General features: G+C 33.2%; 10 protein-coding genes, 4 non-coding genes and 1 pseudogene across 21 annotated transcripts; 8 read left to right on the top strand and 7 right to left on the bottom strand.

Moving 5' to 3' along the window:
• The first annotated feature begins 3,494 nt into the window (after nucleotides 1-3,494).
• LOC123899959 (putative axial regulator YABBY 2) lies at nucleotides 3,495-11,081 on the top strand. Of its 2 annotated transcripts, none has more exons than XM_045951233.1 (6): nucleotides 3,495-3,858; nucleotides 5,672-5,806; nucleotides 5,877-6,015; nucleotides 8,525-8,573; nucleotides 8,685-8,760; nucleotides 10,647-11,081. In XM_045951233.1, the coding sequence occupies exons 1-6, from the start codon at nucleotides 3,781-3,783 to the stop codon at nucleotides 10,755-10,757; spliced, it is 588 nt and encodes a 195-aa protein (XP_045807189.1). In that variant the 5' UTR covers nucleotides 3,495-3,780; the 3' UTR covers nucleotides 10,758-11,081. The 2 variants fall into 2 exon arrangements, with proteins under 2 accessions (XP_045807189.1, XP_045807190.1); XM_045951234.1 differs by having other exon boundaries at nucleotides 3,526-3,858; nucleotides 5,883-6,015.
• A 5,581-nt stretch (nucleotides 11,082-16,662) lies between these two features.
• Nucleotides 16,663-34,472, bottom strand: LOC123897281 (ubiquitin carboxyl-terminal hydrolase 8-like). The gene is made up of 13 exons (XM_045947860.1): nucleotides 34,183-34,472; nucleotides 33,580-33,828; nucleotides 32,663-32,804; nucleotides 32,120-32,179; nucleotides 31,916-32,011; nucleotides 27,594-27,878; nucleotides 27,342-27,482; nucleotides 27,058-27,228; nucleotides 25,517-25,780; nucleotides 25,220-25,362; nucleotides 23,124-23,660; nucleotides 22,318-22,588; nucleotides 16,663-17,351 (listed from the first exon to the last, which is right to left on the bottom strand). The coding sequence occupies exons 1-13, from the start codon at nucleotides 34,272-34,274 to the stop codon at nucleotides 17,235-17,237; spliced, it is 2,568 nt and encodes an 855-aa protein (XP_045803816.1). The 5' UTR covers nucleotides 34,275-34,472; the 3' UTR covers nucleotides 16,663-17,234.
• A 618-nt stretch (nucleotides 34,473-35,090) lies between these two features.
• Nucleotides 35,091-37,871, bottom strand: LOC123896576 (annotated as a pseudogene).
• A 3,948-nt stretch (nucleotides 37,872-41,819) lies between these two features.
• On the top strand, nucleotides 41,820-45,561 carry LOC123897815 (probable receptor-like protein kinase At1g49730). The gene is made up of 8 exons (XM_045948601.1): nucleotides 41,820-42,225; nucleotides 42,476-42,746; nucleotides 43,441-43,493; nucleotides 43,586-43,653; nucleotides 44,056-44,145; nucleotides 44,270-44,330; nucleotides 44,411-44,715; nucleotides 45,387-45,561. Exons 1-7 carry the CDS (start codon nucleotides 42,162-42,164, stop codon nucleotides 44,713-44,715), a joined length of 912 nt encoding a protein of 303 aa, XP_045804557.1. The 5' UTR covers nucleotides 41,820-42,161; the 3' UTR covers nucleotides 45,387-45,561.
• A 9,384-nt stretch (nucleotides 45,562-54,945) lies between these two features.
• TRNAS-GCU lies at nucleotides 54,946-55,027 on the top strand. Its single transcript has one exon. It is a non-coding gene; the product is annotated as a tRNA-Ser (tRNA).
• Nucleotides 55,028-64,101: 9,074 nt separating this feature from the next.
• Nucleotides 64,102-66,446, bottom strand: LOC123897279 (dnaJ protein homolog 2). The gene is made up of 6 exons (XM_045947858.1): nucleotides 66,105-66,446; nucleotides 65,738-65,903; nucleotides 65,382-65,520; nucleotides 65,015-65,291; nucleotides 64,730-64,928; nucleotides 64,102-64,637 (listed from the first exon to the last, which is right to left on the bottom strand). Exons 1-6 carry the CDS (start codon nucleotides 66,252-66,254, stop codon nucleotides 64,318-64,320), a joined length of 1,251 nt encoding a protein of 416 aa, XP_045803814.1. The 5' UTR covers nucleotides 66,255-66,446; the 3' UTR covers nucleotides 64,102-64,317.
• Nucleotides 66,447-77,895: 11,449 nt separating this feature from the next.
• LOC123898717 (glycosyltransferase BC10-like) lies at nucleotides 77,896-80,869 on the top strand. Its single transcript, XM_045949732.1, has 2 exons — nucleotides 77,896-79,254; nucleotides 80,348-80,869. The coding sequence occupies exon 1, from the start codon at nucleotides 78,140-78,142 to the stop codon at nucleotides 79,220-79,222; it is 1,083 nt and encodes a 360-aa protein (XP_045805688.1). The 5' UTR covers nucleotides 77,896-78,139; the 3' UTR covers nucleotides 79,223-79,254; nucleotides 80,348-80,869.
• Nucleotides 80,870-82,877: 2,008 nt separating this feature from the next.
• Nucleotides 82,878-87,963, bottom strand: LOC123898853 (outer envelope protein 39, chloroplastic-like). 2 transcript variants are annotated; one of them, XM_045949878.1, is made up of 12 exons: nucleotides 87,721-87,957; nucleotides 87,551-87,617; nucleotides 87,400-87,435; nucleotides 86,338-86,482; nucleotides 85,953-86,111; nucleotides 85,778-85,848; nucleotides 85,617-85,695; nucleotides 85,348-85,463; nucleotides 84,913-85,060; nucleotides 84,453-84,522; nucleotides 83,645-83,697; nucleotides 83,244-83,385 (listed from the first exon to the last, which is right to left on the bottom strand). In XM_045949878.1, the coding sequence occupies exons 1-11, from the start codon at nucleotides 87,752-87,754 to the stop codon at nucleotides 83,660-83,662; spliced, it is 963 nt and encodes a 320-aa protein (XP_045805834.1). In that variant the 5' UTR covers nucleotides 87,755-87,957; the 3' UTR covers nucleotides 83,244-83,385; nucleotides 83,645-83,659. The 2 variants fall into 2 exon arrangements, with proteins under 2 accessions (XP_045805833.1, XP_045805834.1); XM_045949877.1 differs by lacking the exon at nucleotides 83,645-83,697 and having other exon boundaries at nucleotides 82,878-83,385; nucleotides 87,721-87,963.
• A 720-nt stretch (nucleotides 87,964-88,683) lies between these two features.
• On the top strand, nucleotides 88,684-93,377 carry LOC123899947 (putative pentatricopeptide repeat-containing protein At1g13800). Of its 5 annotated transcripts, none has more exons than XM_045951220.1 (6): nucleotides 88,696-88,785; nucleotides 89,303-90,681; nucleotides 90,868-90,972; nucleotides 91,792-91,908; nucleotides 92,718-93,039; nucleotides 93,137-93,377. In XM_045951220.1, exon 2 carries the CDS (start codon nucleotides 89,508-89,510, stop codon nucleotides 90,624-90,626), a length of 1,119 nt encoding a protein of 372 aa, XP_045807176.1. In that variant the 5' UTR covers nucleotides 88,696-88,785; nucleotides 89,303-89,507; the 3' UTR covers nucleotides 90,627-90,681; nucleotides 90,868-90,972; nucleotides 91,792-91,908; nucleotides 92,718-93,039; nucleotides 93,137-93,377. The 5 variants fall into 5 exon arrangements, with proteins under 5 accessions (XP_045807175.1, XP_045807176.1, XP_045807172.1 ...); XM_045951216.1 differs by having other exon boundaries at nucleotides 88,696-90,681; nucleotides 92,718-92,825; nucleotides 92,909-93,039; XM_045951219.1 differs by having other exon boundaries at nucleotides 88,684-90,681; nucleotides 92,909-93,039.
• Nucleotides 93,378-95,757: 2,380 nt separating this feature from the next.
• Nucleotides 95,758-107,889, top strand: LOC123893578 (serine/threonine-protein phosphatase BSL3-like). 2 transcript variants are annotated; one of them, XM_045943326.1, is made up of 21 exons: nucleotides 95,758-96,602; nucleotides 98,119-98,179; nucleotides 98,297-98,375; nucleotides 98,482-98,561; nucleotides 98,653-98,747; nucleotides 98,849-98,948; nucleotides 99,490-99,559; nucleotides 100,662-100,763; nucleotides 100,843-100,924; nucleotides 101,192-101,371; nucleotides 102,177-102,447; nucleotides 102,532-102,769; nucleotides 102,869-103,039; nucleotides 103,336-103,574; nucleotides 105,556-105,640; nucleotides 105,723-105,821; nucleotides 105,900-106,099; nucleotides 106,182-106,257; nucleotides 106,753-106,888; nucleotides 106,976-107,115; nucleotides 107,231-107,889. In XM_045943326.1, exons 1-21 carry the CDS (start codon nucleotides 96,176-96,178, stop codon nucleotides 107,312-107,314), a joined length of 3,015 nt encoding a protein of 1,004 aa, XP_045799282.1. In that variant the 5' UTR covers nucleotides 95,758-96,175; the 3' UTR covers nucleotides 107,315-107,889. The 2 variants fall into 2 exon arrangements, with proteins under 2 accessions (XP_045799282.1, XP_045799283.1); XM_045943327.1 differs by having other exon boundaries at nucleotides 95,766-96,602; nucleotides 102,535-102,769.
• Nucleotides 107,890-108,193: 304 nt separating this feature from the next.
• LOC123893579 (J domain-containing protein spf31-like) lies at nucleotides 108,194-113,747 on the bottom strand. Its single transcript, XM_045943328.1, has 9 exons — nucleotides 113,486-113,747; nucleotides 113,176-113,266; nucleotides 112,736-112,796; nucleotides 111,728-111,805; nucleotides 111,146-111,219; nucleotides 110,780-110,893; nucleotides 110,251-110,358; nucleotides 108,719-108,757; nucleotides 108,194-108,602 (listed from the first exon to the last, which is right to left on the bottom strand). Exons 1-9 carry the CDS (start codon nucleotides 113,584-113,586, stop codon nucleotides 108,516-108,518), a joined length of 753 nt encoding a protein of 250 aa, XP_045799284.1. The 5' UTR covers nucleotides 113,587-113,747; the 3' UTR covers nucleotides 108,194-108,515.
• A 6,477-nt stretch (nucleotides 113,748-120,224) lies between these two features.
• On the top strand, nucleotides 120,225-120,297 carry TRNAA-AGC. The gene has a single exon. It is a non-coding gene; the product is annotated as a tRNA-Ala (tRNA).
• A 3,895-nt stretch (nucleotides 120,298-124,192) lies between these two features.
• LOC123898563 (protein FAF-like, chloroplastic) lies at nucleotides 124,193-125,778 on the bottom strand. The gene is made up of 2 exons (XM_045949549.1): nucleotides 125,690-125,778; nucleotides 124,193-125,375 (listed from the first exon to the last, which is right to left on the bottom strand). Exon 2 carries the CDS (start codon nucleotides 125,344-125,346, stop codon nucleotides 124,318-124,320), a length of 1,029 nt encoding a protein of 342 aa, XP_045805505.1. The 5' UTR covers nucleotides 125,347-125,375; nucleotides 125,690-125,778; the 3' UTR covers nucleotides 124,193-124,317.
• Nucleotides 125,779-126,859: 1,081 nt separating this feature from the next.
• TRNAA-AGC lies at nucleotides 126,860-126,932 on the top strand. Its single transcript has one exon. It is a non-coding gene; the product is annotated as a tRNA-Ala (tRNA).
• A 9,918-nt stretch (nucleotides 126,933-136,850) lies between these two features.
• TRNAF-GAA lies at nucleotides 136,851-136,923 on the bottom strand. Its single transcript has one exon. It is a non-coding gene; the product is annotated as a tRNA-Phe (tRNA).
• Between the last annotated feature and the right edge of the window lie 7,256 nt (nucleotides 136,924-144,179).

Below are 144,179 nucleotides of genomic sequence, written 5' to 3'. Positions count from 1 at the left end.
GAACTTTTTCTTTTTTATAATAATGAAATTGTTCTTCCAAAATAATATTTCTCTTTGTGATACTCTTAGAGAAGGGAGCCCGTGTGCATATTCCTTTGCAAAATTTGGAGCTTTCTTCGACGCCAACTTCTCTATTCACGTTACTGCTCTATTCGTGATCTCCTCAGAAGTGGCTCCATAGAAATAATTTTTTTTGAGAGAATTCATTCTTGACATTACCTAATTAATAAAATGTTATTAATTACGGTATCAACAAAAAAAATGTGAACTAACCTTTGTAGTCGTATAGATGGTAGGATGATTTTTTACTTCTTCCTCTCTCTTGATGGGTGTTCTTCTTCTGCTGGTGCATTCGAGGAGTTCTAGTTTGTTGGTGGTATGTCTCTTTATTTCTTAGTACTTTTATTTTATTTTCTTGTCATAGAGTAGAGATTGTTTTATTCTGGTGGAGTGTACTTCTTTTACCTCCTTGATTTAGTGTACTTTTTGTTGTATTTTTTCTTCTTCGTTTTTTATATTTATATATAATATATTTGTCATTTAAAAAAAAAAATATAGTATCAAGATAGAATTATTGATTTGATGCCATTACACCTAAAGGGGTGTGTATCAAAATTACATTTTTTTTAATGGCAAACGGATATTTATATATATGTATATATGAAAAAAATTGGGAGTCTGAGTACAAATCAAGAGTATCAGAAGTACTCAACAAAAATTACAATTCGATTTGCAATGTGCCATCTTTATAAATTGTACATAGTAAATAGTACAAAAATCATCAAAATTTCTAATAAATAGTACAAAAATCATTAAAATTTCTAATGATAATTGATGATACTATTGAGAACTTAGAAGTAAAAAATCATCCTACCATCTATACGTCTACAAAGGTTAGTTCACCCTTTTTTTTGTTGATGAGTCTTGCATTTTTTATTTTTTTTTTGAAATGGCAACATTAATTAGAATAGTTTCCTCCCAGTACTACAAGTCGTACTAGAGGGGTTCACAAAGAAACCTTACACAACTGCACTAGTAGCTACTGCAAAAAACAAACAACCAACATGTAAAAATAATAATAACTATTTTATTTTGACAACTTTCGATTACTAACTTCTACATCTTCTGATAAGTAAAAAAATAATAACTCTTTAGGTTCATGAAAATATTCCTGTCTAATCATAATATAAATTAAATACATTAATTATTTAATAAATCTAAAGTAAATCTGGCTTCTTTTTTTTTTTTTTTTTTTTTATAACTATGTGGCCTTAGAAAATACTTCCCCTAACTACTATTAATAAAGATATTTAAGTAAATGAAACTTATTTTATCATTAAAATTAACACAATTAGAAGTATGCAAAAGTAGGGTTGGCGATTGCTCGAGTCAACTCGTGAATAGTTCGAACGTCGATTTGATAATTGACCCGTGAACTTGATTCATAAACCAATGAACTGAACTTGAGTTAAAATTTAAGTTCGTTAAATAAAAAAGTTGAACATAAATTATATATAATTAAACTTGTTTGACTCATGAACTAGTTCGATTATATATAACTTTTCAAAAAAACTTAACTATACACGTTAATGAACTTTTCAGTTCCTATACGGCTATTACTCACTCTCTTTTTATAAAAAAAAAAAAAAAAGATTTTACTTCTTTAAACTCTCTTTCTCAAAAGACCTTTTGTTAGGACAATATATGTGAAGCTTGATGCTTTCAAAATATGAGCAAAGATTAATCCGTGGGTTGTGACAAATTGGATCTATTGGAGTTCGGAATTGGAAGAATATTTTGAGAATAATTGTGGAATTTTGTTGGTTTTTACTTTGTAAATTTGTTACTTGTATCGCTTTATGTCAGTTTCAATTTTGTATATGTTTATCGATTATACACTTAGGATGACTTTTATTTTACTAATTAACGAGCCGAACTTGAACCTTTTATTTTGTATAGGTTTATCCATGATTTGACTTAACGAGTTGAACCTTAAAAAACCGTACCGAACAGTTCGTGAACTTTAAATGAGCCGAACATGAGCTAAAAAAAGAATTCATGTCAAACTTAAGCTGAATTTTGAGTTGAACCAAATCCTATCGAGTTAAGTCGAACTTATTTAAGTTAGGCTCATTTCCAACCCTATGCAAAACTCAAAGTAGATATCTAATATGAGAAGGAGGAAAGTATCAGTTCACGGATGAATATGGCGTAATTCAGTTTAGAGTTTGGCTCCAAAAACAATAATTAGTCTCTTAAGGTCACTGATCCCTAAACATTCTAAGGTAGCTAGCATTAATATCTCGCCCCCCTCGTCCGCTACATAAAGCAAGTAAGGGTTAGTGAGAAGAAGAGATGGGTCACTCCCACCCACTCATTTTCTCAATCATAGCAACAACACATCCACTCTTCTTCTACACGCCAACATAATCAATCTTTTCTACATAATTCAATACCCACTTTTCTAATAATTTCACAAGTTTAATAGACATGTACATGTACCGACCATATCAAAAAAAAATTATCCAAAGTAATTTAGTAATTAAAATTTCACTTCTTAACTTGTCATAATTTTTTTTTTCACTTCTTAAAATAAATAAATGAAAAATAGTGTGAATATGATTGTCAATTGGTTTTGGACTTTATTAAGGATGGAGTTCCTACAATACAACTCAACTTTACCACATGTTATTGATTTCATCAAGAGGTTCATTGATTATCTTTGGCTCTTGCCTTTCATCGTTCCTCGAGGGAAGACAATAGTTGTACTCCCTCCGTCCCAAAAAGAATGACTCAGTTGACCGAAACACGCATGCCAATGCATAATTTTGGCGACTAATATCTTTAATTGTATAATAGTAAAAATTATAAAAAATTGATATTTTGAAAATACTCATCGAGACGAATCTAACAACATCTTATATGTTAATATTTATTTTTATTTATTAGTAGAAAAATATGGTCAAAACAATATATATGAATAGTGCATATATTCAAAATGGGTCATTCTTTTTGGGACGGAGGGAGTACATACTGGTTAGCTAAATATGGAACAGAATTGGAGGAGGACATGATCTCTAGGAGACCGTGCCCAACTTTTCTTTAAATTTCTATCTATTTTCTTGCTGACTCAAGGGATTTCCTTCTCCCGAAATTAATTTAGTTGTTTCGTTGTTGTTTCTTTCTATTGCATAAAAAAAATGAAATGTTAATTATTTTTTTAGAGTCTTCGGCTCAAACTCTACATATTATAATGTTTCTATCAACTGAGTTTTGTTCACGAGACACCGTGTAAAATTGTTTTAATTGTCATATAATAAAAAATCAACAATCTAACGTAACATGCAACTATTTTCAAAATATTTTTATAATTTAACAAAATACAAAATATTTACTATTAAATATCAATATAAAACTATTTTTCGATGTCAATTTATCTTTTGTATTTTCTTTTTCACTCTACTTATTAATAACTTGTTTTTCCCGACCAGACTAGTCCCATCTTAACCATTCACATTTTTGTACACATCCTTTCACTTTCTCTCTCTCTAATATCTTCTCATTAAAAAAAACATATTAAAACTTTTTTTATTTTTAATTTAACATTTATGATTCTTTGTCTTAATATATATTCCCCTTGTTTTCTATATAAATCCTTGATCTAAGCTTGTTCAATTTATTTCAGTGAAGAAATGAAATTCTCTACTCTCTGATCTGCTTATAAATCTACTCTACTAAGCACAACACAAACAAAAGGAAAGTTACAAATTTATAAAAAAAATGTCAATGGATATGAATATGATGGGTAATGAACGTGTTTGTTATGTTCACTGCAACTTCTGCAACACTACTCTAGCGGTACAGTTCTGAATTCTCTTGTTTTTTCTATCCTTTGTTCTGTCTTTCAATTCTGATTCTAATTTATTTGTTATTTAACTGAATTTATATGTTATATTTTATGAGAAATTAAAGTGCAACTGAGTTTTGTTTCATAATATGCTGAGAATTTCAGCTATATATATGGTGGTTTAATTTGAGGGGTAATAAAGAAATTTCTTATTATTAATATGAAGTTGAATGAAGCAATTCCAAGATATTTATGTTTAGAAATTAAGAAATGTATAATTTGAGATATATAGCTATGAATATAGGTAGGGCTATACTAACAGCACAACAGATATTATTAGGGTTCATTCTAATATATATGAATCCCTTTCCCTTTTTATATTTATGAATTTAATTATTCAGAATAATAAATAATATCATGTGATCTCATATGCCAAAATTATCTTCTTTTTTTTTTATTAAATCTAAAAAAGAAATTCCTTTCTCTGATGAGTCTGTCAAAGTTGGGTGGTATTCTGTTCATCATGATTTGGCAGTGAATGGTCATTTTTTTTTTAATGATCAATTTTTTTTCTTTCATAATTTCAGAAATGTTGTAGAGATCTATTAATCAAGTCAAGACAAATCAATTCCAAAAATCAGAAAGAAAAAAATAAATTTTAAATTTTTTTCTCTTTTATCATGAATTGAAATTACTTCTTTTAAGAAAGTAGTATCTTTATTTGTGTGTTGAAATTGAGATTAATTTTGTTGTTGAGTATGATAAATCAATCAAAATCTGAAACTTTTCTTTATTGATAATATTCATAGAGCCCTATTTTGATCTGTCTATGAATTTTCTTGTGTTGAAGTCATGTCATTTTCACACTCTCTCTCTAAATAAGAGCTCTTCTTCAGAATTTCTATCTTTTATCATATATGGCTTGCAGTGTCAGTAATATCAAAAGTGAATGCGCACCATTGTGAGAGTGCTAACTTTTTAATTTAACAAAATTTTCAATTTGTCAGTTCCTATCCCTATACATGTACAGTATACACACATCTCTCTCTCTCTCTCTCTCTCTTTCTCTTTCTCTTTCAACCTTATTTGTCCTCTTCTAAGAACCAACCTACCAACTGTTTGTTTTATTGCTTCTTTCTATATTTTCATAGAATTCATCAACTCTTCAATTACTATTTAGCTTCTTTCAATGGTGGTGTTTGGAAATTGGAAGTGTATATTCAATGTGATTAATTATTTCTTTTGATAACTTGTGGTTCTCAGAGAAAGGATTGATAATCCGGAGTCTGATTGTCAGATAAGTAAAGTCTGACCTAATATTTCGGAGTCTGGTATTCCTGATAATCTGGAATTTGGTTGTTAGATAAGTAAAGTCTGACCTAATATTTCGGAGTCTGGTATTCCTGATAATCCGGAGTCTGGTTGGGAGATAAGTAAAGTCTAACCTGATAATTCAGAGTATGGTATTCCTGATAATCTGGAGTTTGGTTGTCAGATAAGTAAAGTATGACTAATAATTGTGTCTCGGCTAAATATATTGAAATAGTACAAGATGTGATAGGTTTTAAAGTTGTTAAAGATTGAGACTGGGAAGAAATTGATGGTCCAAAGTATAATTAAGCTATGAATTGAAAGCATTGAGAATCCCAATTAAGAGGAGAGAGAGATATGAGACTATATAGGCTTGTAGTTGTAGCTTTCTTACTGTTATTTGCATTAAATATGAGAGATTCTATCTATGAGGTTTTTATGTGAGTGTGAGATCTATAAAGAGAGATTATTGAAGTGATTTTAATTTAGATTTGCATTGTTATATGGTTGCAGGTTAGTGTTCCATGCAGCAGCTTGTTGACTATAGTGACAGTTAGATGTGGGCATTGTGCTAATTTGCTTTCAGTTAACATGGGAGCAGCATCATCACTTCAATCTTTTCCTCCTCAACAAGATCATCATCCTCAGGTATAATTTCATTTTCATATATTAGGTATAATTGCATAATAAACATTCTTTGAATTTGTTTGTAATCAAGTTTCAGAAACAGCAGCTTGTAAACTGTCATCAAGAAGCAAGTAGGAAGGAAGTTGTAGGATCATCATCTTCTTCATCTTCAAAATCCAAAGCTTTTCAGCATTTAATCCATGAGCAACCTAGGACTCCTCCGATTCGTCGTGAGTAAAACTCTATTTTTCTTCTAATTTGTTTACACATTTTGTCTTCAAAATTACTCCGATTCTAAACATAAGAGATGGTTTGATCCAAGTTTCACTTATGTTTAGGACATAAGAGGGTATTATTTAAAATTTTATTCATTTTTTTGGTCTCAAATATAAAGGAAATTTTTTTTTATCAATTTTGCTTATATTTTAGACAAGATGCACAAACTTTGGGACCAATTTCAATTTTTCTGTCTCCAAATTTTAGAGATGAAAAATTATAAAATAGAAATTTGTCTTTAATTTTGTTGATAAATACCATCAATAATTGAAGAATAGAAGATCAGTTTCATTTTTTATGTTGGTACAAAGAATTCAATTTTTTTTTTTTAAGTATTCCACTTTAGGAAATTATTTGTTTAAAAATTTCAATTTTCAATTCATTAACTTCATACATTTTTATAAAAACTTAATACTTAAAATGTACCATAAAACATTCATTAGTATTTCTCTATTTTAAATAGTAATATATTTGAATTTAAATTTAAATTTGAACATGGATAAACCCTAAATTTACTCATTGGAATAGTATCATCCACTCATTCATTAATCTAATCCTAAATTATATAAAAAATAATAAATCATACTTTGTTTAGCAGTTTTGACATCTACTCAATAGGTAAAAATATGAAATGTCTTTAGACACACACCAATAATATGAAATGTCTTTTTAGTCACCAAAAAAAAAAATGAAATGCCTTTGTTGCTAATTGCTAATTGTTAGAAATGTTAAAATTGAAAATTAAATTTATTTTATGTTTTTAATTGCTATTTTTATGTCTTCATTATTGTAGCATATATTTTGAGTTTGAATTTGAATAACTCTCACTTGACTCTCTTAAATATCACTCTCTCCAACATAATAATAATCCCTATATATGTAATATTTAAATATATAAAACTCATCACTTTAAACCTTTTTTTAAGCCACTTTAAAATTGGTCACTTTTAATTTTTGTTGAGCAAAAAGAAAGATTAAAATGACAAAATTTTATATACTTTCAAAATTACTTACCATTTATTATATATATTTTGAGAAGTACATTAGAGAAAGAGTGATATTTTGAGGAAGTAAATTGAGAATTTGTTGTACAAAAAATAAAAAGTTGAAGATTTATTTAGTCTTTGAAATTTGAATAAAAATAACAAGATAATAATAGTACTAAAATTCAAAATTTTGACATCTTTATGAAATTTCTTGTACCTTAAGTACAAATTGATCTTATAACCCCTCTGGGTAATAGCATGTTATAATACTATATAGACACTGAACAATTTTCGTTATTAGGCCAGCCTTAGAGTTAGAGGGTTGAAGGACAAAAGAAACCAGACTAGTTACTCCACAACTGGCAGAAATTAATGAATGTATGTAAAGCCAACAGATCATGATTGAGGCCACTTGTCCTAAATACTCAGTTTTTTCATAAGAGTGGCCGTTCATCTCTCTGAGTATACACTTTCTTTTTGTACAAAAACTACCCAAAATTGGACTATTATCTTTACATCATCATTTAAGTGTCCCCAACTAGATTGTGACATTACACAAATTAAATTAACCCCATCCTTAATTTATTGCAATCATGTTGTGCCCTAGAAGTAGAACAATATATTATACATGTGCAAATTTGTTTTAGAGAAAATTAATGTTCATTATAGCCACTCAAATGATAATTAATGGCATGTGTGTGTGGAGGAACTTTGAAAAATATATACTATACTCCTATAGTACTATATAGTATTATTTACATTTACTATTTGAAGCAAGAATTTTTATCTCACTCTCATCATAACAGCTCATGATGATTCATATTGGTAGTGGTACTTCAATCCGTACAACTATAGTGGGTTGAGTGAGTTTGCCCTATGTCCAACTAATGGATGGGCCTATTGTTAAATATTCCAACCCCACCTAATTTTGGTCCTCAATTTTTTTTTTATTAATTAACCCCCATTTGTAAAATAAAATTCTTCATAATAATACATAATCATAGTCCCGTGAGTTTAACTCAATTGGTAGGAACATTGCATTATATATGCACATGGTTGTGGTTCGAACTTCGGCTTTCCCACTTATCCACCTTAAGAGTGAAATTTTTAGCCACCGAACTACTTGACTAAAAAATATATATATAATCCATAGTTTAATCGGAGGTTAAATATAGTTTGGTGAATGATTATTTCAATTAATATTTAAATTCCGATTTTTTAAAATGATTTGCTTTTAATTTAAGTTCATTAACCACTTGACTCCAACTATTTGATAATTTAGTGTGATGCTGCCCGTTGTAGAAAATCATAATTATTTCAACCAAAAATATTAATATTTATAGTTAATATGAGTAAATTTATATTGTTGATTTATTATATTTATATTTACATTCCATTCATAATGGTGAATATATTATATACAATTTGCTCAACAGTTCAAACTAATAATTTATATATAATCTTATGATTAACACAGCTCCTGAGAAAAGACAACGTGTTCCTTCTGCTTACAATCGGTTCATTAAGTAAGTAACATTTCTAAGATCAATAACTACATTAATATAGAGTTTTATCTTAATTAATGCTCTAAAAACTACATTATGTAAGAGACTTCTATATATATGTTTTGGTTGCAGGGAGGAAATACAAAGAATTAAGGCTGGTAATCCAGATATAAGTCACAGAGAAGCATTTAGCACAGCAGCTAAAAACGTGAGTGTTCAAACTTACTTCATTTATAACTATATATTTCCTTTTTCAGCATATATATGCATTCTGGCATGCACATGATTGCATGAAAGTTCTATATCTGTTTTTTTCCCATCACATGAGTGCATTACTTTTTTTTTTATGGTTTACTTTTTTTTTTGGAATGGCAAAGATATAAGTATATAATAATATGGAAATTTTATGGTTTACTACACAATACATTTCTAAAATTATTCCATTCAAAAATTTGAGGTTTATATCTATCAAAAAAATAAAAATAAAATCACGGTGGTAAATGATAATAAAAAATGTTCAGTTGCAAGGTAAGTAAAATCTACTTAAAAATTGTTTCTACTATAATTTGAATTCATATTCCCCCGTATAATAAGTCCAAGGAAAAGTTCATTGCAAAAGCGCATGTAAGTTAGCAATTGTTTCTTGACAAAAGCTGAATAAATTATAAAGCCATGACATTAACAAAGAAAGATTAGTATACTATACAAGCATCGGAGTTACTCGATTAATTTTTTTTTTCGTCTATCAAAAAAAGGAAGGCCAATGAGAAAATGCCACTCAATTTTATGATGAAAGTGGCATGTGAGGGTATATTTGTAAAAAAAAAAATTATTATTATGAATAAAATGTATGTGTATTATAGGCAAAATTTAATGATAAATGTATTAAAGATTGATTTTATCATATTTATTCGCTAACTTTAAACACCAACGTTAAATTTTTGAAGCTCTGAGCGAATTGTGTTTTGGAGTAATACCGCTACTTACATCATAAGAATATCATTTTTTTTAAAAGCAAAATTAGAGTGCAAGACATACTATATTGTATTCAAGACGTTTTAATTATGTTGATACCTTTTAAGTATCGCGTACCATCAGTACTCTAATAATTTTATTTAAGAAAAATAAGAGGGGAAAACAACGAGAAACTTGGGAAGATTAGGTCAATAGCAAAAGGGAACAAAATAAAGAGTAGGTCAATAGGAAAACTATTGTTAAAAATATTATCTGAAAAGCTCAAATAGAATAAAACTAGGTGAATGGGAAGAAAAAAAGAGTGTGGTGAAACAAAACAAAGGAAAACAGTCCATAAAAAGGACTAGAAAATCAATCCAAGAGAAAATCAAATCAACACCTATCTCAATGAAAACGAAAGATAAGAAGATCATCCATATGTTTCTAGTAAAACCATCACCAATACAAATTAGGCATAAAATTCCACCGCAAGTAATATTGATGTTGAAGTCATGACTAGTTATTTTATTGCACAATCATTGTCATCTCTAAAAATAAGAGGAATTCTAAAATAGAAACCTTTGAAAAAACTCAAACAATTATACCATCTCTATATTTTTTAGATATATTTGGCTAAGTCACATTCTACCTCTATTATATATTATATATTAAATTAAAAGTCATTATACTTATAGTGATGGATTTAGAGGTGGATTTCACTCTTTTTTTCTTTCAATTTTTTTTATTTCAATTCATTTATTTAAAATTTTAAATAGTGGTCATATTAACATGCTTAATTTGAATGATATTATGGAGTTATAAGATATTGACTTTGTGGCTAAGGTGAAGAATTCAAGTAGCTAAATGATAAATTAAGAATGAGAAAGTTCATTCTCACCTTCAATAACACTTATCTTTTTCAGAAAAATAAATATATTAATTTGCTATCCATATAAAAGAAATATGCTTTAAATTTTTTTTGATCAATTATCACTATAATAAAAAGTTGAAATTATCACAACTTTTTGCCACCCAATTTGCTCCCTTCAATCTATATATAGTTGGAATTGCAAGTGCTAGATTGTAGTACAATCACTTTGGTACCACTAATTTATTAATAAAGTAAAAATTTATATGCAGTGGGCACATTTTCCTCACATTCACTTTGGATTAAAGTTGGATGCTAGCAAGCAAGCAAAATTGGACCATGGGGTTGGGGAGGCTACTCAAAAGTCTAATGGATTTTATTGATTCATATAAAATGGAAATAAGTAATATATGATTACAATCACTTGGTTCATCCATTTTGTTCTTCACATGGAAAAAAATGAGGTTGATCAAATTTCCTATTCATATAACTGCATGGGGGACTCTTCTCAAAATTGACCTCTATACCTCACCTTGTTTAAGTAATAGTATATGTATTTCCCTTTCCTATAATAATGGTTTCAATTTCTTTTATTGTGATTGCATTAGTTATTATTATGTTGAACTTAGGTACTTGTTGAGTAAACATTATAAATTAAGCTTTGTTAAATAATGTTTTTTTTATAATGATGAGGGCTTAAGCCCAAATAATGTGTTTTTTTAATTAGTACTATATTATCCCTCTATTTATATAAATCTCATTTAATTCCCAAAATTACGAAGTTAATTAATGTCATTATTTAAGTAAATATAATGAATTATTATACAACTGTGATCGGGTGGAGACTGAATCGAGTTTGAATAAAACCGAGACCCAACCCAACAGTATATACTCGTGTGAAATACTCTTATGTTGTGTACGTGTTTAATTATTTTCACGTTATATATATTTCATTGGTTGAAATTTTAAAGTACTCAAGATTTTTAAGGCATTGAGATAGATTGGTCGCTTGAGTTTTATCGATGAGACATCGGGAGTAAATGCTTGCGGTTTAAAATAATACTACCTCTCAATCGATTTCATCAACTTGTTTATCATCCATCACCATTTTTAAATGAAATTTTAAGATCGCATTTTAGATGTGATCATGTGAAGGTGTTAAATCCATTTCATTGCATGTCATAAACCAAATATCTTCGGTTTTCACATCCTTTTGAGTTAACCCCCCGCAAAAGAAAGACTTAGCTCTTCTTTACTTGCAGTAGTTTGGAAAATTTGGAAGAATCGGTGATTTTTTTTTAATGATAAATATTATATTATATATATACGAAAAGGACAACAAAATGTCCAAAAGGGTACTACAAGTATACGCAATCAGAAACCCCACAACCAATCAAGACAAAACACAAACAGTCAGACAAAACAAACACAACAAAAAAAACACCAAGAAAAGAAAATAAAATAGGCACACCGACTCTGATAAACCAAAAACATCAACATCTCACCACGAGAAGACTTGTCTCCTCTCAAAGAGAAGAAAATGATCTACCCCTGAGGCAATGCAAACTCCAATGAGTCCTCAACCAACCAAGACTACCAAGAATCAAGTCCGCATCCAAACAAACCCTAACGATTCCAACATAAAATATGGTGCATCCCACCACACATAGAAGGAATAGAGTGTGTGCCCTATCTAACAGATACTTGACAAAAAAAGTACCCTCCGAAAAGATTACATCATTTCGAGAGTTCCATATATAGTCCACACAATAACAAGCTAAGTCATATTAACAACCACCTCAATCTTCCTTTCTTGCCCACACCCATACCCAAAAAGCTCTCCAAAAGCTCAAGAATACCACGATGAGGCACCAACTCAAAACTCAACCACCTGAAAATATCATACTAAACTGCTGAAGTTTGATTATAAGAAAGGACCAAATATTCAGTCGATTCAGACCCAAACGCTCACATAACAAACACAAAGAATCACCATCATTTCTAATTATGCCTCGATTATAGAGATTTTGGCGAGTGGACAACTGATAAGTAATTGTCAAGAGAAGATTACCACTTTTAAATGAGCCCAAATTTTTTGCACAAATAACCACAATAGTGATTTACCTAATCATCTCCATTCTTTCTCACTCACTTTTTTTACATTTTAAATCTCTAACTCTTAACCAATATTTTCCCCTTATTCTATACTACTATATTCCACATAATTAGTACAGTATTATTTTTCATTATGAGAGGATATATTAATCCATATACGAGTATCTCAAATCATTAATAATACGAAGCTTCTTCCCATGAAATTACTAAATTAAGCCTAAAGCAACTTTGTTTGAGTAATAATAATGTTGACAAGACATATGTTTAACACAGTGTTATATGTTATGAGTGGGCTCAATATGCGCATGCCATATGAAAACTGCAACTATTTAGCGATGCCCTAAATCTAATGATGGGGTCATGGCTGTCCCAAAATCATATTGGATCCTTATTCAAGGCACGCAAATCACCACATTAATACATAGGCCTAGGACTACTACTGTACCAACAACTACAAATCCTTATCTCTCATTACTCCCTCCGTTCCAATTTGATTGACACAGTTGACTGTTGTGCACTATTCACACATATTGTTTTGACCTTATTTTTTTACTAATAAACAAAAATAAATATTAGCATATAAGATGTTATTTGATTCGTCTCGATGAGTATCGTCAAAATATCAAATTTTTATAATTTTTACTATTATACAATTAAAAATATTAATCGTCAAAGTTATGTATCGACATGCGTGAAACAGTCAATCATGTCAATCAAATTGGGACGGAGGGAATATGTTCACTCTTCTCTGCCATTATTATCGAATTAATGTTTCTCTACCATTTTATTTATTATTTTGAAAAAGAATGTTTCTCTGCCTAATACTTGTACATAATTATTGCATTGTTTCTTTGTCAAGAAAAATATAAAAAATTATTGCATTGTTTCTTATATAAATTTTCTAAAAACACAAAAAAATGACAATAATACATGTATTTTGTGATGGATAAATTATTTCATGTTAACTAGTGTTCCAGGGCACTAGTTAAAAAAGACAAAAAAAAAATCTTTACATTAAAATAAGTACTATTTATACTTTTTTAAAAATTATATATACAATTAGTCAAAAAAAAATACAATTTTCATGATTTTTTTTACCATATTTAGTTCTTTAATTAGTGTCCAAAAGATACTAGCTAGTTAGCATTTTCTATAAAAAAAAAAAAAAAAAAAAAAAAAAAAAAAAAAAAACTCATTTGCTTCCTGGATTTTCTTCACATTGGGGGGACAAATATTTTGAGGTATGCTCCACGAGTCTTTTCTTATTTTTGCCTCATTATTTTCTTTCTCGATGAAATGAGAGTCCAATAAATTGTCATCTCCTTTTTTTTTTTTCAAGTAGTTTACTGGCTAGAAAATCCACCTTAAAGGTGAATAAGTGGAATGTTCCGGATTTGAACCCGGACTCCTGCACATATAATGTGATGTCTCTACCAACTAACCTTAGCTTAGTGAGACATCTCCTTTTCCTTTCTTTTTCTACTAAATTAAGTTAATTGAATAAAAAATATCAATAATATGCGCGCGCACAAACATATACTGAGTACATTACAAAATGAGATATAAGTAGAAGAGGTGTGAACCTACAAGTAAAGAAAGACTGAAGCTAAGTACAACAAATGATTAAGAAAAACAGCTCAAATCCTTGGAATGACAAAAACGATCTAATATAGAAGTCGGCAAATCACAATGAGACTTTGAAAGGTTAAGTAGTTCAATTGATTTGAGTTAAAAAAAAAAAATAGATTTAGATTTTTATGAAGGAGAAATTATATTAACTAACTATTTTAAAAAGTAAATAAAAAATAAAAACTCAACTGGACCAACTAAGAAAGTCACATCTAAAAAGAACAAGGTCACTACTATATGCTTTTAAGATGAAACTAAACTTTAAGATTCCAATGTTCTTAAAATAGAAAACTATTATGTTTTAAAATTAGTACATATTCTCTTAAAATAAATGACAAAAACTATCATTCAAGAATGTTTAAATGAGTTGACACGGGTCTCTTCTAACTTAACCAAGATCATGGATTGAATCTCTGACTCGGATATACAGCAGCGTTAAAACTCTCAAGAAAAAATTTATCGTCAATTTGAGTCTTACAAAATTCGAGTAATCTTTATAACTACACACAAAAGATATTCAATTTGCAAAAAAAAAAAAAAAAAAGACAAAAATTATCAAAATTTACGCACACAAGTGACAACTATGAAGTTATTAGGCTAAGTATACTACTATAAGAAGGATATGACAGCGGGGGAAGAAATTGTATGATGCGATAAGGTTAAAAGTACAAAATCTGAAACGTCAAATCGGTTGAGTTGGTAGGGTGCAATGCAAAGTGTGGCTTGGATCTTTGTTCGAAAGAAAGCAAGATAGCTAGATAGATGGGTGACTTGACTTTATATATTTTTGGTTGCAGAACAGAAAACAATAAATATTGAATGTCTAATTTTTCAGTAGGACCATCGACCCAAACAACGAGAGATTCCTTCGTCAACCAACCAAGCTAAACAATCTTTAACTTTTTGTTTCATTCCATTGCATATTTGCATTGCATTCCCACCTCTCACAGTATTTTGGTGTAGATGGTATACTACCTTTTATGTGTGTAGAAATTAATATTTCGAATTTTATGAAATTTTGTATACTCAAATGATCAATAAATTTTTCATAAGCATTTTAACGTTGATAGCATATTCATTATTCGTCAAAAAAAAAAAAAAAAACATATTCATTATTCAAGTTATAGTATTCTCTCATATAAATGTTTTGTAGTATTCTCTCATCTAAATGTTTTGTACTCTTATTCATTTTTAACATTTTTGTTTTATATTAGTCTTTTCATTTCGATTTATTTGTCATTTAAAGACAAATACTATTTACCCAGACTTAAGAAAAGCGGTGCTATAAATGTAGCTTAAGTGATGATAGCTACCGGGACATTATTGAAATTGCCGGGAATCGAATCCTGGATTTCACATTTCTTCACAATTAAATGTTACTTACTCCTCCCTATAATAAAAATCATTTTATACATCTTAATTACAAGATAAATGAAGTTTTTCTTTTTCTATACTATTATTGCTCTCTTTTTTGTTTATTCTTATAATATCTTTTTTTTTCTTTCTCATATATACTATTTGTAAATTAAGTTAAGAAAGAAAAAATCTCTTTAATTCTTGTGTCATTTTCTCAACCAGGGTTTCCTTCCCCATACTTGTTGGTCTTGTTTTTTGTTTTGTCTTTGGACTGTTAAACCCTCTTTTGTACCAAAACAAATTAAACTAATTTGTTAGTTAAATAATGACATAAAAATGTAGTAATTTTTTAAGTAAAAAAATGTAGTAAATTAAATCGTGGTAGTTTGTATAAAGAATGATAAAATCTACGTATTGATTGACTTCTCTGTGGATGTGAAGAATACTATTTAGTAAAATGTTTCAGTTGTGTTACTGTGTATGCAACAATAAATCTCCGATGCTTTTTTCATCAAAAAAAACTCCAAAGTTATCCTTTGGCTGCCTATGCAGTTGTTAATTGAATGGTATACACCATATGGGTGTTAACTGAATGACTCCATTACATTCACAAAAATACTCTCTCTAATTTTAAATATAAATGAGAAACATGGTTTGTCGATCTCCTGCATAGAATTAACAAGTGCCGGACATAACCATGTTACTCAAATCCGGTGTTGCAGTGAGAACAGCAAAACGGTCTACATTTCATTCTTCAATTGCTTTATATTCTCAACTTAACTATCCAACTGAAAAGCATCAAATTCACACACTTGGTTTCGAAAAATTGCTTGAATACTTGCTTTATCCATTTTTTTCACCTGCAATGATAGATTTTTTTATTGATCTAAGATAGAAGAATGGTTATGTTGGGAGCACTAATATCAGGTTACTCAAATTTGAATGAGGTACAACTTCGATTCTGTATGAGTTTCCGAATCCCAGACAAAAAAACACACAGAAGAGATATCATACTTGTAGTATACAATTATAAGATGGATCACGAAATTCCACCTCTTCGAAGAAAATACCAAAGCCCATTTAAACAAATCTCCATTTCCAAAAAATATATGAATTTCAGTCATACCACATTCTGATTACTATAAAGAAAATCAAAATGTAAACAACATCCTGAAATAACCACAGAAGTTTTAACCAACTATCAATGAATTCAAAATTGTTTAACAGAAGCTAAAGAACATAATGGGAAAAAGAATATAACTGAAGAAATATAAATGGACAGGATCTGGTCCAACTCTTCAAAACAGAAATTCTCTTTACATGGTGAAACATTTGTAAACAATATGCTTCAACCCAACAGGTATGTCCCTCACCTCAGTTTTTACTATGTTAGTATACTGTCCTAAGATTTAAAACTACCATTTCCCTGGTGAAACTCCAACTAGTCTAAACTTTAAATGACAAAAGAATGCTAACTTGTCAAGTATACTTGTAAGGAGACTCAAAAATGGGGGCAATCCAGTGCGCTGTGCACTCACCATTGTAGGTTTGAAGACGGATGCATGTACATGATCTTAACTGCATGAGCAAAAACTATTTCTGTAACTAGATCCTCTGATGACCAGGTCACAGGGAAGGAATCTTATCTTCGCACCAGGGTTTGCCCTCTGTACACTTGTAAACCTATGATGGGAACAATGTCAATAAATGGTATCTAGCTTCAATTGGCTGTTTGAACTATATGCTACTCCCTCGTTAAGTTAATCTTCAAAAACTCTTCTGTAGAAAAGAACATAGGCAGCTGAAGACTTTATCTTCTCCTTGCTGATGGGATAAACACGGCTATCATCAAAGTCATACCATTGATCACCGCCATGCTACATTAAATACAAGAGCAAAAGACAATGAGGAAAAATATTAACAATTTCGTATATAATAAAGAACTATTTTTAATAATTTATGTATATAATAAAATCCACCAACAATTTCGTAAAGAACATAATTATGTCAAATCATATATGATTATGATAAAGGCTAACATGCACTTTTGGCCCCCTAACTTTCACAAACTTGCAATTTTGACCACTTAACTTTAAAAATAGCAGTTTTAGCCCCTAAATTTAACCCCGCGAAACAGTTATGATTCAAAATAGCACATGTGGCAATATACTTAGCATAACATAATTGGTTGAGGTAAATGCACACATGGCTAGGGTTGTGCATAAATAGTGAAATGAGGATCAATAGTTGCTATGAAGAAAATTGATGAAGTCTCTCCTCTCTCCCTTTGGTACTCTGTTCTAGAGTAATGGTTAAGTCTTAGACTTAATCTTCTTCTATCTTTGCCTTAATGTTTCTTTTGTACTAAGAACACCAATTTTAATTGGGTTCTCATCTATCAATTTTACCTAATTAATTTGCAATTATCAATATTTCATACTCTCAATTTTGGAACCCTTACATTGGTGCTTTCATTGACACCATTGCATGGGCGACAACAGTAGGAGCTCACTGGGAAAAAATAGAAGCTGAGTATAACGCTGAATGGTTGAAATTGGCGTATTTAGACGGACCTGGTTACACCGCTTGGGATCGAATTGAAGCTAAATCAGAATTGCACAGAAAACCCTTCTCACGGAGCTCGTCCCATGGTGCTGTGAACTCACCCAGAGAAACCTTAACACAACCAGTTGAATCGCACTTCACATCTCCCATGGTGGAATTGAATCGACAACACAATTTGCGCACGACTGAATATGCACAAGAAATCCGAGAGTCCTGTGCAAGAATTCTCAAGTTGCTGCGAGAGATTGATACTACTGAGTCCGAATGGAAGAATGATGCGCTTCCAATTTCCGACGAAACTGTCAATGGAACCAATTGATGCTTCAGATTCGTTGACAGTTGCACTTCAGGTGTCGAAGGATTTCGTTCCCTCCACGGAACCGATTGAAGAACAATCCATCGCTGATGATTCTGCTGATGTGAGAAAATTCATGGTGGAAGTCGTGACACCGATGTGTGAAATTACCAGCAATCCCCTTGTTCGTACACCTCATCTCAACCACGACGTGAGCTATTCTTTCTCAAGTCCGTTCTGTAAGCGTATCACCCGTTTTGTCGAAATGCAGAATTTAGCACTTCCGGTCGATTTAAGGAGTTTCACTGTTATGATTCAGCTTCCCAATCAATTAATTGTGAAATCGTCTTCAGTGATTATTCCACCACTACCTAAACCACCAGATTTGAATCACAATGCCTCAGCAAATCCCCCACCGCCACCGGATAATGTTTCACTTCCGACATTGATTGTGCTTGAGGTATATCCTTCCTTTTCCACTACTCTTGATGCACAGAAGCTGTTTGAGTATTTGCCTCATAGAAACAAGATTACTTGGTCTCACACTGGTTCTATGTATGCTCAACATAGTTTCAACATATTAGGCTTGGTGTTGTTTTTTCATTTTCTGAGAAGTTACAGTACGAATCCAACTGAATTCATTCTTAACCATGACATTAAAGTTAGTATACAATGGGATGGTATCAACCATGTTCTCCATGTATATGATTTGGTTGTAAAGATTGTCTTGGTTACCAACACACTGTCCTCATATGACGCCTACTGTTTGTTTGTTGAAATGTCCGTCACAACCAATTTCTCTCGTGACACTCTCCAAAGTTTGCTAATTGGGTTGTTAATTCATACATCTTTGGTACAAGTTGATATTAACATCTTTGTTAAAGTGGGACATGTTCTTTTTCTCTTGTATGCAAAATCGGGTGCCCTTCCCTTTGATTGTCAGTTTGTGGAATTGAGAATTATGCAGCTTCCAATAATGAATGTTGGCTTAATTTTGAGTGACCTAGACATCTTGTTGGTTTGTGTGCTTGTTGGTTGCGAAGTAGATACATGCAGTATGTGTGTATACATTTTGCTACGGTTGAAAGGTTTGTGCAGAATTTTCTCGGCCATTTCATTGTTTCGGGATTCGATCAAACTCATGGTTATGGCTTCTGTACCCCAATTATTTTGGCTACTACATTAATTTCATGTCACACTCAGCTAGTCAGCCGCCAATTGTTTCATCGAGAGCCGAAAACTTATCCATAGCAGTAGCGGTACGTTAGTTTTTTTTCTTTTGGCAGAGAGATCTCTTGTGGCTGCTCAAAAGTTAAATTGTGTGAATGAGAAAGATATATTGAAAACCATTTCTCAAACTAAGGTCTTACTTACTAGTGTCCATTATAGGGTGACATGCCTTATTTGCTACTATTTTGACTATGGCTGCATTGCTATAGTGCTCTTTCAGTATCATGCAAACAGTACCTTGGATATGCATTCACCTCGATGCATCAGGAAATATCTAGATTTGGATTGGAATAACAAACTGATTTTTGCTACCAAAACTACTAAGGCTTGCATGAGGAGAACTTAAAGAGCATATTCATCATTATGAGGGTGCAGATGATTTTCTACATACCTTCTGTGTTCAACTTGCAGATTGTGTTATATATTATCTTTTTGTGACTGAATCACTGGCTCATCACTACACTCCAGTTTTTAGTGCTTGTGTCCATTGCAAAAATAGAGCTACAAATCCACTACCTATGCACTTGGAGAGCCTTGTCTTTAGTAACAGGTTTTCTCATTTTGGAATTCAATATAGGGCATTCAATAAGTATCACATGCACAACTCCATATATTTTTTATGGTAATAACACTATATTCATTTCTACCATGGCCTATGCTGGTGATATCTACTGTGAATTAAGAAAGCATGTTGCAGTAGTTCCTTGCTATGATTTTTCCAATATGTTTGTCATGTGTGAAATTAGACCATGGGAATTAATTGATCCAACAATTAATTTGTGCAAGATTCTTGTTTTTTATGACAAGCCTCACACTAATAGCTTGTATGAAGATGTGATTCTTGACATATCCTGTTATGATCCTAGCCAACTAAATCCACCAAACTAGGAACTTACGGAATATGGGGTTTGTGGCACTTGGGTGACTTATTCCTGCTATAATGACTATCATGTCTTTGATTGGCATATCGCTTGGGTTTGCCAAATTGTTATGAAGATATCCTTTGCACAGATGCAAGACTCCCCACTTGTCAAGCACTTTCATTTTAAACAGTGGGATCCAGGAATTTTTATGATTCCTTGGCATGGTAAACTTGATTTTAGATATCACTTTGGAAGATGCATCTGACTCTATGAAGGCTTGTCTAATTGAGGACAAGGTCGATTTTAATGGGAGGAGTAATGTTATGATTCAAAATAGCACATGTGGCAATGGCATAACATAATTGGTTGAGGTAAATGGACACATGGCTAGGGTTGTGCATAAACAGTGAAATGAGGATCAATAGTTGCTATGAAGAAAATTGATGAAGTCTCTCCTCTCTCCCTTTGGTACTCTCTTCTAGAGTAATGGTTAAGTCTTAGACTTAATCTTCTTCTATCTTTGCCTTAATGTTTCTTTTATACTAAGAACACCAATTTTAATTGGGTTCTCATCTATCAATTTTACCTAATTAATTTGCAATTACAATATTTCATACTCTCAATTTTGGAACCCTTACAAAAACCTCGATTTTGACTTAGTCAACGCGTAGGTGGAAACTCACTTAACTTTGTAAGATGTCATATGTAATTTTTTAATTTTAAAATAAAAAAGCCACATAATTAAAAATAAAAGACAAAAAGCTTCAGATTTTTTGGGAGTTATTCATTCATCACCGTATTCCCTAACCCGTCATCTCTGCCGCCACAACACTTCCATCATCCCCAAATCCAATGGCTTCTGAGAAGAAACTGGCAAACCCAATGATTTTTTTAGATCAATTTGTTGAAGGCTCATGCTGAAATATAGTAGTAATTAAAAAGCTGGTAATTTTTTGGAAAATGGTGGATCAAGAGGAATGGAAAGAAATTGAGGAGACAACGATGGAAGAGTTGAAGGAAGAACTGATGAATTTTCACTTATAATGTTCTTCAAAGGGTTATCATTAATAATTTGAATTGAAAATTCAACTTCAGGGTTCCAGGTGTTGGAATTCAACACTGTATATGAAGTGGTTTCATGTGAAATATGAAGGCGTGATACTTAACAAATCCCAGGCAATTGTTTAGTTAAACTGAGTTCTCTCCCTAAAATTCCCATTACACATAAACATTAAAAATCATTCCTTTCAAACCAATTTTTAATAAATTGAAAGAAAAAGATGGGGTTACTGAAAAAGAAGGAAATTATGAAATTTTATCTCGTTTTAATTTGTGATAATAGAGATAAGAAAGTAGAGTAGATGAGTGACAACTGTGTATTGTGGGTTTTGGGCGAGTTTGAGAAGAAAATGGTAGCTTTTGGAAGCTTATCCAATTATTTTATTTCATCTTTTTTTTTATAATTATTTCATCTTTAATTATGTGGCTTTTTTTATTTTAAAATTAAAAAGTTACACACATGGCATCTTACTCAGCTAAGTCAGGTGCCAACTATGCATTGACCAAGTCAAAATTGAGGTTCTGCAAAAGGGGCTAAAGTTAGGGGGCCAAAACTGCTATTTTTAAAATTAGGGGGCTAAAATCGCAAGTTTATGAAAGATTGGGGACCAAAAGTGCATTTTAGCCTATGATCATCATCATATTTAGTGAATAAGCCAACAAATAGAGGCATAAAAGTCAATCCACAGAAAAGGCAAAAATAATGAGGATGTCAAGTTCTCAAACCATTATTAATGCTTCTAGGAATTCAGTATGTTCTATTGATTTCTCACAGTCATAACCCAAATTGCATACTTAAAAATGAAGAGGAAAAAAATAAACAGCACTTACATGTACAAATGCAGTATAATGACCACCCCCCATGCTTCCAAAATGGTTACTGATAGCATAAAGTGTGTAATGATAAGACTTCTGATTCCCATGGGTAATATAAGCTGACAGATCAAGATTATCCACAGGGAAGTCAACATATGTCTCCAGCTTGTTTTTCATGAATCGACTATATTGAAACCTCTTGAGATGAATAACCAAAATTTCAGGAAGTCTCCAAAGATCTAACTTCTTACTAGCTTGACGATGATCTTTACAGCCAGGACAATACCTAACATTACAGAAAACTGCACCTTAGATACTAGTAAGGTTGAAGATAAATAATTTCTGGAGAAGAATGGGCATGTTCCAAGTGAAGTATTGACCAAGCAACATTTTAGGTAAATTTTAGCAAGAACGGTTTCCTAGCAGGGTTTATAGTGATTAACATTAATAAAAGAGAAGTCCAGTCTAAACATATAGATAGTAAGATAAAATTATAAATAGAAATCTAGATAATTACAAAATAAGCAGCTGCCCTTGATCAGTTTTTTATTGACATCACTAAAGGTTTGAAGCCACTAAGCATCCAAAAGATACCAGATAAAAACAAAATTATAGCACTGACGATGGTAATAGTGGACATCATAGCAGTTATGAGTTTAATACATAGATGCTGTGCTCATATGCATCTGAAACTAAAATTATTTGCTAAAGCTGGAATGTATAGTAATTCAATCCAGTTTAAAATATTTCCCAGATAGAAGAGTAAAAGGCATGCCAATCAAAGTACTTTTCTTTATATCATAATAAACACGGTAACTAACCACATGTCTTCTGGTCCAAGAGGTTCTTCTTGCAAGAATGCTTCAAGGCACTTATACAGAGAAACTGATTCTTGGGGTCTCTTTGCTGAAAAACTAAACTTGCAAACCTCAGGCAACGGACTACAAAGCTGTGTGTCATATTTGTTAATCTCTTTTTCTGACCAACATACAAGCACATGCAGTCGGTTTAACTCTCCATTTATTGCAAGTGGGTCATTCATTAATATTTTGGAATTCTTGACAGTCCCCTTATCATCTGTTATGTAAAACTCCATTTCTCCATCTGAAGGCGTATCTAACCCGTTCACATTGGGATCTGACCCAGCAACTGTAACCCCTTCAATTTCGGTAACTTCTTCCGTTCTCTCAGACACAACACAATTTTCTAAGGCCTCTTCAACCGAATCTTGTAATGGATGAAACCACTTTAGATACAAATTGCGGAGATCAGATCCATTTACAATATTGCGAAGACTAGCTACAATAGGAATTCCAAATGCCTTCCACTTTGGATCCAATTTCCCATAGATGTATTGCCTAGAAAAATTATATCAAATACAATCTTTATAAGGAAAGAAAAATAATAAGTGACCATAAAGAATTCCATATAAAGCGTTTATGTGAATGTAAGTTTTGAAAGTTAACCATTTTGCTTTTAAACAGAGGTTGTGAAGATGATTGTTGAATTAACTTTAGAGATACACATGTTCATTGCAGCAGGCTATAGTGATTATAAGTCATAAAAGTTTCATGAAACAACTCAACTTAAAAATGACTCCATATCCTTTTATTATTCTAAAAGACATCAAGCTTGACATTGCATTTTCTACCAACATGTTTTAGAACCTATTTACACAAGAATAGGAGAGAGGACAGAACCTCCCAAGGCCTTGTAAATAAAACTTAAAAAACTATTGGATTACAATGAACTGACAATGCAATATGAAATTTTGGACAAATAGAAGAGGTAAATGAAGTGGTAAAGAGAGGACGGTTGAAAAGAGTGTTTTTTATATTTTTTAAAAGTAGACTACACATATTTAGTTCCTTGACTAGTGCCCCAAGGGCACTAGTTAGCATTTGCCATAAATAAATCAGGATAGAAACTATTAAAATTATACTAAAACGTACTACTAACTTAGACTAACATCATAAGTAAAGTCTTACCAATACTACAGGCTTTTTAATATAATAATTAATAATTAATTTATTTACATTTCAGCATCATTGTGGAATTAAATATCTGGATCAGAATATCTAATAAACCCATTGAAAGCTATCCTTTTCAATGTGTAAATGCTAACCGATTTGGGAAATAAATAATGTAAGTCCTGGATTGCTCGAGAATTATCAAACAAGATTGATGAAATTAGGACTAACTCGCATATAAACATTCTTCTATGGAAATTTTAAGTCAGATTTATTGGGTGCAACTGTTTGGCTTCTGCATGCAACTAAATTTGCATTGAAAGCAAGATATTTCAATAGGTAAGAATTAGATGAATCCAGTTTGCCTGAATTTAATCATAACGAAAAGCTACAACACTAACAATTCAGCCATCAAACTGCTTCTAGATAAAATAAATACATAAATAAAGGGTCGTGCTAACGACTGCCCCCGGGGCACTTGTTAAGCATACCAAAAAGGAAATCAAAGACAAAATTAATGTTGGAAGATAAATTTTTACATTTTTAAGGTATTGAATGCACAAGTTCCAAGGTGAAATTTAATTTCTTTTTTTTTCTGAAAGAGGTGAAATTTCCTTGTTAATATACTTAACAAGTGCCCTGGGGGCACTCCTTAGCATTTCCCATAAATAAAATTGGTTAAGGTCAGATAAATTTATATTTTCTCCAAAGTTTTGTGGACATTGGTCAAAGTCAGTTGATAACCAGTGTTTGAGGCAAAAATAGTTGTACATTGTTCCCAGCTTTTCCGGTTAAAAGGTTCGGCTGGCAGGACTACTTTTTAGAAAAGTTGCTTTTGCTTGTAATGCTTATTCAATTATTGTAGTCTAAGACTGATTTTGGAACAGATTGACTTACTCCTCCATTGATCAGAGGAGTATATATATAAAAGGAACAGATTGACTTACTCCTCCATCCGCTGATTTATAAGGACGACCAGAGGGGCATTATCTTTGGGAAATCGATAAGCAACTAGTTTGTCAGCCTCTCTGATCAATGATAATGAATCAGCTGGATCTTCAAGGAAACGTATGATGCGGTTGTTGTATACCTGTATCAGAGCCTAGCTTCAGACATCATAGCTTTTTACAAGATTGAAATGTATCAATAAAGAACTCAAAGTAGAGGATAACTGAGTTCAAAAAAAAAGTAGAGGATAACTGAGTTCAAATTTTAATTTAAACAAAAAGTTAGAAAATATATACCTCAGCTACTGATAAGGTCTCATCAGGCCCCAAAGAGCATGCAATGCTAAGAGCACGTGTAAGATCTTCAAATTTTCCATGTTTTGGAACAGTAATTGTATGTGGCGATAATTGAGACATTCCATCACTATTGTTACTAACAACGGTTAAAGTCATTGTCCGCATTGTTGTTGAAGGTAGAGGTAATGATAAGTACATGAATGGATCAAATGTCACAGAGACCTTCCTACAAACAGGACAAACTAATGTGGATTTATATTGGCCCTGCATAAAATGATGAATGTGATCCACACGGTAAAGAGAGTTACCATTAGGAAGAATAACCAAAATTTTCACATGAACATAATAAACACAGAAGAGTTCATCTCAAATGAATTTTTGCAAAAAAGAAAAAAAGTCTTCTAGTGACAGGAAAGGAGCACAGAGCAGTCCGTCATGAATTAAAAAATCTAGCACATTTTCTTGTTATTCTAGCTCCTAAGACAATTAACAGCTATCATAAATTCCTACCCATTTTAGATTCCATAAATTCTCAAGATTAAAAGACCACTTAAGTAACAGTAATCAGCAACAAATGCATATTATTTAAAAGTAATATGACTTGATATCGTAACACCCTTTATCATTTATGGAAGACTCAAATGATCATTCTTCAATCTGGGCACCTCTCAATAAACCTGTTAATCTTGCTAGATATGTCATATGTCCCGACACACACACACACACACAAAGTTAAATGATTTTCGGAAGCAATTTAACTGTGTCATATGATATCTAAAACACATTTCGGGTGAAACTTTAAATGAAGTATTCAGAAATTAGCTCACTAAATAGTCTTGTGAATGTCCAAGTAAATCATGAATGTGCTGTATAAAGTGTTAAAATTAGTAACTAGTTAATATTCCTAGACTGTACAGATTCCCAGATTAGTGCTGATCAGTTAGGCATTAATATATTGATATGTGACGCCATTATAAATGCAAGGTTGTGTAATCTGAGTTAGACACACAAAATTACAAATTCTATATGGTATCAGTAGTCATATTATCCTAGGGTTACTATGCATTCTTTTTTCATTGTGCTCTTCTAGCCAGCTTCCTTTTTAGCACCATTCTCCATCAGTACCAGCTGTGTTCAATCAGCTGCACATGTTCCTGACCCAACATCGGACACCATCACAGACCAACTTGGAAACCTCTGGCAAGCACAACAGTGCTTTTCCCGCTGCCGGCACGCACTGTCACTGTCCAGGCGCATTTTACACAGCTTTTGGGGGAGCATTAGAATTAGTGACCTGGTAATATTTCTAGACTGAACAGATTCCCAAATTAGTACTAATCAATTAGGAACTCAATTTATTTATTTGTAATAGCATTATAAATACAAGGTTGTGTGATCTGAACTAGACACGCAATTACAAATTCTATAATAAGTTTCTATAACAAGCTGCATATCAACAACGATAAAACTATGAAGTTCTTCACATCATGTATGTGTCAATAACCTAGTAAAAATTGCATACAATGAGGATGAGGACATACTTGACACACATCAACAATGACTGAATCATTGCGAGCCAGATGATAATGCCAATATTCATCAGCAACTTCTTCATCTGGCCGACCGTCTCCGTCCTTGGCTTCTACATAAGGCTTACATTTAACACGATTCAAATCTTCATGAAGTCCATCCAATAAAAAAGCAAGAAGCTCCTGTTGAGAAAGATGCAAACACATATGTTGTAGAAAATGTAAGGGTACATAGAACATGAGCCTTGTAAATCCAAAAACTTAAGACCTACAAAGAAAGGGCTGGATGCACTAACTTGTGAATCATGCTGATTAAACCCACTAAACTGAGGAGCAAATCTAGCAAGCTTTGATTTGAACACCCTTGGTGCCACGGGACTTGCACCAGGAGCCCATAACTTCCTAAGTAAATCTCCAAATGCGGACGCTATCTCACCCTGGCAAAGAAGCATATGTCGAGAAAGGAATATTTAGTGAAAGACATCATAAATATAGAAATACCCCCCAGACATAAAATTCTTGAGACATCAAACTAATTGATCACATACATTCATGCCCAATGGGTTATCAGGATTGATTTCTCTGCCATAATCTTCCAGAAAATAGTCGACAAGCTTTGGCGTATGTGTTAAGCACTGAAGGGCACTGTTCATGAAGCATGTATTTCCTAGGTTTTGTAATCCAGTTAATCCCAAGGAACCAGCTTCACCAGGGCCTAAAGAGAAGCTCAAAGAATTCGCACCGTTCATCTTCATTGAAGCACTGCCAGAAAAATTCCCTTCCCTACCTTTCATTGAGTCTGACAACCCGTAAACTTGCAACTCCAGAAGAGTCTGTATATGTCATTCATAGTTGAAATTTAGTATGGCATGTAAGACAATCCAATCATAGCCAATGATTCTCAGAAGGTAATGTCATTAATATTGTAAATTTTAATAAAAGCCATGAAGAGACACACAAGACATCAGAATAAAAAACAATAACAAATAAAGACTCTCACAGAAATTTGAGTTACCCTCATTTTATGCACACATGAAATACAATAAATAAGGTAGATTCGAATATAACACTATTACATCTACAAGCCTAATGTAAGAGGTTAATTCTCACTACTGGTTGACACTTAAAATAAAATAGAGCAGGAATACAAAATGCCAAAACATAACATTGAGAGTTACTAACAAACAACTTAAAAGGAAAAAGCACAAAAAGAAAATATGACTTTGTATAAGGAAAGTTGAAGGACATAAGTAGCTTTTTAAAAAAGCTAAAGTAAATAGTTGTCCTAAACCCAAACTAATATTTGATCACATGTAAATAAACTCAACTGTAATTAGACCTTAAATATTTTATATTTGACATTAACTAAATAGCATCTTCAATATAGCAATAAAATATCAATATTGACATACCCAATCAACACAAATCATATGATCATAATAAAGTTTCTACAAAAATAGCTATAAAAGTCCTATGTAATAATTAAAAATAAAGGACCCCAAGCAAGAATTATAGGGAGGAAAAAACATATTGCTTGTCATGTACAACAGGACCTGCATTCTAAACCTGATGCAGTTCTTTTTCTATAAATTTAAAATATATTCGACCAACTGACCAAGTACCCAGAAAGTGTGACAGGAATTAAATATAGTTTAATAGTTTATTTTAAATAAATAGTTTTATTTATGTCAATTTACCTTTGTAGCCTTTGTGGTTGTATTTAAAGGCCTTGTGCCTCATTTAAAACACAATCGATGAATCAATATTCAACAAATTATCTTCTTATCCAAACTCTCATTCAATATTATGCTTGCATAATCTTTCTCATTTGTACCGAATTCTATTCAAACCATTGGAATTCCTACTTTGAGATTTGATTCTACCGGTTCGTCCCTAGAATCTATTTACCCGTTACAATTGGTATCTAGAGCCTTCGATTTGGCGCGCTAATGGCTGCGAAATACAAATTGGTGAAAATTTTAAATGTAATTGATGTGGAAGACAAAATGGAAATGGGTTTATGTTTCATATGTGATAAACCTTTTAGTTTTGAACATCAATTGTGGCATCATAAAAATATTCAAATAGTAATGAAGGATGAAGAAGAAGAATTTGAATCGGAACATGAAGCTCTCCGGAATCAGATGGGTGGCCTTGTAGCAAACAACATCGAAGAACCACACAAAGAACAACGTGAGGAAGTGAAAACAGAAAGTGAAGGTCTCCCTCACTATGAAGCTTCCTCAAATGAAAATATGCAATATTTTGCTGATAATCTTAAAATTGATTTCCATGAAGAAAGTGTTGTGCATAGTGACGTGTCTAAAGCAGTTGTGAAGGTAACAGATGACAACTTCCCCAACATCCATCAATTTATTGATATTATTTCTGTAGACCTAGTCCCAAAATTTGGTGATGAAAATAGGGAAAGGGTTCCGTCGATCACTCCCGTACCAGCTAGGTCCACAAATTCACATAATCAACCCTTATATGAGCCTTTTCAATTCATGTTACTCAACCAACCCTTGTCAAGCTCTGTTCTCCCTACAGACAGTGAAGGGTCTTCAAGACAACAATTGTACCAACCTCTGAGCCACATTTGTGAGCTCCCACCGCCACCGAAACCACCCGACAGGGTTTTCACTCCGATGTCTTCCGTCAATTTGTCTTTGTTGGTTACCACCACAAAGCATTTTCATTTTTCAATCTTGCAAACTTCCCTCCAACTGTTTGATGAAATGCCAGAGTGCCACATAATTGTTGGGAGTGCCATAATTAATAGGTGCATGGATAATGAGCAGGTTCTTGCTTATGGTTTGTTCAAAGACATGCATAAGATGCATAATACCCCTGGTGACTTTGAAGAGCATCAAGAGAAGCATATGCATTGCACCACTCGGTTAGTGGAGATGCTTCATCTTTGTGCAAGTAATTTTGGAAATTGTGTTGAAGGTGATCCTAAAATGAATTTTCTAATCGAAGAAATTAAGGTTTTGGAAGAGGCCAAGTGGATTGGTCTTCCAAATTTAATGCCGCGAGCTGCATTTCTCTCTTTACTGCAGAGAAAGCTTGGAGTGTCCACTCGAAGAGCAGGTGAGGAACTGATTGCCAAGAAGAAGAATTTAATTCAACATGTGATGGAGATTGATGAGTGTGGAAAAGCAAAGGTACACAAAGATGGTTTAGTAAGTATGAGTGGTAGACATATTAAAAAATTTAAATGGTCATTGGAGACCTTGATTAGAGTCCCGAATTATCAAATCATGAAGGTAATTGAACCATTACTAGATGGAGTATGCATTGAAGTTCCAAAAGTGCTGGCACCTGGACCTCAACTTGTTCATACTTGGGGCTATTCGCGTGATCTTTTTCATGATGATTGTAGTTCTGTTTTAGCCAATATTTACTGCTATTTTGATGGCAGTGCAAGGATTAGAAGATTTGATTTTGTTTCTAAAGCTAGTGGAAGTAAACATACCATTGGAGAGTTATTCTATGATCACTTGATTTTTCAAAGGTCTAAAGCAAAAGGAATCAGGTTTTATGCTCTAGAATTTTTAGTATTCCTTATTGCTATCTTTGGCTCTAAAATTTGGATCATGAGTTTTGTTAATGAGGAATCTCAATCTCTCTATATAATGGCCCTTGGTTCAAGTGTTGGGACACATGAGCTAGTGAAGATCAATGATGACAAGAATATGGAAGTACCAAATATTTATAGACAAATCGATGGTTGGAAGAGCAAGTCTTTTAACATTTCAACAAATGATTGGGAGCATAATATTCAATTGCATGATAAAACATATTGCTCCATTTCTTTAGTTCAAGGTGTTCACTTAGTTATAGCACATGATGCTCTAAATATTGTTGAAATTACTTCTAAGTTTGGTTCTCATCAGTACTTTTCAAATGCCAAGCTTGTGCAGCAGTTCAATGATTTCCACACACCATTTAAAGGTTTATATGTGGTTTCAAGGCATGGTAGAAGACTTTTGAATATTGAAATAATAGTGGTCAGTGCTATAGATTGGTTGAAGCTTATTAGTCTTGCCCATTTCTATCAGCAGATGCTATCAGAGTTCCTAAAGAGTGAAAAAGAGAAGAGTTTTTATGAGAATGTAGTTGCTGCCTGGGTGCCAACAAGGAATGTGTTGTTAAGCAATTACTCTTTGAGCTTACCTATGTTTGTTGCTTCACACTTTTCATCAAGGCAATATGGACAGGTTCTGAACTGGTTTGCTTTTATAGTTATTTTTCACAGGAAGATGATCGATAGGGGAAATGTTCGAGATGCTAAAGTTTTAATCAAATGGAAAACCTTGCCTCTTAAACATGGCAATTGTGATTGTTCATCCTTGAGGACAAGGATGTTTGAAGGGGAGGGTATTGTGACAGGAATTAAATATAGTTTAATAGTTTATTTTAAATAAATAGTTTTATTTATGTCAATTTACCTTTGTAGCCTTTGTGGTTGTATTTAAAGGCCTTTTGTGCCTCATTTAAAACACAATCAATGAATCAATATTCAACAAATTATCTTCTTATCCAAACTCTCTCATTCAATATTATGCTTGCATAATCTTTCTCATTTGTACTGAATTCTATTCAAACCATTGGAATTCCTACCTTGAGACTTGATTCAACCGGTTTGTCCCTAGAATCTATTTACCCGTTACAGAAAGTCTCAATCTTCAAAAACTGTAATCTTAGACAGAATGCTTAATCATCAAAGGGTTGTGGAACATAATAGATGCTCGTCATTGACATCGAAAAAAAGGAAAGGTTTGTAATCAAATTTTGACCTACAAAGTTAAATTACAATGACAAGGATTGAGGAAAAATATATTAATCAAAACCTAATACCACATACCTCCTGATCAGATTGCCTTTGACCGTCTTTGGGCACATGATTTTCGTCATCATTAAAAAGCAAGGTTATATGACCTGAAAAGTCCCAAATGCGTAACTGAAAAAATAGGTTAAAAAATTGTCAATTCATTGGTGTAACAGTTGAATTGTCCACACACACACACAAACACGCATAAGTAGAATTGTAAATATAATATTGCATTACCATCTCTGAATCCACGCTGAACATTTTGCAGGCTCTTTTATAAAGCTCAATTGTATTGTCCTAAAAAGAATGGAATAAGTGTGAGGAGCTCATTAGAAGTTGAAAAATAAGATAATATCGAACAAATAAAATCCATGATTTCTTCGTGATGCGTGAATTATAAGCACTTATTTTTAATCAAACTATGGAATAGTGAATATACACTTCTATTGTGTTTAACACTGTCTTCAAAAACTCTAGGTCTTAGCCCCATTCAAACATAATGTTGCACCCAACCCAGGTATGAACAATACGAACGTATGTTAAATATGTTCCATCTCAAATTGCTCCTCTAATGAGTATAAAACAGCAATGATTGAGGACATGTAACTTCTGTCTTATGTATCTAACATCTCAGTTCTCAGCATTCCATGAAAAAATATAACTACAAACTTTTACCTAAATAAATGCCAAACCACTAGTTACATCATGGACAGGAATCATGCCAAAAAAATTGAAAGGGAGAGGGAACCATAGCAGAGAGAGAGAGAGAAACACATGTACCTTTTTGCTTATTCTCACTTCAAAGGACTTTGTTTCCCTCTGAACAGAAAGCCTGAGCTGTAATGGGTATACATCTCCAATATCACTGTCGGTTGTTGAAAAGCCTTTGTCATCTTTCATTGCATTTTTTGAATCACTATGCCTAAATGAAATATCAAAGCGTGTGATAATGAAGATATGAAAGATATAAGTATAAAACAAAGTAAATATTGTGCATTTCAGAAACCTTTCATCAGTTGCATCAAGAAGCATGAACTTCAAATTATTTCTTATAGTGAATAGTGAATTAACATTAAACACTAATACTTGCTAAAAAACAGCAATATATTAAGGAACATACAATTTGCTACTGGAAATTCTAAACAGGAAGTATAAACAAAGACAAATATGATAATTTAAATATTCACAAATACCAACCAAAATACATAGTAATATGTCCTGAAATCATGAATTGATTTCATCAAATTTATATATAACTAGCATGCTAATTGTTTTAAATTTCAAGTTATATACGGCATGTTGTACAATCAGGTGGTACTCATTTAACTAGCATGCTAATTGTTTTGAATTGTTTTAAATATGTACTCTTGATTAATTAATTTATCTGTCCCTAAATTATAATTCTTTTGCAACAGTCAGAGATAAATTAATTATGTCAAAAGGATGGACCATAAATACCAAAGGAGCGGAGAATTTCACACTGCACAAAGTACCATTCCAGTTAGCTAAATCATTATCACGCAATGTTATGAGATCCTAAGTCTAAACCACATATTGAAATCAAAATGTTGCATCAGTGAACATTCTAACTTGAACCTAATGCAGTTCAACTTTATATTTCCATCTTTGCTCACACAAGAATCAGATATAAAACAACAGAACAGGATAGAGGGTAAAATTTTCTCTATACCACTCACCACTTGAGTGCCTGCAACCACATATCCCCGGATACCAAAGCAAAATCCCGTCCAGATACACCCACTTCACCATTCTCCAGAACATGCCGTGATTCTTCCTCCCTCTGAAGATTAAACACAAGATCTGAATTGAATATATTATTAATGATCTTCATCGGACCATACGATGAACCCGGCGAAGATGCATACACAATTCCCTTCTTCTTATCCAAATCAACAGGCATTGCATCTTGAGCATCCTTCCACCACCTGAAACACACAAACACACACACAATCATCCATCAAAACACTTTCCACATTCAATCAATTTCGCATAAACAATCCACACAAGCTCAGATCACAATATCACATCAAAATCAAAGTAAAATCGTTCAATCAAAAACATCCAAAAAAAAATACACAAAAACATGAAAAGCTTAGAAATAACGAAATTGAATCGAGTCTATTTCAATCAATTGAACCCTAACGAACATTATGAGTGTCATTGTATTCAATTATTATTACACACAGATGCAATCAAACAAACACAAAAAAAAAAACGAAATTGAGTTATAGATTTGAAAATTGAAGTGTTCATGAGTGGAAAATTGAAAGGGAAAAGACCTTTTAGGAACGAAATAGACTCGTTGGTCCTTGTTATTTGAGTCTGGTCCTTGAGTGTTATTATCTGAAGAATCTTCGGAAGAACACTCCATTGAAGAGAGATTTTGAATTCGGTTGGAAAAAAATGCAGATTATGAATTCAACATTTAAGAGAGAGAGAAAATGGGAATGAAGGATTTGAAGAGAGAAAGAAAGAAGCAACAGATTTTTTTTTCTGTGAAATGAAATGTAATGCAGAGAGAGGAGAATATGCTGCTATACTCATACAATACTATCGTGCGTTTTCGGGAATTTTATTACACCTCATTTCTTCGCCTTAAAAATCAAGAATAATGTTTTTTTTTTTTTGTAAGAAATAAACAATAATTAATTAATGGCTTAATTAATAAAATTGTCCCTTAAAGATATTTTTTGTTTCATATTGATCCCTTAAAGAAAAAAAGGTCTAAATAGGTCCCTTAGACTACATACAATGGTTTCAACACCAAAAAATATTCAACACCCACTTTTTCACTCCACATCATTTTCTCTTTCTTCCACCTAATTATTCAACACACATTCAACTTTTACCCTCTCCAATGGTTTTTATATTCAACACCATACCCCACCACTTTCTCTACCCCACCACTTTCTATTTCATATTCTTATTTAAATTTTAATTTTTGTTTTTATGATTAAATAACATTATAATTATCGATTAAAATTAAATTAAAATAATACACTTAACAAAATTTATTTAAATATTTTTTTTTATTTTCTTAATTTAAAATGCAATACATCACACAAATAGCGTAATTAGTACGATACAAATTAACTTAAAATGCAATACAACACACAAGTTACGTAATTAATACGATGCAAACTAACTTAAAATACGAAACAACACACAAATACGAAACAAATCATCTTTAATCCTGAAACATTCCAAATTTTGTCCATATATGTTTCACTAGATCTGCTTGCAATTCGTGATGAGCTTTTTGATCACGGAACTCAGATCTAGCACGCACATGATTTGCAAACGCGGGTAATACCTCGGTTGAATATAGTCGCGGTGCACTAGATCCACTTTCCTCAGACTGCTCAAAATCGGTCCAACGTTGAGCATATGAATCTCGCTCATCCTCAACAATCATATTATGTAATATGATGCAAGACCTCATGATGATACTCAGATCGGCTATGTCCCACAAGCGAGCTGGTTCACGGATGATTTTAAATCGAGCTTGAAGCACTCCAAATGCACGTTCGATGTCCTTTCGACATCCCTCCTGATATTTTGCAAATAACTTATCGGGTTCACTTTGAGGAAGTCTAATAGATTTGACGAAAGTTGGATAAGAAGGGTAGATACCATCGGCTAGATAGTATGTCATATCATAGGGACGTTGATTCACATAGAAATTCACACTTGGAGTCTTTCCCTGTTCCACGTCATCAAAAACAGGTGAACGGTCTAGAACGTTTATGTCGTTCAACGTTCCCGGACATCCAAAAAAGGCATGCCAGATCCATAGATCATGAGATGCAACTGCTTCAAGAATAACTGTGGTGGTTCCCTTATCCCCCCTAGTAAATTGACCTTCCCATGCTTTAGGACAATTTTTCCACTCCCAGTGCATGCAGTCAATACTCCCAATCATCCCTGGGAACCCCCGTAGTTCACTTACATGTAGTATTTTTTGCAGGTCATCTTGGGTTGGTGCTCTGAGATACTCTTGCTCATACAATCGTATGATTCCTTTACAAAATCTACGTAAGCACTCTAATGCAGTAGTACCTCCTATTTTGATGTACTCATCGACCGCATCTGCTGCCATACCGTATGCTAACATTCGCATTGCTGTGGTACATTTTGCTAAAGGTGATATACCTTCTTTCTTGGCAGCATCAGCTCGCTGAGTGAAGTAGTTATCACTACTTGAAAGGTCCCCAACGATTCGAAGGAAAAGATGTTTTTGCATGCGGTACCGACGACGAAACATTGCATCGTCATATGTAGGCTCATTGGCAAAGTAGTCGTCAATTAGTCTTTGGTTTGCAGCTGGATGATCTCTATTGACATATTTTCTACTACGAGGTGCACCATCTTCCAATATTTTTTTCTGACGCTCTCTAAATCGGTTGAGTACATAAGTTTCTTCAACTTCACGATTTTGCAAGTAGGCTGCGACATCAAAATCATCGCTTGATGGATCCATTGTTTGTGATATTGGAAGTAGATTGGGTGAGATTTAGGATATTGATACATAAATGGATGAGTCCCTATATATAGATTCAATTTGGTCCACTGACGGATTTCAAATAATTATTGTATAGAGTTAATTATCAGATAAGAATTGAGTGGTGGACACAATAATTAAAGCAAGTTGGGTAGTGGACACAATAATTAAAGCAAGTTGGGTGGTGGATACAATAATTAAAGCAAATACGTAGTACAAATACTTAAAACAAACCTTACACTGACATATCACAATAATTAAAGCAAAGACTACACTGACTTATTCAATCACAATAATTGAAGCAAACACTACAGACAAATATTTAAAGCAAACACTACATTGATTGAAATTAATTATGGAAACAGTTCTTGGGCCAATGTGTCCAACATGGCTTTCTTCCGGTCATCGAGATTCTCATCAGAACTTAACTTCAGATACATTTTCATTTTCTTAAGTCTGTTTTTCTCTTGTTGATTGGAAACTACCATTGCCAAATGTTCCACCTCTTTCTCCCTCATTTTCATGTAAGTATCCCATTCTTTGTCCACCACCTCTGTGGGTGTGGAAGCTTTCTTTTTTCCCTTCTTTTTGGCTGCATCCCTACCTATAGGACGAGCACTAGATCCTACAGAGTTTGAGCCACATGCATCACTCTCGTGAGATCTCTTAGATCCACTACTTCCAGATCCTACTTGACTACTATAATGTGGTTGATCACGGAGAGCATTCCATTCTTCCATTAAAGTGAACCGAACATTCTTCCCACATGCATATATTTCCTGCGCTTTTGCCAAAACATCATTCTCGGACCAACCACTTCCTTGGAGACGCTTAGCGCCATCATAAGCGCCAATCCATTTACCTAGTATTTTGTTCATATAATTAAAACGGTTTCGGCATGCAACTCCATCACGCGGAGGATCGAATGAGCAATGCTCATTACAATAGTCAGCAATTTGACCCCAATATGTTTCACCTTTCTGGTTTTTCCCGACAACACTGCTTGTTCCAAATTTGATTCACCCACTAATTAGCACCAAATTTTGTTCAGTGTTCCATGATGGTTGATGGTTTTTCTTGCTCACAAGAGTTGAATCTTCATTAACAATAGTTAATTGTGTTGAAAATTCGGGAAAGTTAGTTGTACCACCACTCGAAAAAATTTCATTAACCATCGGCATGTAACAATTAAACGGGGGGTGTTTGAGATGGATTTCTCAGCATAGTTCCATAATATGGATGAAAGTTTGGAACAAAGGATGATTGGTTGAAATTTGGTGTTAAACCAAAATTAGGTGTGTTTTGAGGATGTTGATTGAAAAATTGATTTGAATTTTGATAATTGTTGGGATTTTGATAATTGTTGGGGTTTTGATAATTGTTGGAGTTTTGATAATTGTTGGGATTTTGAGAATTGTTGGGATTTTGAGAATTGTTGAGATAATTAGAAGAATTGTTGGGATCCATTTCACTAAAAAAAGATTAAAACTTCAAAATAAAGACTAATTAGAAAGATAATAATAGATTAAGATAGTGAAAAATTTGGTTTTTTTTTCTGTGTCCAAATGAAATGAACCAAGTCTCTATTTGTAGAGAAAAAAAAATCACGAATTTTGGTAAAAAAATAAAAAAATTAAAAATTAATTTGCAATGAGATAATTGAGTTTAAAGGCTAAAAATCATAAAAATCCACTGGACCAATCAGCAGCTGCCACATCGCTGCCTTTTATCCAAAGCAGTTTCTCTCTCCGCGTAACCACTCCACACGCGTGCTGTCGGCACGTGTGCCACACGCGCCTGTCTGGATCAATAAAAACGCGCCAGCTGTCCCGATTTGCAGAGTTCAACACAGTTTAAACTCTTCATCACCTCTTTCTTCCACATCAGATTCAACAGGCCAAATGCAATGGTTTCAACTGTTGAAAGAGAGATTCAACACTCCATTGTAACTAGTCTTAAAGAAAAAAAGGTCCGAATAGGTCCCTTAAAGACATATCCGTTAATCAGTTTGGTCCTATTTAGACCTCTTTTTAGGGACCAAACTGATTAACGGAGATGTCTTTAAGGGACCTATTCGGACTTTTTTTTCTTTAAGGGACCTATTTGAACCTTTTTTTTTTTGGAGAATGTTAACTTGTGCCCTTAAGGGCACATGTTAAGAAGATAAATGTGGAAAAAATTTATTGAATTTGTGGAATATTCAATTATCTAAACATTAAATTCTTTGTACCATTAAATGCTATATTTCTATTTTTAGGTAGCTTAACATGTGTCCTTAGGGCACAAGTTAACATGACCCTTTTTTTTTAAGGGACCAATCTGAAACCAAAAATGTCTTTAAGGGATCATTTTATTAATTAAGCCTTAATTAATTTTTTTTCTATTTTTCCTGGTATGAAGTATTAAAGAGAGAGAATTTTATTTATGAAGTTTTTTTTAAGAGAGAGAATTTTATCACATTTATGTGGTGAAAAGCCTCCTTAATAAAGAGTATATATCATTTCTAAATTACAAAATTACCCTCGTAAAATAATTATATTTTAAAAAAAATTGTAATATTTTATAAATTAAATAAGCAATTAGGATATGTTTGATTGTTAGAATAGAAGAGACAGATTATGATAATTGTATCATATTTTGTCTCAATCTACTCTTTAATAAGACAATATAGTATGATGGGTTGTCCCATAAACTTAACTCGGTAGATAGGGATATTGCATTATATATCGAGAGGGATATTGAGAGGGTCAGGTTAGAATTTTAAATATTAAAATTAATAATATATTTATATAAAAATGAAATTAAATAATAATAACATTATTAGTTTATGTACCAAAAAAATATTATTAATTTATTGATATTAGAAATAAAATTATTATTAAAAATTGTACTAAAATGAACATTAATTTTAAATTTTTTAATATATGAAATATGATATTGTAAAGAAAAATAAATATAATTTTTTTTGGTGGATCAAATCAAAGAAATGAAAAATTTTGTGGTGACACAATATGTACAAACGGTTGGATCTATGTTGATGTTAGAGTTTGCAGAGTCGTTGAACAATGGCAAACTCATGTTTGAGACAAAGACTTAGATGTTGGGGAATTCTACTAAAACATAAGTGATAAACATTGTAGAATTTTGATATTAGTTTTGTTAAAATAATAGAAAACCTAATTTTAATATTAGTTTTGTTAAAAGAATAGATTTTTTTTGTACACGGTTAGGATCTCAACCCACGTATATCCCCATCACAAAGACTAGCACCGGTAGCTCTAAATGTATGCTGATTTTTCTTACAAACTTTCTCGTACACATATCTGGTATGCCCAACCAAGACACCATGATACAAGGAAATCTCTCCTCAAACTTGGCAGCATGAAGATCTCCGAGGATGGAGATGCTCTATGCCACTAATATAAACAATGTAGCAGTATAATCGAAGTTTGTAACATTGTTCACATTCAGCGGAATTTGATGCCCAAGATAATCAGATTCTTTACAATTTATTTTGTTACCATCGCTATTAAACGTCAAGTCGCCGACAACTACACCACGATATTTCGCGTGTATTGGCAGCATGTCGCGAGTACAATTTAGGGCTCTCGCAACATAGTTCAATGCAATATCAGAATATTTCTGTTTGTGATTAAATAATACTTTGTTGTTGTAGAACAACTCTCTCTTTGTCTTCAATGATTCTTTGTTCAATAAATCTACAACGATTTTAAGAGTATACAAAATACACTTGTATAAAAAAAATTCCCCTTTTTTCCCACTCCTCTCTTCTAACTTGACTGTTCATAAAACATTGATACTCAGGCACATAGACTATTAATGACTTGACGCTCTTTTGTATCAAAAAATGTTTTATCTTCTCTGCATAACGTAATATTTTCTCCGCCCATTCTTTCAATTGTTGTCGATCAATCTTTGTATCTACTCGTATAATATGACGTTATGAGGAATCAGTTGTCGAGTTCGGAATGAGAGATTTTTATTCAATTTGTTTATGATTTCATTTGTTCGCTGATCCGTCATAGTTTTGAATTGTGGTAACCCTAATTTTGATTTATACTTGAGATAATAAAGTGTAATCTAACACCATCTAAATTCATTTTCTCTAAATTTTTATATGTTTCTCTCTCTTGATTAATGGTAACAAACCACACTTTATTCTCTCAAGTGTAAATTACACTTGAGAGAATTCATTCCCTCGATTTAGACCTCAATAAGTGTTGGGCGGGCCCTAGCAAATGATGGAGAGAGACACAATTTTTTTTTGTTACCATGATAATGATACGAAGTTTCCACCGCCGTTACCATGACATTGTGTATAAAATATTAAATTTTATAAGGTCTACATTTTAAAATGTGAACTGAAATCGCATTCTAAAATACGAACTATTTTTTCTCCAATTTTTACTATTTACACACTCGCTTCTACGTTGAAGTTTATCAGCTTAATTTATTCACAATGAAGTTCCGTAGTTTTGAGTATGCTAACAAGTATATAGGATATAAACCATTTGAGTATGCCAATTTCCAAGTCCTATTCGTTTATCTCTATAATGTGATGGACCACTTTCTTGGAGTATATAGGAGTACTAGTGGAAGCAATGTGGTTTGAACATATGTAGGACCTATCTCAACTCATCACCCTTTGACCATTTTTAGTTACTTGTATGATGACAACTACCGATTATTGTTTCTTTTTATGTTATTAATTAGTAGAAAAATTTTCATCGTTGTTTAGCAAGGATCAATTTCAATCGGAAAATTATAAGATACAAACCAAATTTTTTCATCACATCAACGGCTAATTATTTACTACTACTATAGTGTTTTTCACAAGTTGGGTCATGAGTGGTTTGAAGATTATCATATTAGGTCTTAAACAGCTACACAAGTGAGTTGGATATCACACATTAACCTAAAATCTTAAAATATTCTATCTTATAAATCATTCAACATCCACTTGTCTATTCAATATGAAACTCAACTCACATTTGAAATACGACCGATTATTTTCCTTGTTGTTAAAGTACATTGGTTTAACTATGAAGATTGAAGACCTAGGTCGAACTAAATCCTTTAGTAATTTACTCCCTCCATCACATTTGAAATACGACCGATTATTTTCCTTGATGTATTTATTTAAAGATTTGAACTAAATACATCCACGTTTGTTGATCACCTTTTGCTTATATTTTAAAACGAAAGGAGTGCGTGCTAAGAACTTTTTTTGACAAATACTTCATTCGGTCACATTTATAAGCAAATTTAACTTTTTTGATACATTGAAAAATGAATGTATATGATCTATAATATAGATCACATACATTTATTATCCGATGTACCAAAAAAATTAAATTTACTTATGACCGGAAGCATTACGTGCTAAGAACTTAATATTAGGATAAGCAAACTTTTTAGTAACGATAAAAGAATCTAAAACAGAAAACAGTTTTCAGTTACGCATTCCGTTTTCTAAAAAAACATTTTTCTTTCTTTTTCCAATATTTTTAAACCATTCCCGTGAGAATCATGTCGACGCACGTTAAACCTGACCCCCCATTCCGTTGCGTGTCTCACTCACTCTGAATCCAAGTTAAACACAAACAATAGATTCTTTTTTCTTTTTTTTTTCTTTCTTTTATTTTACAAAAACGAAGTAACTGATAATGGAATTTGACGGTGTTATCTTTCCAACAAACTCCGTTATCTGTAACCGACACTTTCATCATCTCCATAATGGATCCCTTGATCCGCAAGCTCCGCCGCTACCTTCTCCAATGGCTTCACCGATCTCGTTCCGGTAACTCAAATTCAATCCTTCTCATTGCTTTTTCTCAACTACTTCACTAATTCACTGTTAATTCTAATTAACTTGTTAATCAGTTTTAATTTCATGTTATTTTGATTATTTGATCAAATTCAATGAATGTAGTTTGTTCAATTGTTCAGGATCGGTGTTTTTTGTTAATTATCTTGTTAATCTGTTTTAATTTCATGTTATTTTGAATAATTGATCAAATTAGATGAATGTAATTTGTTGAATTGTTCAGGATCGGTGTTTTTTGTGAGGAGAATTTCGTATAAGGAAGTTAGAAAAGCAACAGATTGTTTTCAAAGAATTGTTTATAGCAATTCTGAAGTTTCAGCATATGCTGCGAATTTTGGTGATGGTGGTGTTTGTTTAGTGAAAGAAGTTAAAGAATTTGATAGAGGAAATGATGAGAATTTTCATAGACAAGTGCAGTTGTTAGGACGTTTGCATCATCGACACCTTCTTTCTCTCAAAGGCTTTTCTTTAGGACACAATCGCAAGAGCAAAAGGTTTCACATTTTTCATTTTAATTTTTAATTTTTATTGGTCTTTCTTTCTGGTTGAGTAGGAAAATTTGTATCATTAACATTTATAGATGGTAATGTGAAATATGAGTTTTGATATCACTTAATTGGTTAGTAAGAATGTTATATATAGGCATTTCTATTTCAAGCAGGATTAGAAACTGATTTAGTTTAAGTTTGGATTTTAGCTCTTAGAATTTGGGTCGTGTCTAACTCAACCCTAATAAAACCGACTTGTATCCAATACTATGTTGGTGGGTTGTGTCTGATGGATAAACTTTGATACCATCTTAGAATTTGACTTATAAGGTGAGGGGTGGCAATATAAATTCATTTTAGACTTTATCTTTATTCAATGTGGAACTTGAGTTTTTCGCAAACTCTTACTCATGAGAATTTCTCAATTACAATAAGTTTGCAAGAGTATACGGTTCTTTAATTATAAAAAAGTCTTCATAATTTGTAGATATGTAAGAAGTTAAATTTCAAAATAATTGAGATGTAAAAGCAAAAGATTCTTTTGATAATTAATTTTCTGTACATGTTAAAAAAGTTTATCCAAACTGCCTCTTATTTCTTTTGGACAATGACAGTTATTATTGATTGTTAGAGTTTCTTTGGTATGGGGGTAGATAGATATAGCAATTTTGTAACTTTTTGTATTGGGTTATTTCTGCAGACTACTCATATTTGACAACATAGAAAATGGAAGCTTAAAGGAACATCTCAATGGTAAACTTTGAAAGGAAAAACAAAAGTTTAGATTAGCATCTTAATGTGTTTTGCAATATTTTTATTTTGTTTTGATGATTGGATGCTGACAGACCCCTTGAAGACTCCCTTAAATTGGAGGACGAGGTTGCAGATTGCTAATGGTGTTGTGGCTGCACTGGTAAGCTCCGTAAATTAAAGCAGGCGCAAAGTCCAAACAAAAGATACCTGATATTTTCAACTTTATGCTGCATTCTTATTTTATTTTTACTATTGAAATTAATTTGAATTTGAAAACCCTGAAATTTCAAGTCTCCAAAATTGATTATGGATGTGGAAAAATCCCTGCTAACTTGACACATGCTCATGTTAGGCCCTTGTTTGAAAGAAAAATTGCTCGGCAAATTTGGCAAAACGAATGAGGGAAATTAGTTCATTGTCATAGATGAATTTAAAAGTTAGCTTGTGTCAAAACACAATTTGTATTTGCTGTCATTTTGAAGTTGATCTGTACCTTCCAAAACTTGCCAATCATGTTTAATTGATTTTGGCCTTTTCTGACATATTTGGATTCTAAATGCAGGAGTACTTGTTTCTTTTCAGTGAACCACCGATAAGTCATGTCTCTATCAGCTCTAGCAATATTATGTTAGATGAGAACTTCACCCCAAAAGTAAGGACATAGTTCCCTTTCTCACTGTAATTTAATGTATCATATCTGATTGATATTGCCAAAGGCAAATAAAGCAATATTATTTAGAAATAGAATCAAATGAGATTTCCTTATGTTGTTACAGCTATCTGATTTTGGCCTTCTTACTGGTGGAAGTTCTGTATTGATACCACCATACTCCCAAGGTAACTTCTCTTAGTAAACTACTTGTGAAGCAAAATACAAAATTGAAGCACCTTGTGCTGACTGGCCTCATCCATTTCAGATAGCACAGGACAGGAAAGTTCCAAGATTATATTCCAACTTGGAGTTCTCATACTGGAACTAGTCACCGGTCAGTCTTCAGAGATGGAAGGTTCTGATTTAATTGAATGGATTCAAGAATCCCGATTTTTCAGTTCAATAGATAAGATGTTAGACCCTGATCTTGGAAACAATTATGACTGTACGGAGCTTAAAAGTCTTCTAGCTGTGGCAAAATTATGTATCAAATCGTGGGACAAACCTTCATATACAATTCCTCAGTTATTTCGGTATCTCCAAAAGGAGACTGATATTCCCCAAGACTAGGTCTGTTTGTTACTTGTATTGTTTGAAAACCTTGTGTTGCTTGGGAGAATATATACGAGAATATTAGTTATATATGTGAGTGTGAATTCCGCGATTCTTGCATCTTCGCTAACCTCATTTTGAAACTGAATGTTAGTTGTGTTAGGAATATGCCTGTTTTTGTACCTTTGATCGGGTATTTTTACAATAATTGCTGATGACGAGCATCTCGGCATTTGTGTTCTTTCAGATCATTTTACAGAAAAGCTTTCTGAAAAGAAATAATCTCATTTTTGGGTTCTTTATTCATTTATATCAGCTTTAAGAAATAATCAAAATACAAACAATGGTGAAAACTATATAGGAGCTTTTGAAAAATAATTTATAATTTTCCATCATATATAAGAGAGAAAAGTAAAAACGACCTATTATTACTGTATTTTTCATTAGGTAAAATAATTATCTGATTGTGATATTTATAAAATTAGGACCACATATTTCTGCCTCAGTGCCTTTCATATACTTTAAAGACTAAACAAGAGAAAATTGTACTTGAAATTCTTAATTGAAGATTTACTCTAATTTTATTGGACTGGTTTAATGTTAGATGTATTTATTTCATAGTTTTTCTATATCTAGCGATATTTTTGAAAAATGCCATCTAACCATTATCATTTATCAATATTCTCTAGGATTATGAAGTCCACAAATTGATCAGTATAAGCTAAATGACATCTTAGATGCTGCAATTAGTTTGCTTTTCATCTCAACTTGGTACCCATGGGCGATTGCAAAGTGAATTGAAACTTCTGGATGGAAAAATGACTAAACTGTGAAGATCATATACGAGCTGGGATCCTCTCTATTCGGAGATGGAGAGGATCTTGATCCACATTATGCCAAAGATTTTCTGCATAACTATTTGTAGAATGTAGAGCATTGTAGCAATAGCAGCATATGAGTTCTCCCAAGGATTCAGCCATGTTAATGCAAGGATGAATACCCATTCTCTATATGAATGTGCTTCCTTCACCTCTGACATGAAGCCCTCCTGAGTCCTAATGCAGGTTGTTTTAAGGAAGGATATAGTGTTTGGGATCTGGTGCCAAGAAATAACTTTAAGGAAACCCAATTTGAAGCTTGCAAATGGGAGATGATGAGGCTAGATGACTAGATCCAACAATGGCAAAAACAATGAGTCAGAAGTGGTTTGCATTGCAAAATGCATTAATCTAGGATTGCTAAGACATTGGTAACACACAAAGACGAAATGCCGGCTAATTCTACCGTTAAAAAATACATCTTCTAATTCTTAAAGATTGATCTATCTACTAGTCTATATAATAGATCAAATACATCGATGTTTCAATAAATCTAAAAGATCAACCTTTTCTTGTATTAAGGAATAGAGGGAGTAGAAGAAAAAAAAAAGGCTTAATGCAGTTTTGTCCATTAGTTTCACAATTGTTTGATTTTGACTCTTAAATTTTAATTGCTCGATTTTGACCCCTAAATTTACCCCATTTTACACCTGTCAGTCTCCCGTTGACTTTTTTTACTATAATTTTTATGTGGTAAGTATTTTAAAGTTTTAAAAATATTTTTTAAAACTTTTGATTTTTTTTTCTTTTTTAACTTTAAAATGTTACATAAACAATTTTTAGTCAAAAAATCAACGGAGGACTAACAAATGTAAAAGAGAGTAAATTTGTGGTCCAAAATTGAACAATTGTAAAATTTAAAGGTTAAAATCGAACTACTAAAATTTAAGAAACTAAAATCAAACAATTATAAAACTAGGCCAAAATTGTATTTAACCAAAGAAAAAAAATGAAAAAACTAAAAATAAGCGGAGAGAAGAAACTAAAATCAAACAATTATAAAACTAGGCCACTACACACATGTGCTTGTGGACATGGATCTTTCCCGTCGGATATTTGATGCAATCACTCCAGTCATGAGTTTAGCAGATACAGAGAATGCAGACATGCAGCAAGTTGATGACAGTGCAGTAGACAAAGAAAACGTTGGTATGGTGCCAGAAACCCAACCTACCATTGAGGTGGTAAGTGATACTGAATTTGATGAGGCGGTTCAAAGGGACCTGCAGTTCATTAAAAATCATAGGGTGGACACCGCTGAAGGCGAAGAACCATTCACCCTATATGTCTCTAAGCATAAAAAGAAGGCGAACAAACGACTAGCTAGTAGTACCGGAAATCTAACATGTCTTTATGAAGCTCCTATTTTGGAATGTTAGAGGGTTTGGCAACCAAGAAACCCGAACTGCTCTAAACTCTAAAGTATTATTATCAAGTTCATAAACCTGACATCATATTCTTGGCTGAATTGGTATTGGCACAGTTTGCATGTAGATAAGTTTTGTGTTAACTCTCGGCCGAATAAAGATCCCAATCTTTGGGGTTTATGAAATGGCTCTAGCTCATTCACACCTATCTTTTCATCTGATCAATGCATTGTTTTTGAAGCTTTGTCCCAAACTGTCAAGGTCTATATCGCGGTTGTTTATGCTAACGCGTCATATCTAATTCGTCGACTGTTGTGGGATACTTTAACTCAGTTACAAGCACAATATGGAGGACCATGGATTTTTCTCGGAGACTTTAATGCGGTGTTTGGAGCTCATGAGAAACGAGGGAAGCGGTTACCTCCTAAGACTTCATGCTAGGATTTTTTGCTTTGGTCCAACGCTAATCATTTGTCTCATCTCAATACTCTTGGAGTGAATCACACTTGGGCGAACGGCAAAGCTGGTACTGAATTTGTGGCGTTAAGGTTGGATCGTTCCATATGCAGCCACGCTTGGCTCTCCCATTGGCAGTCCGTGCATTGTTGTGCTCTACTTAAGCATTGTTCGTACCACCATCCCCTTTTGGTTAGCCAAAACGTATCTACTGTGAAACACGTTGTACCGTTCCGATTTTTCAAAGCTTGGATGCACACGAAGACTGTGAGAGAATTGTTCGGGACATATGGTCCAAGCCCGTTTATGGGGCTCCTATGTATTGTCTACAGCAGAAATTTAAAAGGTTAAAGCTTGCTTTGCGACAAACAAGTGTTTTGGAATGTTGATACAAACGTGCAGCTTGCTATTGATGAGATTATCCGGCTGCAGGAGGCAATTGACAGTAATGGTATAACAGATGAGTTGCGGCGTCTGGACTACAACGCGCAGTTAGTTCTGACTAAGGCACTTTGGGGGCAAGATCAGTTCTGGAAAGAAAAGGCCAGAGTCCATCATTTCATACATGGTGATCGAAATACATCATACTTCCATCGTTTGGCAAAGATTAAAGCTGCCACCAAGTCTATCCGTTTGATAAACAATGACAATGGAGCGTTGATGAATGACGCTGATCTTGAGCAACATATCTTGCATTATTTCCAGAATATATTTTGCTAGAATAACAGCTGCACACAGAATAATTTAGTCCAAAATTGCATACCAAATATGGTCTCAATAGCAGATAATGCTATAGACTAACCGAGGTGCCAACCGGTGTCAAAATTAAAGATGCTGTTTTTAACATGAATGGTGACGGAGCCCCTGGTCCGGACGGTTTTGGCTGTCATTTTTATCAACACTTTTGGAATATAATTGCCTGCTGATGTTGTCTTATCGGTACAATCTTTCTTTTTGGCGGGTAAGCTGCCTACGAATCTCAATTCCAATCTTCTGATTCTAATCCCTAAGACACCAGGGGCTGTATCTATTGAGAATTTTCGACCTATCCTATTGGCTAATTTCCAATTTAAAATTATCGCTTCGAAAATTATCTCTCCACAACAGCGTGGCTTTATCCCAGATAGGCATATCTCTGATTGTGTGATATTTGCCTCAGAAGCTATTAACGTATTACAAAAGAAGAGGTATGGTGGGAACTTGGCCTTGAAGATCGACATTAAAAAAGCTTTTGATTCGATGAATTGGAATTTTTTGTTGTTTGTCCTGCATCAATTTGGTTAAATCCATAATTCATGGCATGCTAGTATATTCTTTTCATGTCTATCTCTGGCCACGTAGCTTATTGAAGACTTTGGAAAAATGTATACACAATTTTGTACGGTTTCATGGAGTAAGGTTTGTACGAGTTATGAAGCTGGGGATTTGGATTTAAGACCATTGGCCAACATTAACTCCTCTCTTCTGTTACAACTTAGTTGGAAATTTCTTTCTAGCGATGAACAATGGGCTACGTTATGTCGTGCTAAATACTTGAAACATGGCAATCCTGCTCAAACATATATGAAGTCCTCTATTTGGCATGGTATAAAGGATCATGTGCCTACTGTCAAAGCAAATACGATATGGCTCATTGGTTCAGGCCATTCGGTTTCGTTTTGGATGGATAATTGGTTAGGCTCCCCGCTTGTGGACACGTTGAGTCTCATCTTTTATAACGAATGGCAGATGGAAAATCCCAAGAAGAATTTTGGCGCTTGATCACACATTAGGTTCCCGAATTAATCAAGTTATTCTGCCCAAAGAACCATTGGCCGATAGACCTGGTCTGGTCTGCATCACAGGACGGTGTTCTTAGCGCAAAGTCAGCGTATTCTCACTTATTTCCTCAGTTTAGTACGGTGGCGTGGGCAGCTTGGATATGGCAGCAGTTTATCCCTCCTTCTGCATTTGTGGTCTGGAGATCGATACATGATAAGCTTCCGACGGATGATAATCTTATGCGGCAAGGTTGAAAGGTGGTGTCGGCTTGTGTGCTTTGTTTAGCGAGCTTTGAGACCACAGCTCATTTATTTCTTACATGCTCTTTTGCAGCACTATTATGGAATTGGTTTATTTGAACATCATTTTGAATGCACCACTATATTAACAGTGTTCCAAAGTTGTAAAAATTCTTGGAGTGTGCATATCCATAACCTTGCCTTGGCCACCATCACTCAGTTTTCCATTGTATTTGGATGGCAAGGAATGGTATTAGATTTAATAACGCCAGAATTTCTCTGCATGCTGGGAAGATGAAAGTGTTTACCGCTATTGCTTAGAGTGCACCCTTGGTGGATGGTTTCACTACTATCACAGAACATTCGATTTTAGAGCGTCTTCGACTCAAACCAAGGTTCTGTAATGCTCCAGCCATATCATTTGTAATCTGGAAAACCCCTTCACTTCCATGGATAAAAGTTAACACGGATGGGTCAGTCATGAATCTTCCTCCTTCTGCTGCATAGTTGGGATGTCTTATAAAGGAATGAATAAAGTTGTATATTGCATTACTTTTGAGAGTTTACAAGAGGTGTATATATACACAAGTATAGTAACCTAATTGGAGTAAATTAAGGAACAAATATCTCCAACAATTAAGGTGATTGACTCTATAGACTTTATACAAATCCTAAAATAATAATGATAATAATTAAATACTAATTATGCTTGATATCCCCCCGCAAGTTGGGCGACCTGGAAGAAAGATGCAACTTGGATAGTAGAAACTCGAACCGGGGGCGAAGCAGAGGCTTGGTGAGAATGTCAGCAAGCTGGTCGTTGGTAGAGACGAAGGAAACACGAAAACGGCCACGTTGAACGTTTTCACGGACAAAGTGATAAGCTAAGGCTATGTGCTTCATTCTGGAGTGGAAGACAGGATTAGCACTCAGATGTGTAGCACCAAGATTGTCGCAGTAGATGACAGGACCAGCTGTAGGAGTGTGACCAAGTTCAGTGAACAAAGAGAGTACCCAAAGGAGTTCACTGGCCGTGTCGGCCAAGGCTTTATATTCAGCTTCAGTGGATGATCGAGCAACCGAGCGTTGCTTGCGGGAACTCCAAGAGATGGGGGTGTCGCCAAGATAGAGCAGGTAACCAGTGGTAGAGATGTAATCATCTTTGTCACCCGCCCAGTCCGCATCTGAGTACGCATGAAAGTTCAGGGGAGCAGTCGCGGAGATGAAAATGCCTTTGTCGCAAGAGCCGGCCAGATAGCGAAGTAGGCGCTTGAGAGCCAACCAGTGCATGGTGCTCGGGTTCTGCATGAACTGAGCAAGTTTGTTGGTCGCGAAGGCAATGTCTGGTCGAGTAAGACTCAAGTATTGGAGACTTCCAACTAGTGCTCGGTATTCAGTCGGGGAGGGCAAGGGATCACCAGAGTTTTTGAGCAGCGGAGGAGTAGCAGTTATTGGAGTGGACGCTGGTTTAGCTTCTGTCATGCCCGACTTTTGAAGGAGATCAGTGATGTATTTCCGTTGTGAAAGAAACATGCCCGCAGCGGAAGGAATGACTTCAACACCCAGGAAATAATTGAGATAGCCAAGATCTTTCAATGAGAAACGGGCAGCAAGTGTAGCAATGAGACGAGACAATTCTGTCGAGGAGCTCCCCGTAACAATGATGTCGTCGACATAGACGAGCAAGTATAGTGTCGCGCGTGGTGTCCGCTGAATGAACAAAGAAGCATCGGCGGTTGAATTGACGAAGCCAATGGAGAGCAGGAATACACGAAGTTCCATATACCAAGCGCGAGGAGCTTGCTTTAACCCGTAGAGCGCCTTCTTTAGGCGACAGACATGATCAGGGAAGCTTTTGTTAACAAAGCCAGGTGGTTGAGCCATGTAGACCTCCTCGTTGAGCGTCCCTTGAAGAAAGGCATTGTTAACATCAAGCTGGCGGACGGACCATCCTTGTCGAACTGCCAGGGCGAGGATGATCCGAATTGTCACTGGTTTGACGACGGGGCTAAATGTTTCTGTGTAGTCACAACCAGGGCGTTGATGGAAACCCTTAGCGACCAATCGAGCCTTGTACCTATCAATGGACCCATCTGGATTTCTCTTGATGCGAAAGACCCACTTACAACCAACCAAATTTTGAGCAGAGGAACGACCAACGAGTTCCCAGGTGTTGTTGCGATGTAGGGCATCAAATTCAGCCAATATGGCGGAACGCCAGTCCGGATCACGAAGGGCTTGGGTAATAGTACTAGGTTCCATCGGGGATGAGGGACGGACATGGAGGTTGAGTTTGTGGATGGGTTTGACGATGTTGTTTTTGGACCGGGTGATGATCCCACCGCCATGGGGTTCAGTGGTCGTTGTGGGGGGAGAGGTCGTTTGTGGTTGTGGGGGCAATGTTGGCTGTAAGGAGGAAGGGGGGTCATTACTGGTCGTTTCATTGCTCGTTGTATTTGAGGACGAGGATTGGGATGTGGTCGGGGAGGAAATGCCAGACGGGGAGGGAGGCTCAACAAGTGAGGTATCCGGGGATGTGGGATTGGTGCTCGCAGTAGGTGGAGCGATGGTCGGCAAGACGGGCAGTTGGAGTGGACCAGTCTGTGAGGTCGTGGACGTGATCGGTTGGGCCACCAGGGAACGGAAGGGGAATTCAGTTTCGACGAACTTGACATGGCGAGAGGTGTAAATCCGTCCAGTTGAAGGATCGAGGCATAGATATGCATGTTGATCAGCTGAGTAACCTACAAAAACACACATAGTAGACTTTGGAGCAAGTTTATGGTTAGCATAAGGTTTAATCCAGGGAAAACACAAACATCCAAAACATTTTAATTTATGATAATCCGGACTAATGCGGATGAGTTTAGAGTAAGGTGATTGGTGCCCGAGGATTGGGGTAGGGAGACGGTTAATGAGGTAGGCTGCAGTGGTCATGGCGTGAGGCCAGTAGGTGAGGGGAAGGCCAGCGTGGTGAAGGAGGGAGAGACCGGTTTCGGCAATGTGCCGATTCCGCCGTTCAGAGATGCCATTGTGTTCGGGTGTATGAGGGGGAGTGGTGTGGTGACTTATGCCATGAGTACTTAGAAAGGAACGAAGACCAATGTATTCGCCACCATTGTCAGTGTATAGGACTTTTATTTTGTGTTGGTAGAAGTTTTCAACTAGTGTTTTAAATTTGGGAAAAATAGATTGCACATCAGATTTTAGTTTCATGGGATATAGCCATATATAGCGAGTATAATGATCAACAAACAAACAATAGTAACGAAGACCATCAATAGATAAAACAGGGGAAGTCCATACATCAGAAAAAATTATTTCTAATGGATAAGTAGATGTAAGAGTAGATTCATGAAAAGGAAGTTTATGACTTTTATTAATTTGGCATGAATTACAATCTGATTGCGGAAATTTATTTGAACCTAAAGAAAAATGATGTTGAATAAATTTAAAGATGGAAGTTGAAGGGTGTCCAAGCTTGTGATGCCAGGAAGCAGAGGATTCCACTTGGACGGTGTGGGCGGAAGGTGAGGTCGTGGGCAACAGATAAAGTCCATTCACACATGAGCCTTTATGGGTTGTTTGGCGTGTCTGCAAGTCCATGACATAAAAAGAGTTTGGTAAGAAAACAACGGCAGAGTTAGTTTGTTTGGTGAGTTGAGAAACAGAAATGATTTGTTGTTTCATGGAGGGAACATAAAGAGCATTAGACAAGGATAAATCATTAATTAAAAGTGTTCCAGAGTGAGAGATGTTTAAACCTGAACCATTCCCCATGAAGAGGGAGTCGGGGCCAGTGTATGGATGGTGAAGTGCCAGATTTGTAAGGTCGTTGGTCACATGATGTGTTGCTCCACTGTCGAGCAGAAAACCAGGCGAGGATGTGCCAGCAGTAGCGGTGTGGGCCTGGGCCTGGCCAGTGGTGCTCGGAGAAGAACGAGGAGGTGCGGGGACGCTGGGGTGTTGGGTCCGAAAGAGTTGGCAGTCAGCGAGGACGTGTCCCTTGGTGTTGCACCATTGACATCGACCAAGGAATGGTTTGCGATCACCTGGGCGTTGGTTGGTCGGTGCAGGTGCCTGACTTGGTCGAGGCTTGTTGTTGGTCGACCTTGCCTGAGCGTGCAGCGCAGTAACAGGAGCAGGTGATTGGCGTTGAGCAGCAGCAAGAGAGAGTTCCTGGATGAGGAGCTTTTCGAGGAGATCATCAAAGGTGATTGGAGTGTCCCTTGCGTTGACCCCATCAATGACTGCTCGATAACCGTCATCAAGGCCGCGCAAGACATGGTCGGTCATGTCCTCGACGGAGACAGCAGATCCGAGAGAGGCGAGGAGATCAGCAGTTTGCTTCAGAGAGTGCATGTAGGTCGTGATGGATTGAGTACCTTTCGAGGCCATCCGAAGACGTTCCTTGAGTTGTTTAAGGTGACTGCGGGAGGCTTTGGCATAGGTGTTCTTGAGAAGCTCCCAGAGGTCGTGCGAGGTCTTCGTCTGGGACACCAAGGAGGCCACCTCGTCGGAAAGAGTGGTGAGGATGGCACCATAGATGAGGCGATCCTGGCGACGCCATGTTTGAAAAGCAGGGTTTGGTGATGTTACCGGAGGCGTTGCGGTGGTGGTGATCGTTGCTGTCGGCGCAGGGAACGATCCATCAGTGTATTTGAGTAGATCAAAACCATCAAGGAAGGCTTCTACCTGGAGTTTTCAATTGAGGTAATTGGTAGGGAGAAGCTTGGTGACACCGCTGAGGGTGATACACGCAAAGGGTTTGGAGGGTTCATAGGGGTTAGCTATGGAGCGAGAGCCATCGGAAGCCATGGGAGGCAAAGTGTTACGGCAAACGGAGAAAAAACAGCGTTTTCTGGTTTAACAGGGTAGGGCTGGAACGTTACCAACTGATACCATATAAAGGAATGAATAAAGTTGTATATTGCATTACTTTTGAGAGTTTACAAGAGGTGTATATATACACAAGTATAGTAACCTAATTGGAGTAAATTAAGGAACAAATATCTCCAACAATTAAGGTGATTGACTCTATAGACTTTATACAAATCCTAAAATAATAATGATAATAATTAAATACTAATTATGCTTGATATGTCTAACCATTTCTTGAGGCCTAAATGCTCTTAACTAGGCCTAAATGCATAGTTGGGATGTCTAACCATTTCATAGGAAGGGTAAAATTGGAAATTAAATACTTTTTTTCAATCATTAAATACCCTTTACCTACTTTCTTAAAGGGAGTGCTTTTTTGAAATTTTGCTTACATACAAGACTAGAGGGAGTATGCAAAGATGTAAACACACTCTCTTTTCAATCAAGTTTTACAAAGCCAAACAAATAGTCAATCACACAAGCCTTTTACAAAGGTTTCCCATTCTTTAACTAATTACCAAATTATTGATTATTTACCCCCATCAATTCCCACATTTATTTTCAATGTATCTATGCATCAATATCATTTTGCTTTGTAAAACAAAATCTAAAACTACTAGATACTAAATTAGTATAATCTAATAATAGAATACCAGAAACATGATCGTCGCTTTGGCCGAGTGGTTAAGGCGTGTGCCTGCTAAGTACATGGGGTTTCCCCGCGAGAGTTCGAATCTCTCAGGCGACGAATATGCCATTTTTTTCAGTTTTATTTGTTTTCACAACATTGTAACACTTGTTTTTTGTTGTTCAGTTCTAAAAAAACCAGTTAGGTCTAACAAACTAATAAGTTTTTTTTTTAAACTATATGTAATGGATATCTTGTTTGTTAGTTTATAGAATCTTGCATTGGTTAAGGATTTTGCTGCTATTGATGTTGTTGTCAATGATTGATAAAAAAAATGTTGTTGTCAATGTGTGTTGAACAATGTTCCAACATTGTCCATGAATTCCACACTTCTTTAATACTAATGGTGCTCCTAGTAGAAATTTTACTTCTAAGTATTGGAACCAAGTTATCTTTAGTTAGAAAAAATCAGTTTTAGACAGAAAAGGCGGTTTTCGAACCGGTTTAAGTAAATAGTTGATTTGTATTATAAATCGGTTTTGAAACAGATTGAACTGGTTTTGCAAAAAAAAAAGAAAAAACAGTTTTTGAAAAAAATTGTTTTAATAATTTAACCAAATCATAAATTTGATTTAGTTTGGCATGCACATTCTTACTACATTTTTGCCTAAGTTATTGTTTGAACAGTTTAGGAGAGTTGTTAATTCATATTTTCTGGTAACTTTACTTTTGCCTTCACAAAGCTTAATCCTTCCTTTGTTTGAGTTTGGTGGTTTCTGCAGTTACACAGTTATAGCTACTCAACTAATCTACTCTACTCTACTGATAATAACCTTAAACTCATTTCTAACACACGTAATTATCAGACCCTACATTCAAAGCATGAAACACACACAGGAACCAACCAAATAATTTGAAATCGTAAACCAAAACCTTCTTCATTTTTCTATTTAGGAGTATTTCATAAATAAGGAAAACAGGAGAGTTCCAGAGGCTGTTCGAGAAGAGCGACCGCACAGAACATCAAAATTTTAGGGGCACCTTTTTTTTATATTTAGTGTGTGTATATGCATGCACGCGTGCATGCATGTGTTTCGGAAGCTCCAGCTAAGAAAGGACTTAAGGAAAAGGTACTTCACTAGCGTCCTACAAGTTTGTAATTGAGCAGTACCTCGTCCTTGCCATTGCCATAAACAACATAATGCTTCAAGTTTTTTTATTCTTATCCCTTCAAGTATATATATGAAATGAGATATGAATTTTTGCTAAAGTATTACTTTGTCACTAATTTTGCACACTTTTTTTTTTTTAATAAATTAACAGCATCTAAATATCAAGAAAGTGGACATAACAGACTCGCATTTCCCGGTCGAAAAGATGGGTTTCTTTTTCGTCTTGTAGTTCTCTTCGCGGAAAAAGAATAATATTGAAAATGTTCCCAACCCACTAACCCTTTCCTTCGTAGAGCCGTGTATTGTAATCCGAACCTGCCCGAAGCGAGTCTCCCATAGAGGCAAGTGAAGTTGGTGAGCCGTATGATAGGCAACTATATATCTCCTGTGGTTCAGAGAGTACTCAAGTCTGTATAGCATCACCATTTCTAAAATTAATTTTCACTTGGGTTGAATAAATTTTTTCTTCAATTTATTAACATGTGCTGAGTCCGACAGAAGAGATTAGAGTCTTATAATGTGACCAATCAATATTTGTTTTAGACCTTGATTTTTTTATCATTGCATATAGAAAATATTTATCGGAAGAAGTAAATTTCTTAAATGAATTTCAGTTATTTTAAAAAATTAATCTCTGTAATTATTCGAAATTAGTCTCTGTAATTATTCGGAATACTTTGGTTAAAAAAAAACTAAAGTTTGTAAGTTTTTTTGGTTTACTAAAATTTGTAATTCAGAATACAAAAAAAAAAGTTTGTAATTCAATAAGTAATAAAAATATGGAGTACTTAATCAGTTCACTATTGTCATTGAAGACCCATGACAATGACATACATCAATCAAGAGTACTATTTAATACTCCATGCATGTGCCTAGGAATGAGCCCTGAAAAGATGATATGGTAGGCCACTCATGAATCAAATTTGAAAAATGAGATATGCATATATCTAAGGGTGGACAAGGACCCGAAAACCGGTTCAATCCGCATAAACCGAAGTAAAAACCCCGAAATGGGTCGGGTTCAATATGTCAAACGGGTCTGTCGGACTAAAAAAACAGGTTCAAGTGGACACTAGCGGTCGGGTTCGGGTGGCTTTTTCTAAACCACGGGTACCTGATCCACCCGCGTCTAACTATATAGAAGAAATAGAAACTACTTATGACTAGAAACTGGAGTAATCAAGCCACTTTATTAGTATTATTTATTGGAAAATGCTAAACAGTGTCCCCGGGACATTGTTTAAGGAACCAAATATAGTAATATCATATTGAAGTTTGTGCAGTCAACGCCTCGAAAGTCTAAAAAGTGTTATTTTCAATTTTAAAATTTCCTTTTTTGGTTTCCTTAACCAGTGTCCCGGGGGCACCGGTTAGCATGACCCTTATTTATTTATATGCATTGAAAACATAATATGCTTTCGAAACCAAATCCTTGAAAAGTGATAGTGTGATCATAAGTAGGTGAGATGTAGTGTAGGTTACAAATACTCTCTCCGTTACAATAAATTTCCTCCATGTACTCCCTCCGGTTCTTTTTATAAGGAACACTTTGAAAAAATCACACAGACCAATGAAGCACATTTAACATAGTTATTTTCATTTAATACTCTTATAAATTTAAATTTATTCCATGTATACCCTTATTTAATTACTCTTTATTCAACTAACTTACTTATTTTTAAATTCTCTCTCATACTAAATAAGGGCACAAGTGAAATTGGACATTTAAAACATTTGAAAATTGGTCAAAGTTTCTTATAAAAATGACCAATTTTTTTGCCCTAAGTGTTTCTTATAAAAAGGACTGGAGGGAGTATTATGGTTGGTTGTTGTTTTTTATATGTCTTCTAGTACTCTTGTAAAATACTCCCTCCGGTCCTTTTTATAAGGAACAATTTGGAGAAAAAAATTTGGTCCTTTTTATAAGAAACAATCATTAAATTTATTCTTACAATTCCATTTTTACCCTTATTAAATTGTATCCATTCCAAAGTTATGCATTAATTAGACTGATATATTCCCTAAGGATAAATTAATACACCAAGGTTAGTTTTGTAATAGATTGTAAAATTTTAGAATTTTTATTAAGAAAGATAAGGTTTCTTGGTATGTGTGTTTTTTCCAAACTGTTCCTTATAATAAGGACCGGAGGGAGTACTACTATGTGTTCCACTTCTAGTCTTTTCCAGATTCTCTTCTCTCACACATCAAAGTCTCAAACTACCATATATACTTGCTTATATTGTTTTTGTTATCTACGATCTGCTGCCACTTCACACCCGTAGATCTGTCTCTTTTGCACTAGATATGTTTTATTTCTTCATCTTCAGCAAATTTTATTAAAGGGTTTTCTGGTTTTTTTCTTCTTTCATATTTCTATAATTTGTGGCTTCATTTGATGATTTTCTCGATTTTGTTATTTTTTCTTTACGAGATCTAATTTTTTTATTTTGTCTGAAATGAAACTGATGAACCCAGTCATCTAACCCGTGACCCGTGTGATCCGAAACCGCTTTACCCAAAACCCAAAAATGGTTTGATATGGGTTGCTTTTCTCCACCCGTGAATTGGGCCGGTTGGCTATTTTAGGCCCAATCCGACCCATTATCCACCCCTACCTTTGTCTGTGTCCTCCGGTGTCACTTGATTGAAAGGGATCAAGTGTAGTTAATTATGAAGTTCTTTATTCTTTAATTCTAGAGTTTGTTGCCTTTATATAAGGGTGTTGACCTTTATGTATACAAAAGTAAACACTTCATTTGTGATCCTAAACACTTTATCTCTTATATATCAATTTGGTATTATTATTGGTGTCTTAAAATACAAGAATATCTACTATGATTTTTATCTTTTTATTCTGCTCCAGACACAAAGTGAAGAATTGGGGTTTGAATTTCAATAATCATCGTCCAATTTAATAATTTAATATTTCTTTTTATTATTTTGACGAAACAATTTAATATTTCTATTGGTTGAGTTAAAATTTGTAGAAATTTTTCTATACATTTAGTTATGACAATTATTTTTGCTGTATAATTATATATCTATTTGAAATGAAAATAATTAATAGAGGGCAAATTAACATTTGTTTGGCTAAATTGAACTTGACTCTTAACTAGCAGGACACCCGTGCGTCCGCACGGGAGTCGCGGCGTTGCCGCTCCTCACTTGGTAAGATGAAAGGATATAATATTTGGTAAAAAAAAATAGAAAAAGAACAATGGTAAAACCATCACAAAAAAACTTTAGGTCTCCGTATTAATTTAGGAATATAAATATAGATAATGTAGAAATTATGAAGAAAAAAAATAGGCTACCTTATTAATATATTAGTAAAAACATAGGTGTTGAAAAATCACAAAAAAAACTTATGTCCATGTATTAATATATGAGTATAAATATAGTCCCTAAAAATTATTAAAAAATAGGCAATCATATTAAAATGTTAGTGAAAATATAGGATAGGTCTCGCCACAGTCATCAAAATAATTAGGTCATCGTATTAAATATGAGTATAACCAGAAAAATTGTAAAAAAAATAGACAACTTAATTTTTATTTTATTTTTGTTTCAAACAACTTAATTAATATATAATTAAAAGTATAAGTCCCGTAGAAACCACACAAACAAAAAAGTTTCCATATTAATATATGAGTTTAAATATAGGTCCCGCAGATATTATAAAAGAATGGGCAAACTTATTAATATGAGTAAAACACATAGGTCCCCATGTACCAAAAAAAAAACACATAGGTCCCCAGAAATCACACAAAAGATTAGGATCTCGTATTAATATATAATTATAAATATAGGTCTAAAAAAAACAGTAAAAAATTGAAAACTTCACTTGATAACATAAAATAGTAATTTATTGGGAAGTAAATTAAAAGATTAAAAAAATAGAAAGATATAATATTTGGTAAAAAAATAGAAAAAGAACAATGGTAAAACTATCACAAAAAAACCTTATGTCTCCGTATTAATATTTGAATATAAATGATAATGTAGAAATTATGGAAAAATAGGTTACCTTATTAATATATTAGTAAAAACACAGGCCTTGTAAAAACCACCAAAAAATTAGGTCTCTGTATTAAATATATGAGTATAAATATATCCTTTTAAAATTATTAAAAATAGGTAACCTTGTTAATATGTTAGTGAAATTATAGGTCTCACAAAAATCATCAAAATAATTAGGTCACCGTATTAAATATGAGTATAACCCGTAAAATTGTAAAACAAAATAGGCAACTTAATTCATATATAAATAAAAGTATAATCCCCGTATAAATCACAAAAAAAAAGTTTCCATATTAATATATGAGTATTTTATAGGTTTCGTATATGTTATAAAAGAACAGACAAACGTATTAATCGTATTAATATGAGTAAAAAACATAGGTCCCGCATAAACCACATAGAAGATCAGGTTATCGTATATTAATATATGAGTATAAATTTAAGTTCACAAAAAATAGTTAAAAACTGTAAATTTTATTAATAAGAGTAAAAACATGGGCCCTGCGTACGTGTATGATATAAACTGTTGTTTTTTGTTTGGCACACCTTGTGTCAATCAGGACTCATTATTAATAATAAAATTCATTTTAGTTTGTTCAAAAAAAAAAACACAGGCACCGCAGAAATCACACAAAAGATTATATCCTTCTGTTAATGCATGAGTATAAATATATGTCAAGAATGAGCAACCTTATTAATATATTAATAAAAAAAAATATGGCTCGTAAAAATGAACAAAATAATTAGGTCCTTGTATTAATATTTGATCTAGTATAACCCGTAAAATTATAAAAAAAATAAACAACTTTATTAATATATGATTAAAATTATAAGTCTCGTACAAATTAAAAAAAAAGGTTATCTTATTAATTGATGAGTATAAATATATATAGTCCTACATAAATTATTAAAGAACATGAAATCTTATTAATAAGAGGAAAAACATATGCCACTTTTTTTTTTCATAGCCGCCCCACAACAACAACATAGTAAACCCTACTTTTTGCTTTTTATTCTTGTTCATCTTTCAATGAGGGGTGATTTTGGATCAATTTTGATCTAAAATCACCCCTTTTTGATTGTTTTATATTTTTTTTATTTAAATAAGTGATTTTTCACACATTCTTATGTTTCATTTGAGTTTTCTTTTGTTGTTCTTGTCTGATGTTGTTTTAATCCCGTCTTAGTGCAGAGTTTTTTAGTCTTGAGTTCGCGTCTTGGTACGGTGTCCGGTTTAATTCCGTTGTAGTACAATGTTTGTTTTGTTCAGATTGCAAATTTGCTCCGATTCAGATTCAGTGCAGATTCACACGTACTCTACTTACTTGAATAAATGAATATTGTTTGTTGTTAGTCTAAAAAAAAAGAAAAACATAGGTCCCGTAGAATTCATACGAAAGATTATGTCCCCATATTAATATATGACTATAACTTGTAAAATTATAAAAAAAATAAACAACTTTACTAATATATGAGTAAAAATATAAGACCCGTAGATATATCCAAAAAAATTAGGTTCCCGTATTAATTTGAATATAACCCGTAAAATTATTTAAAAAAAATAGGCAACATAATATTTTAGTCCTTTTTTTTCTCCAATAATTTTCTTCCGCATAGAAAAATCTCATAAGAATGAAAGTCATATCTTTCTTGTGTGATTTGTTTATGGTTTTGTTTCTCTGACTCTTTGTAAACTTTTGTAGTCTACCTCGGTACGTCTTGTGTTGGGGAGGTTTTCTATGTTAATATATCTCATTTTGGTTTGTTAAAAAAAATATTAGTCCTTATATCAAAAACAAAAAATCTTTAAAAAAAAAAACTTCTAAAAAATGTCATTTATTTTTCAACTATTTTCAACTTTGTATTTAATTTTTACTGTTTTTTTTTAAACTAAATGTATCATTCACGCGCAACTGTAGAGAATAATCCTCTTGAGGTAACTGGCAATTTTTATTAAACACTTCCCCTTTCTTCTTTTAACTTAACTCATGTTGATTATATGTTGGTTCCAAAAATATAACAAATTAATTCATATGGCTTAGTGGTAAATCTAATAAGAATTGTAAGTAAAAGGTTAAGGGTTCGATTCCTACTAAGAAATTTTTTAGCATTTTTCTACTAACGTTTTTTAATAAAGACACAAAATAACCCTGAATTGATTATGTGTCAAAAAATGAAAAAGGGGTAAATTAGGAATTTCATAGGTACTTTCTTTTCTTATATAGTCCGCATAGAAAAATCTCATAAGAATGAAAGTCATATCTTTCTTGTGTGATTTGTTTATGGTTTTGTTTCTCTGACTCTTTGTAAACTTTTGTAGTCTACCTCGGTACGTCTTGTGTTGGGGAGGTTTTCTATGTTAATATATCTCATTTTGGTTTGTTAAAAAAAATATTAGTCCTTATATCAAAAACAAAAAATCTTTAAAAAAAAAAACTTCTAAAAAATGTCATTTATTTTTCAACTATTTTCAACTTTGTATTTAATTTTTACTGTTTTTTTTTAAACTAAATGTATCATTCACGCGCAACTGTAGAGAATAATCCTCTTGAGGTAACTGGCAATTTTTATTAAACACTTCCCCTTTCTTCTTTTAACTTAACTCATGTTGATTATATGTTGGTTCCAAAAATATAACAAATTAATTCATATGGCTTAGTGGTAAATCTAATAAGAATTGTAAGTAAAAGGTTAAGGGTTCGATTCCTACTAAGAAAATTTTTAGCATTTTTCTACTAACGTTTTTTAATAAAGACACAAAATAACCCTGAATTGATTATGTGTCAAAAAATGAAAAAAGGGGTAAATTAGGAATTTCATAGGTACTTTCTTTTCTTATATAGTAGATTCCACTAACTTGTTTTTTTGACATCTAATAACACTTTTGATTTTGACTCCCTAACTTTTGTCCATTTTGTCAAAGGATGACTCTCATTGATTTTAACTTAATATACACGTGACAAGTGACTCACATGACACGTCAACATGTCTTGTCATGTTGATAATGACTCGCATGACACGAGTGTATTGACTTGGTTAAAATCAATGAGGATCATTATTTTATAAAAGAGACTAAAAATAGAGGGTCAAAAATATTATTATAAAAATTATAGTGTCAAAATCATAAGTTTGTAGAAGTTAAGAAGCTAAAATTGAAGTTAACCTATAATAGAAAATTATGAAATTTGGTTTAATAGTTTGCCGGATGTCGAATTTAAATCTCAACAATTTAATCTTAATTTAATTACTTTCGAATGTGTGAATAGGGGAACCCAATCCCAGTATTTGAGATTAAGGTATATTATGAAGTTTTGTGAAAAATTGTACTAAAAAAATTAAAATTGGTTGATGAGCTGTTTTGCATTTTTTAAATAATTATGAATTTAATTAATATACACTATTATAAAATTATTTTATACATCATCATCAAATAATATGCCAACATATTATTGAACGCATGTGTAACATAATTTTACGCACAACAATTAAACTCTTTTTAGATTATATAAATTACTCTGGTGAGAAAATCGCTTATATATTTAAAAATTATTATTTTTATTTAATATTTTTTTAGAGAATATTAAATTATTTTATTATTTATATTTTATTAATTTTCATTTTTCTTTTAAAATATAGAATAAACCAATAAAATATTTTTTTATCCTGCTTATAAATCAGTAAAATATTTTCTTATCCTCCTGATAATTTAAGTCAAATTCAGAATAAAATTATCTTATGATATCATCTACAGCAAACGACCCTAAATAAGATTAAAATTTTAATAAAAAAAGAATTAAATTACTCGCCAAATTTTTTATTTTTTTTAAGATGTTTTCCAAAACCTTTTGTTACTCTCAAGTCCCATAAAGGAAACCTTTTGTAAAACATCTAAAACGTGATTACTGATTTGAATGATAGAATAATCAGTGTAAAGAACTACTACCAATTTTCTAACTGCGTAATATAAACTTGGAAAAGCTAACTATATACTGTAAATCGGAACACACAAAAGGAAAAAATTGGTTGATAAGTTAAAGACAGAGTAGCTGCATACACAAGGAAACAAATGATAAAAATGAAGCATGTAGAATTTCTTTATACGCAAATAAACACTACACTGTTTTTTCAAAAATCATTCATCAGACACAACTATGTTTAGCTCCAGAAACATCCAAGAAGAACATCACCATTGATTCTACCAATTCTCCAAACTCATTACTGCTGAGCACACTGTACTCTCTGAGCACCACCAGGCATATCATCATCCTCATCATATGCTTCCTGCTGAGCTTGTTGCCTCCTCCTTTGCTCTTCTTCAATGTTAACATCATGAAGTGTTGTCTCCTCACATTCATCAAGCTCCATGTCTGTCAACTGTGATGCAGGCCTTGCTGGAAGAATAGTTTCCAAAGCCTTAACCTGTTCAAGAGTCAAAGACTCAGGGAACTCTACAGTGAAGTGAATGTAAAGCTTGCCCTTCATGAATGGCCTTTGGTACATTGGCATTCCTTCATCATTGATTGCCTTGTATGAATCTACATAACAAATAAAATGTTAAGTTTCAATACCACAGGGAAACAAAATTTTGGTTACAATGCAGTAATCCAGATGTGAATAATTTACATACCAGGCTTGACAACTTCTCCAGGGTTTGATTTAATCAATAGTTGCCGGCTATCCAAATGAGTGAGGGCGAACTGGAAACCGCATAAAGCTTCTGTGAGCGACAATGTGTGCTCTACAAAAAGATCTTCGCCCTTTCGCTTGAACTTAGGATGTTCCTTCTGTTGAAGTACAAAGACAATATCTCCAGTGATTGTATCCGGCTGCAAAAAGACATGAAAACCTAAAATCAGTATCTAGATTAAGTAATCCAACTTAAAATCAAAACATATGATGATCCCCCACGTACAGCTTCATCAGCTTCACCAGGGAATGTAATCTTCTGACTATTCTGCATTCCCTTCTCCACATGAACTTCAAGGACTTTCTTCTGTTGAACAACCTTGTCTCCCTTGCACTGTGGGCATCGATCTTTGTCATTGATTGTCTCTCCAGTACCCTTACATTCATTGCAAGGATGTTGCATTTGCTGAATCATATTAGCACCCAAATGCCTCATAGAAACCTTCATACCAGAACCTTGACAACCAGCACAAGTCATCGAAGCCCCAGATTTCGACCCTTTCCTATAATCAAACCAAACAACAATAATAAGTAATCAAAATCATTAAAAATAGGAATCACAAACATCCAAATAGACCTTCAATAATACACACCCATTGCACTTTGAGCACAAGACATTCCGTGAAAGAGAAAGCTTCTTAGATGTCCCAAGGTAAAGATCCTCCAAAGAAACCTTCAAAGGGTGAACAACATCTTCACCACGTCTCTGCCTCCTTCCTCTGCTACCACCACCTGTTCACAAATACAATAATTTATTTTAACCCAAAAACTAAAAAATTAAAATTTACGTACAATTATTTCTTCAGAATAAAGTCATAAACCATTAACCCTAATCACTAAACTAATAGTATTAGCCTCTATCCAATTTAGTCTTAAAGTATGTAAAATTCATCAACTTAATCTCTAAAGTATATGAAATTCACCTAATTAATTTAACAAAAAACAATACCTGGAAATCCACCACCACCAAAGAAGGATGAAAAGATATCAAACGGGTCATGGCCACCGCCGCCACCACCCATTCCTTCCTTAAGAGCATCTTCACCATACTGATCATATATCTCACGCTTCTCAGGATCACTCAAAACCTCATAAGCTTGAGCAAGCTCTTTGAACTACAACAAAATCAAACACACCATCAACCCCTAGTTCAATTAACTAACTAATCAAAACAAAAATCAAATTTTTTTAAACAAATTAACACAACCCTAAATCAATCACACTAACCTAAAATTAACCAATCCCAATTCAAACCACAACAATTATTAAATTCAATCATCAATTAATCAAATCCAATAATCGAAATCAAATTATACCTTTTCAGGATCTCCACCCTTATCAGGATGATTCTTGATAGCAGCTTTTTTGTAAGCTTTCTTCAAATCATCAGGAGAAGCGCTTTTGGAAACGCCAAGAATTTCATAGTACTTAGTGTTATCACTTTTCTTAGGTGCTCTTCCAAACATCTTTAAAATTCAACAAATTCACAATCGAATCGATTTGAAATCGTTGAAACCTAACCCTAATTATGAAGATTGGGAATTTCTTGTGTTGGTAGATCTCAACAACAGAATGTGAAGTTGAATGAAGTACGCTATGCCAGAAGAAGTACTATATATTGTGTTTATATAGAGATGGTGGATTTGACGTACGGTTAGGATTTAAGATTTGGTTTTTTTTTTAGGTTATTGGAAAGATCTAGAATATTTTTGAAGCCAAGTACTTGTGAGAATATGTGAACCGTTCGATTCGATCTGCACTTCAAGTGGATCGAGAATTTCTTCTGGATCCTTCTTTGATGAAAATCTTTTTATTGATGAAAATCTTTTTATTGTTTTATTTTATAATCTTTTTAGGATGATTATCTAATCTTTTTTATTGTTTTATTTTATAATCTTTTTAGGATGATTCTCTAATTTTTATTTTGTAACCAAAATTTTTTATGATCTTTTTAGGATGATTCTCTAATCTTTTTTATTTATTTGAAAATATTTCAAATAAATAAATTCGTTCCCACCTTTTGGGTCTATCATTGACTTCTTTAGTTTTCTTATGTTCATATTCCATTCTGGTTGCTACCAACCGTGTGCGATAAATCTTTAGTAAATAAATCCTATTTTTTTTTAATTTTTTTTTTACAAGAAATCCTAAATTTATTTTATCAATTGAATCTCTTAACTATTATTTTATGCTGCATAAAATATTATGAATTGTCTGTGAGCATAACTCCGGGTTCGAACCCGGGTTCAACACCACCGTCTGGTTTTACGGATCTTGTTAGATCTAGCAAAGGCTTCAAGTTCAAACAACCAACAGTCCTGTATAATGCATCACGACACCGTTGGTGGACTAATTTTGTCGGACTCTCCCAAGCCTGTCACTCCTAATATGTTGGACGATTCACCACCACCTTCTGGTGTTACCAATATAAGAAGATCCTCAAGGTTGATGCAATCTGCCAACCCTGTCACTAAGAAGATGGCAGAGGCGGCTTCAAACAACCAACGACCCAGTAAACGGGCTAAAAAGAGTGAGAAGAAATATGAGGATAGAAAGAGTGAGAAGAAATCTGAGGAGAAAAGACATTTTTCTTGTAGGAATCCGAAAAACATTGGTCGATTGAGTGTCTATATCAAATTTGACTGTGACAAATTAACTCTAGAGGATGCTCATGTTATTAACGGTTGTGCTACCTTGGCCATTCAGGATTATGCTATACAAAATTCAGAAAACTGGCGCATCTGGCACCTACTCAAAATTGTTGAGGTGGCTAGGGTTAGAGTTTTTGGATTCAGGTACTACATTACGTTTGAAGCCAAAAATGGTCATGGTGTGCACCATACTTTTCAAGCAGATGTGTGGGATGTTAGACTTGGCAGACGTACCAATGGTTTCAGAACTTTAAAACATCGCAATAACAAATGGTACTCTAGTAATTTATGGATTCCACTGACAAGGTCCACATCCTATGTTTAGCCATCCACTCCTGATGTTCAAGCATACCTCGAGGCTCTAGGACAGGAGTGGTTTTAGATCCAAATCTTCCCAAGCCCCAACACAACCTACTCTCCCCTCCGGAGACAATGGGCGAGGATTGCAGGAATACCAAACAACTTTAGCTCTTTTCAAAAAGCTTTTATTTTCATTTTTATTTTTCAAATAGCTTCTAAGACCTGAAAAAGCCAGGTCAAACAGACCCTAAATGAAATTGTAACCTCAAAAAAGAAGAGTTAAATGAAATACTCTATCAAATAAAAATAAAAAAAGAGTTAAATGAAATAATTAATAAATATGATCAAAGTAAAATATGATCAAAGTAAAAGAAATAATTAATAAATATGAGTAAAAAAAATACGATCAAAGTAATATATGTAACTTGTTAAAATATTTATGTTAAACACAAAATTCAATTTTGCAAAATAGAAAATATTAGAAATAAATATGGAAACGATAAGTGACATGAAAAATCTCAATACACAAATATCAAATCGATGGTTTGTAAGGTATTTCATATGTGCAATTTAATTGGTAGTTGTTAGGAACATTGATTTACAGACGTAAGTTTGAATTTCATCTTTTTCTCTTATGCATATTGCAATTGTGTTAGTCTTGTTATTAGACTACGTACCCGACAGTGTCAGGTGTAATAAAAAAAATACCAATGTTTTAAGAACCGGACCGGAAGTCGAACCGGTTTAGCGTCTGGTTCACGGTTCAATTGGTTCAACCGGTTCAATCGTTATTGAACCATTTGAACCGGATAATAAATAATAAATAAATAGTAAATATTTTAATAGATATAGTCTTAAGAATTTCTTTTAATGTGTCAAAAAATAAAGCCCTTTCAAAAATCATCCCTTTCAAAAGTCAATTGTTACAAGGCCCATGACTAAAAAAAAGCTCAATATTGTAGATAACCCTAATTTGTCAGTAACAAGAAACAACATACACTATCACTTGCTTTGACAACAACTATAGCGCCTCCACCTCTTTCTTTTCTCCTGTTTCTTCACTCATTCTTCTTTATCAATGAGAAAGGGTTGCTTCTTCAAAAAAAAAAACAATGAGAAAGGGCACCAATATATATTTATGCATTCATCATCCTCTTTTGTGTGTTTAGTTTTTTCATCTCTGTTTCACCAATTACTCCTAACTAGTTATGTTTCAAAGATTCATGACATTTTTCACTTAATAGATTTTGATTTCTAATGATGGAAGTTGTTATTGACTTGTGAAATGAGTCTCTAGTATTTTCTTCTCCACACCTTTACCTTGAATATTTGATACCATTTTCGATTTTCATCTTCTTCTTCCTTTCTTCATCCGGATCTCGCAAAAAAAAAAAAAAAAAATTTTTTTTTCAATATCTGAGAGAACCGGCCGGTTTTTCCGGCTTCCCGGTTCGCCGGTTTTCCCGGTTCACAGCGGTTCGCACCGGTTCAAGGCGGTTTTTAACCGGTTTTACTGATTAACTGTTCTGACCCTCATTCCGGACCGGTGCTGTGTCCGGTTCACGACCGAACCGGCCGGTCCGGTTCTTAAAACATTGAAAAATACTATAAGGTGTATAAAAATTGCCAATTCAAGCTATTATTAAGATGTTTTTTTTATTTATTTATTTACAATGACTGAGGATCGAATTCAGGACATATAGCGTACTACCCAAACCCCTCGCCAATAGACCAAACTTAGTAGCTTGCTATTATCAAGATGTTATTAGATATGATAATAAAACTCGTATATGCGGGTACCCGTCAAAACTCAACTTGACTTTGATGGGAATAAAAACCCGAGTTGATAGAGTTTTTTAAGTTCAGTTTTTTTCGATTTTAAAAGACCGAGCGAGGTGGGGGGTGTAGGGACACTGATATCCACCTGAACGTGGTTGAGCATGAGGTCGGGGTTCTATTTGTACCCCCCGTTTGGGATTGGAACATGCATGCTACACGAACTTTATAGCGCTTAAAGATGAACTTCTCTTTTGTTGGAAAATGAACATATATAGTTGTGTTCATTCATTTAATGTGTGGAAGTTAGAACATTGTGATAATCTGAGGGGAAATAAAATGGGATGAATACATGGGCCTTGTAGGACTTGGAATTGATAGAACACTCTAAGTGACTAATAGGGGTGTGCCCCAAGAAAGGGTACCTGATAGAGATTTAGCAAGTGTACTAAATAGTCGTCAAGTAATAAAATCAAAGTTCGTATCCACAGGGATTGTTTCAATGTCGACAAAACAATTAAATTAATTTAGGATTAATAATTAAAATGCAAAGGGGGGAGTTTAACTTGGTTTGGATTTTTATCATAAACTTAGAAATAACTTGTGATTCAAATTGAATGAAAGAAAAACGATTGATCCTTTTGGTTCATCTAATTACTACTTCTCTTGGTAATTTCATGTATGATTACAAATTTACTCAATTTAGTTTCATGATTAGATTAAATCTCAAATGATTATGTCCAATGTCTTGGTAACACAATCCTCTCCCTTGATCATCGATTCCTAATGTCTTAGGTAATCTATGATCAATTGAGGTTTACAACCTTTAATCTTTTAATCTCAATTAACAATCCAAAATGTCTTAAATGAAAGTTAATTGATCAATCATTCCTAGATCGATCATTCATTCCTATCGTCATAGTAAAACAAATAATTGGAATCATCACACAATTGATCAAGTCATGTAAAGCATTAAGCGCAAGAAATAATTGAAGAAACTAACTTTGTAATTCATTGATCATAACATATGATAATCACATAGTTCAAGAGAAATAATAATCAGAATCCCCGAAGGACCAATCATAAAAATTTAGTTACTCATACTAATCAAAATCAACAAAGGAAAAGAAGAAACTAGAACCATGAATTTCCAATAGCCAACACGTGTCACATGTTGCAGCCACTATCTTCAATTCTCCATTCCTTGCACTGTAGCGCAGCTTTTGTTTCTTTTCTCCTCCTTCCGTCGATGAACAGTTCCTCTCTTTCTTGTCCTGTAGTGCGTGTGTAATCTGTGTCCGCAGCAGCTCCTGGTACATGTGCCAAGCTCCATCTCTTTCTTCTTGGATTTGGGGCAAGACATTAGGCCCACGTTTTCTTCTTTCATTAGGCAGCTTTGGTTTGTTTTCTATTTACACCAGCACATTACACTAAAACACCTATTAATAATATTTGTTCTCAAGCATAAAATCTGTTTAGTTGAAACAAGAAAATAAAAACTACACAAAATATTATTTTAATAGAGAAAAACGTCTAATTGACTCAATAAATCAAAAACCGCAATTTATTTAAAATGACTTTAAAGTAAACACTAAACTAATAAAATTATATTAAAAACTTAATTAAAAATACTCTAAAAATAGCGACTGATGAAGATTCATCACAACCCCAAACTTAATCTGTTGCTTGTCCTCAAGGAACAATGCTTTCAAAAGAGTGCAACTCAACCTCAAACACCAAACCAAACATTCATGTTAATCTATCTCCGTAATCAATAAGAACAAAACATGTCATTTTACAAAAATTATCATGCTTAAGGTCACTTTCATCTACTAACAACCAATCGGAAATTCAAAACAATTCATCCAACATTCATCCATCAAGCTCAATTCTCTTTTCACATAATCTCACCAAAATTCTCTCAAGTGTTTAGGGACATACACTCAATCAACACAATCTACACCTTTCTACCATAGGCTTGCAAGGACTCTAAAAATCGATCGACATACAATGAATATGCACCTTTCGAGGACTTTTCGGGTTATAGCGTGGCTTAGGTTTATTGAAGGGTGGATATTTTTGGGAAACTAGGTAGAAAAACTTGAAACTTATAAGATCACCTATTTCAAACAAAAGTGGACAAATCAATTGATCTCCCAAAAATCATCACATTCATACTAGAGAACTTAGTTTTCACATTTTTTTTTTCCTCATGCAAATGAATTCACAATGTGTGAACTCATTCCATGCTCACATTTTTTTTTTCTCAAAGAAGTTCCTCGACAAATTTTTTTTTATTCATTTTTTTTTCCAAACATGGTGTTATGCATTTTGCATTCTCTTTATTTATTTTTCATTTCTTTCACCATTTCCTTTCTTTTCATGAGGGACATTCTCTTCATATTTTTTTTTACAAACTTTTTCAAAATATTTCTATTCTCTTCATATTTTTTTTCACAAACTTTTTCAAAATATTTTTCTTTTAGTTCTCTAGTACCCCACCCCAAACTAATAGGTTGCAAATCCCAAGAGCAACCCCAAACTTAATGATGAGCATTGTGCTCAAATCACAAGTTAGGTGATCAACTTCAAGAAAATCATTTTTTTTTATTTCTTTGTGATATAAAAATTATGTGATTTTCAAAAAGAAGTAAGATCAAAACATTTTTCTTTCAATAAGGCTCAAAGGGGCTAGCAAGGGATAATAATATTCAAGGGTAGGCTACAAAGGCTCAAGCTCACAAAAACATGCCTCGGTGCATTATTCATCGCAATCAATCAATCAAGAGAATTCAAGCAAGTTCTAGAGAATAGGAGAGACGTGGAACTCACATAGTCAAGAAAGAAATTCAAGTGTTTAGGCTCAAGACCTCACAGTTAGGATAACAGAGAAGAATTAGAGCCATTAGGAATCATGCTAAACAAACATAAATCATTTCCTCAAAAATCATCAGCAAACTAATATAACCAAAGAGCAATCAATAATGTAAGTTGACAGTTACTACTTAGATGGAGAACACACTAACAAGCACATTCTAGTTAAATGCTCAAAATCAAGTCACACATAAAATATTAACTCAAACAGATAAGGATAGAGTAGTGACAAATTCATTCAGCAATGGTTTTTATTACTTAATAAAATGCAGAAATTAAAAGAAAATTAAAGACCGAGTTACCTATCATGGGTTGCCTCCCAAGAAGCGCTTCTTTAACGTCATTAGCTTGACGCCTTAACCACTGTTAGGGTGGCATAAATGATAGCAAGAACACATCATCCTTCTTCTTCCTCTTGTTGGTTAAGAATTCCATGAACTTAGCATAGAGAAGCAAATGTTCCCATCTTCCAACAACTAAGCTTTTGGAACAAGGACTCTCCCACCTTGGAGAAGAATGAAATTTCTTTTGCAAGAGATTTTTCTCTTTAGACTCCATTGGTTGAGACTCAAACGTTACATAGAGATCAACATGATTTACTCTTCTCATTTCATTCTTCTTGTTTTTCAATTTTTCTTCTTCTCCAATAGCATGATGTTTCATCTCCATCTCAACCAACTTCTCACACTCATTTGCCTTTTCAACAAGATTACCACATTCAACTTCAAATCCATCAAATGAACCTTGATTTGACCTCAAAAATTCATTCAAAATCTTTTTGAGTTGAAAGTTGTAATCAATGTTGATCAGTTCGCGCTCTTTTTCATTCAAACAATACTCCTCAAAATAGTCATTGTTATGATTCGCTCCACAAAAATCACTTCTCGCCTTCAATCTCGAAATTTGTGCATCCAATCTCTCTTGTGCATAAGATAGTAAACATAGTTGATAACAAATGATATTTATTTCTTTGGAATCAACCAATCTATTATCAATCCATTTCATTGCTACAAAACTTAGAGATAATTTTTAGTAGCAAAATAAACTAAAGAAGACATAAAGAGAAAATTTATATATACAAAAAAGAAAATAATAGAAAGGAAAAAAAAATAAAAAAAAAATCCTAAGTAAAATAAATTGTCTTGTCAAAATTAATCAACAATCCCCGGCAATGGCGCCAAAAACTTGATAGAGATTTAGCAAGTGTACTAAATAGTCGTCAAGTAATAAAATCAAAGTTCGTATCCACAGGGATTGTTTCAATGTCGACAAAACAATTAAATTAATTTAGGATTAATAATTAAAATGCAAATGGGGGAGTTTAACTTGGTTTGGATTTTTATCATAAACTTAGAAATAACTTGTGATTCAAATTGAATGAAAGAAAAACGATTGATCCTTTTGGTTCATCTAATTACTACTTCTCTTGGTAATTTCATGTATGATTACAAATTTACTCAATTTAGTTTCATGATTAGATTAAATCTCAAATGATTATGTCCAATGTCTTGGTAACACAATCCTCTCCCTTGATCATCGATTCCTAATGTCTTAGGTAATCTATGATCAATTGAGGTTTACAACCTTTAATCTTTTAATCTCAATTAACAATCCAAAATGTCTTAAGTGAAAGTTAATTGATCAATCATTCCTAGATCGATCATTCATTCCTATCGTCATAGTAAAACAAATAATTGGAATCATCACACAATTGATCAAGTCATGTAAAGCATTAAGCGCAAGGAATAATTGAAGAAACTAACTTTGTAATTCATTGATCATAACATATGATAATCACATAGTTCAAGAGAAATAATAATCAGAATCCCCGAAGGACCAATCATAAAAATTTAGTTACTCATACTAATCAAAATCAACAAAGGAAAAGAAGAAACTAGAACCATGAATTTCCAATAGCCAACACGTGTCACATGTTGCAGCCACTATCTTCAATTCTCCATTCCTTGCACTGTAGCGCAGCTTTTGTTTCTTTTCTCCTCCTTCCGTCGATGAACAGTTCCTCTCTTTCTTGTCCTGTAGTGCGTGTGTAATCTCTGTCCGCAGCAGCTCCTGGTACATGTGCCAAGCTCCATCTCTTTCTTCTTGGATTTGGGGCAAGACATTAGGCCCACGTTTTCTTCTTTCATTAGGCAGCTTTGGTTTGTTTTCTATTTACACCAGCACATTACACTAAAACACCTATTAATAATATTTGTTCTCAAGCATAAAATCTGTTTAGTTGAAACAAGAAAATAAAAACTACACAAAATATTATTTTAATAGAGAAAAACGTCTAATTGACTCAATAAATCAAAAACCGCAATTTATTTAAAATGACTTTAAAGTAAACACTAAACTAATAAAATTATATTAAAAACTTAATTAAAAATACTCTAAAAATAGCGACTGATGAAGATTCATCAGTACCCAAGTTTGTAAACAGGAAACTCTGCACACTATGTCGATGTGTTATTTTTTTGGTTTATATTGAGCTGAAAATCGAACTCATGACATATAACTTACTATCTAAACCCCTCACCACTATATCAAACCTTGTGGCTTGAAATTAACTTAAGTTTTTTTTTTTTTTTTTGATAATCAAGTTTTTAGTTAATTAAGCTGGTCAAATGAGTCATTAAGCGCTTACTCATCCCCAGCTGCTGCACCTTGATTCCTTTCCGTTTGTAAACGGATTTTCCAATTAATTCACACACAATGCATGTCCCCCTACTTAATTCTCACATAATGCATATGTTCCTTACGTTACTTTTCGGCAAGTTTAGTTTTGCTTGTGTGCTAACTATACAATCACGTCTTGCTTTATCAATCAATCAATTAGTAGAACAAGAACATACCATCCAATTTGTCAGTTTGTAGAACACAAAAAAAACAATATATTCTTTATTTTCCTTGCTATTTTCTTCACCCAAAAATTTCTCTTTTCCTTGTGTTTCATTGGTTTGAAAACTAATATTGTTGTATCAGTTGAATTGATATTGTAGTATCAATTTTCGAATTGTATTGTTGTAGTATAATTTAAGATGTTCCTTCTTCGATCGTTACAGTGCAGTAATCAATCCGTACAGTTGAAATTGGGCTGTTTCATCCTAGGGACGGCGCGATTGATTGCATGCTTTGCACAATTTGAGCAGTATCGCGAAACGTCTTAAAGAGAGCGACCTAGTACGCAACTCAGCAAATGAAGAGTGAGTTTGTTATTTTTTAAGGATTTGAGTTGTTGTGTGTATGTGGCAGAGTTTTGAGGTGTGCTTGAAAGATTACACTTGTTTCTTACATTTGTTTGTCAATTAGCCTAGTAACTTATACTATTAAAGTAAATAAATAGTATGTCTGAGATTAAAACCTCGACTCTTGTATATAAAATATGATGTTCCTAATAGTTGTGTTAAGTTTAGGTGAACTAGTTATGATACGTTAGTGATTGACATTGAGTGGTATCCATATATATGACTAGCAGAGATAAGAGATTCACAAACATGTACATACACTTATATAATTAAATTTTCCAAAAATGCCACTCAATATTCAGTTTAATAAAACAAAATATAAAACTGATTGTCAATGTTCAATCTCATTCTTCTCTTGTGTTGTGCCAGGTTTATGCTATAGATTGAGACGTATTATGCAAATTTTGATGACAATGGCCATACAAATTTGATACACATGATTCTTCTTCTACGTACCTCACAAAAAGTACACGATGCTGCACGTACCATTAAATTATGAGGATTTTTGGTAATTTTCAAACAACATTTTGAGGATTTCTGGTAATTTTCTACATTAATTTTGGCTTACTTTATTTAAATTGGTCTGAAATATTCTATTGCATATTAAGAATTATCAACTGGAACTGTTGCCTTAAACATTTTTCTTCTATTTCATTGAGACTTTAGGATAGATTTGGTAGGTGTATGACTGTGTGAGTATGAATGCCACTATTTAGTTATTTTTCCTTCTTGCTAGTCATACTTCAGTCTAGTCTAGTTGCAATATTTTCTATTTCTAAAGTTACCAATTTTCTATATACATTTATCATAAAACTAGTATTTTAGGATAGACTGATGGTAAAGTAATATTGATATAAACTATATGCCACCACCGACAATCGGAGTTCTGCAGTGCGTCGGAGCTCCGCTATGGACCCCCCGCCCGGTGTTGTTTTTTGAGCACTACTTCTCTTTTAATTATTTATTTATTAAAATTATTTAACGGTTTTAATTTTCAAAAATACGTTAGGGAGGTGTAGAAAAAATGTTTTGGGCTCATTAAAAAAATGTCTGGGCTTAATGAAAAAAATCTTTTGGGTTGATTTTACAACAATTCAATCGTGAAGGATTCTCTCCCCCCACACCCATAATTCAATTCAATAATTTTTTTCCCCTTGCGAAAAAGTTTGGAACATATTTTCCATTTTTTTTCCTTTAAAAATAATATCTAAACTATGAATAATTTGAAAAATATGTTTCAAAATTTTCTTGTAAGGGCAAAAAAGTAATTTTAAGGGGATAAAAGAGTGTTATGAGAGTTGACTGAAAGAGTAATGGTGCAATACGTTAGAAGTGTAAAAACCTTATTACCTAAAAATTTAAAAACCTTAATTATTACTCAAAAATTTAAGAGTTAAATCCCCTAAATATATTTAGTCTAAAATATACATACTCGACATGATTGAACATTGGATCATGATTACTTGCACTTTACTTTTCACGCAGTAATGAAAATAAGTTGTTAATTTAAAATCAGACGGTCTTGATCACTCAGTTAAATTATACTCCTACATTAAAACAATCTTAGTAGTTGATTTAAATCGAATGACTGAGAGCTGTAACTGCGTCACACAGTTACAATGGCAAATCTAATTCCTTAAACATTGGATACACCTCTTTTGATGATCCTATCCTACATACATAATTAAAAATGTGAATACTCTGATACACATATTATGTGAATATGTGTACCAAAAGAATTCACCCATTAAAAAAAACCGTTAATAATTAATCTCTTAATTTAAACTTAATTTCATGTTTATATTAAGAAAATACCATCGCGTTACCAAACACAATTATCATGACAGGGAGGACCACGATCGATAGGGACTGAAACCACTTGATGTCAGAACTGATCCTGAGCCAGATTAAACATGTGATGAAATAAAAATAAAAATTCAATGATAATTCCGTTTTTACCTGTTTTCTTTTCCTTTTTAGGTACTCAAGTAGTTACACACACCACCAAAAAAAGTACTCAAAGTAGTAGTTAGTTATTTTCAATTTAACGTAAAAGAAAAACAAGCAGTTAGTTTTCAAAAACCATTTTACAATAAAAAATAAAAATTAGTTAGATTCAATCAAAAACTAAAACAAAACAAAAAAAACTCAATAAACAAAAAAAAAGAAACCTTGACGGTGCGGTAACAACAACATAGTAGTTATAGTTATTAGTTACCTTCATCAACCTCAAACCTAACATAACCTTAACATCATCAACAAAAACCCCCAATCTCAATCTCAATCTCAATCATTCACTTCCATAATCATTTTCTCACTCCATCACAACACAACAATCTCATTTCTTTCTCACTGTCTAAACCCCAAACCAAAAACAAAACCAAAACTCAAGAATCATTCAAAATTCCAGACCATACCAATAACAACCATTCTCATTGTTCTTCATATTCTGATTTTTCAAGACTCATACACTACTCATTGAAAACACATCTAAAAAATTCAATGTTCTCAACCCCATTTATTCTCACTTTCTCTCTCCTCCTCTCTATCCCAATCATTTTCTTTCTCGCTCCTCGCATCCTCCCACCACACCCTAACCCTATCCCAATCTCACCTTCCGATGAACTCGATGACATCAACCTTTTCAACACCGCATCATCACCCCCTAATTCCATTTCACACCCCTCCAAATTCTTTCACCTCTCTTCCAAAAACCCTAACCTCAAAATCGCTTTTCTTTTCCTAACTAACACAGATCTCCATTTTACCCCTCTCTGGAATCTCTTCTTCCAAACAACACCTAAAAAACTCTTTAACATTTACGTTCATTCAGACCCACGCGCCAACATAACGCGCGTTAACAACCCTCTGTTTAAATTCATTTCCTCCAAAAACACCTACCGTGCTTCCCCAACTCTCATCTCCGCCACGCGCCGTTTACTCGCTACCGCCATCCTCGACGATCCTTCCAACGCTTATTTCATCGTTCTTTCACAATACTGTATACCTCTTCACTCTTTTAATTACATTTACCGATCACTTTTTCTTTCTCCGACGTTCGATTTAACCGACACCGAATCCACGAAATTCGGTGTTCGGTTAAAATATAAATCGTTTGTTGAAATTATTTCCAATGGTCCCAAACTATGGAAACGTTATATCGCTAGAGGACGTTATGCGATGATGCCGGAAGTTCCGTTTGAGAAATTTCGAGTTGGATCGCAGTTTTTTACCCTAACAAGAAAACATGCTTTGGTTGTTGTTAAAGATAGAACGTTATGGAGGAAATTCAAGGTTCCTTGTTATTATGATGATGAGTGTTACCCCGAGGAACATTATTTTTCGACGTTGTTGTCAATGAATGATCCTGATGGTGTTACTAGCTATACTCTTACCAATGTTAATTGGACTGGAACTGTTAATGGTCATCCTCATACTTATCGACCGGAGGAAGTTTCGTCCGAGTTGATTCTCCGGTTGAGGAAATCCAATCATTCCGAGTCTTATTTGTTTGCCAGGAAATTTGTTCCTGATTGTTTGGAACCTTTGATGAACTTAGCTAAATCAGTCATTTTCAAGGACTGAATAATTTGGGGGAATTTCAAGATCTTGAAATGGTATGTTGTTAATTAATTTGTTAGATTTTTCAGTGATTTTTGCTGTTATTGGATGCAAGTAGTCGTAGGGAAAGCTTACAACTTTATTTGACGTGGTTCTGAATTCGATGCTTGTGTTGTATTTGTGTTGAAAATATTCCTTGATATTTTTAGGGTTTTGGTCATTTAGTTACTTTTTGCTAGTTGGAATTAAAGCCAATTTGAGATTTTGACATTTGAGGTTTAGGATTGTGGAGGGACATGTAGTTGCTTATTATGGTGTGGGGTGTGTGTGTAAAGTGCATTTTATGCTTACTTAGGTATGGGTTTTGTTGCTGTTTATATTTGCGGTGTTCGTGTTTTGTGCCGGGAAAATGGTTTAGGATGTACATTTAGATTGTTTGTTTCCACGACAGAATTGCCGTTAGGCACGCGTCTACTAGAATCTAGGATTGTTAGCTTCATAAATTCACAGTGGAATTGGCGTATAGACGGGCGTTTACCATTCAAAAAGCTAAACCAAACACGCCAATTGTGTTGAATAGACACGCGTCTACTAGAGTCTAGGATTGTTAGCTTCATAAATTCACGGTGGAATTGGCGTATAGACGGGCGTTTACCATTCAAAAAGCTAAACCAAACACGCCAATTGTGTTGAATAGACACGCGTCTACTAGAATCTAGGATTTGTAGCTTCACGAATTCACGGTGGAAATGGCGTATAGACGCGCGCTTAACATTCCAAAAGATATACCAAAAACGCCAATTGTGTGCTGAATGTCAAATGAACGGTGCTAGCTGTTAAGCGGTTTATCTTCTTTTTGGTGAAAGTTAAAGCACTAGATGCTATAACTAAGGTTGGTCCAATTTGTAAAACCTCATTACAAATCCTGATGTTGATGTTACAAACCTCATTAACGGTAATTTGCAACAACCTCTGGTAGCGCTTTTTGAGGTGTGAGGCATGTCCTGTTCTTGGTGAGCTTTTGGGACCAACGCGCTTAAATTCTTGGATACTAAAAAGAAAAAAACTAGATTTTGTTTCCATTAGTTTCTTAATCAGATTCTGCAGTTGAGATAACTTTTTCATCTAACTTTTATTCTATTCTTGCAGATGGAAATGGTTGGCGAAGATATTTGTGGCGCGATGATATTTGCTTGATGTTGCTGTGCATATAGCTTGACGGGGTATATAGTTTGAAGAAGCAGTGTAAGGCTCACAACCTATATATACTTAATTGGAACTCTCTGATGGAGAAACTGGATAATTCGTCAATGATGAATCAGAAATCATAATAAGAGAGATAGTTTTGATAATATACCTGCTTGAGCTAAAAAGAGAGGCAGGTGCTCTTCTAGTCAAGTGTATCTATTCAGTTGGTTAAGTAATCTCAATAGAAGATTGTTTAGGTAGTTTTGTCTTCTGTTGAATTTTTGTACATATGAAGTGTGTAAACATATTTTGTAAGAATCTCCAAAAGAGTACTTGTGTTGGGTAAAAAAACATGAGGTGTTGCCTGAACATGAGGCAAAAGTGATGATATAGAAAAACTGCCCAAATTTGGCCATTTGCTTGTGTATTCTGCAATTGATTCTTTCTCCAACTGTGATATATTTTTCCTTTACTGGTTCCTAATTCTATTGGCCCCCCTTCTCTTTCTCCTTTTGATTTTGTTCTTTTTGGGTCTTTCTCATGTGATCTCTTTGTTTAGTGGGAATTGGAAAGTACTATCTGATAGTGGCTTTAATTTCATTTTGAATGTTCAGTAGTATCAGATTCCTTTCCTTTGTAGCAAAGCAATATATGTATTATTCATACTAGCAGCATACTTATTTTGAGTACATACTGGTGAATTGTAATTAGCTGTGTCAACTGGGCTGTGTTCATACTTCATTGTATATTTTGGAATGAGTTTGAATCTATATATTATGTGTACATCATCTTATGTTTTGTTTAAAGATACATGTAGTGAAAAATAGAAAGATATGTGAACTGAATGAAAAAGCAAATATGAGATAGTATAAGGGTAGCAAATTAATTAATTTTAATTTTTTCATAAAAAATGATTATTGAAGCAATGTATGTATGTCAAGGATAAGATTAGTTACCGTGCATGTGGCTACAAAATTTGAAACTGTCGGTGATCTCAACAAGAGTCTGGGACCCGCAGTACGGCGGGTTACTGTCATGTGTTCATTCTGCTCTGCTGTGTTAAGGACAAAGAAAGTCGTCCACTTTGCTTCACAGGCGGGGACCACACAGGCCAGCACCAACACGTTGCTTTCAGATAAGTTTTTCTACAACGGTAGCGGAAAAATAAAACGGGAAAGTCGTAGGACGTGCGAGAAATTGATAGGTGACAAACTTAAATCTATTAAGTAATGAAACATTGTATTAACTGCTCTTCTTTTTCTGCATTTCATTGCATTGCATTGCCTCTGAATCCTTTCATTTTTTCGACATCTTTTAGTAGTATAAATTCTATCTGAAGATATCTTTTAGTATTGTGAAATTTCATTGAAATTTTACATGTGTGAGCAATATAGGAGACGAGCAACCACCGTAGAACATTCGAGGATTAAGAATGAATCACATTGATTAGGGCTCTTAAGGCACCACAATTATGTAATTTTTCAGCAAAGTGGTTAGATTAGATAAGATTAGACCAGCAATTGGGTGGATTGTAGTTTTCTACAAAACTGAAACCCTACCTGTTAATAATGTCAAATTAGAAATAACTCGTATAATAAATGGTCAAAATTTATTTCCTAAGGTGAAAAATGATGCTAGTCTACATTGGACCACCTAAATGCAGACTTCAACAACCTATATTCTGTTGATGTTTCTTCTTCAAAACTTCTAATTAATTTGATTTAACTTAAAGTTTGAATTTTGAAAAAACACTCAACATTTGTTCAAAAAAAATAAATAAAATACTCAACATAACATTTCACAACATTGTAGAGAATGCTGGTTTTATAAATGCAAAAAACAAAAAATTGGTTCTAGCATATCAAACATTTTATCTCATTAAAAACAAAATATCAAACATCTTTACAACCTTTTTACCAGTTGAATCATACTGACAGGACAACACTAATTTTTTTTTAAGAGAATAATATAAAAAGTAGGTTTGGCAAGTTGCCTAAAAAAAAAAAGTTGCCTATAATTTACCACCAAATTTTGGCATTCATCTCAAGTTGCAGTTTTAATTAAAATTTGTCCATTAGTCTCTATCGTTTGTGTTTTGAAAAATGATTGTAGCTGCCTAGTTGCTGTGAATGTTGTAGGCACAGCCGGATAGCACAAGAAACGCGATGAACTACTAGTTTTATAAGAACAGTTTTCTTTCAAAACCTATTTTTTTGAGTGAATCACTAATTTAGTCTATAAAATTATAAGTATAATGTAGTAGATGAAAAAACAACCAAGATGATTGAATATGCTATCTCAGTTAATTTGGTTCTTAAAATTAATGAAATTTCAAAAGAATGCAGAAAACTATTTATACCATATCCAAATTTAAGGGCAAAAACAAACATAACTTGTTTCAAACGGTCTCTTGGACGCCCCTAGACCCTCAATATAATCAGATTTTCTGGCACAATGGCGCCGGCAATCATATTGCAACACTTAATTGTGGTATGTAGCTTAAAACCTAAGATATCACTTGAACAAAATTTTCAGGCAGCATTTCCTTGTGTATTGTTTGTTTGGATTGGTCTTGTGAGTTGTGACTGCATTGCACTCATTTACCATAAACAAAAAGCCTTTAAAAAATGCCAAGAAATTTTCCAACCACTATGAATTGTAATAAAATGAATACAGTAACTATTTATCTCTCCGCATGCAAAATACAGTGCGGAGTTAGAAATAAAGAGAATGCATTTCACATTGCTATACGAGTTGATGACAAAATATTGCAGCATCTGTAACTTTATCGTTCCATCTTCTATAGGACTTCGTCGTGTCTTCTCGTTAAATGCATTAATAGCATGAACCAAGGTTGGGTAGGCCAAAATAGAGTGACCTCTCGTTAAATGCATTAATAGCATAATGAAGTTGAAAATGACCAAACTGTGATTTAAATCGAAGTCCATATCCCAATCCAATACCAGATCCTGGTTTGCCGTGCCTTAAGGCTGGATTTCCTGAATTTTCAAGAGATTAAAAGCATGAGAGTACATTTGAAATGGTTCTGGAATAAACACTTAACAAATACTACCTCTGTTCCTTTTTATAAGAGAAAAGTCATTTTTATATTCATTGAATAATTAATGTATCTGATTTATAATGTGTAACGAGCAAGAACGTGTGGACAAACACGAACATGTAATAACATAGTAATAGAAAACAGAAGCAGTGAAAAGAAACTGTCAATATAACAAACTAAAGTTCAGTGAAATATACCAAGCCAATGTAGGATCATATGTTGCAATCAAGCATATGCTTTTGTATATCCACTCCATTTACAATGTTTGCATAGTAGTATGAAAACAAAAAGAACGTTTCTTAGCAAGTACTATGTGACAGGCCTCAAATGAACGTTTCTTAGCATAGAAAACCATAATTTAAACATGCATAAGCAGAAGTTGTCGCGATGACTTTAGATTCACGGATCAAAATTTGATTACTTGACTTATGCTTGCAGTGTTTTTGTTAACATGGTATTCTAAACACAAAACAATCCCTCTCTACTCCAATCAACCCTTTTCACTTGGTTTACTGAATATTACTATCTTCTTTAAAGGTTAATGTTCTAGACAGAAAAATATATTTCTTTACAGATTATATGAGACTGAAAACAATAGGCTACAAAGAGAAGTTCACTGTGACATCGTCTTTGGTGCTCAATTTAGATTTACCAAGCAGTGAATAAGAAAAAAACTGAAGAAACTTGCCTAACTGAACAAATAATTTATTTAGAGGTATCAATAAGTTTAGGCAGTTTAAGTCTCCTTAGCAGAACCAAAAACTAAGGGTCTGTTTGGGAGGGGGATTTAGGAAGGTTATGGAGGGGCTAGATCTATATTTTTTTTTAATATATAATAGAGCTAAAATTCCTCTTCCAAACAGACCCTAACATATTTAATAGAGCTAAAAATTGTTGGATGAAAATGTTAGAACTTAGCAAGATATTAAACAAAAAGAACATTTTAAATAAATAAAGAGAATGAAGAAAACATGCAAGTAATTTGAGTAAAATGATAGTACTCACCAGGTACAAGACAACCAGACCGCAAGTCTGTTCCACAATCCATGAAAGCCACACCTTCCAACATATTATTCTATAGTAAAGAAGACACCAGTTAATTTAGCACAACCGTTTTGATTTATAAATGTAATAAAGTTAAAAAGATAAATGCACATGTGTTTAACTATGGTGGTCTGCTTTCATTTTCCGAGGCTCACAAGATTTTTTTATAGCTTTTAAATCGGCGATACATAGGGAGAAACATGAACATTTTAATATAAATGATAACCTTAAAATTCATAAATTATCAAGAAGGATACAGCACTTAACAATAGGACTTGGATTTTAAAGCTAGCAATTCTATGAGCAAAGCACAAACTAGAGATTAGAGACGATGGTGAGTATACTTCATGTAACATAACATGTACAGAACATTCATCAAAATTAATATTATACGATTGTTGTTTATAAAACTATCACATACCAAAGGGAGACTCAGTTCGCTATTAGCCACCAGACATGATCTCCCAGATCCGACTGCTCCTTCACCATACCCTCGGACACTCCCAATCCCGCCAATGGAAAATGCTTGATAAGGAGCCATGTCCCCCACAATTGAACCACCGGAAAGTCTGTCAGAAGAAAAGGTATAATCACAGAGTTAAATGTTTGTCGGACCACAATAAGAGGAAATTAAAATAGGGTAACTAAGCACTAATGTTTGGACTAGTGAAGTAGTAAAGTATGTGTCAATATGCCGTATACCTGAACCTAAGCACTAATGCTTTTCTAATTTAATTCCTAGCATCACATTGTTGTTTCTCTAATAGCAATTAGTATTTATTCTTTCGCGTCTCTAAAGTCTAAACTATGTCAAATAGAAAAACACTATGTACTTGAAATGTCAGAAACTACCAACCTTGTCAAGAGAAGTGCCGGTCCAAGTTTAATTCCTTTCGAAGCAACAAACTTAAATCGGTTGAAAATTATCCACTTAGAAAGAACTGGAATACCTTGTTCTATTTGAAGATTAAACTGAAAAGGCAACGCATTCAGTCAGTAGAATCGATGCACGATTATTTCTTTTGCGATAAATTCACATACACAACTAATTGTTTCAGTCTCAGAACCATGTAAAAATAGGAACTAGCTAGGAAGCAAACTGGAAATAAGAGTATAATTCATTACATGAAAAAAGCTATGATCGTTTTCCTTTGTGTATCGAGACTCTTGCTTTAACACTACCATACTGTCATGTGGACTGCCACTGCAATAAGCAACGGACATCATATTATCAAAATCAGTTCGACATTTTGAAAACTGGAATACAAATTAATATCCTTGGTTACCTGCAAGTCAAAGGAAATCCGTCACAATCCCTACTTATATTGTGACCATCATCGTTCAATGGACGAACATGCTGCATGACGGTTTAACAGGTTAAATTCTACTTATGTTAATCAAAGAAACATGTGCAAACTAGGCTTCGATATCATGTCAGATTCATGAAAAGACAGTCTGAACCTCAAATTTTATGCTTGTTGTGCTGCTCCACTTTGAACTCGCAGGTTCATTCAGGTCCATCCCGACTGATATTCTAGATAAATTTACACCTCCACTTCCTGAGTGGGAGAAATTTTTTATAGGTATACCATGGATTCCAATCTCTGGTGAAAGAGAATGCTGCAAAGCGAAAAACAATGACCACAAGTAGAATTTAATAGTTTGCTTTCGCTACAAAATTTCATCCAAATTCGTGTGTTTCACATATTAAAATGACCTAAAATAATATTGCTTGAATTCCTCTAACTTTACAAAGAAAAATCCATTGAAACAAAAGTTTATTGCACGCCATTGCCAAGCATAATCTCTCGTACCATATACCATAAAATAAAAGAACAAAACCAACCTGCACTACAAAAGATTGATGAGCAAGACATTCTTCCCGTGGCCTTCTAAAAGCGACTAAGACATTCGAATCATACAAACCCTTGTCACATGAAACATGAAGCTTCTCACTCCCACCAAATAAGTTCGGATGTTTTATGCAGAGACTAATCATGAAAACAAATAAAAGTTTAACAGAGTTATTCATTTACACGACTATCGGAAAACCAATATCAGCAACCTATGTGGTACTAAAACTACAGATTGAATGTGTATCCAGTGTCCAACACCGACACCAATATCAACACGACACATGCTGTTATATACTTATATTCAATGGAAAATGCTAAATAGTGTCCCCGAGGTAATAGTTAAAGAAACAAAAATGGTAGGCTTAATTAGTAAAATGGCCCCTTAAAGACATTTTTGGTTTCAGATTGGTCTCTTAAAGAAAAAAAGGTCTGAATAGGTCCCTTAAAGAAAAAAAATGTCTGAATAGGTCCCTTAAAGACATCTCCGTTAATCAGTTTAGTCCCTAAAAAAAGGTCTGAATAGGACCAAACTGATTAACGGAGATGTCTTTAAGGGACCTATTAAGACCTTTTTTTTCTTTAAGGGACCTATTCAGACCTTTTTTTCTTTAAGGGACCAATGTGAAACCAAAAATGTCTTTAAGGGACCATTTTGCTAATTAAGCCAAAATGGTACTATATCATCTTGAAAGTAGTGTGATCAATGCCTTGAAATTTTAAAAAAGAATCTTTTCTACTTAACTTTTGCTTTTATTTATATTTTTGTATCTAAATCCATTGCATGTTTAACATGACCCATATTCAATTACTCTATTTTCTCAAATTACTACTCGTGTCGACATGTCAATATGTCTTCACAGCTCTCAACAACACACAAGACAGTTATTTAAATTTTGTCATACAAATTCAGCCAATGCTTTACAATTACATGTGTAAAATGACAACCCAAATTGGGTTTCACGAGGGACTAGTCTCTGCAGTTGTAGCTAGAGGATATCTGGTTTAAGGGAACAAAAAACGATAACCCAAATGAATCAAATTGGAAATCTTACCTCCCAATTAAAAGTGAAAGAGGATTGCCAGCATTCCTATTAAAGAAAAATGCAAAATAATAATCCATGATTATATATTCATTAACATAGATAAAATAAAATAAAAAATTAACCCTTCTTTGCAAAAAAAAAAAATGAATTGAGCTCAAACCTGAAGGTATTATGCATCAAAGAAGCACAAAGATTGTGAGTAAAATCAACATTAACATCAATCTTTGCTGAAAAACAAAAACAGTCAATAGTAAAAACAGTGTCATCATCATGCAAAAAAGAAAAACGAAAAGATTATTATTATGAAATCAAATTCTTCTAAGTTCTAACCTTTGCCAGCATGGATGCTCCTTTGAGCTCCCATCCAATTAAAAACGCATCAACCATTAAATAAAAAAAATCACAAAATTTGAAGCAACGTAAGATAGATTATATAGTGTGTATGTTTGGAGACAATGTTGTGTTTGTGTTTGTTTCGTAACGTTAGGGAAAACGAAAATTCTATAATTGTGTTCGTGTTTATTCGGTTCTTAGCTTTCAACTTCTGTTATCCCTTTTGCTTCTTCGCACTCCACACACATCGCATTGCACGTGATGTCATAACTGCTGGTTATTGGGCCTTATTGGTTTTATGATGTTAGCCCAAATCATATTTGGACTCTCCTTGAATTTGGTCCTTATTTAGAGATTTACTTTTCGTGTCCCCTGAATCTCACACGCACACCATACTTAGAATTAGAATGCTAGCGTGAATTGCAAAAATTGGGGGAAAATAGTTCGCTTTCTATAGTATGCAAACTACAAAATGAGTTCCTTTCTAGGATACACACCTTATAAAAATCAATTTTTTTCCCTCTTCATCCTTCTCTCATCTCCCATGAAAATAATTATGATTGAAACATATACAAGTAAAAGTGTGAACCCTTCATTCACCACAAAAAAAAATATTTCGAATGGAACACTGTATGAGCGAATATGAGCGAATGACTAAAAAATACTGAAAGATTTCATTTTATAGAATTATACAGTGTGTGTCTCTAATTGATCGAACTGTTATAACCGCTTTAATGATCACTTAAAATATGGTATTGGATGGGTGCCAAATTTTTATAATATTCAATAGTTAAAGTGAAAACTGATCGCACTTTAAATAGGAAAATGTGCTTTGGTTCGAACTTTAAGTAACGAGTGAGAATATTTTTAACTCAAATTCAACATCTGTGTCCCCTGGATGAAAAAATCATGAAAAAATAGTTCACGCAAAATACAAACTAAGTTCGCTTTTTACAACCTGGAGATGTTCTCAGTTCTCACATTAACGCACCAGCAGCCGTTAGGAAAATGTGCATAATGCTCAACCTCGCCGCCGCCACTTAGCCGCACGCATCACCACTGGTATGTTCTGTCGTCTCTTCAAAAACTCATTCTCCAAAACCAAAAACATTCACTACAACAAAAAATTCACCTTTTCTTCTTCCACTGCTCTTTCACTTTCTACCTCACAAACCCATTTCACAAAACCTTCAAATTTCTCATCTTCTGATCCTAACACCTCCAAAATCCTCGAAAGACTTTACCTTTATAGAAACAACCCTACACTTGCACACTCTTACTTCACTCAACTCAACCAACATAAACAACATGGTTTCTGTTACAATATTCAAACTTATGTAGCAATCATTAAGATAATGTGTTATTGGAATTGGATTAGAAAGTTAGATTCTTTGTTTATTGATATTATTGCTCATTCTAAACAAGACCCATCATTTAAAATCAATGACTTGTTTGATTCATTGTTTGATGATGTTGTTGATGTTAATCAAAATCATTACTTGCTTAGAGCTTTTAATGGCTTTGTTAAAGCTTGTGTTAGTCGTAACATGTTTGATGAAGCTATTGATTTCTTGTCTAGGAGGAGTTTGATTTTGCCAAATGTACTTTCTTTTAATTTTCTTATCAACCGGTTGGTTATACATGATAGAATCGATACGGCGTTGTTTTTATTCGACCAATACAAGAGTTTTGGATTGATTTTCAACCGTTATACATATGCCATTGTCATCAAGGCGCGATGTAAGAAGGGTAATTTGGAACAAGCATTTTGTGTGTTTGACGAAATGAAGGAAGTTGGGGTGGATCCTGATTCGTATTGCTATGCCACTTTGATTGAGGGGCTGTGCAACAATAACAGGTCTGATCTTGGATATGGCGTGCTTCAAGATTGTAGAACAAGGAGTGTTCCCCTAGATGTTTATGCCTACACCGTGGTTATTCGTGGATTTTGTAATGAAATGGAATTAGATAAAGCTGAGAGCGTGTTTTCGGAGATGGAAAAGCTAGGTCTTGTTCCTGATGTGTATATTTATTGTGCATTGGTCCATGGTTATTGTAAGAGCCGTAATTTGGATAAAGCTTTATCCATACATGATAGCATGCTTTCAAGGGGTATAGAGACAAATTGTGTCATTGTAAGTTGCATCCTCCATTGCTTGGATGAGATGGGAAGGGCTTCGGAAGTGGTAGCTACGTTTGAAAAAATCAAGGAATCAGGCTTGTATCTTGACGGGGTAGCTTATAATATTGTATTTTATTCTTTGTGTAAATTGGGTAAGCTGGATGAAGCAGTAGGTATGCTGGAGGAGTTGAAATCTATGCACATCAATTTAGATATCATACACTACACAACCCTTATTAATGGTTACTGTCTTAAAGAGAAACTCGATGCAGCCTATAGTATATTCAAAGAAATGGAGGAACAAGGATTTAAACCTGATGTTGTTACTTATAATGTACTAGCCATTGGTATGTCTAGAAATCATCGTTATTGTGAGACAATTGACCTTTTGAGTTATATGGATAGTCAAGCTGTGAAGCCGAACTCTACTACACATAAGATTATCATTGAAGGTTTGTGTTCACTGGGCAAGGTTGAAGAAGCCGAGGCACATTTTAATGGTTTGAAAGATAAAAGTGTTGAAATCTATTCCGCCATGGTTAATAGTTATTGTAAGATGAATTGTTTGCGAGAGGCCTATGATCTCTTTCAGGATATGAAGACAAGAGGGATTAAACCTGATGTCTTTGCATACAAAGTTATTCTTGAGGGTTTATTGAACGGAAGGCAGGAGATGATTGCTCTGGACTTGTATAATGAAATGTCTTTGAAGGGAATGACACCAGGTGCAACATTAAATCGTCGTATTCAAAAAGCTATAATGATGCAATTTCATCAGTAGCCAGTCAGTTTTACTGCTAGTGCTTGGATTTGTCCCATATTTGAAAGTCTATCAGGTTGGTACCTAAAGGTGAAGCATAATCACACCATGTGTTTTTGACTATTCTTCTTAGACTTACAACTGAACTTGTTTAGTTTTTTAAAATTGCGAAAAAATAATGATTATATGACGTGCACTGTGTTGGCCTTGAAGTTTGGAATGTGAGTTGAGATGATTAATTAGTTTTGCCATGACTGAACAGGCACTGCTGCTGAGGGATTCTAGGATACAATTTCCATTGCATGACAGCCTCAATTGTATAAACAAGAAAGCTTCTTCAAATCACAGAGCATCCTTGGAACACGATGTAAGCTATATCTCTGGATTTTTAGATTCTTAACTTCAATGATTCATTTGAAGAATTTTGATGAATTTTGCATAGACCGAGATAACTCAGAAAGAGTTAAATTTCCTTCTTGGTACTCTCATTTTCACCCCAGCAAAACTAGCTATGAAAATTGACTTTATTTTTACAATTTTAAGGCATAACTTAAGTACTACTACAATTTAAAAGGAGTGAAAGCCAGCAGTGGTTAGGTAGGTCTAGCAGAAAATATTAGTTTCCCACAACGTGACAAACCACTGTTCGAATTCCCTCTTGGGATAAGCAACTACTTTAGTGGCCAACAACTTCTTCAGCAAGATTGATTTCGGTAGGAAGAGGCATATGGTTCGACTCAAAAAATGAAAATTAAAACTTTGGAAGTAGCCTAGAAGAGGCCTTAATAAGGGATTAACTACTTGGAATTTATTGTATCATGTGTTTCACTGAATCAATTTGTCATACTCTAACATAATAAAAAGTCTGAAAATTCTTTATTGTGGGATCAGAGAAGCAATTCCTTAAAGGCTTAAACAACCTATATCAATCATGTAAACTTTTAGAAGCATCTTAAGTAAAATCACAATGGACAAAAACAGATAACGGTTAAGAAACCATATTCTGTCATTTTGGGAGATGCATGCATATTCTGTATTTTATCATTTCCATGTGAACACATGGGAAGAAACATGCTGGGCTTTGATTCTGAAAAGATAACTCTAGATGCTGTCGGTTGTTATTTTCCTGTACCATGATCACGGCATAGTATTTTACTGATTCCCGGAATCGTATATTGATGTGCAGGTTGAGCAACTACAATTATGCCTACAGCAGGAGATATCCATGCATATCTTGCTTGAGAGAGCAATGGGCCGAGCCTCGAGTACTTTATCACCTGGACACAGAAACTTTGCTTCTCAGGTAATTTGACATTTGCTGTTCAGGTAATCGCCAATGAGCATGTGCTCTGTTCACATTTGAAGTTGTTATGATGGAGTAGACATGATGAGACATAACTATTTCTTGGGCACTCGCCTTAAAAACGCATAAGCTTTCAGTTTAATCTAGTTCTTCATTGATAAACTGGACTCAAGAATGAATTAGACATTCACAACTAGGTTGTTAGGAGTTAGGATAGGACCAAAGGAACTAATTCAAATGTAAAGGGTGGTACCTTTATGGAAACAACCCTTCACTTGCTCTCTCGTACTTCAGTCAACTCAACCAACATGGTTTCATACACAACATTCAAACCTATGCTTCTTTCATTAGAATACTATGTTACTGGAATTTGAATAGAAGTTTGGATTCACTTTTTTGCGATATAATTACTCGTTTCGAACAAAACCCATTATTTGAAATTCATGAAGTGACATTCTAGATAATATTCTTAACTCTAGATAATATTCTTTAGTATTTTATATTTAATCACATAAGTATTTAGAATATGAAGACCTATTATTAGAGTTAACATTATTTGATTGACATTACATATTAGTTACACACTTACACAACATTTTTCTTCATAAATGAGCTAACTTTTTTTTGGGGAGCGCCTGTGACCATCATTGTGGGATCACAGGTGGCATAAATCAATGGATGAAATGCCACAATTATTACCACTGATGGGAAAACATTAAGCTTTTACATTATCATATAACATAATTAGTGAAAGCATGACAACTTTGGATCCCATTGATGTGTTAACATAACAAATGTTTCACATATAGGTTCAGAATTTCTCTTTGACTAGAATAGCATAGCATGGCTATTTTGGATGGAGCAGTACAAATTGTAGAGCCGAGCCCTCACCTTTTTGTATAGCAGACCTGTTACAAGTATATATCAATGTAGAAATAGATTTGTCACAAGCAACTTAGAAATCAATTTATTAAACTAGTTAACTAGTTTAATATACCAGGGCAATGATGAAGGAAAATGGAAGTCAATTCATTTTGGCATGTTGAAAAAGTGGAGCTGGTATAACCGAGTCAGCGAAAATGCTCATGAGATATCTAGCCTTCACGAGGGGTAGATCAACTTGTTTTGGAGGTAAGCTTTAACCCTTTTCTTTTAGCTATTTCTGCTCCTTCACTCAAGATGATTCTTGTGAGGCTTTGTTTAACACCATTGTGTTGCTTTTTGGTAGGATCCATAAGGAGAGAAATGGCACAGGCAAGAGTTATGTGCAAAGCAGACTTCTGAGATAATGCATCTCAATCACTTAGTAAGTTTATGTTTGTTTCATAACAATAATCTCCGACCACTTTATCATCATCATCTATTGTGACTTATTGTAACTATCATATTTGTAGTTGCAACAGTACAAGCATGAGAGAGATTTATGTGTTGTAATAATTTTCCAAATTTATATATAGTGTTATTTTCTATGCTTTTTGAGTTTTTTCACTATATTCGTGATGCGATTGTGTTTTTTTCTTTCTTTTTTTTTTACTATGTTGTTTTTTTTCCAACAATTGGTATTAGAATCGGGACCGTTGAGAGATTGGACACCACATCTCTATCTAAAATCTTAATATGATGAATATGTGGGTCTTCTTGTATATATCCAACATTACTACTTGGTACTCACACTTAAACTCGACAATATTCTCTTCAAGTGCGAGTCTCTCCCATTTTATACTTGTGTGGCCGTTATAATTAACACAACACACACTTCATGACTCCACTTCTACAAAGACTTTGATACAAAGGATCCAAACATTAGGATCTACTTCCGCTCCTACCAACTCAAACATGCTCGAGTACTACTTGGAGGAAGCAACAACGAAACAATGACCCATAATCACAAAAATTAAGAACACTGCATCTTCATTCAAAGCTTTACGACATTGGATATCTCTTGTATATACAAACATTAAACTCATTTTTGGTCGATGTATTAATCATTTATTGATTTTGTACATAAAAAAAATATAATGACGTGAAAATGATATATGTACTTAGTATTTATTTATTTTCCAATTAAAATAGAAATGAAAAAAATAAATAATATAAGTTGATAAAATTAAACTATAATAAGCTTGTGAGAAAATGACAGTTATAAAATGAGTTTTTTTTTTTTATCATATGAACTTATATGCTATTGTCTGATCAAATGAACTTATATGATATAAGTTTGTTTATTGCAATTGTCAAGCAAGTTTATTATAGTTTTTTTTTTGGTACATAAGTTCATTATAGTTTTAAACACGATCAAAACTTATTCTGATTTTTCAGACTTCGGCCCTCTTTTATTTTAAAAAGAAAATCATTCTTTTTTAATTACATTAGTTTTGAGCCTATCAACTTATACATATACATATTACATAAACCTCTCACTACCAACTTATCTATATTATATGAAGCTCTCACTACTAAATTAAATCTAATGACGTAAAGAAAATCATTCTGACCTAAAGACGTGTAATATACTTTTCAATTACATTAATATTTTATTCTTTCCTTTTCAAAAATTGTACAATATTATATTTATCTAACAAAAATTATATAATATTATTCTTTACATGTTGCGTTCAAATAATGATAGAGTAGTGATGATTGATAAAATCTAAAGGATTAAAATAAAAGATTTTGAAGATAATAAGATACCATGTTGATCTGGCATGTAATTGGTCCTCGTGGACTTGTCTACGAGATTCCACTGCCCTTAGAATTATAGTAATAGTCTAACAGATTGAGAACAGAAAGAATGGTATATAAGTCATAGTTCAACTTAAAATAATCTTGTTTATATAAACAATAAGTTTGTTAAATTTTGTAGAGCTCGATGGAATCAAGTTGGTTGAGAATATATATCTAAAATGGGTATTCGGTTGCGCAGAGACTAATCCTCGAACCTTTAAATACTTCAATGAATGATAAATTCTTCCTAAGAGTTTTAATATTGTTGAATGTTCAAAGTTGAGATTGAACTCAGTACCTTAGTTAAGTTAGAAGAGACAACGACATCTAATCTAAGTGCTCTTCCTGATTATATCTCTAAAAACAACAATCACATTGTTACATCTTTCATATGAAACAACGACGCTTTGACGTGTGTCCTTGTTGTTTCTTATGAAAGACGTAGCAATATTTGTTTCTTTTAGAAATATAATAAAGAATGTTAGATCAACCGATTTCACGGACCATAATCCTATTTTTTTTCAAAAGCGAAAAAAGAAACACATAATATACTTTTTCTTTTTTGCCAAAAAACACATAATATATTTAAGGTATAATTACACTTTTAGTCACTTATCTTTATTTTAGGTTTCAAATTGATTCCTTATTTTTTAAAAATTTCAAGTTGGTCATTTATCTTTTTTGCAGGTTTCAACTTGGTCCATCCCGTCCAAATTTTCACTATTACCGTTAACTTTGGACACATGTCATCTTTCCAAGTGTGGTTTCTGTTTGCCACGTGTCCAAATTTAACGGTAATAGTAAAAAAATTGACGGGATGGATCAACATGAAATCTACAAAAAAGATAAGAGACTAATTTAAAACTTTTAAAAAATAAGAGACCAACTTAAAATCTAAAATAGAGATAAGGGACAAGAAATGCAGTTAAACCTATATTTAAAAAACAATTTATTTATTTTCACACTAAAATAGCAAAAATAAAATCTAGAGAGAGAAAGACACTTCACCTTCCTTTCAAACTCACAAAGATAGAAAGAGACACGGCCAAGAAAAAGCAATTGCATTTTTTTAGTAATATTATTAATCATAACTATTAATTATTATTTTGACTGAAATTATTATTTATTATTTTATTTTTTCTTTGGGGTTGTGACTGTATATTTCGTTGTTTACGATTGTCTTCGTTCCCGTTTCTTTCTTCGACCGCTTTTTTTTTCTTTTCAGCTTTCAACTTTAAAGAGAAACAGAAAAAAAAGAGAGAGAAAAAAAATAATAAACCTAATAAAAAAAACTATTTTCTCTCCGCTATTTATACTCTGTTAATTTTTTTTTCCTCTATTTGATTTTTTTTTTCTTCTTCTTCAAATTGAATAATCAAGGATCTGATTCTGAGCTAAGGTTTTTTCAATTCCGTTACGAACATTTTGAATTCGTTCGTTAGAAGCTTTTTTTTAATTAATCGAATTCGTAATGCGATTATTTACGAATGCGAATTCGAGCTTCGATCTTAACGAAATTGCTTGAAACTTAGGGTTGAAGAAAATGGATGTTGATTCTTCGATGGTTCCGGAACCTGATCATGATCCTATTGCGGCGAATCAAACTGTTTCTTCTCCGGCGCGGGAGGTTGTAGAAGGAGAAAAAGTTACCGAACAACCGCCGGCGGAGTCTGGCGGTGGATCTCCGGCGGAGGTGCAGCAACAGCAAGGGGGGAATGATGTGCAGCAAGGTACGGTTGTTGGACCGAGGTTGGCGCCGAATTACACTGTGGTGAATGCGATTTTGGAGAAGAAGGAGGACGGTCCGGGGCCGAGGTGTGGACATACGTTGACGGCGGTGGCGGCTGTTGGAGAGGAGGGGACGCCGGGGTATATTGGTCCGAGGTTGATTTTGTTTGGTGGTGCTACTGCACTTGAAGGAAATTCCGCGGCTTCGGGGACTCCTTCATCAGCTGGAAATGCTGGAATACGTATGTATTTAGCCATGAAATTATCTTTGTTGTGGTTGAGTTTTGGTAAATGTTAGTTTAATAACTATATACTTTGCATAATTGGTATTTTAAAGTTGAATTGAATTATAGATTAGTAGATTCATATGTGGGTGGGGTTTGGTTTTTTCTGTCAATGTCGAATTATTAGTTACTAGGGCTGTTTGAATGCAAAAACCCTAATTGCATTGTTGTTTTAGGTTGTGGAAATGCATTGATTGCTATGGTTTGGTGATATTTAGGGCTTATTTTTCATAGTATCTATTAGTATTTGGTGCTTCTGAACTTTAATTGGGATAAAATCTGGCTTTGTTGATTACGAAGCTCTATAATAGTTAACTTAGATGGATGGGGTGGATTTGAACAGAAATGAGTGGAAATGATATTTATGATAATTCGTTTATTGGATAGTTTAACTTACAAACACAATAACAATCAAATCTAATTCCCTTGGCTGAATCTGCTACATGGATCACATGACTTCGCAGTACTCTATCAAAAACAAAAAATTGTAGTTTATTAGAGTAAAGCCTTTTAAAGGTTTTCTTCTATAGTTTTCCCTGGTATTCTTTTATTTATTCCTTTCAATTAAACTGTCTTCTATTTGATTTACTAATCACATCGTGCCTTTGTTGAGTAAGTGTTCATTCTAGGGAGCACTTCATTCCACTAGCTTTCTTTCCTTCTTTTAATATAACACAAAAAAAAATGCATTTAGTTGCTCCTTCTGTTACTATCTGCTCCCTTCCACTTCATTATGTTCCATTGCATTCGTTAAAAGGAGCTTGTATGGAAGTAATTCTTCTAGAAGCTTAGGCTTTCTTAGGTTAAATTTAAAGGCCTTAAATGCTTTTACATTTCTAAACACCTTTGAGGGAGAGTCCTTTAGATTTGAAATAGATAAAGCCTTGATACCATGTTAATTGGTAACAGTCAACTCTTCTACAAGATAACATTTTTAGGTGAAGGTCCAAGAATATAACAACTTAGGTTAAAGGCCTTAAAATGCTTTACATTTATAAACACCCTTTGTGGAAGAGTTCTTTCGGTATGAAGCAGATAATGCACAGACCAAACTTTCCTTGTGTTGAAGTTTACATTAATTATGAAGCATTGGAGAGAAGGGGTGTCAACTTGCAATGCCTGAATTCTTGACCCGTTGGCCACAAAGCCTTGACACCATGTCAACAGTCAAACTATTCTACAAGATAAATTTTGTAGGTGATGGTTTCTAGTCGAATGTAACAATGAGGTTTTACCGGGATTTCTTTTCACGTACAATTTTCCGGTTGACAATTTGTCATCTTTGGGTCAGAATTGGCTTCATCTGCATATCTATATGAATATATATGCACATATACCAAAGTTTGTGAAATTGGTAGGATCTTACGATCAGTATTACATTCCCGCGATTTACGATCTTGTGACCCCTCCTCAATCTCATGTAGGATCTCGATTTTGACTACCTTTGACCGCTAATATACCATTTTTGCTTCAGGTTTGGCTGGTGCCACGGCTGATGTCCACTGTTATGATGTCTTGACTAATAAATGGTCTAGGTGAGTTTAGAACTAGGTTATTCTTTCCCACCTCTGTTAATCCATAATTATAATTAATGGTTTTATAGTCTTAGATTAGATGTTCTGCACAGTGCTCATAAGGGAAATATAATGCAGGCTTACTCCCTATGGAGAACCTCCAACACCAAGGGCTGCCCATGTGGCAACTGCCGTGGGAACCATGGTGGTTATTCAGGTAACACGGATGGGATATCTCTGAAGTTATTTTAATGCTGGTGGATTTATTTCCTTTCTTTAAATGATTAACTTAATTCTTTGTGGAATATTGCCTTGTTACATAGGGTGGTATTGGTCCTGCTGGTTTGTCGGCAGAAGACCTTCATGTTCTTGATCTCACTCAGCAATGGCCTCGATGGCATAGGTTAGACGCCTAACCTATGTGTTTTTTATTCCTTTATGACTTTATTTCCAATGAAACTTCATATAATCTAAAAGGTTCTGAATTTATTTAGAGTGTCTGTCCAAGGCCCCGGACCAGGGTCACGCTATGGACATGTAATGGCTTTGGTGGGCCAGCGGTATCTTATGGCAATTGGAGGCAATGATGGTAAGTTGGTAACTTCCCATGCTATCCCATTTGTATTTTTTACCTTGTTTGTGTGTCTGAAAATTAATGGGTGCTACATTTCTTTCCTCTTTTCTTTCCAGGAAAGAGACCTTTGGCTGATGTATGGGCTTTGGACACAGCTGCTAAGCCATATGAATGGCGCAAGTTAGAGCCAGAAGGAGAGGGTCCTCCTCCATGCATGTATGTTTGGATCTCCTTATAAATCATGATTTTCTAGACTGATATTTTGACTTGTTTATATTTTGTAAACTACTTTCTCAAATCTTTATTTGTTTTTATTGTTCTTTTTCTCTCCACTCTTTTTTCTGTAAATAGACTTTTTAAAATTTACCTGGTATATTAGTTTGTGATTGCTTTATTACTTTGTATGAGCATTATGATTGTAGAATAGGCCCACCTTCATTTTCTTGTTGGTTTTACTTTTATGTCGGAGTGTGAAAACTTGAAATAGTTAGACCACTGATTTGAGTAAGGTTGAATTGAAGCTTATCTTAATCTGGCAGTTTTGATTGGCATTAATATCTTGTTATATGTAATGAAGTTGTCTTATCATTACTGTCTTTTTGTTAATGCAAGAGATTAATCTTTTCACCTTTGAAGGCGTAAACAAATCTATGCAGAGTGTCGACCTACCCTTCCTTATATTTATGAAGCATGCTATCTTTTAGTAGAACTTATCATTATGTAGGGTTGATTTGTCAAATTTTATGTGTTTTACTAGGTATGCAACTGCAAGTGCACGCTCTGATGGGCTTCTTCTGCTTTGTGGAGGGAGGGATGCCAATAGTGTTGTAAGTTATCTATTCACTCTGTTTATTTGTTTTCTCTGGAAGCTTGCAATTTGTGCCTTTTCCTCACCTCTCGAGATAGCTCTTGGGCTGAGTTAGGCCTAAACGTCCAAATTTTTAAGATGCTTTGGAAATTATTCTTCTAGATCTGTTCTTGGGCCACCCATATTCTTCCACACTCTAAATGTCCAATCCTAGGCATGAGGGGTATTGTTATTGAGTCATTTGCATTTTTCCATGCTTCAGATGTCCAGCTATAGATATAACCAAAGTAATCGTCATAAGGTTTGGGCAATCCTTCACCTATTGAGCTAGCTTTTGGGTTGAGTTAGTCGTCGCCCAAATTCTAAGAGTATCCTTGAGAGCTGGAAAAAAAACTAAGACAAAACAAAACATTCCAGGAAACTAGGAGTGCAACTAAACAATTCTATCTCTTTGCAAAACAGAGAAAGCAACTACCTTGAGATATCCTGGTCTGAGTTTTATAGACAAGCTAAGAACAAATAACTGAAAGATTTTCATATTTAAATTTAAATTTAAATTAGTACCATAATACCATTTAGACTGGAGTACTTTGACTTGTCAGTTGTCACGTATTGAAGTTCCAGCAGCTTGTTCACATTGCTCAAGCAGGCTATATCAAACATCTACCGGTGGCGTTCATAGTTGTCATCATTTTAGGTTAAATTAAGATGTCTACCTTGAGATATCCTGGTCTGAGTTTTAGGGACAAGCTAAGAACAAGTAATTGAAATTTTTCATATTGAAATTTAAATTGTACTACCATAATGTCATTGAGACTGGAGAGTACTTTGAGTTAACATGTATTGAAATTCCAGCAGCTTGATCACATTGCTCAAGCAGGCTATATCAAATATTTACTGGTGGCGTTCATAGTTGTGAATTGTGATCGCTTTAGGTTTAGTAAAAATGTCCATTGGGTAGTTGCTCTTATCCATTTCTTTCTATTTTAAGGCCTATTCTTACTCAAACTACCTCTAATCAATAAACCTGTTTACTTTCTGTTGGACATTTTTTGTGTGGGCATTTGCAAAGCGTTTTCTCCGAAGCATTACTGGAATTATCATTTTACCACTTATTGCAGCCATTGGCTAGTGCATATGGACTTGCTAAGCATAGAGACGGTCGTTGGGAATGGGCAATTGCCCCAGGTGTCTCACCATCTCCAAGATATCAGCATGCAGCGGTTGGATTCAGTTTCTTATTTCTCTTTTTCTCTTAGTTGGCTATATGTTCAAGGATCATGCTTAATTTAATGATTCTAGGTATTTGTTAATGCAAGGCTGCATGTGTCTGGTGGAGCTCTTGGTGGAGGACGGATGGTCGAAGACTCATCAAGTGTTGCAGGTAACTCAATTAGTATTTTGTTGACTGCTGATCTTAGTACAATTTGGATGTGTGTGTGTATAGTTTTCACAATTTGACATACAAATTGTTATTTATTCTGAAATGTGGAACAGAAGTTCTATTTTCACTCCATTCTTTTGGTGGCATTAACAATTATTTTTACCAATGATCACATACTTTCTTGTATTACTTTAGTTCTACATTGATGCAATATTTAGTGATATTCGAAATGGTGCTTTATATCTGATTTTATATCCCTGCGTGTAGTATTGGACACTGCTGCTGGTGTTTGGTGTGATACAAAATCTGTTGTTACCACTCCAAGAACTGGTAGATACAGTGCTGATGCAGCTGGTGGAGACGCAGCAGTTGAGTTGACTCGACGTTGTAGGCATGCAGCTGCTGCTGTTGGTGACCTGATTTTTATTTATGGTGGTTTACGTGGGGGTAAGTCATTAGTATAACTTTTTGTAGGTTTATCTTATTAGTTCCTATCTATTTGATGTATTGTGATATGTTATCAATCTAGTTATGGCTATTCAGATAATACTCTGCACTTTCCAATACAACTGGAAATGCTGTTCTCTTATCATTAACATGTTCTGTTTGGTTGAATTATTTTCTTTTGTTGTTTTGTGGATGGACTTGAAGCAATAGTGAAATTTGAATCTTGGCTTTGATTCCGTATTTAATTATTTAGACTTGTGCAAATGGTAGAATGTGTTTGATGCCCATCATTGATACAAAAATTCTCAAGTACTGCTACAAGTTTCACGAGATAAAAACTGATTGTGGAATAACTCAATTAGTAGAGATAGTTTTGGTTCTGATGCTGTTAAGAATATGTTTAGCAAGATGCTTTAAGAAACAATAGAGTTGACCAGAATACAAGGGACCCACTTATATATTGGGTAAAGGGCCACACTCACAAAGTCACACCTGACCTGTGTAACTAACTAGTCAAGCAGTTATAACTGCTAACTGAAACAGAATGTAATAACAGAGAAACAGTGGCATGCACACACTCTATGACAAAACTCTATCATGAAGGAATAGAGAACAAAGAAGGCATAGTGCCAGAATTTCTTTCGACATATCCTGCAAGCTAAATGTCTGGTTTCACCTATTTGTTTACTGGATGTCTGTTGTAAATTCTTTGAAATATTCACTTAGTGATTTCATGTTGTGTGATTTAACCATTTCATCACTTCAACAGCTGGACTGACTTGAATGAATTGTGTTTATGCTGCAGGAGTCTTGTTGGATGACCTACTTGTTGCTGAAGATCTTGCTGCTGCTGAAACAACGACTGCTGCTTCACATGCTGCTGCAGCAGCAGCTTCATCCAATGTACAAGCAGGACGCTTGCCTGGACGATATGGATTTGATGATAGGCCAAGGCAAACAATGACTGAAGTGGCTGCTGATGGTTCTGTTGTATTGGGAAATCCAGTTGCACCCCCAATGAATGGCGACATTTATACTGACATTAGCACTGAAAATGCCATACTTCAGGGACCTCGGTAAAAATAGATCGTTTCACTCCCATTGCATGATGTATTTTATGTCGCTTCTTTGGATTAATTCATTCAAATATATTTGAACAGTAGAACTGCCAAAGGAGTTGAGTATCTGGTGGAAGCATCTGCTGCAGAAGCCGAAGCTATTAGTGCCGCACTGGCTGCTGCCAAGGCAAGGCAAGAGAATGGAGAAGTTGAATTACCTGACAGAGACCGTGGGGCTGAGGCTACCCCAAGTGGGAAGCACACATCTTCCTTGATTAAGCCTGACTCTGTAGGGTCAAATAACAGTGCTTCTGGCGGAGTTCGGCTGCATCACAGAGCTGTGGGTGATACATTCTAATTACCATGGAAAAATTATGCTGTGTATATTTTTCTATAAAATATTTAAGCGCAAGAGATAATTGTTTTCAATTTTCTACAGGTAGTTATTGCTGCAGAGACTGGTGGAGCATTAGGTGGTATGGTTCGACAGCTTTCAATTGATCAATTTGAAAACGAAGGCAGGCGGGTCAGTTATGGGACTCCGGAAAATGCAACTGCTGCTAGAAAATTATTAGATCGGCAGATGTCCATCAATAGTGTGCCAAAAAAGGTACAGATTCATCTTTACAACTGGTTTTCAAACAGCATAGTAATAAGTCATTAATTATATTAGTTAAAAGCTTGAAGTTATTATTGGTAATGTTTATTGACCATTTTATTGCCATTACTTACTCTACCTTGCACATTAACATCTGATATTTTTGGGGTTTCTGTATTGTGTTGGCTCACTACATTTATATACACGGCCTCTTGTTTGCTTTGCTTTATTATAACTTGAACAAAGCATGCTTGTTTTGTCTTATAATTACATTTGTTTCTTATGGAGTTCTCTTACCACCTTTATAGGTTATAGCACACCTCTTAAAGCCTCGTGGATGGAAACCACCAGTACGCCGACAATTTTTCCTAGATTGTAATGAAATTGCTGATCTTTGTGATAGTGCTGAGCGGATATTTTCAAGTGAACCAAGTGTCTTACAACTTAGTGCACCAATTAAAATATTTGGTGATTTACATGGGCAGTTTGGGGATCTCATGCGCCTTTTTGACGAGTATGGTGCACCATCAACTGCTGGTGACATTGCGTAAGTTCCTTATCTCCCATTATGGTTTTATTTATAACAGATATTATTTTTGTGCCTGCCTACTGGTGTGCATCATGTGAACCATTTTCAATTGGCGCAAGCTTCTGATTCAGTTAAGCATGATTATTGATGTATTAGATATCAAATCAAAATCACAACCAACTTCGTATATTTATGCCAATTGTTTTTTCTTTATTAGTTTTCTTATCTTTGGTATATTGTTGAGTTTAATCAAAGTTTTAATTGATTACCCCACATGTGCATATTATAGTTTTATTTAATTTTCAATATTTTTTCGTGGCACTGTTTCATCTCCCAAATACCCCAGGCCGACCCAAAGGCCAAACAGCCCAAGCTAGGGCTTTAGGCCTCAAAATTTTGGGCTCAAAGAAGCCCCAAAAACTTAATTTAGTTATAATTTATAATATATCAAGCTACTAATATAAGATTGCTTAACTCAACTGGTTAGGTAGAAAGCCTCATATCTTTAAGATATGAGTTTAATCTTTTTTGAAACAATATGAGTTTAATCTTTAGATTTAATAAAACTTAATTTTTTATGTAATTTTTTTTTGACGAAAGCCTTACAAAATATTACATAAAAAATTAAGTTCTACTGAATTTAAAGATTGAACTCATTACCTTGAAGATATGAGGCTTTCTACCTAGCCAATTAAGTGAAGTAATCTTTTATTATCAGCTTGATATATATATATATATATATATATATATATATATATATATATATATATATATATATATATATATATATATATATATATAACTAAATTATGTTTTTTGGGCCTTCTTTTAGCCCAAAATTTTGAGGTCAAAGCCCTAGCTTGCGCTACTTGTCCCTTGGGCCGGCCTATGCTGTTGTTTTTTTTTTTTTTTAAAATTATTATTTATTACCTTGTAACAAGGACTTATCCTGACAGTTTGCATCGTATACCCGAGCTTACTATGTTGATTTGAGGGTTTATGGTTAAAAATGGAAGAATTGTTAAAAAACCGAGTGTGGGGAAATATGATTTCATTAGTGTGATTAGGATTTAGGAAAATTTCTCGGCTATTTTAGTATAAACAGAGGAGTTAAACTAGTATCAATAAATTGTTTTCTTGTGTTAGTAAGCCCTAAATACTAAAATATCTACAATGCTATTTGTAGACTAGAGAGTCCCACATTAGATGTGATATGGCATGAAATAGTGTTTATAAGTGGGAGACATCCCTTATCTTACAGAGGTATTGTAAGGTTGATTTAGGTCCTACCTGGATTTTTTGATGGCATCAGAATTATTAGGTTTCTATATTGGGCCTAACTCATCCTTACAAACTGACTTGTAAGGTAAGGGGCGTCGTTCTTTATAAACTCAATCCCGACTATCTTTATTCTATGTGGGACTTGGTTTTTTTCCAATAAGAGCCTATTCAAGATCCATTTGGGCCGCCCGTTATTGGGCTACTCAGGTCACACTTCTGATGCCTAGCCTTGGGCGTGAGAGGTGTATTAAGAGTCCCACAACAGATGTGATATACCTGAAACTATATAAGTTGGAGGCATCTATCACCGTACAGTATTGTAGGGTTGAGTTAGGCTTAATCCATATTTTAAGACTATTATGTTACTCCCTCCGATCCTTTTTATAAGAAACAAAACACAAAAATCACAAAGACCAATGAAACACATTGTAAATAGTTATTTCATTTAATACTCTTCTAAAATTAAATTTATTCCATTAATACCCTTATTTAATTACTTGTAATTCCACCAACTTACTTTTAATGTTCTCTCATAATAAATTAGGGCATACATGAGATTAAATATTTAATACATTTGAGAATTGGTCAAAGTTTCTTATAAAAAAGACCAAAAAAATTGTCACTTTTTTCCCTTATAAAAAGGACTGGAGGGAGCATAACGGTGGTGATTTAGGCATTTGATTTTCACTGTTACTAATTTTGTTCAACCGAATTTCAGATATATCGATTATCTATTCCTAGGAGATTATGTTGATCGGGGACAGCACAGCTTGGAAACTATAACCCTTCTTCTTGCTCTGAAGGTACTCTTGATTGTTTTGGTTGTCTTTCTGCATTGCAGGTTTGGTGCCCCCAGATTTATGCATGTTTTTGTGAATACTGCAGGTTGAGTATCCAAACAATGTACATTTAATACGTGGAAACCATGAAGCTGCGGATATTAATGCCCTTTTTGGTTTTCGAATTGAATGTATTGAGAGGATGGTAAGGAATCCCTGCTGCCTGATATTGTTTCTTTATTTATGTTGCCTACACCGACCAACCATGTAAGTTCTTGATCAGGGTGAGAGAGATGGAATTTGGACGTGGCATCGGATTAACCGGCTATTTAATTGGCTTCCTCTAGCTGCTTTAATTGAGAAAAAGATTATTTGCATGCATGGGGGTATTGGTCGTTCAATAAATCATGTAGAACAGATTGAGAATATTCAGCGACCAATTCCAATGGAAGCGGGGTCAATTGTGCTTATGGATCTGTTGTGGTTAGTGCATTTGTGTGCCGTTTCTTGTTTATGACTGCACATCGTGTCCTGGATAATAACAACATAAAATGTTCCTCTCCAGGTCTGATCCTACAGAGAATGATAGCGTGGAAGGACTGCGGCCAAATGCTAGAGGTCCTGGATTAGTTACGTTTGGGGTGAGTACTCCTTACCTGTCATCTATAAATTGATTATTCATAAGTTTAATTACTTGCATATATAAATATGTAATAATTTGGTAGTTAAGTGTTTCTTGATGATAAATATGGCAATGCATGATAATATGCTGAAGTTAAGATCTCCCAAATTATTGAGATATGAAAGGACCAAGTTGAGATTAGACAAGCATAATAGGGAAAAATGTATGTTTGATTAATCGATTTCTAGCTGTCATTCTGGAGTTATGGAAGAGATACTGTGGATCATACACATAGTATCCTTGTTGGATGGTGTGCATACTTTAATCGATTTGTAGCGAGTTCTGAAGTTATTGTATGTTTGATTAATTGATTTGTGACAAGTGTTATTTGAATTGTAGATCATACACATAGTATCCTTGTTGGATGGTGTGCATACTTTAAATAATGCTTTTGCTCTTTGATAGTCTTTTAAATATGTTCTCATGCTCATTTTAATGGGGTTTTGTACTTCAGCCTGATCGAGTCATGGAATTTTGCAACAACAATGATCTTCAGCTAATTGTCCGTGCACATGAATGTGTAATGGATGGGTTTGAGCGTTTTGCCCAGGGACATCTGATCACACTTTTCTCGGCTACAAATTATTGTGGTATATGTTGCTGACTTTCTGTATTGCATTCCATCCTTAGATCATGTTCTCTTTTATATTTTGACTCTTCTACTTGTGTTCCCATAGGCACCGCAAATAATGCCGGAGCAATATTAGTTTTGGGTAGAGACCTTGTTGTGGTTCCAAAACTCATTCATCCATTACCGCCTGCAATTTCTTCACCAGAAACGTCACCAGAAAGGCATATTGAAGATACATGGATGCAGGTACTCATACAGATATTTTCCATTTAATAGTTGTACCATGTGATATAGATATCAAATATAAACCAACATATCTAAGTGAATCTATAGTTGATGTCATTCACAATATTATGCGCAGGAGTTGAATGCTAACAGACCACCAACACCAACTAGAGGTCGTCCCCCAGGTACAAATGACAGAGGTTCGCTCGCTTGGATATAGTGATTATTGAAGATGCCACTAATATTCATGCTTTACTGGCACGTGCTATCGCCTTTTCTGTGCTTTGTATATAGCATGATGCCATTTACGGGAGTCTGCGAACCTGTGATGTTAATCCATGTAGAAAGCAAGGTTTTCTTAGTTCTGGTTCTCACCCCCCAATCAGAAGGCCTTGATAAAGATACAAGTTCGACACGCAATGTTGTTTGCCACTGCTAGGTTTACTGTCTAAAAGGTAGAAGTCGCAGCATCGGTCTGCCCACCCATTGTAAATTGAGCGTAGGTTACGAAGTCAAGGTTGTGAGTTCGACTGGCTATTTTTCTCATTCTTATACATTTTTCACTTCTTGCCCGTAGGCTAATATTATTGTTGGGCTTTTTTTTTCTTTCTAAATCAAGAGGACGAGGGTTTTTACGTGACGGTGAGATATATAGGTCCTTGTATCATAGTTGATGTGTAATTTTCGTCTTGTACAATTAATTTTATGTGTGAATGACGAAGGATGTGAATTTTGATACAAGATTTCAACTTACATTGAAGCTGAACTGAATAGAAGTTTTAACTTTCAAATCAAGGATAACCATTATGGTACAAATAAAAAAGATATACTAGTGAATTTTGATTACAAGATTTCAACTTCACAATTAAGCTGAACTGAATAGAAATTTTAACTTTCAAATCAAGGATAACCATTATGGTACAAACAGAAAAGATATACTACTTGTGAATTTCGAAGAATGTGAATTTTGATTACAAGATTTCAACTTCACATTTAAGCTGACTGAATAGAAATTTTAACTTTCAAATCAAGGTATGGTACAAAAAGAAAGAAGAGAAAAATAAAATAATTCTACGTAATAATGTTTAAAACGTAGACCTAATGTCACTAAATTTTTCATTTTACAGTGTATTAGTGAAATTCATTGCAACTGATCAGAATGGAGTTCTCCATAAACATGTCTAACTAATTTCTAAAAACACCATTTATAAGGCAATACAGCTTATAGTTCCTATGTATCAGTAGTAGGGCATAACATCCCAATATGGGGTATTCCATCCGGAGGTCTACATTCCACAAAGATGCCTCTCATGACATGACCCTAGAGATAAATATGATTACAATCAAACTGATACCAAAGGGCACATGAACAAGTTTTCTTGGATTCCTCTGTTGGATTGATCGTCTTGCACCCAAACACCCTAACCTCTTTTTACAGGCCTCTGAACGTAGGATTTGTTGGGATCTTCTGTCTTGAGCTTAGGGGGGCGAATTTCTCCCTTTTTATTCTACAGCCATAACAAAAACGTAATTAGTTTAGCAAATCATTATATGTGTTGGACGGTGCATGTGTTAACAGAGTAGAGTTGCTGATACTAAACCCAAAAGCTTATTACTATCTTACCTTCTTTCCACCCTTCATAAAATCTCTCCAGCTGGATACCTGATAAAGTGAAGATGAAATGATTATGTCAATTCATCTTTATATATTTTGATAGAATGGCATTTTTCTGACAAAAAAACACACCAACAAAATTTGGTACATGTTTTTTTTTAGGACTGTAGGATACATATAAGAACGTCCTTGGTACCACATTTGGATTAAGCATGAGAATTATCAACAATCAATATTAATACACAGCCAGATTAAACAGACAGAAAACAAGAACTTCAAACAATGTTGACAATCCAGTCTCATTTTATGAATTTTACTGATAGCCATTCAAATAACAAATTTGCAGTTTACTATTGATGATTACACAGCAACTATTTACAAGCATGGAAAAAACAACCTAAGCTTCTTAGTTGAATTTGATCTTGATACGTGGCCTGTTGGCAAGTGGTAGATGATCTAGATATGCTAAAGTAAATTTAAAAATTAAATGCAAAATATCAAACTAGTTTTAAAAACTAGCTACAAGAATTTATGGCATAACAAGAGTTAAGAAAATTCAAAGACTGGGCGGTGAAAAGCAGAAAGCACTAATAAACGTCAAGCTAATAAGATGACAGAATATCCTGTTCAAAAGAGGTATGGAGTTCATTCCTGTGTCTATCTATCTCATTGGGTTGAAAGACGAATCCATCCATATGAACAGGTCCGCCTCAAATACAGGGTAGTAACATAACGGAAACTAAATCTCCAAACAGGAGTTAACAGACTTGCACGCAACCAATAAAGGACCAATGCTCTTGGATATTTGGGTTCAGAGTGAGTGGATAAAAGCGAAGAACGGCTTAAAATGCACCAAGAATTTAAAAAATGACGACCCAGTAAGTACACAAGGCTTGCACCATTGTGGTGTCTAAGCAGGATTATATGTATGCAATCTTACCCCGTGAATGAAGAGGCTGATTATGTGGCTGTGATAGGCGGTTACTACTGGATAACAACACCAACCCTAATTTTTTTTAATAGTTATACAGTGATAAGAATAATTGCTACAAGTTTAAGTCATTCAATAATTTTTTATATAAATATTTATAAATTTAATGAACCAACAAAAAGGGCTATGAAGCTTACTATCGAAAGGCCCCAAATATTACCAGCTTGATTAGTGCGTATAAGAATATCATAGAATTAAAATCAGCCTATGCATTGCAAATATCAGTAGGAAGAGAATATTAGTTTTGCAACAACACTTCTGTGTCACTAAAGACCGATATGGTAAATCTTCATTTAAAAAAAAATCTGAATGAAGAATCTAACCACTTAAGTAACTCTGATGTACTGTCACATCGGTACTAAACTTAATCAATAATCACAGATAACATATGGCCATATTCTGGAACACTTTATAGCTTAGTTATATATTTCGTAGGCACAAAATACCAAAAACATAATGAAATTAAGATTCACTTTTAGTCAAAGACCCATAAACACAACTTGCAGTTTGACGTATAAAATAGAGTTTAAATATGAAATTGAAAACTAACCCTCTTTTCTCTTGTTCCTTCCCATTCCTCTTCATGTTCACGCTTTCTTTTCCAAATTTCCTTCTGTTCTTCTTCATCCTTTTTTAATCTGCCTTCCTCCTCTGATATCTGCATAATATTTAATAAGTTAAAAAGTCACAAACTAATACTTATTTGTGTACAATATTTCTCAGGCCAAATTTAAATAGATAAACAGCCTCCTAATGATCTCACTTTCTTATCACTAGAACTTTCTGATGACATACCAAAATTTAGAAGGAAGAAAACATCGTGCATAGTAAACAAACGTTCTAACTTAATAATAAGCAAACCACAATAACAGAATTTTAATATTTTGAACACAACCAGACGAGACCTTTTAAAAAAACTTAATCACTCTCATTTTAGGTGTGCCAGTGAATAACAGCATGTAATAGACTCAACCAATTGGCCCAAACGATATAAATTCATATGATTCTGAGTTCACTCTGAGTATGACAACAATTATTTAATGTGTATGTGTGGATGGTGAGAATTAATTAGAACATACCCTCATTTGCATTTTTCTTCTTCTCCATTCTTTTTCTGTTAATAGTTCACGAACTTTGAGTTTGAGCTCCTGCTTGAATTCTTCTGACTGTTCATATTGCTTATCGTATTTTCCCTGATAAGAAACAAAGTAGTTCATCTTAGAATTGGTGTGGGACTCTTAACAGTTCCTTTTAACAATCAAGGGTATACTGTTTCTTGACTAGTAAAATACTAGCCTTGCATATCAAAATCTGGTAATGTCACCTCTTGAGTGTAATCAGACCACAAGGGAGGTGCAAGACAGACACACACAGACAAAATGAAATATACTCACACGATATGGGGAAGTATTCTAAAATGAGAACCCTAACAAAACTACATGTACCTCGTCAACTAAGGACTTCATTTTTGAGGCTGTATCCTTCTTCAGATGTTTCTTTCTCTTTACTCTAAGTTCTTCTGCATCCCACATCAATGGAAAAAAAAATTAGTTCTTTTAATTTAATAGTATGCCCTTGCTTCCACACAAAGACATTTCTTCTATACAAATGGAGGTCCAAGAAACAGGAGTGGGATAAATATAGGGAAAAAAACGTTGCAATAACAGAAAAAGATGGACCAAAAGTAAAAGATTTTAGTTTTTCAAGTAAAAGATGGAACTACCCCATAGGGTGTATACAAATGTAAGAGCACACATAGACAGAGCCAAAACAAAAATTATTAACCTCAAGAGTAAGTCACAAAACTCATCCTCAGATGCGAGACAACATCATGAATGATCTTTTAGAATTTGGGGAAAAATAATGAGGGTTTTTTCTTTTTGACCACTAGATTGGTAAAAAACAGTAGACCACGTGTTACAAATCACTATAGTTGTGTGACAATGAGTACAACCCTTAGTAGAAAAAATTTGCACGTTTAAGACATGTAATGACTGGACAAGCATTAAAGACAAATTTACACTAACCTTTTGCTGAAGTCACTTGGCTAAGAAGATAATCCCTTTCATTTGGATCGAGTAATAATTGTTGTGCTTTCGCTAGTGCTGCATTAAAGTAAATAGCACAACAAACATTAAAAAGAATTACAAATTTTTATGTGAATCATCTAGTTGCAGAGTTAAAAACAGGATCAATGTGATCATGCAATATGTTAAAAAAATAACATGCTACTACTTTACATCATAATGTCAGAACTCAGAACATTCTGTACAAAAACAAAATCAATGTGATCATGCAGAGTTAAACACAGGATCCTAATTCCCGATGCTCCGAGATTGCAGTCGCACCCAGCAATGTACATATCAACCAAAATAATACTAGAATGACATAAAATACCAAAGGTAGATTCTATAAATTTCCTTCTTAGGCATCATATATGTAACTAACATATCACTTGATTGGTTGGTCAAGCTGACTCCAATAAAGATGACAGCATGAAGAAGTTATTGAAACAATATGTAATACTGGCCAAACAATTTAGTGTAAAGCCAAGTGATGAAACTATTTATAACTATCTGTGAGGAAATGTGAGTACCAAATTGTTGTGTCTAATAATATCCTATAAGTATTTAGAACTATCTACATAATACACAACTAGTTGAACTTCCTAAAGTTATCTTCCACTATTTATGCCAAGGAAAGAAGGAATCTCTCCCAATCTACCGGACTTTTTTGTCTAAATAATATTCTAAAAGTAATTTATCCACGACTCAATCCCCACTTTTCCAGAAAAGTTTATTACATTATAAATTTTAATTCACGCACATTTTCTCACGGTTGGGAAATTTGCAAACTCCAGAATATTAGGCTACAGTAACAAGTTTCAGGGATCAAGGTAGTTTGTCTAAAAACTAATTTGCTAAACAACAGTATAACTAAATAAAGTTCAAAGAAACAATAAATAAACAATCACAAAAACCATAACAACATGTTCATTTCCACTTGAAATAATTATGAAACACATCTTCACATACCTCCAAAAGCCTCCTTTGCTTGTGGATGTTTACATTTGTCAGGATGAACCATCAACGATATCTACATAAGATCACACAAAGAGAAGGTTATAACAGATCAACCAAAATTTTTAACTATGAAGCATATAGACACCAGACGGCGGACACAACACTAATACATCAACACCGATAAAAATTTGAAAAAAAAATGAATTAATTGAAAAACAGACCAACAGAACATTTTAACTATAAAACACTGACACTAAACATCAACACTAGTAAAAATTTGAAAAAAATGAATTAATTGAATGTAATCACATGTGTCATAGACTCATAGTTATGTCGGTGTGTGTCCGGTGTCGAACACTGAAACATATTGAACACCGGACACACATTCCATCATTAGTTCCGGTGCTAAAGAATAGTAAACAACAACCCTCAGCTTTAGAGCAAGAAATTACCTTACGATACTGCTTTTTGACTTCATCAATTGATGAATCAAATGATAGGTTTAGATGCTCAAACGGATTCAATTTAAAACAAGATAGAATCCTGTTAACAAAATCAAAACACTAATTAATCAGCATAATTCATAAATTAATATAAATCAATAATCTAATAACCTAATTTCTTATTTTCTACATAAACATTTTACAATTAAAACGAAAACATCAACAATTATCCAAATCAAATACTCAAAAAAATGCAAATTCTTCATAAGATTCAATAAAACCCTAATAAATTCATAGCTAATAATACATATAGCGATACCTAAGGACTTCGTTGTCTCTTTCAACTTCGCTGACTTCGGCGAAGAAAGTTTTGAGAAGTAAATCGTCTTCGATGTTGGTTGAAGGGTTCGATTCTCCCATTGTTTTTGGCTTTGTTCAATGGAATTGAATTGAATTCAGTTTTGGCTTTGGAACCAAATTGGTTCTATCGTGAGAGCGAGAAAATCAGATTCGACGATAGTGCTTTCAGGCTCTGAGAATTTCGTTAAAACGACAATATCTAACTATAATAAACGACACCTTTTTTAACCCATTTGTGCAAATTTATTTATTTATTTATTTTTGAATGAAACCCATTTTGTGCAATTACATCTATACCATAAATATGCTCTAAAAAACTTTATTTTAAAATACAAATAGACAAATAAATTAATTAAAAAATTATTATATTGCATCAAAAAGAAATTATATTATTATATATATTAAAACAATCTTATATTATTAATTGTTAGTTGGCCTATTGACGCTCGACATAGTAGGGATGACAATAGTTTGATCCCCACAACTGCGATCGGGAGGGACTGAAACCACATGATGTCATAATTGACCCCGAACCAGATTAGATGGTCCGGTAAACCGAATATTGATGGTGGGAAAAAATAGTTTTACAAAAAATAAATATATAGAAATACATCAAAGGTGATAAATGGTCTCGCCATTGGTGACACTGTAAAGATACACCTCATATACACTTGATTATTGTTTTCTTTCTCTACCTCACCTTCATCTCACTCCACCATCCATTGTTACGACCAACATTATTATCTACCCATTTTGTGTAAAGGTTGAGGGTTCTTCCTTCATGCAAGAGCAAGATCGTTGCTATTACCGTCTTCTTGTTGCAAAGGTTGAGGGTGGATTTGAATGTTCTCTTGTATTTGGCTTTTTGGGAGTAGTTGAAGAGAAAACCTAATGCAAGAGTCTATTTTAGATATGGTATAATTCTATCAACTAAGGGTGAAAATATTTGTGTCCCGTAGATCACATAAGAATAGATGAACACGTTAGTGCCCGTCCGTCCTAGAAGCCGTCCAACAAAACATAAATTAAGAAATTGTGACATGGCATCCACATACACACTCTAATGTATGCCACATCACTTTGAATTGATCTACTACCATAAACTAAGTCTTGGACTTCAAGGCACTATAATATGCGTCAAATTCACTTTCTTCAAATTTCTTTGATTTAGTCTTAATTACTTTATTAATTAACAAAATGAAAAAAAGAGTAAAAAATTGAATAAACTTTAATAAAAGTTTAGTTTATTTAATAAAAGTACTACATGAAATCATTTGCATGTCATTGGTAACACTCTACATTCACTCTAATCAGATTTATTATTTGTAGAAAAAAATAGGATTAAATATGTTTTAGGTCTTTATAAATATGCGACCTTTTAACATTAGTTCATATTTAATTTTTAATAATTTTCTAGTCTCTAATATGTTTTTCCTTTTGCAAATTTAATCCTTGTTATTAGCCTATTACTAGTCCCTACTATTTTTAATAACGAGACTGCCACATAGATGTCGTTGAAATATCACATATTCATTTAACGATGTGATATGCCACATATTATTCGAACTACAACAATTAAAAAAAGAGTGGAACAAAAAATAGACAAAATGATATAGAATAATAATAATAAGGGAGCTTTTACGGTACATCTAACAAATTTCAATGTACCGGTACATTAGATTAAATAATTACTAAATTAACGATTATTTTATGAATCAAAACACTATTTGTCGATTATTGTATTTCATAAATGATAATTTCATAAGAAAAAACACGAGTTCAATGTTTTATAAGCATTATGCTAACTTTTTTTACATTTTTCCATAAAAAAAATTCAATAATAACTATTATGAGTGATAAAAAATTCAAAAAAATATAAAATTTTATTTTTTTACAATTTTGATAAATAGTATTTAGTTATTATAATATTTTAAACAATAGAAAAATGATTTATTTCGAAAAAAAATATTCATTTACCTAGTAATTTAATAATCTATTCTACCTGTGCATTGAAATTTGATAGATGTACCATAAAATTTCCCTTAGATCATAATAATAATAATAATAATAATAATAATAATAATAATAATAATAATAATAATAATAATAATAATAATAATAATAAAATAACAATAGCAGTTAAATAGGGTCCTTTTCGAAAGAAAAAAAAAAGTCTATATATGTTCATGTTCCTAGAGACAACAACCTTGTTGCTAATACCATTTTGTTGATCAGTAACATTTATGGAAGCTTTGTTTCGCCAATAATATTCATAACCATTTGTTTCTTGATAATGCAACGGCTGCCATTGAAATCATCCACTATATGAAGTCTAAAACAAAAGGTAAGAAGGGTGAGGTAGCGCTTAAGCTGGACATTAGCAAGGCTTATGACCGTATCGATTGGGAATACTTAAAAGACATAATGGCAAAGATGGGTTTCTCTCAACAGTGGATTGGGTGGATTATGTTATGTGTTGAAACAGTTGACTACTCAATCATTGTCAACGGCAACCTGGTGGGACCTGTTGTTCCTGGTAGAGGCTTACGTCAAGGCGACCCTTTATCGCCATATCTCTTTATAATATGTGCAGAAGGGCTTTCAGCTCTAATTCGCCAAGCTGAGAACAGAGGAGATTTACATGGTATCAAGGTATGCAGGCGAGCACCTATTATCTCTCATCTTCTCTTCGCAGATGATTGCTTCCTTTTCTTTAAGGCAACGGTTCATGAGGCTATTGTGTTAAAGAATATTCTATCAGTTTATGAAGCGGCATCCGGTCAAGCTATCAATCTCCAAAAGTCTGAGTTCTACTGTAGTAGAAATGTACACGCTGATTTGCGTGAAGAAATTGCTCATCAGCTTGGTGTGACTCAAGTCCTAGGCACCGGAAAGTATCTTGGCCTTCCATCCATGATTGGTAGAAGCAAAAAGTCAACTTTTAAATTTATAAAGGACAGAATTTGGAAGAAAATCAACTCTTGGAGTAGTAGACATCTCTCTCAAGCAGGCAGAGAAGTCATGATTAAATCTATCTTGCAATCTATTCCAACGTATGTGATGAGCATTTTTCTACTCCCTAAAACCTTACTGGATGATATAGAAAAGATGCTTAATTCTTTTTGGTGGGGTCATAGTGGTAACAACGGTCGCGGTTTACACTGGCTCTCTTGGGAACGACTCTCGGTGAGCAAAGATTATGGTGGTATGGGCTTCAAAAACCTTCAAGCTTTCAATATGGCCATGCTAGGCAAACAAGCTTGGAACTTACTTACAAGACCAAGCAACTTAGTCACAAAATTACTCAAAGCTAAATATTTTCCAAATTGTGATTTCTTCGAGTCGAGCATCGGGCATAACCCAAGCTATGTCTGGAGGAGTATATGGAGCTCTAAGTCACTAGTCAAAGGGGGGTGTCGGTGGATTATTGGCACCGGCGAGCATATAAATATATGGGAGCAACAATGGCTCAAGGAAGGCATGCCACTTACTACACCTTATGACATGCAACGGTTTGGTGATATTACAAAAGTAAAGGATCTCATGTTGATCAACTCTAAAACATGGGATTTTGACAAGATATCCGTGGTATTTTTGACAATAGTACTCTAAGACGGATTATGCAGACTCCTCTTTATGCTTCTGTTCGTGATGACAAGCTAGTATGGAAGTTGGAACAAGACGGGTTTTATTCTGTTCGCAGTGCTTACAAACAATGTGTTAATGATGCAGGTTATCAAGACAGACATGGTGTTGCAGGTCAATGGAATAACATCTGGCATGCTAAAATTCCTCCAAAAGTGAAGAACCTTATTTGGCGCATTGGTCGGGATGTTTTACCAACACGCAAGAAGCTTAATAGTCGTGGAGTACAATGTCCAATGCATTGTGTTGTCTGTAACGATGGAGACGAAGATAGTACGCATGTATTGTTCTCATGTACAAGAAGCATTCAGTGCTGGCAGCAAGCAGGTTTGTGGGCTCATATCAGTACAGGTCTGGGTGCTAATAACAATATTGCAGAAAATTTGTTCTCAATTTTGCACCGGTTGAATAAAGACCAGCAAGATTTGTTTTGTGTATTAGTGTGGAGTATATGGAAGCGCAGGAATAACAAAGTGTGGGAAGATGTCACTGATTCTGACCAAACTGTGGTTGAACGTGCTAAACATTTAATCACGTCCTGGCGAAGTGCACAACAGATCCGTCAATCAGCCCATATAACTCAGCCGAGTCCTCAACAAACGGTCTGGACCAAGCCAAGACATGGAAGATACAAGTGTAATGTAGATGCGTCCTTTTCGCTAGATCGCAACAAGGTGGGAATTGGTATGTGTTTAAGGGATGATCATGGTAGGTTTGTGGCTGCGAGAACAGAGTGGATAGAACCTATAGTCGACGTGGAGATTGGTGAAGCCATAGGCTTGCTGCATGCACTCAAGTGGGTAGAAGGAATGCAGCTATATGACACTGATTTTGAAATGGACTGCAAAAAAATAGTCGACAGCCTTCACAGTAAAAGAACCTATCTCTCTGATCTTGGTGCTATTTTAATTGACTGTAGAAATATTCTAGCTTCTAATCTTGTGAACTCTGATGTTAAGTTCATTAGGAGACAAGCAAATGAAGTTGCTCATAGGCTTGCCGGGGCGGCTACATCCTTAGCTAGTTTCCATAATTTTATCACTATACCATCTTGTATTTACAATATTATTATTACTGAAATGAGATAAGCTTTTTTCCGTCAAAAAATTTATCAAAGGCAATGACCGTGGCAATGAATCACCATGTTGCACAACTTTAACGTCTTCAAAATTGGTCTCTTTAAATTTGTTGAACTCTTTTGTCTTTGACCATTTGGGACTTTTGTAAACTAATTCAATTTCCTCATTCACCACTAATTCTAGACTATACATTTTAGTTTTCTCTATCATCATCATCATCTTCCTCAATCTCGTCATCATCATCATCATCATCATCATCATCATCATCATCATGGTTATTATTAGCAAACGTGAGGATAAGGTGACCATTTTGTCGCTTAGCAAAAAAATTGTTATATGAAGGAACTGAAACAACTTGTAGGGACAAAAACAACCTTCCATTGTCACGGCGATGCCTCATTTGGAGTGGTTGCCTTTCACTATGTTGACTTTGACTAGTTAGTGAAGGAAGTGGAGGAGGAAAATAACATGGCTTCTTCACTTTGTTCACTATTTTTTTTTCATCATCAACGTCATCTAAATTATTATCTTGAGATGACGTCTAAGAAGAAAAATCATATGAACCTGTTTCTGATCCAAGACTCTCGGTGCAAATATTGAGACTATTTTCACTCAAACAACTTTTTTGATTTTTTCACAAGTGGGTGAATATAAGAAGTTGTTAGTTGTAAAGCTTCATCTTTATTCTTTTGGTTCAAGATTGAACTCCTATCTTATCAAGAATGATCTTTTCAAATTTCTCGATAAATTCATTATCGAGGAATTTCTAAGAAACAGGATTATCCTCAGAATCAGGACTTCCTGAAAATATAATAAAAAATGAGCCTTAAAACACATGCAACGTAGGTACAGATAGTGTACCTTTAATACAAATCAATGTTTATAATTGTGGACCACATAACTATCAATCACACGGTTCAAATATTATTACAATTTGTGGAGAACAATACAAATATGCATTAATGTAATAATACTCATAAGTTTATATCAATGGAAACCACATAAACATCTATCTCACGGTTCAAAATATATTCATAAAACACATTTTGAAGATCCTATTTACTTTTAAAGATTTGAGCACAATTCATAGATTCTAACACAGCACAGCACATTTTAACATATCCTATCCTATGATCACAATTCATAGATTCCAAACAGCTACTACAAAGGAGTGCTAGTTGCAAAAGAGGAAGATAGGGTAGAAGGATTTTTATGATGCAAATGTAAGAGGAATGGTTGTGAGTGATTGATGGTAATGAAAGAATGAGATATGAGGAGTATTTATAAGGTGCCAAAAAGCTACTACTTGACATATATGTACCAAGATTTGTTTTAAAGGGAGGGCTGTTATTGGTTGATCACCAAAGTTTTTATACACAATTTAATAATAATAATAATTTTTTTTTACATTATATGTAGTTTAAATTAATTTTATGATACACAAGTAAGACATGTGTTATACCATGCACACCTTTATTTCCACAATTTGATAAAAATAAATTCATCATTAAATCAAATGAGATATGACGAGATTTGGTGTAGGTCTCACCATAATAATAATTTTTTTTTTTGTGCATATAGCACAATATTATCTTACTCGTACACTGTATAATTACCTGTATTTTAACTAAAATTAGTATATTTTTCTAATAGAAATGTTTTGGATGAAAAGTGATGGATAATTGTGAGATTGTAAATTGAGTGTATAAACTCAGTGTAGAAACTAGGGATTGATACTCCAAAATTCCACTCTTTACATGTAGAAAGTTTATGGACTATTATATCATTTATTTGTGATCGATGGGAACCAAATGTGTCTTTTTTTTCTTTGGCAAATGCATATATGAACGGAAATGTTAATTGCAAGTAAAATAGTACTATCAATCACTGCATTTAGTCCAGAAACATGCTTGGTGAAAATGTATAGAATCACTAATAGTCAATATTCCGTGATTTCGAACATCTAACATGTAAGGGGATGTAGCTCAGATGGTAGAGCGCTCGCTTAGCATGCGAGAGGTACGGGGATCGATACCCCGCATCTCCAAAATATTTTGTTTTTTGCCGCACGCCCGCACCATTTTATTAACCATGTACATTTTATTTATTTAAAAAAAGTTTATACATTTCCATTTATCGTAGACATTCATACTTATCCATCTTTGTCTAAATATTCATACTTATAATATAAAAAAATCATAATTATTGCATGGTTATTTCAATTTTATTTTTCTATGCCTGTTTTTTTTATAAGTTTATTTAAACTTACTCAAAGTTTGTAAACCAAAGAAAAAACTCACTTTTATCATGTTATACACTAGTACATTACATAGGTTGACGGTGTACGTAAAAATTTGCAAAGCATAGCTATAGCTAATGATTTACATTTACTGGTAATTTAGTGTCACAAACTTCTTTTTGAATTAGGAATAGAGGTGTGACATTATGATGATCTGTCAAAAGATGATGAAAAGAGAAAGCAAGCACCATTGAAACTATAATAAAGGGTAATTGGTAGCATGAGAAAAAGTATAGCTTCTACCCGTACGATAAAGAAAACTATAATAAAGGGTAATTGATCACATAATTCGACCAATTATATTTATGTTTCCAATAACAGTAAAAATGTCTACTATAGTGTGATTTTGTCTAATATGTACAAGTGATCGATAAGTCTTTCGCCAAGCATAATTTTTTTTACCATTAAATCAATAAATCTCACAACTTGATCAATATGACACATCTTATTTCATTTGATTTAATAGTGAAAATTATTGACTCAATAATAAAAACAAATTTGTGCTCGATGAAAAAGCCGATTCTGTGCATCAATGAAGTGCATTTTGTACTTTTAGTTCTTTAATGCTTGAGTGATTTTTTTTTTGTTGACAACGTTAATGCTTGAGTGATTTTTTTTTTGTTGACAACGTTAATGCTTGAGTGATTGTTCACTTAATTATTAGTAAATATAAGTCATAAGTCATACACACAAATAAAATTTAATTAACTTGTATATTCTTCAATAAAAAAATTAATTTGTACACAATGCAATGGATGGATTTGGAGTTGACTCGTCATAAAATTATATATACCAAGAATCTGATTTTTCTCTTTTCAATTTTTTCTATGTACCTAATATAGATAGAGAAATGAATTGGATTACAACTCATCTATCATTTTGCTAAACTAAGTATATGTAATATTCTCTATTATATTCACAAGCACATGAAAAATTTGTGGTACTAATCACTTGAACCGATTAACTAATCAATGACCATGTATTTAGCATAATAAACATCATTGTCAAAAAAACAATTGGATCATTTCACCTTTTGTAGGATTCCATCAAGCCTATGTTTAATTTCTCAAATGAACCTCATAGTTATTGTATTGGATTAGCTTGCATCTAGTGTGGACCCAAGCTAGGATTTAAGTTAAGCTTATTGACCTCTCAAAACTTTTCACCAATTCTTTTTTTTTGTTTAATACCTTTTATCAATTTTTTTAGGCAAAAGTACTATAGTTCATTCATGAAAGTGTGACAAGCCTTAGTTTTCATTTATACTTTAGACTTGTTTTCATAATGCTTTTGCCTACGTGTAATTAAACAAGTGAAGAATTAATCACTTGAATACTAATTTTCATGCCGTCCAAAATGACAATATATAGTGGAAGATTACGTGACCTTATTGCAATCGTTTGATTTAAATTTTGTGTCGGAGTTAATGGGAATCCTTGACATTGTCTATCTTATTCTAAGAATATTACCTACAAATGTTAAAACAAGAAACATAAGAATTTTGTTAATTTCCCATTTCTAGTGGTTTAGAATTTTATGTGTGTAAAAGAACTTTCTCAGGATGCGCTCAACCATATATTTAATTTATTCAGATGGTAAGGCCTGAGGCGGATATATATATTATTTTGATTGGATCAAAATGAGATAACTCCGATATATAATGAGGCTTGAGCTGGCTACGATAGCATGACAAATTTCAGGCACAGTAGATCATATTAAAAAAATAACTGCAAAACACGCTAGCACTTCAACGTTCAAGTTAGTATGTGATCAAGGATGAGTGAAGTGAAAAAATGATTGAAATGTATACCTTGGCGCACCAATGCCATGCCTTTATATAAGGGGAGACAATAATGACTGTCTATGATAGCTAACATAGAGCAATTGAAGCCGTTGAGATGGATCCAACGGTCATGACAATGTTGGCTTGTACGTAATTACTGGAATGAAACGAATTTTGACTGGACTTTGGAGTACTTGGGCCACACGTATTGAGCCTTGACCCGATCCAGAACACATATGAACGAAATATATTTTAGTTTTTAGTTTTTTTGTAATTTTTGTAATTTTTATTGTTAATATGAACAAAATATCCCATAATTAAATTCGAACTCAAAATTTCAGCTTGAAGAGATCCCTTACTAACCTCTTAATAGAGGGCAATTAAGTTGACGGATTATATTTTAGTTAAAAGGGTAATTTGAAGAAGACAATTGAAGCAAGTGACCAAAAAGAAAGTGCCACATATATAATGAACCTTGGCCACAACTTTGGGTCCGTACACTAATTAACTAAACAATAAACATTTTGACATAATTAAGGGAGACCAATTATCGTGCAAAATATTGTAAATGGGAGAGAGAGCATATGGTTCGGTCCTATTTCTCAATGGTGACATCCATTTGTCGTAACATGAGATGAGAACCTAGTGATTTTGATCAGGTTCATTTTTCAATTTTTTTTTGGGTCTATTTGCTCCTCCTTTTTTATGTGTACTTTCCATAAAAGGTAATTAACTTATAATGCCACCACAAGCTCATGGCATTCCTATCTTCACACGTAGTCTGTGTGAGTAGGACAACTTGTGACTGTTCTATTGCTCGTTTTTGTTGGTTAATAATACTTAATACCTTTCAATGTTAACGACTTGCACGAAGATAAAAGTTTCAAAATAAATAATATTCAAATACATTTTAACAATATGTTTGGATTATTTAAGGTGGTTTTTACATAACTCGGATTTATCTCATGAAATAAAAGAGGGTAAATAATTCACAGTGGGGAAGAAATATTTCGAGTTGGAGGTTCAAATTCGAGTGTTGAAAGTGATCGGCGATGGAAAAAGAGAGGTATATACACCTGCAAAAAATACTCTAACATCCAAATCAATATAAGCTTAATGTGGAAGTAGAGATTAGAATAATGCATATATTGAAATGTGGTGAAAAATAGATATGACAATGAGCCGACAAATGTCACATTGAACTTGGTTAAGCCAAAAAGTCCAATCCAGAACATGAGCCCCTAGTCGATTGCTTATGATGACAAGAGGAGTGGACTTATAAGCGTAATCGTTTTAGTGGATTAATCTGCAAGTTTAGTTGAAACTAGCAATGTAATTGTATATACAGGATCGATTAACGTCATTGTGCATATTAAACCTGAATTGTGAACTTGCATGATGCATGATAATTTTTAAAACCGTCATATAATAAAAGGAGATTTACCGACTTGACCTGACTACCATGATCGATGTGCTTTATTGATTTTCTCGAATTTGTTCTCAACTGAAGTTGAGGTGAGAAACTTGATTTAACAAGTGTTGTCGTCCTCTTGTAAGGTGAACACATAGTTTTATTGAGTTATATCATTGTATAAATATTTGATAAGTGTAACAACACTCTGCATTAAGTGCTAGTCAAACTATGTATCATCGATAGGTATTATTCACCGTTTGATGCTTTCAACCTGAGCATCATCAACAAGATCTTAGGAAGTTATTGCTTGCACTCTCAATCACAGGTTCATCAACATACCATTATATTGTGTTGGTTGTGTAATTGTCAATACAATAGAATTTTTTAAAAATGATCAATACTACCATAGACATGTAAATAAATATATATAATAGAACAATAATATATATATGAAAATGTTAAAGTCATTCATCTAATCTTATAAATATAGTATTTTTCTCCCCTCTACATTTTGTTTTATTTGACAACAACTATATAGGAAAAAGAGTGGAACAAAAAGTAGAGAAAATGATCAGGTAGCAATACAACATGGGTCCCAAAACATAAAAGACCTTGTAGTTCTAGAATCCTTGCAAAACTTCAAATTGTGAACTAAGTAATCCTTATTCTTCCCTCTCAAAACAAACAACTGTTGTGAATCTTGTGATTCTTCATTTGAACCTTGATTTATGTTCATGTTTCCAGATAGTAGAACATTTCCAGTAGCCTTGTTTCGCCAATAATATTCATAACCATTGATCAAAGGCAATGACCGTGGCAATGAACCGTGTTGAACATCCTCAAAATTGGTCCCTCTTTTGAATTTGTCTGACCAATGGTCAGAGAAGTTTAACAAAGGAACCAATTTTGGACTCTTGTTAATTAACTCAATTTTCTTATTCACCACTAATTCTAAACTACACATATGTGTTTTCTCTACCACATTTTCACATTTCTCACACTCATCATTATTTTCTTCTTCGTCGTCTTCATCATCATCATCACTAGCAATTGTGAGAATAAGACGACCATTTTGTCGCGTAGCGAAGAAATTGTTGTGAGGAATTGAAACAACTTGTAGGAACAAAAACAACCTTCCATTGTCACGGTAGGATCTCATTTGGAGTGGTTGACTTTGACCATGTTGACTTTGACTTGTGAGTGAAGGAAGTGGAGGTGGTAAACAACTTGGTTTCTTTGTTTTCTTCCTAATAGAATAATTGTGTTTTGGATTTTCATCGTCACATATTTTCACTTTTGCTTTCAATTTTTCATCATCCTCTAAAGAATTATTATCTTTAGAGGAAGATGTGTAAGAAGAACAGAACCAATCCGAACCAGTTTCTGATCCAAGACTCTCTGTGCACATTTCGAGACTCTTTTCACTTAACCAATTTTTTGATTTTTTCTCAAGTGGGTGAATATAAGGAGGAGTTTTTAACTGTGAAGCTTCATCTTTGTTCTTTTGGTTCAAGATTGAACTCCATATATCCAATTCACTAGTGAGTTTTGAGTGTGATAGTTCTTTGGAGGAATCAATGTTCTGGTTTTGCATCACCATAGTTTCTTTGATTTGAATCTTCTTGTTATCTGCATACATGTAAGTAAAGACTAATTAGGAAAATGTCAAATAATTATAAAAAAGAAAGGGTATAACTAATATATATTTATCTATGTATTAATTAATATGAAAATTATGTTTTATTTTGTTGTGTGTTACCTTATATTTTTAATTAATACATAGTACTTTTTTTTAGACATGTTACAAAATGGATTAGTGCTACTTTTAATAGAAAATTTCAAAGTTATTAAAAAGAATGGTTGGGCTAGTACATGAATGTGGGTTTAGAAAGAAAAATAAAATAAACATATAAAGCTTGAAAAAAATAATTTGAATGAATTACCTTAGGCAAGAAAACAGCATTCAAAGGAGTGTTAGTTGCAAAAGAGGAAGAAATTAAATGGTAAGGAGTGGTTATGGTTGATTGATGGTAGTGGAAGAAGGATAAATGATGAGTATTTATAAGGTTCCATAAAGCTACTTGATGACATGTACCAAGAATAGATTCTCTTTATTGATTTCCACAGTGTGTGTTATATTCACCTTACAAAAAGTACCACAAAATCAAATAATATGTTTTTTATATTATATTGGTAAAGGGATGGCTGTGGTTGGTTCATATGAGCTTTTCTATAACACAAAACTTTGATAAATTCCATTCATACACTTGCGCATTCTCACGAAACTGAAAAACTATAGTTTATTATGTGAGAGAGTCTCATGATTTAGGGTATATTTTATATTACGCTAATTATGTTATACGGTGATCCAATATGATTTTGCAAAAATTATAAAATGTAACTTTTAGAAAATTACGATGGATTTAGCGTATGTCTAACATACCCACCATAAAATCAAACATAAGCTTCATTAAATACCATATTCCTTTTAAAAAAAATTAAATACCATATTGAACATTTTTATCCATTGAGTATAGACTCCTAATAAATAAATAAAAAATCGGATGGTTAAAAAGCCTATAAGCAACCGTGTGCTCGAGTATAATACAAAGAGATTGTTTTGAGGCATATATGACCCGTTTGTTTTAGATTTTACAAAAATCATTAATTTTGATATTTTAGTTATGATTGTGTGCAAGTTTCTTTCAAATATTATTTTGCTGAAAAAGGTTTTTTATGTTGAAAATCAAATAGTTATTTTTGATTAACTTTTGAAGAAAAACATTTTGAAAGAAAGAGAGGAAAAAGAATATATAAATAATAGTTATATTTTTCAATTTTTTGGGTAATATATATATATATGAAAAACTACTTTAACATGCATATATAGATTTTCAACTTAATTGAATGATTTCTCAACCGTAAATTATGTTTCTCATAAACATGTAAAGAATAATCTCGAATTTATCTATATCACTTTTATTTAATCTAGAACAATTCTCCACAATTTAGCATACTAAAATATAGTATAAATCTCTGATAGGACGATATCAATGATCACAAATTCCAACATAAGTTTAAAGAACCTTATAATTCTACAAAATAATATGTATGGGGATGTAGCTCAGATGGTAGAGCGCTCGCTTAGCATGCGAGAGGTACGGGGATCGATACCCTGCATCTCCATATTTTTTATTTTTATGCACCATTTTTTAACCCATATATTTGATATACATTTTAGAAAATGGCTTATACAATTCATTTCATCTTAGTATATAAGATTCATAATCAGCATGGTTATTGCAATTTTATTTTATTTTTCTATGCTGTTTTTCCAAAATTTTATTATGTTTATATGTTTAAACTCACTCAAAGTATGCAAAATAAAGGCTACAAAAATAAAACTCCAGTATGTAAAAATTTACAAAGATGAGCTAATGATTTAATAGTTTTGTGTCACAAACTTTATGAGCTAATGATTTAATAGTTTTGTGTCACAAACTTTCTTTTAAATTATGAATGGAGGTGAAAATGAAATAATGATGATTTGCCACATAAGAATGAACAAACTATCACCCTCCCCTTATTAAAAAATAAAAATAAAAAATCACCCTCCACCACATCTGCTAGCCACACAAAATTGTGAAAAAAGAAAGCAAACATAATTGTTTGATATAGAATAATTGGCACCATAATAAATTTATAATAAAAAAAGTGAGGTAATTGGCACAATAACCATATTCAATGGAGTAAAGCATAGGTTCCATCCATGCACTTAACATTAATATTATTATTTATTACCCAATTACATGAGACAGAAAGTGTGACATTTGTTGTCGATGAAGTTGTCTTAAGAAGGAAGCAAAGGAATCAAATTTAGGAGAGTCCAATATATAAAACCAACAATTAGGTAACTTTTTAATTATAAATTATCCGTTATAAATTATCTTTTCAGCTGTCAGTTAATTTTTAAATTATTAGCTAATTTATGCTTTGTTTGGTTTGAAGGAAAGAAAGTTGAAGGAAAGAAAATTACGAAAATCGAAGTTCATTCATCGATTTTCGTAATTTTCTTTCCTTGTTTGATTTTACCAAGCTGTTTGATTTTACCAAGCTTATATTTATAATTATATTTAATATTAAACCCACTATCACCCTACCCTCCCCATTTTTCCAGTAGCTAGCATAATCCGAAGGAATAATGTATGTGGATAAATGAATGCGTGTCACACCTTGCTCTTTTGCCTTCTCTTCCGTACAAGGATGTGGTCACCAAGTGTTTGTAGCAATTAGGCAAAGAAAATAACAATATTAATGCTTTATCCTAGCAATCGATCTCACATCAAGTCTCACTTAGTGCATGTTTGATTGTGTTAGAAGTTTGAGGCAGCATTAAAACAATAATGAGTTAAGGTCCGAGAACTATCACAGAGTGAGATGTCACGTCTCAACTCTAAATTTATTATAAAAAAACACTCACACCCACAAGACGTCGTTTACAAAAGATAAAATGGTGATGACTTATACAAAAGATCTAAATCAGACAATACACTTTCTCTCTTATAACCAAAAAGAATAAATCGGACAATACACTAAAAATGGAGTGTCATGGATTTAAGGTTGAAGCATTGACACTTTAGAATTCAGATAGGGGGTTATGCTTATCTGACACTCTAGGATTGGTTGACTTTTTACTCCCTTAACCACAATGTGTATCTACTTTTTTTTTTTTGAAACATGTGGGGATCTACTGTTATACTCCCTTACCAAGGAAAATAACTAAGTAAAATGAACTTCCTTAGTCTGTGTAATTTTTTCAAAATGTTCTTATAAAAAGGACATAAGAGAGTATATTAAATTGAAATGAATAACAACGCAGCTATCATATGGAAATTTTGTGGTACTAAACACTTGATCTAATTAACTAATCAATGACCATGTATTTAGCATAATAAACATCATTGTCAACAATTGGATTATTTTACTTTTGGAATATTCCATCAACTATTAAGCCTATGTCATAAGCGGGAGTTTCAGTGAATTGGATTAATATATATTTTGAAAAATCACATATTGTTCAATCTCAACTCCTCCAACTAATATGAGACTTTAACTCACACTTAGTTGTTGTCAAAAAAAAAAACTCACACTTAGTCAAATCTAATGACTTAATTTGGTTACCTTGAAAGGTAATACTAATTTTCATCAATTTTTTATATTTATAACTTATAAAGCATGAAAATAAAGTGTAGCATATATACTTCAATTGTGGTTTTAATTTTTATTTTTTTTGAGAGACAATTGTGGTTATAATTATTAAGTATTTGTTTAAACTTGTTTTCATAGTTGCCTACGTGTAATTAAACAAGTGAAGAATCACTTGAATATTACTATATTTTTCACCATCCAAAAGGTCAATATATAGTGGAAGATTACATGAGGGCACACTGTTTGATTTAAATTTTGTGTCGGAAATAATGGGGATCCTTGACAATGTAGACCTTATTCTACGGAATATATATTACGTACCAATTTAAAAGAAGAAACATATGAGAATTTTGTTCTTAGGAATTCCCATTTCTAGTGGTTTAGAATTTGATGTTTTGAAAGTAATTTCTATGGAAGAGCTCAACCATATGTTTAATTTATTCATTTATTCTAAAGACAATAATCCTTTCTGTTCATTATATATGGGACCCCAAAAAGGCACCAAATCATTTTTTTCTATCCTTCAGCAACACATTAATAACTCGTTTCTTTTGGCTCGTGGGAGAGACAAATTTGACTATTATTCTTGGCCTAGAAAAATATGAAATGAAGTTTATAAGTCTTAACTCATCTGTTAAAAAGAATGTCGAAATTAGTATGTTAGACGATATGATCGGGGTTCGAACTCCGACTCATTCAATTATGTGTGTGAATTTATAATTACTTTATAATTTTGTCTATTTAAAGAAAGAAGAAGAATTGATGAGAGAGTCGAGGTGTAAAGAGAGGTTTGATCATTAAGAAGAGTTATTCTATGGTAACATTGTTTTTTTATAATGGCAAATAATATATATATATATATATATAGGGGAGGGATCAAATTACACCGGTGTAACATTTGAGTAATGTTACACCGCTCAATATCGCTTTAACGAATACAAATTTTACAAAATCTACCGTTTGATTGAAAGTTTATATCATATAGATCATCTATGTTAGAATTTATAAAAATCTAAAATCGTTTGATATGTTATTGAGATCGATCAAGATGAACGGTATTCAATAAAAATGCATAAACCATTAATCTTGAATGGTCTCAATAATATACCAAACGATTTTAGATTTTTGTAAAAATTAATATGGATGATCTATACGATATAAGCTTTCAATCCAACGGTGGATTTTGTAAAATTTGTATTCGTTAAAGCGTTATTGAGCGGTGTAACATTACTCAAATGTTACACCGGTATAATTTAATCTCTCCCCATATATATAAACACAATAAGTACAAGAAAACGATCAAAATATAAGAGTACCAAAAATACACCTTACTAACACCCAACAACCTCTAAAAAATACTAACAATCATATAAGAAGACACACCAAAAGTTAAACACATGTAACTCACCACCACAAAATCCAAAGACCTCTAAGAGAGAAAGGCAAAGATCAATTACCTAAAATGACAGACACAAGATGTCTCCATTTTTTTAATGACAAATTGATAGTTGTTAGTATATTTACAATGTTATGTTAGTATTTCTCCTTGCTAGGATTCGAACCTGGACCTCCAACACCTTAACCCTTGACTTAACTAGTTTAATCAGTTGAACTACTCATCCCACCCTATTAGAGCCTCCATTGTTATTTCATGTATTTAATATACATTACACTGTAAATTGTTTCATCACGAGGTGGTCTAGAGAACATTATATTATGTTTCTTCTAAAAAAATAACAAATAAAATTAGACACCCCATCTTAATTACCATTTGTGAAAGAAATTTTTAGGGGACTAATTCACCAAGGGAGACCTATTATTAATTATCGAAGAGAAAAAGTGTAAATGGAAAAAAAAAAAAAGAAGGCAAATGCAAAAATGTATGCTAAGAGCACATGATAAGCAGCATAATATAAAAATATATATTTTTTAAAAAAGTTGTGTATTTAACTTTTTAAAAATTAAAGTGTTGTATTTTTCAATATAATAATTCTATTTTGGGATTCTTAACATGTGCTCTTAGGACACACATTAGCGAGACAAAAAAAATTACTTATTGGAAGAGTATATATGCCAATGTCAATGGATTAACTCACTTAAAACTTAACAGGGAAGTTGTTGATATATCATGTGTGAAAAAACTCATTTCATATTCTAAATTTTTATCTAAATATGTGATATCAAATTTTTTGTATATATATTTTTTTGTGTGTTTGTTTTTAATAATTTTAATATATAACCCCAATAAATATGTATTTGTTTTTATCAAGTAATCTAGCAGTTAGAAATTTCACTCATAAGATGGATAGATGGGATGACAGGATTTGAACTCTGGCCTCCTACATATATATATAATATAATGTTCTTGTCAACTGAGCTAAATTCACGAGACAATTAAATTCTATACTATTATATTTTACTTAAAAGGGTCTAACTTCAAAAAAAAAATCTTGGTCCAACCAAATATGTGTGAGAAAGACAATTGAAGCAAGTGACCAACAATAAAGGGCCACATAATGAACTGAGGCCACTACTTTGGCTCCATAAAATATACACTAAACAGTTGACATAATTAAGGAGACCAATTATCATGGAATGGAAAATTTGTACGGGAGAAAGCATATGGTTCTGTCCCAATTCCCCGATGGTGACATCGAGTGGACAACATTCACTACAATCTATTTGTCCTAATATATATGAGAATCTATTTTCAGTATCTTTTTCAAATTTTATGTGTCTATTTGCTTTTCCATAAAAGGTAAGATATAATTCAACCACAAGCTCATATTGCATGACAAGGCATTCCTATCTTCACACGTACTCCATGTGAGTAGGAAAAGTTTGGATGTTATTATGAGTAAGGTTTTGTTTGGTAATGTCAATTTTCATCATATAATTAATAATTTATAGTTTATGATCCTTTTGGGCCTAGAAATCTGATGCAAAGTGTTGTTGCGAAGGTATGTGGGGAGATGAAATGATGTACTTGTAAATATTATGACGGTCAGGTATGTAAAAAGGTATATGGTTAGAAGTGTACGTTTATTTCATTCGGTTCTAAACTATGAGTTGGGTTTTATAAGAGATCAATTAAGGTTTTGAGAGGATAAAATGTTTTGCAAGACAGATATTCCTTTAGACAGTATTGTTAGTGATCTTAACTGTTGATCAGAACAGGTGGATGGTCAGCTAGCAGTCCGTTGAGCAGGTGGTTGACGGCGGGTCGAGCAGACGATCCACAGAGGGAGGTTGTACCTGCAGGTGCTCCGATGCCAAAATTAGAGAGGGAATGAGAGCAAGAGAGATACAAGAGAGAGAAAGTAATTGAGTGAATGAATAGTATTACCTAGCTCTCCTGTATAGGAGAGCTTATATAGCCCCCAGCTCTGGGCCAGAGGTCCTCCTATTAGGTTGGATTGTGCTGTTAGGCCCAATAAGAAAGACTGCCAAGATACCCCCTTTTGCATAGTGGGAAGAGTAATAATCTACTCATATCTTGGTAGAGCTGATCTCTTTGTGCTCTGCTGATGTGGATACAGTGGATACACTGTATTGGTCCAAGTAGGCATTGATGTGGACTAGCTTTAGTCCAAGTCCAGAACAGTTAGATTGATTTTTTTTAACGGTAAATAATTTATTATTAATAGTTAGGTCTTTGTACAAGACGAATAGAGACCCGTAGAAGAGGGATTACAAAACAAAGACGTCGTATATAGATGAAACACCAAAGGAAATACCAAAACAAACACCATCTAATAGAAGGTCACTTCTAATCACATTCTTAGAAATACACTCCCCAACTTCCAAACCACCAGATAATACATCAACTCGACCCATGAAGATACCACTAAATATTAACTTTCGATCTCGAATCAGAAGTGATCTGCCCGTCAAAATCCAAAAAACAGCTCATTAAATTCCTAGTTGAGAGCGGTCTGGCAAACTTGTTCTTGTGGGCTCCTAGACCATGTATAGAGCTGTAAAAAGGGCCTTAAGGGGTCGGCCCTTTAAGGGGCGGACCCACTTATTCCTGATTATTAATTTTATTTAAATTTTAAACAATTTTTCTAGTGTCGTGAACTTATTCTCTTTTTCTTCAATCAGCACTGTCCACGATCGGCACCCTAAAAAAACTGTGTTTAAAATTTAAATAAAATTAATAATCAGGAATAAGTGGGTCCGCCCCTTAAAGGGCCGGCCCCTTAAGACCCTTTTTACAGTTCTAACCATGTATTTGTCTTGGTTTAGAAAACAGAAATAAATAAAATACCGCCACACTGTGTGACTAGAAAATAAAATAATAAAAAAAGAATGAAGTAGAATACCGCCATGCGGAGTGACGGAAGGAATATTAACCTTTTAAATGTGGCATTTTGGTCCTTTTAAGTTTTAGGTAAATTTTAATAGGGACCACTTCATTAAGTGGTCTATGGTGGACCAATTATAAATAACATTATAACGAATACGAATTTTACAAAATCCACCGTTGGATTGAAAGTTTATATCATATAGATCATCCATAGAAAAATTTAGAAAAATTGAAAATCATTTGATATGTTATTGAGACACATCAAGATTAACGGTTTATTAAATAACCTAAATCTTGATGAGTCTCAATAACATATCAAATGATTTTCAAAAAAATTTAAAAATTTATGGATGATCTATACGATATAAACTTTTAATCCAACAGTGAATTTCGTAAAATTCATATTCGGTAGATCATTTGTCTACGATGGACCACTTGTGAAGGTGGTCCACCATAACATGGTAAATTCTAATATGGACCACTTATTTTGATGTTATTTTTTCTCTCTTTCAAATAGTGGCAAACTTTGCCTAGTGATTCCTTTATGGAAGTATTAAAGTGAAATAGCGAAGTGTTGGCAAGTTGGCTTCTCTCGGGTACATTATAAAGAATTTTTTTTTGTGGCAAACTTTGCCTCATGTCTTCATTGAGGATTAGTTTAGGGATTGTCTCTTTAATTTTGGATTTATTTTTTGTTTTTGTTTATTGTTTTTTGGTCTTTTTATTTTTCTTTCTTTTGCTTTTTTTTTAGTAAGGTTTGGTCCCCACACTTTGTATAGTTTCTTCTTGTTTATTTTATTTTATGAATGGGTCATGCTAAATAGTGTCCTCGGGGCATATGATTAGTGCTACTAGATATACATCTAATGTCTACTAGTTACTATGATGTCTTATAATGCTCTTAGTTTATCTATAAAAACATATTGAATTTCTTTTTAATGAAAAATATAAAAAATTAATGTAATGCTTATAAACAATGAAATTGTATATTTTTTTTCTTATGAATTTATTATCTCTAAAATACAATAATCGACAAATAATTTTTTTAATTCATAAAAATAATAATTAATTTATTAATTTAATAACTTAATGTACCGGTACATTCGAATTTATGATGGAAGCTCCCACTATGAAATTAACATTCTTCCCATTTTCTATATACACAACAAATATATCTATAATTCCATGCAATCAAGCATAATCCCAATTTGTATATAGGCAGAGCCACTTGTATCTGATGGTGTACGTGCAACCACTTGTATTTTTTTTTTTCATCTTAAACCCCTAAAATTTTATATTTGTACCCTGGTCTAAAAGAATCACAAGAAGAAAAGAAACAAAGATGATGCACTTGTAAACATATGTAGTTGCAGACAAGACGCAAGATAAAAATAATAATAGACAAGCAAAAGCGAGCTGAGAAAATAAAGAGAAAAAAAGAAGTGAGTGGCGACCCCTTTAATATAAGAATATAGAGATATCAAGAGTATATTGTTTAGGATATTCTATGACCCATCATAGCCTGGGCTTTTTATTATATATTTGGCCTAATAATTTCAATGTGGCCCATGTAAATTTGGTCAAGTAAATTTATGTTGCTTATGAATTCTGTAAGTTTTGTTATATATTATTTTTTACGAGAAATAATATTATATAACTTTACTAAAAAAATATTATACCTTTACTCTAGAGTTAATTAACCTTGTTCTCGAAGTACAACTTACTTAATAACAGCAACGATATTTTTTTGTTGGAGATGATTTGTGTAATTGGGATTATAAAATCAAATAATGAAGATAGAAGAAAAGAGTAAATGCATTGAATTGAAAAATTCTGTTTTTACATGACTTATATACTAGTTGGAGTTTGAATTCGAAAATTTCAACTTCTCCATACTTAAGGTGTTTGATTACATATAATAATATTTTTTTAATATGTAATAATAATTTATTTGAAAATCAAATAATTATTACTTATTAAAATTAAAGGGTCTACACTCTGTCCAGGGTCCTGGCTCCGCCAGTATATATATTATATAATTTTACCCAAATCTATCTAATATAAAATTAAATTATTTATACACAATATATTATCCCATGAGTTACATGTACATTTCATAATACTAACGCATTTATTTTCTACGATTAAGGAATTTTTTTAATAAGAGCTTATGTCTCGCTTATGTTATGCATATCATATTATCATTAGAGACTGCGTGCGGTGTTGTTAAACCATTTTAGAGCCATATCATTCATCCCGATTCTTGACTAAGTTTTTTAATTTAGGCTTATTTTCTTGGTTGGAATGGAAACCTGAATGTAAATCATATTGGTACTTCTTCTTGGCCTTGAAACTTATTTTTTGTAGTTGCAGTTAACTACCTATGGAAAGACCATATCTCACTATCATCAATATTATGGTCAATAGGCTTTATTCCTCTTCTAGTGCTCCTCATAATTATCCTCCCATCTACATCGGACAGACTGGACGAGATCTATGTTGAACTCTCTTTTGAAATATGATGTTGGGGATTTTAGCTTCCATTTTTCTTTCTAGTTAATGCAAAGTTTTCATTATATATTATAAAAAAAATGTTTACAAATATCATTTCTTTAGCTTGCCAAATTATCAAAAATTGGACATGTTAGCAAAAAAATTAACTCAGAGACTCTTTTAAAAGTTTTGATATTTTGTAGGACACAAATCAATTTTTTTCTACAAGAGAGCAAAATCAAAACTAACTATATTGTTGAGATTTGCATAATTCACATTGTCTTAGACAATTACTTGTTCTGCAAATAACAATTTGATTAGTTTCAATCCATTGCTTAGGTGTCAAGTAAATGGATAAGATTGTTAGTCAGGGAGTTAATAACTAATTTTGAGTTTATTATAGAGTTAGTTAGATAGTTAGCTCTTATCTAGTTTGTTACTTGTATGTGAAGTAACTTGTATAAATGCTTAGATGCATTCATTAGTGATTGTAACTTGTGAATTTTGGCTCATTAGTGGAAGAATAAATTTTCTCTCTTTCTCCCTAAAAAATCTAAGGTTGAGATCATATACTGCATGTAATTGTGTGAAGTAGTTAGATCAATGGATCCAGATCCATATTTATCCGACGATTTCGCCTTTGTCTCCATATTTAATTTGTTTATCTTTTTTAATTTTTTTTCTTCTTTGAGTTGCCATATCAGATAGTTGATTTCTTTAGTGTCAATATAGTTAGTTGAAATGAAAAAGTCTTGATGTTTTCTTAAATCAATTTTACTTAATTAAAGAAGATACATTTTCCAATTACTCTATTTGTCCCAAAACTTTAGTCCTTTTAAGAAACCAATGCACGTTTAATGATATTTTACCATTTGTACCCCTTACTAAAGTTAAAGCATTAATTAAATATATTTTCTCTTTCTTAATAAAGTAAGGGTAAAAGTGACTTTACTTATTATTTTTTATCATTTCTTAATCTTCGTGCAAAACTCCAAAATGATTAAAGTTTTGAGACGGAGGGAGTAGTACATAAATATGCAAGAATAGTGAATCTTTATTAAAAGAAATAGGGGAATATACTCATACAAATGAATTGCCGGGAACCAGATTTGAACTGGTGACACGAGGATTTTCAGTCCTCTGCTCTACCGACTGAGCTATCCCAACCATTCTTGACGCAGCATCCTAATTTTAAAAAATTACTTGAGTCACCTTGTGGTTCATATTAATATTTCTGCATGCAGTTGCAGGATCTGACAATATTAACTTGTATTCATACAACTAATTTGTTGGGTTCCCACTAAAATAATATAAAAAATGAAATGCTGACCATTACTATCACGAGGTACTGTACACAGCTCACACAACCTTGACAATTTAGAGGAAGACTCGGATTACAAATATTTGATCATTTGTTTTTTTTTTTCAAGAATTATTTGATCATTCTATTTCACAATGTTTGATAAAAGGTAAAAAAATATTATATTTTTAAAATAATAAAATAATATATTTTACATGGTGTTATCGAATATGATTAAATATTTGTGACTGTATAAATATTCTTTTAGCAATTCGATTTAATTTTATGATGTTTTCAATGACGGAGCTAACCGAAAAAGTACCGTGAGTGGACCAATATAAATCGAATTCCAAAATAAAAATTATTCAAAAAACCACGCCACTAAAATATATACCAATAAAAAGAAAATTGGAGCAGGTCGCTCTCCCCAGCCTATCAGGAGCTCTGCCCTGGTTGTTTGTGTGAGCTTAACTTAGTTGACAAGGACATTACATTATATATACAAGAGTCGGATTTCGAACTATATGCACACTCTGCTTATTCACTTTAAAATTAGATTTTTTTTTTGGTGGTAAAATAGTGTAATAGCTAAAAATTCAACCCCTAAAATGGATAAGTGAGATGTTCGGATTCAAACCCTAATCTCTGCATATAAAATGTCATGTCTCAATCAGTTGAGCTAAACTGGTGGGAATTAAAAATAGAATTTTTAACCACTAAGTGTCTGTTTGGCAAGCCAAAAAAGCTAGCTTTTAGCTTTTGTCTTATGACTTATAAGCTAAAAGACCTGTTTGGTAATAGTCTTTTAAGAAAGAGCTTCTAGCTTTTTTTTTTTTTTTTTGATAATGCTTCTAGCTTATTTTACTGACTTAAAGTTTCTTTTTCAGAAGCTATTTCAAGTAGCTTCTGAGCTTATAGCTTATAGCTTTTCATTTTTCTTCCTCTTTTACCCTTATTATTTTAACTAAAATCCATATATACCCTTTATAATTTATTAATATTAGAATTTAAAATAAAATAAGTAAATGCATGTTTTAACGTTGCTTCTTTTAAAATCACATCTATATAATATGTTTTAATGTTGCCTTATTATCTATTTTCAAATATAAAGGCTAAAATTTTTTTTTTTTTATCAATTCATAGATACGTACTATAATTTTTTTTTGAAACAACATACCTTACTATAATTAATTAACCATTATACTATATTGTAAATATTTTTTGTTGTTATTTTTTCATAAAGTATATCAATCGAAAGAAAAATAATATTTTTTTAAAAAAAATCAGCATATAAAAATTAGTTTAATAATAATATTTGAAAGATATATTTATTGAATTAATAAACTTAAAATATCGTAAAAAAACACTTAAAATATTAAATTCTAAGTATCTTAAATAGTATTAATCTGATAAAAAAATTTACTGAATTAAAGATGTCATTTTATGTCATTTTACATTTATCAGTCAGTTGAACCACTAATTTTACCAAATATTTCAATCAGCTTATCAGCTAGAAGCTATCAGCCATCAGTCATCAGCCATAAGCTATCAGCCAGCTTATCAACCATAAATTGCCAAACAGAGCTAAATATTTGACAAAATCGTATCTTATGCATATCTTATCATCCTCCGCTGATCTAAATCGCTGTTCTATTTGACCGTTCATGTTTAGTTTCCACGCAATACAAAGTACCTAACACAAAGTTCAAAGAACCTAACAAAAATTTCTTATAATATTAAGATTAGAGCACTTCATTTCTCTAAGTTACTTTTGCTGAACCCTTTCTACTTGATGTCATGGCTGGCTAGTAGTTGCATTTGTGATCTTAGATTTGATCAAGTTTCATTTTATTTTATGTTCTTTTAGGTACACAATTATTTAATTTATCATTTCCAATATAATATCTTTTTTTTTTACAGAAGTGTAATTTCAATATCTAAATATATTTATTATTTGGAGAATGTTAACTTGTGCCCTTAAGGCACATGTTAAGGAAGCAAAAATAGAAATTATTAAATGCTAATTTGTGCATTTTGACTTTTTGAGCATTAAATTTCTTGCATCATTAAATGTTAAATTTCTATTTTGGTATATCTTAACATGTGCCCTAAGGGCACATGTTAACAAGACCCTTATTATTTTGGGGTAAATTTATTTGTAACTGTGGGAATCCGTTAATGGTCTTTGAAATTGTATTAGACCAGTATCGAAGTTTCCGATGCCATGTGAGTGAGTGAGGATAATCATAATTTTGTGGCACATGAATATCGAGATCAGATCGTAAAAATTGACTTACATATATATATATTTTTTGATAATCTGACCTACATATATATAAAACTAAATCAAAATTTAGTAAGTACAAAACTTAAAGAAAGATAGTTGGGACCCTCTCCATTTTTTATTATTTTTATTTTTTTTATTAACAAAGTTTTTAAATATTTTTGGGTGTATAAATGATATTTGGACCCACTTAATTAATGTCACACTTTTAATTTATATTCTCAAAACTATATAATAATAAAATAAATGGAAAGAATTGGAAATTGAGAGATTCTAACTCAAGGAAAGAAGGGAAATACTTGTTTACTAGTATTTCTTTATATTCTTCAAAGAGATCAACATGTCTTGTTTGTGTTAGAAAAGCTCAATCGATCGGTATTAATTATCGTTCAAGCAACGGCTGTGCATAAAATATGTGAAGTTCGTCGCTCCTTTATAATTTTGGAGTATTTATTCAACAATTAATTAGTCATGAATTCTTTCATTTTAACTGAATTTTCTTCGTATTTATGAGTCATGAATTGAACCACATGTTTAAGGTGACCAAAAACCTCACCACTTACCTCAATTCATTTTTGGTGAATTTAATTTATTCATTTTTTTTTGTGCATGATTATTTTTTTTTTGGTGAGGTAGCATAACGGCTAAAAATTTCACTTTTTAAGGTGGATAAGTGGGATTTACAATGTTCGAACCACAACTCCTACATATAAAATGTGATGTCCCTTACTAACTGAGATATATACTCCCTCCGTCCTAAATTATAAGAGAAAAAAATTCATTTTTTTTGTCCCAAATTATAAGGGAAAATATCATTTTCAAGAATGTTTTTCCCTTATTCTCGTAAAATTAAATGCAAATTGCATTTAATTTTTTTTTCTCTCTCCTTTTCTCAATAAACAACAACTAATAAAAATTGCTTTTACATCTTCCTATGCAACTTATTCCAAGAAAAAACCCACAAAAATATATTTCAAATTTTCATGTTCTACTTTTTCTTAATAAGTGTGATTTTTTTATTTTCCCATATAATTTAGGACAGAGAGTATACGATTACAAAAGTACAAAATAAGCAATTTTATTAAAATAGCAATTTTATTAAAATAGCAATTTTATTAAAATAATACTGTCGTGTTTTTTTGTCTTTCACTATATTTGGAGTCATTCAGTGCCATATATTCAATGAGACGGAAAGATACTGAGTGTAGGCCTGCAAAGGAACACAAAAGATAAAATCTAGAATCAAAATTTTCTTGTTAATATACTAATGGAGTATACTTAATAATTATATAAGTGTAAAAAAAACATTATTTATTTTCGTATAAATAATATTGTTCTGGACTGGTTCAAGGTCCAATATATCCCTACTCGGTCCAATGAGCACGTTGGCCCAAACCATGTGCATGCGGTAACATAATATACCACTTATGTCACAGCCGACATCAGAATAATTGACCTTAAATATCAATGTAGTCAAGATTTCAACAACCATCAATATTGAGACTGTTATGCCTTCACATTGATAGTCGTGACTTCGAATCGGAGCCTACATATACATCTTTCATGCAAAGAATTTGCATATCTACAATCTCTCTCTTTAAAACTTACCACTTCATCTTTTTGCTGACTTGGGCGTTTGAGCATCTTGCAGGTACACTCCATTCTCAACAACAGTACAAATGCATCGTTTCACCAGACACATCTCCTTGTCAAGTAAGATCAAATGTTCAATTAGCTATTTTGATAGCCAATTTTAAAGACTTATTTTTAGACTAATAGAATTTAAATTTGTTTTAAGGGTAGCGCATGAGCCCTATGAATAATATGTATGTGTAACACCTAGCAGAACCGCCAATAATACCAACGTTGTTAAGAGGACTGGGATATCTTCTGTGATGTTTTGACTTTTAAACTTGCGATCTTTCACAAAAATGGAGAGGATCCTAACTCTTCACTTTGTGTGTGAGTTTATACTGATGTTGGTCACTTCGTGTATATAAAAAATACAGAAAAAGGAAAAGTATAAAAAAAAAAAAAACTATGTTAACTACCTTTACATCCCTTGTGATTATAGAAATTTATTGTGAGCACATATATCTCATGCATAAAACCCATCTCATCTTTAATTCTTTGTATTTAAGGGAAGCTCGCTTACTAGCTCACAAATTCACATTACTTTCTCTCCAAACCCTACATTATACTATTATTATTATAAGAGAAAAATGAAACTTCTTACCATATTGAACCAATAATCTAATCTATAATATAAAGACATGGATAGAAGAACACCACCAATGTAATAAAAAAAAGAAGCATTAATGGATGTAGCCAAGAAAAGCGTGAGAAGAGAGCATCCAATAATGGAAAAATGCATGAGACCCATCAGAACTTGTCGGCGACACAAAACAACACCCATGCAACCATTAAGGTCTACGAACATATCAATTTGTACAATCTCCATCCCCATTTTTTATATGGGTTATGCTAACCGGTGCCCCCGGGGCACTGATTAAGGAAACCAAAAAAGGAAATTTTTAAATTGAAAATAACACTTTTTAGAATTTCGAGACGTTGACTGCACAAAGTTCAATGTCATATTACTATATTTGCCTCCTTAAACAGTGCCCCGGGGGCACTGTTTAGCATTTTCCTTTTTATATTTAATTTCATTTTTATAAATCAAAGTCAAAAGCCTCTATATTAGGCTTTTTTATTTCTACAATTGGCAACACCGACGTTAACTTCCTCAACAACACACCTTATATTTTTTTGGGTTTGTATACTATCGAGTTTCTACCTTCGTTAGAGAATCTGTAGGGCACATAAAGTGCATTTTTCCCTCCAAACTGAATTTTTTTCATACACAGGAGTCAGAAATTGAACCTCTGACTACATGTTTAAGCAGATCAAAAGCTTTATCATTGGACTAATTCATTATTGGTAACAACACACCTTATATTACACAATATTTATAAATTTTATAATAAAGTTATTATATCTTGCTTAATTATTTATAATAAACATTAAATTTCAATTTACAACCCAACTTCACAACTTTTTATAAAAAATTCAACAATTCTAGTGGTTCTGGAGGCGATAGATTATCTGGTGGTGCAAAGTATAGCAGACGGGGCTTCTGGAACTTGGTCAGATCCAGTTGACATTTACTTGTTTTTTTGTTTTTTTTTAATTATAAATTATTGTGGTTTTCAGCCAGCTTATAAGTTATACTAGTATATATAAGCTTAAATTTTTGCATTACCTAATGTAGCCATATGTTTAATTATTTTAATTTTTTTATTTGCACCACCACTAGTATCCGGTCCACTGGACAACCCAATCTAATTCGAGGGTCGATATCAAGTGTTTTCAACCACCTCATTCACTCTTAATGTAGCCAAATATGTTTAATCGAAGTTATAATTAATTAGATGAGATATCAAATAGTTTTAAAATCTTATAATAATTTGTAGAGTTAATCCATTTAATAAAAAAAATTAATTCATCGAATTGATAAAATTTAATGTTTATAATGAGTTACGTTATTGCATAAAATCTTATCCGTATAGTTAATGTTGGAGTAAGTTTTATCTCTTCAACACAAGAGTGTTGCGAGTCTCAATCAAGGTCTTGAGTTTAATTCCTGACATGAGTCTCTTAGTGAGAATTTAGTTTTCATTTAAGTCTCACAAAACTTAAAATTTAATCTTTACCGTTACAAACAAAGAATACATTGTTAACACTAGGGGTGTGCATGGTCGGATAATTTGACAAACCAAACCATATTCAAACCGAAACCATTTAATTGAATTTGGATTCATAACCATAACCATATTTTATTATAAACCGGTTATAAAACTGGTTATAAATTTGGTTATGGATATATAACCAGTTATTTTAACCAAACCAAATTTAAAAGCGGTCATTTTTTAAATCCAATTTTTAACCGGTTATTTTTAAATCTGATAAAAAAAATCATTTATTTCCTTTTAAAAACTGGTTTTAAGACAATTTAAAAAAAAAATTCAAAACTTGCGTAAAAAAAATAGTAAAGAAATCAGAATTTTATACATAGAATAAATTCCTATATTTTATTTGGATAATGTAATTGAATTTCCTTCATTTAATTTTATTTATTTTAATAAAATCGACCATAAACCCAAAAGTTGACCGAAAAACCGAAAAAATCGGCGGAAAAACCTAAAATCGGTCAAAAACCATAAATCGGCTGAAAAACCTAAAATCGACCAAAAGCCCTAAAATCGACTATAAACTCTAAAATCGGCTGAAAACCCAAAAAATTAATCGAAAACCGAAAAATCGACCCTAAACCCAAAAAATCGGCCGAAAAACCTAAAATCGGCAAAAAAACCCAAAAATCGACTATAAACCCTAAAATCGACCGAAAAACGAAAAAATCAACTATAAACCCTAATATCGGCCGAAAAATGGTTTTATAGTCGATTTTAGGTTTTTCGGCCGATTTTGAGGTTTATAGCCAATTTCAGGATTTTGGGTCGATTTTAGGTTTTCGGCCGAGTTTTTTGGGTTTAGGGACGATTTTAGATTCTTCGGCCGATTTTTTGGATGTTGGCTGATTTTGGGTTTTCGGTCGATTTTTGGTTTTTCGGCCGATTTTTTGGGTTTTCGGCCGATTTTAGGGTTTATAGTCGATTTTTGGAATTTTGGCCGATTTTTCGGGTTGCCGTCCGATTTTAGGGTTTATAGTCGATTTTTTGGATTTTGGCCGATTTTAGGTTTTCGGCCGATTTTTTGGGTTTTCGGTCGATTTTTTGTTTTTCGGCCGATTTTTTGGGTTTTCAGCCGATTTTAGGGTTT

This window comes from Trifolium pratense, linkage group LG7, assembly GCF_020283565.1.
Source record: "Trifolium pratense cultivar HEN17-A07 linkage group LG7, ARS_RC_1.1, whole genome shotgun sequence".
Classification (NCBI taxonomy): domain Eukaryota; kingdom Viridiplantae; phylum Streptophyta; class Magnoliopsida; order Fabales; family Fabaceae; genus Trifolium; species Trifolium pratense.
This window is presented reverse-complemented; position numbering and strand designations above follow the sequence as displayed.

Bases quoted from the DNA above. Each gene is read 5' to 3' on its own strand.
- LOC123899959 (XM_045951233.1), top strand. From the start codon at position 3,781: ATGTCAATGGATATGAATATGATGGGTAATGAACGTGTTTGTTATGTT. The intron at 8,574-8,684 runs GTAAGTAACATT...TTTTGGTTGCAG, and splicing joins GCTTACAATCGGTTCATTAA to GGAGGAAATACAAAGAATTA. The intron at 8,761-10,646 runs GTGAGTGTTCAA...ATTTATATGCAG, and splicing joins TTAGCACAGCAGCTAAAAAC to TGGGCACATTTTCCTCACAT.
- LOC123897281 (XM_045947860.1), bottom strand. From the start codon at position 34,274: ATGGAGTGTTCTTCCGAAGATTCTTCAGATAATAACACTCAAGGACCA. The intron at 32,180-32,662 runs GTACATGTGTTT...CATTCTTTTTAG, and splicing joins AAGTGAGAATAAGCAAAAAG to GACAATACAATTGAGCTTTA. The intron at 27,879-31,915 runs GTATGTGGTATT...TGACATATACAG, and splicing joins AAAGGCAATCTGATCAGGAG to ACTCTTCTGGAGTTGCAAGT.
- LOC123897815 (XM_045948601.1), top strand. From the start codon at position 42,162: ATGGATCCCTTGATCCGCAAGCTCCGCCGCTACCTTCTCCAATGGCTT. The intron at 43,494-43,585 runs GTAAACTTTGAA...GGATGCTGACAG, and splicing joins CTTAAAGGAACATCTCAATG to ACCCCTTGAAGACTCCCTTA. The intron at 43,654-44,055 runs GTAAGCTCCGTA...TTCTAAATGCAG, and splicing joins ATGGTGTTGTGGCTGCACTG to GAGTACTTGTTTCTTTTCAG.
- LOC123897279 (XM_045947858.1), bottom strand. From the start codon at position 66,254: ATGTTTGGAAGAGCACCTAAGAAAAGTGATAACACTAAGTACTATGAA. The intron at 65,292-65,381 runs GTGTGTATTATT...GTTTGATTATAG, and splicing joins TTGTGCTCAAAGTGCAATGG to GAAAGGGTCGAAATCTGGGG. The intron at 64,929-65,014 runs GTACGTGGGGGA...GTCTTTTTGCAG, and splicing joins CTGGTGAAGCTGATGAAGCT to CCGGATACAATCACTGGAGA.
- LOC123898717 (XM_045949732.1), top strand. From the start codon at position 78,140: ATGTTCTCAACCCCATTTATTCTCACTTTCTCTCTCCTCCTCTCTATC.
- LOC123898853 (XM_045949877.1), bottom strand. From the start codon at position 87,754: ATGGGAGCTCAAAGGAGCATCCATGCTGGCAAAG. The intron at 86,483-87,399 runs GTAAGATTTCCA...TTTCATGATTAG, and splicing joins CTTTCACTTTTAATTGGGAG to TCTCTGCATAAAACATCCGA. The intron at 85,061-85,347 runs GTTGGTAGTTTC...TTCTTCTGACAG, and splicing joins CCGGCACTTCTCTTGACAAG to ACTTTCCGGTGGTTCAATTG.
- LOC123899947 (XM_045951219.1), top strand. From the start codon at position 88,788: ATGTTCTGTCGTCTCTTCAAAAACTCATTCTCCAAAACCAAAAACATT.
- LOC123893578 (XM_045943326.1), top strand. From the start codon at position 96,176: ATGGATGTTGATTCTTCGATGGTTCCGGAACCTGATCATGATCCTATT. The intron at 103,575-105,555 runs GTAAGTTCCTTA...ACCGAATTTCAG, and splicing joins TCAACTGCTGGTGACATTGC to ATATATCGATTATCTATTCC. The intron at 106,100-106,181 runs GTTAGTGCATTT...GTTCCTCTCCAG, and splicing joins GTGCTTATGGATCTGTTGTG to GTCTGATCCTACAGAGAATG.
- LOC123893579 (XM_045943328.1), bottom strand. From the start codon at position 113,586: ATGGGAGAATCGAACCCTTCAACCAACATCGAAGACGATTTACTTCTC. The intron at 113,267-113,485 runs GTATCGCTATAT...TTTTGTTAACAG, and splicing joins AGAGACAACGAAGTCCTTAG to GATTCTATCTTGTTTTAAAT. The intron at 110,894-111,145 runs GTACATGTAGTT...GTTTCTTATCAG, and splicing joins TGAAGTCCTTAGTTGACGAG to GGAAAATACGATAAGCAATA.
- LOC123898563 (XM_045949549.1), bottom strand. From the start codon at position 125,346: ATGGTGATGCAAAACCAGAACATTGATTCCTCCAAAGAACTATCACAC.